This window comes from Ranitomeya imitator, chromosome 1 (assembly GCF_032444005.1).
Source record: "Ranitomeya imitator isolate aRanImi1 chromosome 1, aRanImi1.pri, whole genome shotgun sequence".
In the NCBI taxonomy this organism is placed as follows: domain Eukaryota; kingdom Metazoa; phylum Chordata; class Amphibia; order Anura; family Dendrobatidae; genus Ranitomeya; species Ranitomeya imitator.
Window position 1 is genome coordinate 402,537,093 of NC_091282.1, and position 144,179 is coordinate 402,681,271.

Sequence of the window (144,179 nt, forward strand, 5' to 3'; positions counted from 1 at the left end):
CGCAGGACAGTTAATTATAGATTGGCTGTCTACCTTAAATTTCCTACGAAGACATAGGGGGCAACGCGTGGAGAGGGGCATCTCTAGGGTCCCGGAAGAGCTCCGAGCCTTCCCGTCATACGGGTGCGTCCTAGCCATAACATACCTGGGGGATGAGAAACTAGTAACATCTGGAACGAAATAGAAAGAAAGAGAAAGAACTAGAAAGAACGAATGAACGAACTAGAACAGAAGTTGTGAGGACTATACCGAATGCTCAGCAGGGAAGCACTACAACACACAGGCGCTATTGGTAGGCAACAATTTCCACCTGTAAAGGGAACTCTGGATGTGCCATCGGACCGGCCGGTCTCCGACAGCTCTGTTAATCGTGCTCTGGATTGAGGATCCTGAAGTCTTCAGTAAAGAGGTAAAGAGACTGCAACCCTGTGTCCTCGTTATTGCCTGCACCTCACACCATCACCATCCACCTTACTGGGAAGCCCTGGGGACATACTTCACCTGTGGGAAGGTTTACCATCTAGCTGCCATCACATCACCCCAGTGGACCCCAAGCAGCGTCGGTCACCCTGACCGAACACCACAGGTGGCGTCACGAAACCTTGACAGACTCCTATCACCTTTTATTGGGCGCCCCTTAGCAGGGTCACGGACCGGGTCCAGCCACCGTGACATCCCCAGAACTGAGCCAGCAGAGGACTGGTACCGAGTAACCCACGGCCCTGCGTCTGGGGGCGATCCAAGATGATTTCAAAAGTTGGTGCAAATGGTGGAAAAAACACCATGTCAAACATCCAAAGACCTGAAGGCCAACTTCGAACAGTCTGGGGTCATGTTTTCCACAAGTGCCATACGCCACACAATAAAGCAAGCAGAGCTTTATGGATGAAGGCCAAGGAAGAAACCTTTGGACTTACTCAGTGGTCCTCCACAGCCATCCACACAGACGGACATAGACTAGACCTCATCTTCACCTGCCTCTGTTCCCTATCTTATCTCACAACCTCTTCCTTCCCCCTCTGAACACCATCTACTAACCTTCTCCTCCTTGTCCTGCTCACCCGCCCCCATGTTCAGTCACTAGCACATCCTCGCAGAAACCTTGCACATCTAGACATTTACAGACTCTCAGACTCTTCTACCTCTGTCCTCCATATCTTGACTCCATGACAATGACAGCGCCATCACTTTCTATAACGCTACCCTCACATCAGCCATAGACTCAGTCGCCCCTCTCATGCATGGCAAAGTGCGACCAATCAATAGGCAACCCTGGCATAACAATCTCACCCAAAAACTTCGACAAGCATCCAGGGTCGCAGAGCGGCGTTGGAAGAAAATACGCCTGCCGCCTCACCACCACCTGAGCTGCTGCACCCCTGACCTTCTGTCTCTTCCCCATTATTCCATAGAATGTAAGTCCACAAGGACAGGGTCCTCTCCCCCTGTACCAGTCTGTCATCGTAAATTTGTTTACTGTAAACTATATCTATAACTTTGTATGTAACCCCTTCTCATGTACAGCACCACGGAATTAATGGTACTATATAAATAAATAATAATAATAATTGCTGAAAAAAAGACATAAAAAGGAACAATTGATCTTTGCCAAAGTGTACCTTGACAAACTACAATCCTTCTGGGGAAATGTTATGTGGACAGATGAAACAAAAATTAAGCTTTATGGCAATGCAAAGCAACAGTTTGCTCATAGAAGGTGCAATGAAGCTTATAAGGAAAAGAAAACCCTACCAACAGTTAAACATGGTGGAGGATCCATAATTCTGTGGCATTACTTTGCTGTGACTGGTACTGTAGGCCTTGACCGTATCATAGGAATCATGAAATCAGAGAATTAGCAAGAGATATTAGAGCAAAATGTCCTACCCAGTGTAAGAAAACTTGGTTTGAGTCAAAGATCGTGGGTCCTCCAGCAAGACAATGACCCATAGCACACATCCAAAAGTACACAGGAATGGTTGAGAAAGAAAAAAATGGACTGTTTTAAAATGGCCATCAAAGAGTCCTGACCTTAATCCCAGTGAAAATCTTTGGGGTGAGCTGAAATCTGCCATTGGGAAAAAGAACCCTGCAAACATTCAAGAGATTGAACAAACTGCAAAGGAAGAGTGTGAGAAAATACCAGCTGAGAAGTGCAAGAAACTTATTGATGGCTACAATAATTGATTGAAAGCTGTCAAAGGGTGTGCAACCAAGTATTAATTAGGGGTGTTTTTATTACGGATCTGCAACACAAGACTAAGGTAGAAGGGGAAATCTGGCCCTGCACTATGACTAGGCTGAAACCCTACGATGGAGTGGGTGACCCATTCCTTGCGAATATTTCCACCGACGATCCTAGGTTAATCTCAAGTGAAGACCTATAGATAAGGGTTCCCTAAAAGAACTAAGGACTGGGTACAAAAACGGGTCACCTCCTAGTAGAAAACACAGAGAAGGCTGCAGAAACCAATAGAAAACAGAAACTAAGGCTAGCAGAACCCCAGAGGTACCAGCACTGCACAAATAACACACACAGAACACAAAGCAAAGCACCAAGCTAGAGCTCAAGCAGATTAACACTGTTGTCCAGCAAGGAACGGGAGGCAGGTGCTGGTTAATAAAGAGGGATACAAACACCTGACCCAAGACAAACCCAGCACCAGAGGAAAAAGACCAGCAGCCAGAACTCCACAAGAAAATGGCAGATAGTCACAAGCTAAACAGATTCTAACAGTACCTCCCCTTTAACGAGGATCCCCACGGATCCTCTAGGCCGGGCCTTATTCGGAAATCTCCTGTGAAAAGCCTTAATTAACCTTGAGGCTGAGACGTCCACAGCTTTCACCCAGGAATTATCGTTGGGACCGAAACCCTTCCAGGACACAAGATACTGTAACCCTCCTCTATGCCACCTGGAATCAAGAATGTGTGAAATCTCAAACTCGCAGTCCTCATCAATTGGAGGAGCAGACAGCATAGCCACCTTATCTGGCGTGTCAACCTTCTTCAGCAAAGATACATGAAAAACTGAATTAATTTTCCAGGACGAAGGAATGTCTAATCTCACCGCTGCCGAGTTGACAATGTGAACCACTTTGAAAGGTCCTACAAACTTCGGCCCCAACTTTTTAGAAGGGATCTTCAAACGCAGATTCCTAGAGCAGGGGTCCCCAACTCCAGTCCTCAAGGCCCACCAACAGGTCATGTTTTCAGGATTTCCTTTGCATTGCACAGGTGATGCAATTATTACCTGGGCAAGACTAAGGAAATCCTGAAAACATGACATGTTGGTGGGCCTTGAGGACTGGAGTTGGGGACCCCTGTCCTAGAGGACAACCAAACCACGTCCCCAACAGCAAACCTCGCCTCCCTTCTTCTCGCCTCCTATTAGCCTTTTTAAGATTATGGTGCACACCCTCTCCAAATTTCCAGAAAAACTCTCCTCCTCAGGCACCGCCGCCCTAATCCTAGAAAAAGGACCGAAAGATGGATTCTTCCCAGTACAACAAAAGAAAGGAGAACACCCAGCCGAAGAAGACGTATGATTATTGAGAGCAAACTCAGCTAATGGTAGATATTCCGACCACATCTCCTGATTGTCCGCTACAAAACATCTCAAAAACTGCTCAACTTCCTGGTTCTTCCTCTCGGTCTGTCCATTGGACTGCGGATGATAGTCCGACAAAAATGACAAATGAATCGTAAGTCTGTCACAAAAGGCACGCCAAAAACGAACCACAAACTGTGGTCCCCTATCGGAGACAATGTCCGTGGGAACACCATGGAGTCTGACAATCTCTTTCACAAATGCCCTGGCAAGTGTCTTAGCGCAGGGTAATTAATTGAACGGCACCAGATGACACATCTTAATAAACCGGGCCATAACCAGCCAGATAACAGAAAAACCCTCAGAGACCGGCAGGTCGGTGATAAAATCCATTGCAAGATGTGTCCATGGAGAACTAGGAACCTCTAACGGGCAAAGCAACCCTGCCACCAGAGCATGAGAAGCCTTAGACCTAGCGCACACAGTACACTGACGCACCCACTTGACAATTTCTCTTAGCCACCCCGGCCACCAGAAACTCCGACCAATCGACTTTCTTGTTTCGGAAATCCCTGGATGACCCGCCAAACAAGACTTATGACATTCCGTAAACAAAGCTCTCCTCAGGGCTTTAGGCACAAATAATTTCCCATACGGAGTGTTAGTAGGTGCCGCATCCTGGGCTTTAACCTCTTTACCTCCAAGGGTGGTTTGCATGTTAATGACCGGGCCAATTTTTACAATTCTGACCACTGTCCATTTATGAGGTTATAACTCTGGAACGCTTCAACGGATCCCGGTGATTCTGACAATGTTTTCTCATGACATATTGTACTTCATGATAGTGGTAACATTTCTGTGATATTACCTGCATTTATTTGTGAAAAAAACGGAAATTTGGCGAAAATTTTGAAAATTTCGCAATTTTCCAAATTTGAATTTTTATGCAATTAAATCACAGAGATATGTCACAAAAAATACTTAATAAGTAACATTTCCCACATGTCTACTTTACATCAGCACAATTTTGTAAATAACATTTTTTTTGTTAGGGAGTTATAAGGGTTAAAAGTTGACCAGCAATTTCTCATTTTGGCTATGTTCACACTTTGCGGATTCCACTGCGGATTTTTCCACAGCAGAATTCCAAAATCCGCAGTGAAAACCCATCGCGGTTTTTACTGCGGATTTATCGCGGTTTTTACTGCGGTTTGTTCTGCGGATTTTCATCTGCATTTTCCTATTGGAGCAGGTGAAAATCCGCAGAAAAGAAGTGACATGCTGCGGAATGTAATCCGCTGCGTTTCCGTGCTGTTTTTTTCTGCAGCATGTGCACAGCGTTTTTTATTTCCCATAGGTTTACATTGTACTGTAAAGTCATGGGAAACTGCTGCAGATCCGCAGCGGTCAAATCCGCTGCGGATCCGCAGCAAAATCCGCAAAGTGTGAACATAGCCTTACAACACCATTTTTTTTAGGGACCACATCTCATTTGAAGTCATTTTGAGGGGTCTGTATGATAGAAAATACCCAAGTGTGACACCATTCTAAAAACTGCACCCCTCAAGGTGCTGAAAACCACATTCGAGAAGTTTATTAACCCTTCAGGTGTTTCACAGGAGTTTTTGGAATGTTTAAATAAAAATGAATATTCAACTTTTTTTTCACAAAAAATTTACTTCAGCTCCAATTTGTTTTATTTTACCAAGGGTAAAAGGAGAAAATGGACCCCAAAAGTTGTTGCACAATTTGTCCTGAGTACACCGATACCCCATATGTGGGGGTAAACCACTGATTGGGCGCATGGCAGAGCTCGGAAGCGAAGGAGCGCCATTTGACTTTTCAATGCAAAATTGACTGGAATTGAGATGAGACGCCATGTTGCGTTTGGAGAGCCCCTGATGTGCCTAATCATTGAAACCCCCCACAAATGACACCATTTTGGAAAGTAGACCCTCTAAGGAACTTATCTAGATGTGTGGTGAGCACTTTGACCCATTAAGAGATTCACAGAAGTTTATAATGCAGAGCCGTAAAAATAAAAAATCATATTTTTTCACAAAAATGATCTTTTCAACCCCAATTTTTTATTTTCCCAAGGGTAACAGAAGAAATTGGACCCCAAAAGTTGTTGTACAATTTGTCCTGAGTACGCTGATACCCCATATGTGGGGGTAAACCACTGTTTGGGCGCATGGCAGAGCTCGGAAAGGAAGGAGCGCCATTTGACTTTTCAATGCAAAATTGACTGGAATTGAGATGGGACGCCATGTTGCGTTTAGAGAGCTACCGATGTGCCTAAACATTGAAACCCCCCACAAGTGACACTATGTTGGAAAGTAAACCCCCTAAGGAACTCATTTAGATGTGTTGTGAGAGCTTTGATCCCCCAAGTGTTTCACTACAGTTTATAACGCAGAGCCGTGAAAATAAAAAATTATTTTTTTCCACAAAAATTATATTTTAGCCCCCAGTTTTGTATTTTTCCAAAAGTAACAGGAGAAATTGGACCCCAAAAGTTGTTGTCCAGTTTGTCCTGATTACGCTGATACCCCATATGTGGGGGGGAACCACCGTTTGAGCGCATGGCAGAGCTCGGAAGGGAAGGAGCGTCATTTGAAATGCAGACTTAGATGGATTGGTCTGCAGGCGTCACGTTGCATTTGCAGAGCCCCTTATGTAACTAAACAGTAGAAACCCCCCACAGGTGACCCCATATTGGAAACTAGACCCCCCAAAGAACTTATCTAGATGTGTTGTGAGAATGTTGAACCCCCAAGTGTTTTACTACAGTTTATAACGCAGAGCCGTGAAAATAAAAAATCTTTTTTTTTCCACAAAAATTAATTTTTAGCCTACAATTTTGTATTTTCCCAAGGGAAACAGGAGAAATTGGACCCCAAAAGTTGTTGTCCAATGTGTCCTGAGTACGCTGATACCCCATATGTTGGGGTAAACCCCTGTTTGGGCGCACTGGAGAGCTCGGAAGGGAAGAAGCACTGTTTTACTTTTTCAACGCAGAATTGGCTGGAATTGAGATCGGACGCCACGCCGCATTTGGAGAGCCCCTGATGTGCCTAAACAGTGGAAACCCCTGAATTATAACTGAAACCCTAATCCAAACACATCCCTAACCCTAATCCCAATGGTAACCCTAACCACACCCCTAAACTTGACACACCCCTAACCTTAAAGGGACACTGTCACCTGAATTTGGAGGGAACAATCTTCAGCCATGGAGGCGGGGTTTTTGGGTGTTTGATTCACCCTTTCCTTACCCGCTGGCTGCATGCTGGCTGCAATATTGGATTGAAGTTCATTCTCTGTCCTCCGTAGTACATGCCTGCACCTCCAAATTCAGGTGACAGTGTCCCTTTAATCCCGACCCTATTCCCAAGCGTAAATGTAATCAAAACCCTAACCCTAACTTCAGCCCCAACCCTAACTGTAGCCTTAACCCTAGCCCCAACCCAAGCCCCAACCCTAGCCCTAATCCTAGCCCTAACCCTAATGGGAAAATGGAAATAAAAACATTTTTTAATTTTTCCCTAACTAAGGGGGCGATGAAGGGGGTTTGATTTACTATGTATAGTGGGTTTTCTAGCAGATTTTTATGATTGGCAGCTGCCACACAATAAAATACGCTTTTTATTGCAAAAAATATTTTTTGCTTTACCACATTTTGAGAGCTATAATTTTTCCATGTTTTTTGCAGGACGAGTTGATGTTTTTATTGGTAACATTTTCGGGCACGTGACATTTTTTGATCACTTTTATTACGATTTTTGTGAGTCAGAATGACCAAAAACCAGCTATTCATGAATTTCTTTTTTTGGGGGGGCGTTTATACCGTTCCGCGTTTGGTAAAATTAATAAAGCAATTTTATTCTTCGGGTCAGTACGATTACAGCGATACCTCATTTATATCATTTTTTTATGTTTTGCGCTTTTATACGATAAAAACTATTTTAGAGAAAAAATTATTATTTTTGTATCGCTTTATTCTGAGGACTATAACTTTTTAAATTTTTTCGCTGATTATGCTGTATGGCGGCTTGTTTTTTGCGGGACAAGGTGACGTTTTCAGCGGTACCATGGTTATTTATATCCCTCTTCTTCATCGCGTGTTATTCCACTTTTTCTTCGGCGGTATGATAATCATATCGCGTTGCTCCGAGGGTCTCAGGGAAGCACGCAGGGAGCCCCCTCCCTGCGCGATGCTTCCCTTTACCGCCAAAACACTGCGATCATGTTTGATCGCAGTGTGCCGGGGGTTAATGTGCCGGGGGCGGTCCGTGACCGCTCCTGGCACATAGTGCCGGATATCAGCTGCGATAGTCAGCTGACACCCGGCCACGATCGGGTGAGCGCGGCCGATCGCTATGACGTACTATCCTGTCAGTGGGCATACGGGCCCACCCCACCTCGACGGGATAGTATGTCTAATGTCAGAAAGGGGTTAAAGGCTGTCTTCCATTTATCGCCTTCTTTAACCAGCTGCAAATTATATGCCCCATGGACATCGATCTTAGAGAACCACTTGGCTCCAACTAATTGGTTAAACAAATCCGGAATTAGCGGCAAGGGGTAAGGATTGTGCACCGTGATCTTATTAATCTCCCTGAAATCCAGACACGGCATAAGACCCCCATCTTTTCTTTTTTTTTTACAAAAAAGAACCCCACAGCCACAGGGGATTTAGAGTGCCTTATATGACCTGCAGCAAGACTAGTCTGTAGGTATTCCTTAAAGGCCTCCCTCTCGGGAATCGTCAGATTAAATAAACGACTTTTAGGGAGAGTAGCACCTGGGACGAACTCAATAGCGGAATTGTAATCTCTATGAGGTGGTAGAGCTTGTGACTCCACTTCTGAAAATACTTTCCAGAATTCCTGAATGGCTTCAGGTAGCTCATTTTTCAGAACAGCAGCAATGTGTAGATCACAACATTTCCCATAACACTCCTGACCTCAGGATCTTATCGCACTTGACGACCAGTCCAGTACAGGATTGTGCATTTTTAACCAGGGTAACCCCAGGACAACTGGAAAAGGCAATTTATCAAGTACAAACAAATGAAAAAATTCCTGGTGCTCCATATTCACAATGAGTGGAAACTCGGTGACCTTTCGAGAAACGCACCCATGCTCTAGAGGAGTGTTATCAACTGCCACTACAGGAAAAGGGCATGTTAAAGGTACAGAATCGATCTTATACTTGTCTAGAAATTGTTGATCAATCAAATTAAGTGCAGAACCACAGTCCACCACCACTTGAAAAACAAATGACCATGACAGGTAGAACTACCAGAAAAAGAAAATCCTGCCGACCGTAAAAATGCAATGCGAAAGGGAGGGTTATTCTGATTGACCTTTTTTTCTCTTTTCCTTGTCTATGCATCCTTCACATTGCTTAATCCCTTAATCCCATATGACGTACTATCCCGTCAAGGTGACCTGGGACTTAATTCCCAGGGACGGGATAGTACATCATAGTGATAGTACATCACGGGGGGAGCGCGGCCGATCGCAGCCGGGTGTCAGCTGACTATCGCAGCTGATATCCGGCACTATGTGCCAAAAGCGGTCACGGATCGCCCCCGGCACATTAACATGATCACAGTGTTCCGGTGGCATAGGGAAGCTTCGCGCAGAGAGGTGGCTCCCTGCATGCTTCCCTGAGACCCTCGGTACAAGACAATGTGCTCACCTTGTACCGAGCGTCTCCTCTCTGCAGGCCCCAGATCCAAAATGGCCGCAGGGCTGCATCCGGGTCCTGCAGGGAGGTGGCTTACCAAGCGCCTGCACAGAACAGGCGCTGGTAAGCCAGGAGCAGTGCACGTCAGATCGCTGATCTGACATAGTGCTTTGCAAAGTGTCAGATTAGTGATCTGACCCTATAACATGATGCCCCCCGGGGCAATGTTGTAAAGTAAAAAAATATATATTTAGATGTGTAAAAAAATAAATTCCTAAATAAAGAAAAAAATATATATATTGTTCCCATAAATACATTCCTTTATCTAAATAAAAAACAAAACAATAAAAGTACACATATTTAGTATCGCCGCGTCCATAACAACCCGACCTATAAAACTGTCCCGCTAGTTAACCCCTTCAGTGAACACCGTAAAAAAAAAAACTAGGCAAAAAACAACGCTTTATTATCATACAGCCGAACAAAAAGTGGAATAGCACGCGATCAAAAAGACAGGTATAAATAACCATGGTACCACTGAAAACAACATCTTGTCCCGCAAAAAACGAGCCGCCATACAGCATTATTAGCGAAACAATAAAAAAGTTATAGTCCTCAGAATAAAGTGATGCAAAAATAATTCTTTTTTCTATAAAATAGTTTTTATCGCATAAAAGCGCCAAAAAAATGATAAAAAATTATATAAATGAGGTATCGCTGTAATTGTACTGACCTGAAGAATAAAACTGCTTTATCCATTTTACCAAACGTGGAACGGTATAAACGCCCATCCCCCCCCCCCCCAAAAAGAAATTCATGAATAGCTGGTTTTTGGTCATACTGCCTCACAAAAATCGGAATAAAAAGCGATGAAAAAATGTCACATGCCTGAAAATGTTACCAATAAAAAAGTCAACTCGTCCCGCAAAAAACAAGACCTCACATGACTCTGTGGACCAAAATATGGAAAAATTATAGCTCTCAAAATGTGGTAACGCAAAAAAATATTTTTTTGCAATAAAAAGCGTCTTTGAGTGTGTGACAGCTGCCAATCATAAAAATTTGCTAAACAACCCGATATAAAAGTAAATTAAACCCCCCTTCATCACCCCCTTAGTTAGGGAAAAAGTAAAAAAAATTAAAAAATTATTTATTTCCATTTTCCCATTAGGGTTAGGGTTGGGGCTAGGGTTAGGATTACATTTACGGTTGGGATTCAGGTTAGGGGTGTGTCAGGGTTAGGGGTGTGTTTAAGGCTATGGTTGGGATTAGGGTTAGGGGTGTTTTGAATTTAGAGGTTTGGTTAGGGTGGGGGTTAGGGATGTGGTTGGGATTAAAGATTAATTTTTGTGGAAAAAAAATGATTTTTTTTTCACAGCTCTGCGTTATTAACTGTAGTGAAACATTTAGGGGTTAAAAGTTCTCACAATAGATCTAGATAAGTTCATTGGGGTTCTAGTTTCCAAAAAGGGGTCACTTGTGGGGGGTTTCTACTGTTTAGGTACATTAGGGGCTCTGCAAACACAATGTGACGCCTGCAGACCAATCCATCTAAGTCTGCATTCCAAATGGCGCTCCTTCCCTTCCAAGCTCTGCCATGCGCCCAAACGGTGGTTACCCCCCACATATGGGGTATCAGAGTACTCAGGACAAATTGCACAACAACTTTTGGGGTCCGATTTCTCCTGTTAGCCTTAGGAAAATACAAAACTGGGGGCTAAAATATAATTTTTGTAGGAAAAAAATGAATTTTTATTTTCATGGCTCTGCATTATAAACTGTAGTGAAACACTTGGTGGTTCAGAGCTCTCACAACACATCTAGATAAGATCCTAGGGGGTCTACTTTCCAAAATGGTGTCACTTTTGGGGGGTTTCAATGTTTAGGCACATCAGTGGCTCTCCAAACGCAACATGGCGTCCCATCTCAATTCCAGACAATTTTGCATTGAAAAAAGTCAAACGGCGCTTCTTCCCTTCTGAGCTCTGCCATGCAACCAAACAGTGGTTTACCCCACATACTCAGGACAAATTGCACAACAACGTTTGGGGTACAATTTCTTCTGGTAACCTTGGGAAAATAAAAAATTGGGGGCGAAAAGTTCATTTTTGTGAAACAATATTATTTTTTATTTTTACGGCTCTCCGTTATAAACTTCTGTGAAGCACTTGGTGGGTCAACGTGCTCACCACACATCTAGATAAGTTCCTTAGGGGGTCTGCTTTCCAAAATGGTGTCACTTGTGGGGGCGTTTAAATGTTCAGGCACATTAGTGGCTCTCCATACGCAAGATGGCGTCCCATCTCAATTCCAGCTAATTTTGCATTTTAAAGTCAAATGGCGCTCCTTCCCTTCTGAGCTCTGCCATGCGCCCAAACAGTGGTTTACCCCCACATGTGGGGTATCGGGGTACTCAGGACAAATTATATAACAACTTTTGGGGTCCATTTTCTCCTGTTAGCCTTAATAAAATAAAACAAATTGGAGCTGAAGTAAATTTTGTGTGAAAAAAAATTAAATGTTCATTTTTTTTAAACATTCCAAAAATTCCTGTGAAACACCTGAAGGGTTAATAAACTTCTTGAATGTGGTTTTGAGGACCTTGAGGGGTGCAGTTTTTAGAATGGTGTCACATTTGGTTATTTTCTATCATATAGACCCCTCAAAATTACTTCAAATGTGATGTGGTCCCTAAAAAAAAATGGTGTTGTAAAAATGAGAATTTGCTGGTCAACTTTTAACCCTTATAACTCCTAACAAAAAAAAATGTTGTTTCCAAAATTGTGCTCATGTAAAGGAGACATGTGGGAAATGTTACTTATTAAGTATTTTGTGTGACATATCTCTGTGATTAAGGGCATAAAAATTAAGAGTTGGAAAACTGAAATTTTCAAAATTTTCACCAAATTTGTTTTTTTCACAAATAACGCAGGTAATATCAAAGAAATTTTACCACTATCATGAAGTACAATATGTCTCGAGAAAACAATGTCAGAAACACCGGGATCCGTTGAAGCGTTCCAGAATTATAACCCCAAAAAGGGACAGTGGTCGAATTGTAAAAATTGGCCTGGTCATTAACGTGCAAACCACCCTCGGGGCTTAATAAATTAATGGTCAGCCTTACCACAATAAAGACATAGCCCCTTAGAGAATCTTCTCTGCCTTTCCTGGGAACGAGTGGACATCGCCCCAAGTTGCATCGGCTCCCCACAGTCAACGGGGCTCTCCAGCAAAATTGAAAACTTCTCCTCATTCTGTCTACTTCTTAATCTTCTATCCACCCGGATAGCTAATTGCATAGCAGCCTCAAGCGTAGCAGGTGCAGGATATGCAATGAGCAAATCTTTAACCCTATAATTCAAACCTGCTAAAAACTGACTCTTGAGTGATGGATCATTCCACCTGACCTCTGCAGACCATCATCTGAACTGGGTACAATATCTCTCAGTGTCGCCAGAACCCTGTTTCAGCCGCCTGTTCTGCCTCGGCTGTAGTGACCCGATCAGGATCATCATATAATACCCCCATAGCAAAAAGAAAAAAACACTTCTACAGACATCAAACAAGGGTCATCTGAACGCAATGAAAATGCCCAAACTTGGGGCTCACCTAGCAATAACGACATAATAATCCCCACACGCTGTAATTCAGCCCCTGAAGACCTGGGTCTAAGCCGAAAATAAAGTAAACATGCATTTTTAAACTAAAACAATTCCTGCCGTTTACCAGAAAAACATTCAGGCAACCCACCTTAGGTTCTTCAGAGCGGATTCCAGGACAATTACTCACGTGCTGTTGTATGCTGGCAACTTACAACGTCAACCCTTGCAGACGCTGAGCAAGATCTTGAACGCTGTTCATGTTGCAGAAATCTGGGAGTTTTTTTTTTTTTATTACACTTCTTTCTGGCTGGACAAACTTTTACGGATCTGCAACACAGGACTAAGGTAGAAGGGGGAAAACTGGCCCTACACTATGACTAGGCTGAAACTGGGTACAAAAACGGGTCACCTCCTAGTAGAAAACACAGAGAAGGCTCCAGAAACCAATAGAAAACAGAAACTAAGGCTAGCAGAACAAGAGGTACCAGCACTGCAGAAATAACACACACAGAACACAAAGCAAAGCACCAAGCTAGAGCTCAAGCAGATTTAGGCAATGTGCACACGTTCATGTTTTTTTGGCTATAAAAACGCTATAAAATCGCGAAAAAAACACTCACATTAAGCATCCTATTTTTAGAATGCATTCTGCATTTTTTGTGCACATGCTGCAATTTTTTCCATGGCAGAATTGCATTCCAGAAAAAAACGCAGCATGTTCATTCTTTATGCGGAATCACGGGGATTCCGCACACATAAGAATGTATTGATCAGCTTACTTCTCGCATGGGTCTATGCCCACCATGCGGAAAGTAAGTGGATCATGTGCGGATGGTAGCCAGGGTGGAGGCAAGGAGACTCTCCTCCAGGCCCTGGGTATCATATATTTGTTGAAAAAAAAAATTAAAATAAAAAATCATGATATTCTCACCTTCCAGCGTCCCGCTCCTTGCGATGCCCCGCTCCTCGCTCTGCTCCGCTCCCAGTAATGCATTATGAGTGTTCTCACACAGGCTCCCCGCACAGTATGAAGGTTACCCCATGGCCCCACAACACAGTATAATGGTCCCCTTCACGGTCCTAATACAGTATGATGGCGCCCACAGTATAAAAGAGTCATAATTGATGTTGCCCATCGCCGGACCGACCGATGAGGAATTTGCCAAGTGTTCAGTCTGGTCCTAAGACATGGTGTCAGTTTAGAAGGCTATGCCAGCTGACAGCTTCACTTTTATGCACAGAATAACCTTGAATGAAGAGATGATTTAGATGAAAACTAAAACAGGACAGTAATGTCTACATTTTTAGCAAATCAGAAGTGCTTCCTCATCTACATGTTGTGAAGATTTTATCCTGTCTAGTTTCTGGCCAACACAAATATATATTTTTTGTAAAGTAAGTGGAGTTACAGTGGGGCAAAAAAGTATTTAGTCAGTCAGCAATGGTGCAAGTTCCACCACTTAAAAAGATGAGAGGCGTCTGTAATTTACATCATAGGTAGACCTCAACTATGGGAGACAAACTGAGAAAAAAAAATCCAGAAAATCACATTGTCTGTTTTTTTAACATTTTATTTGCATATTATGGTGGAAAATAAGTATTTGGTCAGAAACAAACAATCAAGATTTCTGGCTCTCACAGACCTGTAACTTCTTCTTTAAGAGTCTCCTCTTTCCTCCACTCATTACCTGTAGTAATGGCACCTGTTTAAACTTGTTATCAGTATAAAAAGACACCTGTGCACACCCTCAAACAGTCTGACTCCAAACTCCACTATGGTGAAGACCAAAGAGCTGTCAAAGGACACCAGAAACAAAATTGTAGCCCTGCACCAGGCTGGGAAGACTGAATCTGCAATAGCCAACCAGCTTGGAGTGAAGAAATCAACAGTGGGAGCAATAATTAGAAAATGGAAGACATACAAGACCACTGATAATCTCCCTTGATCTGGGGCTCCACGCAAAATCCCACCCCGTGGGGTCAGAATGATCACAAGAACGGTGAGCAAAAATCCCAGAACCACGCGGGGGGACCTAGTGAATGAACTGCAGAGAGCTGGGACCAATGTAACAAGGCCTATCATAAGTAACACACTACGCCACCATGGACTCAGATCCTGCAGTGCCAGACGTGTCCCACTGCTTAAGCCAGTACATGTCCGGGCCCGTCTGAAGTTTTCTAGAGAGCATTTGGATGATCCAGAGGAGTTTTGGGAGAATGTCCTATGGTCTGATGAAACCAAACTGGAACTGTTTGATAGAAACACAACTTGTCGTGTTTGGAGGAAAAAGAATACTGAGTTGCATCCATCAAACACCATACCTACTGTAAAGCATGGTGGTGGAAACATCATGCTTTGGGGCTGTTTCTCTGCAAAGGGGCCAGGACGACTGATCCGGGTACATGAAAGAATGAATGGGGCCATGTATCATGAGATTTTGAGTGCAAACCTCCTTCCATCAGCAAGGGCATTGAAGATGAAACGTGGCTGGGTCTTTCAACATGACAATGATCCAAAGCACACCGCCAGGGCAACGAAGGAGTGGCTTCGTAAGAAGCATTTCAAGGTCCTGGAGTGGCCTAGCCAGTCTCCAGATCTCAACCCTATAGAAAACCTTTGGAGGGAGTTAAAAGTCCGTGTTGCCAAGCGAAAAGCCAAAAACATCACTGCTCTAGAGGAGATCTGCATGGAGGAATGGGCCAACATACCAACAACAGTGTGTGGCAACCTTGTGAAGACTTACAGAAAACGTTTGACCTCTGTCATTGCCAACAAAGGATATATTACAAAGTATTGAGATGAAATTTTGTTTCTGACCAAATACTTATTTTCCACCATAATATGCAAATAAAATGTTAAAAAAACAGACAATGTGATTTTCTGGATTTTTTTTTCTCAGTTTGTCTCCCATAGTTGAGGTCTACCTATGATGTAAATTACAGACGCCTCTCATCTTTTTAAGTGGTGGAACTTGCACTATTGCTGACTGACTAAATACTTTTTTGCCCCACTGTATATATGCACAATGGTTAATATTTGGTTAATGGTTAATCTTATTTGGGCCCACAATCCATTCATTCATACCAGGGTGGAGGCTTGGGTGAGGTTCACATAAAAAGAAAAAGCTTCACGTATAGGTAAATCTCATAAAAATTTAGAACTGAAGCTTTGAACTTTGCTAAATGGCTTACAAGCGGATCATGTTAGCAAGAAGGGCCAGTGGTAAATATTCATACACGTCACTGACATATTTTGATTAATGTCACAGTTTGTGATAGTAATTCAATACTATTATTTGGAAGAGGATTCCAGTGGCGACCTGTGAAGCTTTGACTCCTTGTTCAACATAGTTGAGGCAGTGCTTGAATATAATGGTGGCCACACAAAATATTGACACTTTGGGCACAATTAGCCATTTTCACTTAGGGGTGTACTCACTTTTGTTGTCAGCGATTCAGTCATTAATGGCTGAGTGTTGAGTTATTTAGAGGGCACACCAAATTTACATGTTATATAAGCTCAGGTTCACCGCCCGGCTGTCTCCCCACTTCGCCCTCACTTTTGGTAAGCCCGGTCCTTATTATTTATTATTTATCTTTCATTTTAGCAGCGGTTGCTTTTTCCTACTGAGGGACGCTGCTTTTGGGCCATGGGCACCGGCTATTGAGCTTGGTTCACTGCGGCATGTTCATTTATGGGTGTCTGCTCGTATATTACTTTTTCCTCTGACCCCATTGGGACATGGACTCTGGGATATGTGCAATTGTTATTGAGCCGCGCCGTTTGTGACGTGCCTATTGCAGTGCGCCTGCTCTTACGTTACCCTTTCCTTCTCTTTTTGTTACGTTGGAGGAGGGGAGGTTGTGCCATTTTCCACTGTGGGGGTACCATCTGTGGGTGTATTGTGGGGAGGAGGGTTCCAGCATCTCCAGGCATTTCATCCTTGTAGGTTACTGCATAATATTAGTGATGTTTAATTCCACGTTGTATTTATACCATTTATTTAATAAACATTTGTGAATTTTTTTCATCAATGCTCCGTATCGTTCTCCTTTTCAAATATGTTATACAAGCTGTACATTGACTACTTGACATGGTATCGGTGTCATATCATCCGGCATTGTCCCATAAATAGATTCAATAAAATATTTGTAAAAATGTGAGGGGTGTACTCACTTTTGTGATATATTGTATGTAGTGAGCTTCTCCATGTAGAAGCGTTAGACAATCATTATGTTATAAGGCTGTGTAGATGAAGGCAGAAGATTTGGAGATTACATAAATAAATGGGGTGTTAATTCATAAACACCCTTAAAGGGATTTTCCCACGAACAAAGTTCATTTTAATCAATAGATCTTGGAATAATAATAATTTCCACAATTGGATGTGTTTAACCCCTTTCTGCCATCTGACGTACTATTCATTACATGTGACCTGGGCCCTAATTCCCATGGACGGAATAGTACGTCACGTGCGATCAGCCGTGCTCACGGTGGGAGTGCGGCCGATCGCGGCTGGGTGTCAGCTGATTATCACAGCTGACACCCAGTACTAAGTGCCAGGAGCGATCACGGACCGCTCCCAGCACTTTAACCCCGGAACACTGCGATCAAACAAGATTGCAGTGTTCCGGTGGCATAGAAAAGCATCGCGCAGGGAGGGGGCTCCCTGTGTGCTTCCCTCAGACCCTCAAAAAAAGGTATGAGAGCTGATACCCTGCAGCGACACACATGATTGGTGCTAGCAGTTCCAACTGAGGTCCATAATCTCTTAATGGGAATACAGGGGGCTTCCGTGTTACTGGTAGCACAAAGGCTCTGGAAAAGCGAAATGGCTCCTCACCCCTCAAAAGAAATTCAGCAAATTCTCCGCTCCCAAATCCAAATGCCCCCTCCCTTCTGAGCCCAACAGTGCACCTAAACCACATTTAGTGCCCACGTTTGGCATTTCTGTAGCGATAAGAGGGTGCGTGTCTTTAGAAGCACAAGCTGGCCATAATGTACTGGGCACTACAACATACTGGTGACTACAACGTACTGGTCACTATAACGTCAGTTTGCAATTTTCACTCAGCAACATGCATTGCTGCTTGTTTTTGGAAAACACCCATGGAGTCAAAATCGTGACTACACTTGTAGATAAATTCCCAAAGGGGTATAATTTCCTAAATGGAGTCACTTGATTGGGGATTCAGCTTTTCTAGCACGTAGGGAGCTCTGTATATGGAGTTTGCAAACTGTTCTAGGAAACTCTGCAAAGGAGGCAAATAGAGCTCCATCCCTTCCAAACCTCACTGTATGGCTAAGCAGTACTGTACAGCCACATATGGGGTATTTCTACATTCAGCATAAATTGTTGGACAACTTTTGGTGCCATTTAACCCATTTCCCAGTGTGAAAATGTAAAATCTGGGGCTAAAACAAAATTTTGTTGGTAAAAAAATATATATATTTTTTTCCACTGCCCAATGGTATAAAATTCTGTGACACCTGTGGTGTCAATATGATCACTGCACCCATAGATGAATTCATTGAGCGGTGTAGTTTGAAAAATGCAGTCACTTATGGGGATTCTGGTGTTCTGGCACCACTTCAAATGTAAGGTGGTCATTAAAAAAAGCTTTTTGTAAATGTTATAACCAAAAAGAAATGACCTAGTCACAAATGGCACTTCCAAAATAACATACTACCCACAAATAACTGAAGCACATGCCAAGTAAAAATTCTAAAAAAAAATTTATTTAACAAATATTAACACCCAACTGTTTAAAAAGATTCAGTGGATAAATACACACATATGGACCTGGGAACACAGGAATTACTATACCCATGCCATAAGCATATTCAAAAAAATGGATAAATATCCAGAGCATATAAAGAATTTTTTCTCTGTAAGGTTCCTCATAAGGGGCTAACTTATATATGTAGCAAAGCTTTCTTGAATGTTAATCAATGTTATATAATTCAACGTATTTCTCTCTGCAAATAGTGCTTTTGGTCTCATATGTCAGTCAAATTTGGTATTCAATATAACATTCATAAAGCATAGACACATAAATAAGGAAAAGAGTTTTCCATACAGCTCTATTTAAATGCCCATATAGGTTATGGCTCTATGTTTAAACCTTTGTGGCTCCTCACAGCCAAATTGTCTACATATCTTATATATAATTGCCTAGAATACTACTTCCTGCAATTTGTGCCAACTTCCGTGGCTTTGTCCGGAGCTAATGTCCGGAGCTAATGTCCGGAGATAAGTGACGTCAACAGTGTCCAGTGTCTGATTGGTTGCCGCCTGCTGCGAGCGACCAATCATAAACGTGCTGTACTGTGACACACTCCGCCCGCCATTTTGGTGTGATTTTTGAATTTTTACCTCACAGCAAGTTTCTACTGCGTGGAGGCGGGCCCAGTGACGTTGCTCTTCAAGCTCCTGCCGAATTTCAAGTATATATGGATTCTAGACTCCCGATTCTTTAGAATCGGGCTGCCATCTAGTCTACTATATAATTGTCTATGGGTCACTTCTGTCTTTCCTTCTTTCTGTCACGGATATTCATTGGTCGCGGCCTCTGTCTGTCATGGAAATCCAAGTCGCTGATTGGTTGCGGCAAAACAGCCACAACCAATCAGTGACGGGCAAAGTCCCCGCAGTCAGTGCCCGGCGCCCGAATACTCCCCTCCAGTCACCGCTCACACAGGGTTAATGCCGGCGGTAACGGAGCGCGTTATGTCGCGGGTAACGCACTCCGTAACCGCTGCTATTAACCCTGTGTGTCCCCAACTTTTTACTATTGATGCTGCCTATGCGGCATCAATAGAAAAAAAATTTAATGTTAAAAATAATAAAAAAAACAAAAAACCTGCTATTCTAACCCTTCGTTGTCCGCCGAGCCGCTTGCGCAATCGAACGCATGCGTTTCCTGGCGGGAAATAGACGCCTCTAGAAATTACTACATGTTGCATTTCCGCGCCAAGCCACAAGCGACGAAAAGACGCATGCGTCGTCAAACGCGGCAAAACGCGAACAAAAAAACGCATGCATTTTTAATGTTAAATATAGGAAAACACGACGCATGCGTTTATATGTGGTACAAACGCTGCAGCAAAAACGCAAATGTGAAACCAGCCTTAGCGGTCTCGCGAGACCGCTAAGTCATCTGGGTAATTTCACAATGCATCCTGGGAACGGAAGATGGTGGCAGCCGCGCGCGTATCGCCGGAGATTCGGTGGATCCTAGGGGGTGAGTATATAACAATTTTTTATTTTAATTATTTTTTTAACAGGGATATGGTGCCCACACTGCTGTATACTACGTGGCCTGTGTTAGATACCGCGTGGCTCTGTGCTGTATACTACATAGGCAGTGTTATATACTGCGTGGGCTGTGTGATATACTCCATGGCCTGTGCTATATATTACGTGGCCACTGTTATATACTGCGTGGGCAGTTTTATATACTACGTGGCTGCTATATACTGCGTGGGCAGTGTTATATACTACGTGGCTGCTATATACTGCGTGGGCTGTGCTATATATTACGTGGCCAGTGTTCTATACTGCGTGGCCTGTGTTATATACTACGTCACATGTGTTATACACTGCGTGGCTGCTATATAATGCGTGGGCTGTGTTATATACTGCGTGGCCACTGTTATATATCGCGTGGCCTGTATTAACGCATCAAGTATTCTACAATATGCATGCATATAGCAGCCACATAGTATATAGCACAGGCCACGTATTTGTCTGCTATATACTACATGGCTCCTATATACTACGTGGCCTGTGCTATATACTATGTGGCTGCTATATACATACATATTCTAGAATACCCGATGCGTTAGAATCGGGCCACCATCTAGTATAATTATAAGATTGCTTGCTATCTTTATATCCAAAAACAATCAATAACATTAAAGTGCATAGTGCTAAATAATATTCAATATTAGTGCAAAACATGCTTTAGAATACTTGCAGAGACAAAACCATATTGTGAGGTGCAAAACCAAGCTACTAAATATGGCAGCAATCAAATAAGGATGTGCAGTGGTTAAAGTGCAGGCATGCTACTGAAGGTTTGAAATAGTCAGCTAGACATGAGGGAGGAGGCAAATCAGTTAAATTCAAGGGGTATACATGACCTGGTTGGCAGGGAGCGTCCCGACGCACGTTTCCCGTTAGCTTCTTCTGATGGGGATTTCCCCAAAGGTTTGCAACCTTTCAAACCTTTTTTATGCCAGATCTCTGGAGTAAAAAGCCGTGGCGAATCAAAGCCTTAGCTTCATATGTGTCATTGCTGAAAACTTAATTAATAGCTTTCCCATTCAATTCCTCTGAATGAGGTTTATAACATCAACGTATATGATTTCCTCTTCTGATATTTTTTTTCAGGGACCTGAACTCATGGGCACGCTACACTAGTGATGAAATCTGTGTGGGAGGCGTTGAGTTTAGTCACTTTACATTACTGCGATTTTGTGTTATTGGTGCTAGGGATTGGTATAAGCTTCTTTTAGGTTATTCCTTATCATTTGCATGACGTGATGATTGAGTCACCATGTTATAGGGTTATGTTAACAGTCAGCAAACATAAGTGTCAAATAAGAAATTCTTCTTTAAACAGTAAGATCACCCAAGGCTAGACAGCCTGTCACCTGGATACTGCAATAACAAACCCTATGTCTCAATAGGACATCAGGCATGTCTGAAACTGCAGCCTTTCTTTGTATCTATATACTCAGGTGTGCATCAATCTTTGCACAAATGTGTGGTCTCTCGCCAGATTATTATCCTGCATGGGTGAGGTTCACACAAGGATATTATGGTTTTGAAATGTGCTTCTTAGGAAATAAAATGACCCATGGACACCCACACAAGGGTGGCTCCACGCAGACCAGATTTGCTGGCACCGATTCATAATGGCGATTATTACCATAAACTGGAGAGTTGCACAATTTTTATTTTTTACCTTTTCCGTTTTCAAAGCAGTCTCGCCCAGCTCTACCAAAATGAGCAGACACAACGTTCATGACCAGCTTTGGTGTACCTCACACCAGAAATCTTACTCCAGTCCCGTCTAGAATAATATATGTGGTGAAGTGCATGGAGGCAAACTGGAAATGTATGACTCCAATATGCCCCCTCATCAAGACCACCGTGAACAACGCCAGTCCTGATGAGTCAGGACTTTAACCTGCAGATTTGCATAGATAAACTCTTCAGCAGGACACAGTAGCAGTGTATTGCATGAGATTTTGTCAGGCCATGTTCCCAATGAGGGTAAATTCTACGTTTCTTCTCCATTTTGATTGCATACAAAATCTACGGTGTTTAACAGTACAAGCAAAGCGGATGTGATTTCACGAAAACTCATGCCCACTGTGCCTTTAAAGGTGCTGTTGACGGTGTTAATACATGTATGAAAATTCTGTAACGTTTGTAAGTGCAAAATCCCAGTGAATACACCGAAAATGCATAAAAAGGTGGAAAAACTATTAAAAAAAAGCAGCATAACTGCAATAATCAGAGCAGATTGCTATTATGCGTTTTGGTGCAGACACCTACAGAAAAAGGCTGCGTTTTTTTCATGTGAAAAAATGGCCACTGCACAGAAATGGCATGTCAATTTCTGTTGTGGATTTAATCCATGGGTTTCATCGCTTGCAATGTACTAGGTGTGAAATCCATAAGCAGAGGCGACGACAGGGATCCTACTATCAGGAGCACACGGATTGACATAGTTTTACATATGGTTTCTATTTTACCATGCGATTAATCTTCCACACTTTCATGCTGTCAGGAAAGCTAACTATTGAGAATGGTGGAAACCTCTGAGCTGCAATAATGAGGCTTGAATGTGGTACAGGACACTATAGCTGCCGTAGTTCATTTTTGGAATAGACATCTCAGCCACCAGAAACAGGTTTAATGTTCATCCAAATCAGCTTTTCTCTATTATCACAGGCAATATTAGTGGTGCACATATGTGATAACAGCGCCACTAGCTGGTAACTAGTGGGAAATGCTTTGGAAGTGGCTGCTCCTGTAAACAAGTTTTTAAAATTCTAAATACTTAAAGGTGTTTTCCACTCATAGCAAATTGGACCTCCAATGTTGGCAGGCGTGTAAAATAGTAAAGCCACCTGGTAGTCACCCTTCTCTTCTCCAGCACTGGGACTTCCGCTCTGGCGTCTGCGGTGGCTCATTTATTACCACTGCAGCCTTGCAGCGCTGGGGTCCTGGGTTCAAATCCCACCAAGGACAACTGGGAGAACTTCTCCCCGTGATTGTGTGGGTGTCCTGCAGGTTCTCCGGATTCCCAATCACACTTCAAAGACATATTAGTCTTTTAGAACTAGGAGTGTTAGGAGTATCGACTGAAATGGCTGTCGGCTAAACGATCGGCCATAGCATCATTCCCCATACACTCATCTAATGTGTTTGGCCAGCTTAACAGATAATGTTTGACTGGCAGGTTCTACCTCCATGATAACACACCAATCAGCAGAATGAACGGTCCTTTCTAGTGATGAGCGAGTGTACGCGTTGCTCAGGTGACCTCCGAGTATTTATGACTGTTCGGAGATTTAGTTTTCATCCCGGCAGCTGAATGATTTACATCTATTAGCCAGCTTGATTACATGTGGGGATTCCCTAGCAACCAGACAACCCCCACATGTACTCAGCCTGGCCTAATAGCTGTAAATCATTCAGCTGCCGCGATGAAAACTAAATCTCCGAACACTAACAAATACTTTGGGGTCATCTGAGCGTGCTCGGGAAAACCCCAGCAATGAGTATACTCACTCATCACTAATCCTTTCCATTGCTCACACAGACATAGTGGTTCTTCTGTATGTGCAGTTATCACTAGTACTGCAGCTTAATCCTTTTCAAGCTGGAGCACTGGTAACCTTCCTCCCCCCATTCATTCTACTGATCAATAGGGATATGGTACTATAAAGTGAGGGCAAACAATGATAAACAGATCTTACAGACCCGATTAGGCTGGTGAAATCAGTGTCAGACTGACAATTCTGGAAGTTTCACTGCCTAACAGTAAGGCTACGTTCACACTAGCGTTGTGCGACGCGACGCACCGAAAAACGCGTGCAAACGCACGCAAAAACGCTGCGTTTTTCGACGCGTGCATTGTTTTTTGACGAAAATCGGACGCAAGAAAAATGCAACTTGTTGCGTTTTCTTGGTCCGACGCTAGCGTCAAAAAAGACGCACGTGTCGGAAAACGCAACAAGCAAAAACACATGCGTCCCCCATGTTAAACATAGGGGCGCATGACGCGTGCGTCGCCGCTGCGTCACCCGACGCTAGCGCGACGCACACTAGCCGAACGCTAGTGTGAACGTAGCCTAAATGATCATTTTAGTAGTAGTCCAATTCTAGCAGGGCTCCATAAAAATTAACCTCAAAATGTAAGCTTTCTTTAACAATGTTCAATCATGGCAACAATTAAACTTTATGCAACTTTTTAATAGACTGTACTTTGTGTTTCGATTTGATCATCATTTTCAAGTTAATTTTTTAAGTTGGCTGTCAATGAATGAGAATCGTGTTCATGTCCCAAGGCTACAAACCCCGACCAGAAGTTATAAACTCAATAAAAGTGGTCCTAAAACAAATGGATACTGGTAAAAATATCAAACACAGATGGTACCATCCCCATGCTGGGGCTATGGACTCATGTTTTGGAACGTCATAAATACAGTACGCACTACTTCAGCCAATCACTGAGCTCAGCAATGATGCTAAAGTAGAAGTACGAGCCGTCGAGCTCCGTGATTGGCTTCAGAAGTGAGGTGTGCTGTAGTTGTGACGTCACTGCTGCGGTGCGGTGGAAAGGTGAGTAATAACGGTGTTTATTCATTTTTTAAGTTTCCGATTGTTTGGTAACCACTTTTATTTCAAAGTGTAAAACCCCTTTAAAGTTGACCTGATTACATCACTGTGTGACATTAACTACATTAACTATAGATGACAAGTCATCAAGCCAGAAAGTAAACACTGCAGCAGGAGATCCATTGAGCCCAGTAATGTGGAATTAGGGGGATTTTAAATTACGTAAGGTATGGCGGTATATTAATATGTGACTTATTACATTTCCTAAAAACAGGCCTTAAAATACTAAAAGCCTTTAAAAAACTACAAGCAATCATTGGAAGTCTATTGACTTAAGAAGTTTTTTTATTTGCAGATAATTTCCTGTACATGTGCCATAACCAACAAGACTACAGGCGCCATCTTTACAGAAAAAAAATGTTTTTAATTAAAATGTAGTCTTAAATTAATTCTAACATTAAAAGCACATAAAGCAAATAATTAGCTTTTACTGTTGGAATAGTCAGCAATTGGCCCCTGCACATTGTAAAACTGACAATGTAGATAACCTAATGGAAATGTGGGCCTTTCAGACCAGATGTGGAATGTAAGAGGTGTGTGAATTGGCAGGCAGCAGCAGGCATAGATGTGAATAGTTAGTGGCATCATACATACGATTTGGTTTAAAAGACAATGTGAACCTGTCACACTGAACATGATGTTTTATCTTCTGGGCAAATTCATACATTACTTTGTGTGAAAAACATACAAGGTATTGATTTTCTATGCTCCCTATTACTGTAGTACAGTGGGCAGACCTAATCAGTAAGTGATAGCTATCTCCGTATGCACACAAATGCAGGAAAGGCTAACAATCATTCCGTAAGATCACCCAATGAACTCATAAACCGGGATCTCTTTTTCGACCTCTATGCTACCCGAAGACAGAGCATCATGTTCAATGTAATCGGTTCTCTTTAAGAACCACCTAATAAATAGAATACACTCATGGGTTGCTAAAGATGGGGTTAAGTTGTTGGGTCACTCTGATAAAGGTTGTTCTTCGGCTTAGCTCCTTTAGCTTGGCAGCACCTACATAGGTGCAAGTGGAACGAATTCCTCCAAGGATGTCTTTAATGGTATCGTCCACATCTCCTCTATAAGGGACCTCCACGGTTTTTCCCTCAGAAGCTCTAGATGTAAGCAACAAATTTAGAAGGTTTTACATCTGTTTGGTTCGAGTGTAAAATCACGCCGGTAAAGGAATGTCATAATACCTACCTATACTCTGCCACTCCGCCAGCATGCTTCTTCATTGCCGTTTCTGAACTCATGCCATAGAATAATTTATACTTTTTCCCATTCTTCTCAATGGTTTCACCTCCAGACTCAGTGTGACCTGATAACATGCCCCCCAGCATTACAAAGTCGGCTCCAGCTCCTAAAACAAACAAAATCAGAACTTTTTTTTGTCTTTATTGCAGTACAAATTAGACATGTAGTCCTCACTGGGGGTAACCGTAAACCCCTTCAAGACCAGGCCATTTTCCATTTTCGTGCTTTAATTTTTTTTTTCCCCTTCTTTGAAGTGCCTGGCCACTAGATTCTTCGGGTAAGTATGTCTACAGTGACCCAAACTTGTATATATGTGCATTTAATTAAATAGTGAAAAAAAGTAAGAAATTATAAATAATCTAGCAATACATAATATATAATTGATCGAGAAAGGTTGAACTTGATGGACCTATGACTTATTTTTCTATCTATGTAACGATGCAAAAAAAACACACTTTGTTTGTGTCACCAAATTCCAAGGCCAGTAACAGTTTAATTTTTCTTCGATCAAGAGAAGAAATAAAAAAGACAGCACCACCACAGTCTGAATTAAAGAGCCGGACACACCAACTTGCAGCTGAAGCTTGCCACTCGATCACGGGTGCTTTGCCGAAAAAACATGAAGATGCAATCCACAAATCGAAGAAAAAAGTAAGCAGCACTCACCGATCTTCTAAAACAGGTAAACTTTATTCAATCACGATAAAATCTTCATGGTCCGGGGGTTTGCAAAGGATAGAGTGTGCAGGTCCAGACGATGGCCGTTTCGCGCCGATCTGGCGCGTCTACAGGCCAAGTTTACCTGTTTTAGAAGATCGGTGAGTGCTGCTTACTTTTTTATTCGATTTGTGAGTTTAATTTTTCTATTGATAGAATTGTCTGATGACTTGTATTTTGCTAGACAGGCTGATTAATTTGTCTGGTATTATTTTAGATGATGGTTTGAATGTTTTTTATTGCATTTGTTGGAGGAGACGTAAATTGCCCCATGATTACTTAGAAAAGTAAAACACTTCCAGAGGCTAAAAAACGTAAAAAATGTTTTTCTCAAGACTGCAGAGATATTGATGTAATAAAAAATGTTTACATAGGTCGATTAACACTAAAATCCGAAAGCATTCACTTTATAACGGACAGCCTAGCCAATATGAACCATCAAACAGGGCAGATAGCGATTCATTAAAGTTTTAAAAAACTGACCATCACATCCAAAGATACACTAAGTGCTAACCTAGAGTTACAAACTCAGATATAATCAAATAAATAAGGCAGCACTCTGCAGCACCATAGCTTGTAAACATGAAATATGACAATTGAATTGCATTACTGCACTAGAAATATGAAAAATTGAGAAAGCTTAGAGCATAATTTGGCCAATTCATGTGTACCTGGTAGCCAAGTTAAGGCGTTTCTTGTTACCAGGACCTAACAAACATGAAAATATGAGAGATATAGATTTTAGTCTAAAAGAGGATTCACAGGTTCCCATACAGATGAAGACTTTATTCTAAGAGAGGATTGGCATTGTTAGGTCCTGGTAACGAGAAACGCCTTAAAGTGGCTACCAGACACACATGAATTGGCCAATTTATGCGCTAAGCTTTCTCCATTTTTCATATTTCTAGTGCAGTAATGCAATTCAATTTTCATATTTAAATGAAAAAAAAAGAAAGTATGACGGCACCAGGGTGAGTGGTTATTGATGGTAATTGATATAGGCAAACAAGCTGCAAAAAATCAATGTTTTCATGCGGCAGGCAGACAAACCGTGGATTAGAATCGCATAGTGGTGCACAACCAAGCAGCAAGTCATATAAGGGCGTCCAGAGGTTCCCTCCTCGCACCCTCTCGTTTGTACTGCAGCCCTACAGGCATGTCCGCATCCCATTGTATGGATAAATAAAGGACTTTTCTACTTTCATCGCTGGGTGAGTGCCAACTTTTTTCTTTTTTCTCTCTGGACGCCCTTTCATATTTAAATGTTTGCAGGTTATGGCGCTACAGAGTGCTGCCTTATTTATTTGAGCGATTCATTAAAGGTCTGTCTCATGAAGAACACTCCGATCCTATATCCTATTAAAGGACAACTATAGGCAAAAACACTTTGGCAGACTCATGCTGTCCCAAAGATGAAAACTAAGGCCCTAATTCATCAGGCAATTTTTGCCAGTATTATGGTGTAAAATTACTTAAAATGCTTCGAAATTTTTGCATAACTCAAAAGTTGCACAAAAATGTACAGCTTTGGTGTTTTTAGGCCATTTAATCATGAAATGAGTGTTCCAATGAACACTTGTTTCATGATAATGTTTTGGTCTAAACAGGCTGCTGATTATCAGATGAACAAGCAAAATGCTTATTCGTTCAATGAAATGATCTCTTGTGAGGAGCAAAAGATCATCATTCTCGGCCGAACATAGTCTGTGTGTACACAGGACATGTGCTGGCGAAAACAACAGCAGCCTATGCGCACTGAACAAACTATCACAGATCATTCAGTGCATGTTGGGAGTGTGTTCTGCCCCTGAAAACATGCAATTACAAGGCTATCGATCAGCTAACAAGGTGCCGATTGTCGGTCATTCAGTGCTGCCGGGTCATGAAGTGTAAACACACCTTTAATCTTTTCCCATTAAACTACTTATCAATCGGCTCAGCTCTTCAAGCACTGTAAAATGCTGCAGTTAGGGGAGTTTAATATTAAAGATCTTATGACTGACTTGGTATTGCCAGCTACTTACTGTAGATTAAAGGCAGAACAGTGAATAACCCATCAAGGCAAAAGCCTACTAACGTTTAGCTAGTCGTTGCAAATAACGATATAAATATGAACATGTTTGAAATTATTTATAAAGAGAATCCCTTGCTGAGGTTTAGAAACTTACCAAAAGCCTTGGCCACATCCCCTGGACAAGTGCAACCTCCATCCTGAAAAGAGAAAACATTATGCTCTCTATAGTTTGCTTTTTATGTGAAAGGGTTGTCCAATATTTTTTTATTTGTCCCCAACCTGTCCCTGCAATGTAGGCAGACTTGTATTATACTTAGATTAAAACTTGCCAAAATGTCCAATATTATATGTTCTGGTCACACAGGTTGTGACAACACTTTGGTGAGGTTCCATATACAGCCCACGAGGCTTTCATCATGAACTGTGCTGCCCAGTAGGGTAGTCACTGGTGACATTAGTATATATGTAGAGCTGGAGATCTAGGATCGTACATATGTAATACCCGATTCCTCTACTACACGCTCAGCAGTGCAGAAAAAGTTGAGTCCTGCATGCTAGATCTTAGCTGTGTCTCCGTTCTGATTCAGTTCTTGGTCCATACCTTCGGCTGCTGTTCACACAACACCTAATTAGAATCTATCAGGAGCATCAGGAGTGCAGTGTAGCAGAGGAGAGTGTGCAGGGAGTGTGCTACCCACTCTTTCATATACGTAAGAAGAGTGATATACTGCAAGATGGGGCCGAGAGGAACGATGTACTGCAGAATGGGGCTGACTTACAGAAATGGACACAAGTGGCAAGCAACAAGACACTTAGGAGGGATACAATGGCTGTATGAAACCTCAGTTTCAGACAGCAGCAGAAAGTTGCAGATCCTCACAGATATTGCGCAGAGGTATTGAGAAGTCAGGGAAAAAACCGGAGGCGTCCCAGAGGTGGGGTTAGGTGAAAGTGCTTAAAGTATTATTGATGGAAAAGTAGTGTTTATGAAGACAAAGGAACGTCCATTACCAGAATGTAGGCAACAGCAAGCACTGTGTTCACCTGCATAGAATGATACTCGCTGCATAAATGATCAAAGCAGAACTACTTATGGTGATTTTTAGATTATTTCATGGATCATGGATTCTGAAATGAGATCCATGTAAAAATATCCAAAATGTCTCTAATAATCTTAACCCCTAAACCACTGGAGGTATTTTCGTTTTTGCTTTTTCATTTTTCGCTCCCCTTCTTCCCAGAGACATAACTTTTTTATTTTTATTTTTCCGTCGATATAGCCACGTGAGGGCTTATTTTTTGCAGGACGAGTTGCACTTTTGAACAACACCATTGGTTTTAACATATTGGAAATCGGGAAACAAATTCCAAGTACAGTGAAATTGCAAATAAGTGCAATCCCACAGTTGTTGTTTGGGTATTTTTTTAACATGCTCACTAAATGCTAAAACTGACCGGCCATTGTGATTCTCCAAGTCATTACAAGTTCATAGACACCAAACATGTCTAGGTTATTTTTTATTTAAATGGTGAAAAAAAATTCCAAAATTTGTTAAGAAAAAACAAAATTGCGCCATTTTCCGGTACCCGTGGCGTCTCCATTTTTCGGGATCTCGAGTCAGGTGAGGGCTTATTTTTTTTGTGCGCCAAGCTGACGTTTTTAATGATACCATTTTAGTTAAGATATGATCTTTTGATTGCCCATTATTGTATTTTAACCCCTTTCTGACATTAGACGTACTATCCCGTCGAGGTGGTATGGGCCCGTATGACCACTGACGGGATAGTACGTCATATGCGATAGGCCGCGCTCATGGGGGGAGCGCGGCTGATCGCCAGCTGACTATCACAGCTGACATCCGGCAACTCGTCCTGCAAAAAACAAGACCTCACATGACTTTGTGGACCAAAATATTGAAAAATTATAGCTCTCAAAATGTGGAGACGCAAAAACTATTTTTTGGAATAAAAAGCATCTTTTAGTGTGTGACAGCTGCCAATCATACAAATCCGCCAAAAAACCCGCTATAAAAGTAAATTAAACCCCCCTTCATTACCCCCTTAGTTAGGGAAAAATAATAAAATTTAAAAAATGTATTTATTTCCATTTTCCCATTAGGGTTAGGGCTAGGGTGGGGGCTAAAGTTAGGGTTGAGGCTAAAGTTAGGGTTGGGGCTAAAGTTAGGGTTAGGGTTGGGGCTAAAGTTAGGGTTGGGGCTAAAGTTAGGGTTAGGATTACATTTACGGTTGGGATTAGGGCTAGGGGTGTGTCAGGGTTAGGGGTGTGGTTAGGGTTACCATTGGGATTAGGGTTAGGGGTGTGTTTGGATTAGGGTTTCAGTTAGAATTGGAGGGGGGGTTTGTTTAGGTATATCAGGGGCTCTCCAAACGCAACATGGCGTCCGATCTCAATTCCAGCCAATTCTGCATTGAAAAAGTAAAACAGTGCTCCTTCCCTTCCGAGCTCTCCTGTGCGCCCAAACAGGGGTTTATCCCAACATATGGGGTATCAGCGTACTCAGGACACATTGGACAACAACTTTTGGGGTCCAAATTCTCCTGTTACCCTTGGGAAAATACAAAACTGGGGGCTAAAATATAATTTTTGAGGAAAAAAAAAAGATTTTTTATTTTCACAGCCCTGCGTGATTAACTGTAGTGAAACATTTGGGGTTTCAAAGTTCTCACAACACATCTAGATAAGTTCCTTTGGGGGTCTAGTTTCCAATATGGGGTCACTTATGGGGGGTTTCTACTGTTTAGATACATCAGGGACACTGCAAATGCAACGTGACGCCTGCAGAACAATCCATCTAAGTCTGCATTCCAAACGGCGCTCCTTCCCTTCCGAGCTCTGCCATGCGCCCAAACGGTGGTTCCCCCCCACATATGGGGTATCAGCATACTCAGGACAAATTGGACAACAACTTTTTGGGTCCAATTTCTCCTGTTACCCTTGGGAAAATACAAAACGGCTCTGTGTTATATACTTCTGTGAAGCACTTGGTGGGTCAAAGTGCTTACTACACATCTAGAAAAGTTCCTTAGGAGGTCTACTTTCCACAATGGTGTCACTTGTGGGGGGTTTCAATGTTTAGGCACATCAGGGGCTCTCAAAACGCGACATGGCATCCTATCTCAATTCCAGTCAATTTTGCATTGAAAAGTCAAATGGCGCTCCTTCCCTTCCGAGCTCTGCCGTGTGCCCAAACAGTGGTTTACCCCCACATATGGGGTATCAGCGTACTCAGGACAAATTGCACAACAACTTTTGGGGTCCAATTTCTCCTGTTACCCTTGGTAAAATAAAGCAAATTGGAGCTGAAGTAAATTTTTTGTGAAAAAAAATTAAATGTTCATTTTTTTAAACATTCCAAAAATTCCTGTGAAACACCTGAAAGGTTAATAATCTTCTTGAATGTGGTTTTGAGCATCTTGAGGGGTGCAGTTTTTAGAATGGTGTCACACTTGGGTATTTTCTATCATATAGACCCCTCAAAGTGACTTCAAATGTGATGTAGTCCCTAAAAAAAATGGCGTTGTAAAAATGAGAAATTGCTGGTCAACTTTTAACCCTTATATTTTGGTTCCAAAATTGTGCTGATGTAAAGTAGACATGTGGGAAATGTTACTTACTAAGTATTTTGTGTGACATATCTCTGTGATTTAAGGGCATAAAAATTCAAAGTTGGAAAATTGAGAAATTTTCGCCAAATTTCCGTTTTTTTCACAAATAAACGCAGGTAATATCAAAGAAATTTTACCACTATCATGAAGTACAATATGTCACGAGAAAACAGTGTCAGAATCATCAGGATCCGTTGAAGCGTTCCAGAGTTATAACCTCATAAAGGGACAGTGGTCAGAATTGTAAAAATTGGCCTGGTCATTAACGTGCAAACCACCCTTGGGGGTAAAGGGGTTAATGCAGTGTTGCGGCGACCAAAAAAACGTAATTCTGGCATTTGCCTTTTTTTCTCATTACGCCGTTTAGTGATTGGGTTCATTCTTTTTTTATATTGATAGATCGGGCGATTCTGGACATGGCAATACCAAATATATGTATATTTGATTTTTTTTTTTTATTGTTTAATTTTGAATGGGGTGAAAGTGGGGTGACTTGAACTTTTATATATATATATATATTTTTTTTTATATTTTTATAAACATTTTTTTTTTACTTTTGGCATGCTTCAATAGTTTCCATTGGAGACTAGATGGTGCCATAACCCGATCAGCTCTGCTACATGCCAGCCAAGATCAGATCGCCCGTATGTGGCAGAATTGCTCACTTGCTATGAGCACCGACCAAAGTGCGGCGCTCATAGCAATCCAGCAGTGACAACCATAGAGGTCTGCTGGAGACTCATCGGTGACCCGCGGTCATGTGACACGGGCGCTGATGGGCGGGATTTCCGGTGCGCTTGCTGGAAGCGCGTATTAAATGTTGCTGTAAGAGAATGACAGCTGCATTTAACTAGTTACCAGCCACGGGTGGATTGTGAATCCACCTGAGGCTGTTAGCGGCACATGTCAGCTGTTCAAAACAACTGACATGTGCCGGAAAAGATGTGGGCTCAGCTCCGGAGCCCACATCAAAGGGAGGGAGTCCGATATCAGCGTACTATTATGCCAGATGTCGAAAAGGGGTTAATGTCTATGGGTCGGACACATATCTCCTGGACAATACTCCGACATTGTAACAACCCTGCTGGTATCACTGCATGGCCTCCCATCCCCCACCTGCATTACACTCAAACACACTTACTTTTCTAGGCCTTGTTGTGACTTATCTCTGCTGCCAGCTCCATGCTGTGTGCCTCATGTCTGCGGCTTGCTCTGTCTGTGTGCATGGGGGGACGGAGCCGGAAACTCCTGTGTCTTATTGAGTCTGTGTGCACCTTGCTAAGGTGTCCCTTGCCAATTGCCATGAGGCTTCCTGTATTTAAGACTTCCCCACCCATTGGTGGGGGCCTGTGCAACTTACTCCCTCAGTCAGTTCTTAGCTGCTGAGGTGCCAGGCCCTGTCTCTGTTACTCTTATGTCCGCCACCCAGGGGTGCGTTATACCCTGGTCTGTGTCCTGTGATTGCCATCCAGTGGAGCTTCGTACCCTGGCCTATGTCCGCCACCCAGAGGGGCGTCGTACCCTGGCTTGTGTCCATGTCTCTGTGCCTTGTCCTGTTTCTGACTTTGTCTTAGCCTAGTCTTGTTCCTGTGTCCGTTTATATCCCTGCCTTGCTTTCCTTTCCCTGCTGTGCGTACTCTGTGTCTTGCTTTGCTCTGCTCTCTGCGACCTTGCTTTGCTCCTTGCTCTGCATTCTCTGACCTTGCTCTGCTCTCTGTGGTTTTGCTCTGCTCTCTGTGTCTTGCTCTGTACTCTGACTTTGCTCTGCTCTCAGCTCTGCACTCTGTGGCTTTGCTCTCAGCTCTGCACTGTGTCTTGCTCTGCACTCAGCTCTGCACTTTGCCCAGCGGCTCCGCTCAGCTCTCGCTCTGCGGCTCTGCTCCTTGTGATTCTACCTGGCTCCGCTCCTTGCGGTTCTATGGCTCTTGCTCTTGGCTCCGCCTCCTGTGTTTCTGCACTTGGCCCCGCCTCCTGCTCTTGGCTCCGCCTCCTGCGTTTCTGCACGTGGCTCTGCCTCCTGCTCTTGGCCCCATCTCCTGTGCTTGGCTCCGCCTCCTGCGTCTCTGTTCTTGGCTCTAGCTCTTGTGCTTTCGCTCTGCATTCGCTCTTGCGCTCTTTCTCTACCTATTCTTAAGTCCTCCTGTCTGAACAGGTTCTTATCTGTTTTACATACCTGCCTGCAGACCAGTCCCTACCGATTCTTCCAGTGTACCAGCCTTGTCCGCCTGTCCTGCCAGAGAGCCAGCCGTACCTGCCTGCTTACCAGAGAGCCAGCCGTTCCCGCCTGCCTGCCAGTGTCTCTGTTATACCCTTGTGCTTGCCTGTGTCCCAGCCGTGCCCGCCTGTCTGCCAGAGTGCCAACCGTGCCCGCTTGCCTATGTTCCGTTCCCCAGTGGGATCAGCAGACACAGCCAGACACCACCCTGGAGTGGTACCTGGTAGCTTCCTGCCGCACAAGCCTGACCTCACCATCAGAGGCTCCAGCGAACACGAAGGAAGCTACTTAGTTACGCCCCTTCCAGGGTAGTCTGGTCAGTGCTCCAGTGGGGCCACACCCCCGCACGCCTGGACCAACCAGTCTGGGCATGAGCGTGACAGACATAGTTTATTATAAAAGAAAGGGGGAGTTACCAGTGATATAGAAGGGTTAATAGTTTGCCTTTAAGTGCCTCTTGCCTTTAATTGCTAGAATTACTAGAATCTGTTGATGCAGTAGTCTTAGTGTCTCCGCTTCAAGGAGACCATACTTCTTATCATGTATGTTCTCAATATTCAGTCACAACATGTTATTTGGTACGTGAGAGATTAAAGGTCAGTATGACCCTGGGTGATGGTGGGGGCTACATGAATTGAGTTACATTTATTGTAAATGGTATAAAATATTGCTTCTTGCTCTTTTACTTCAGATAAAAGTGACTTGCTCACAGGATATGTGTGAGGTGTCTTTTTGTCTCCAAGCGCGCTTGTAAAATGACGGGCGTAACTCCACGATTTGGTCTCACTGGTGATCTGTCAGCTGACATTTGGGCGGGAATGAAAAACAGCTATGACAGTTTTGGCGCCCGACCGGGGCCGTGTATCCAGCCTATTCGGAATCCGTATGGGGGAGCTTCTGGGAGATTGGACATGCAAAACACCAGCTGCAGCAAGGTGAGAAATGTTATTCTTACAAACCTGTTTTGCACCTGCAATCTCTCATCTGGATCTCTCCATACCTCTGGGTAAAAGGCTGCGAACATGGTTCAAAGAATCCACATCACCAGTGAGTTTTGTGTTTTGTCTATTTATGTCCGTATGAGAGTTGAATAATAGAGTTATAAGATGATAATTGTTATCTGTATCATTTGTCATTACCCTAATTGGTTGTGTATTTGCGTAGTGTGTAATACAGAGCTGGGATAGACTCTGTGCAGTGTTGTTATTTTGGTCATTTTGGATTGGCAGTACATTATATGAAGCTGTATTTTGTATTAAGGCCGTGGATTTTGTTGTTTGGCCTTAAAGTGCTTTCAGAGTGTCAGTGGACACTGCTGCAGTTTTTGTTATATAGAGTTGTGTTAATTCCAAAGTGCAAAATAGGCGGCAGGCTGTGTGAACCTTGTATGTATGTACATCTATGAGAACTCTGAATGAGATAAGAGGTGAGTAAATGAGTATAAGGAATAAACATAAATCCCTGATTGATGAGGGGTTCCGTTAGGTGTGGTCCTCTGTATGTGACAGAAGACATTATTCAGCGCAGTTTGAGCTGAATTAGGTGGAGTGATTGAGATAAGGGATTTTCTTCTTGTAAAAATCAACTGAAAGTGAAAGGAAAAGAAACAACAATCCCTGAATGAGCATGTATGTATGAGTGATCACATAAGTATCATTACTTATCTAACTGTTGTTGAAGGTCCAGGATGAATGAGTTGTGGATATTTTTAATGTACATTTAATTTACATCTGAGATTCAGTGAAACCCGTGTTATGTGTGGTTTGACATTGGATAGGTTTCTATATGTGTTTTGGCTGGACGCAGTCAGAATCAGCTTATTCAAGTTATGCAGTGATCTGCCTGTATAGAGAAACTGTTTTTAATTCCGAGAGAATGAATGTTTTGTAGAGATTAAGTCTGAAAACTGCTGCATTCTGTTTCTGTGTGTGTAAGACTCACCAAGTTATCAGCGCGAAATAGCTGATGGGAGGGGTAAGCTGAGCCCCTGCGCTAATTGCTTGACATTTCTCCCTTTTGTGCTGTGGGCCAGAGGAAGGGGGGCCACATAGCTGCATTCTAAAGTTTCTCTGTCTTTGGTTCAGTACGCGCTGAGAGATTTGTGTTTAAAGCAATAAGTACTGTAGGTATTGAAGAAAAAGGGAATGTTGTACAATTGAAGTTGGAAATTGAAAGTGAAAAAGGTAGAATTGTGCCTAGTATAGAGGAAAATTTGTAAGTGATTGAAAAGATTCTCCTGCTTCAAGTTGAGTGATTGATATAGCGAATTGAGGATCAACAGAGAAGGTAGCCAACTACACGGCTGATGTAGTGTACGGAGTAACCTACTACAGTCAGTCTACGGCATTAGGTGGTGTAACCTTGCCGTCCATGGAGCTGTGCTAGCCAGCTGATTTACCGAGTGGTAGGTAGTGAACCTGCTTGGTAAAATCCTTTAAGTCCACCGAGTGGTAGGTAGTGCACCTGCTCGGTGTCACCGAGTGGTAGGTAGGGAACCTGCTCAGTGTTGTTGAGCGGATAAGTTGAAGCCATGGGCAACTTATTCTGTGTGCAGTCAGGGCCCCCAATGGGATCCAAAAACCGCTGTACAGATTGGAAAAAGGAAGCAGTGAAAGATGTGAGACCAATATTGAAACAGGCAAAAATGCCAGTGAGTGGATGGATGTTTGGATGTTCAAAAAGGCACAGACAAATGAGGAAAATAGCATGTGAATAAATGGCATCTGAGAGAGTGCAGCAGGACGGAAGTAAGGTGTATTATGAATGTTTTGATGCTCAAAAGTCCGACTATGACCGACACATTACTGCTACGGTCATACCTTTGTATAACCAGAGACCAAGACAAGACAGATGGACTTGTAAACATTGCGGTCAGACAAACCCAGACTGGAGAAATACTTGTATGATCTGTGATGTAACCCAACCTAAGTGAATTACACTGAATCCTGTCCAGACAAGATCATGTATTGTAGTGACAAAAGAAGCTGACACAGGATTGTGGGTAGTGCGGACATTAACTTTTGGGAGTAAGCTGACAGTAATCCTTTTGGGAAGGAGCTGTAGACCAGCATGTCATGTCACCCCCACCACCAGAGAACCAACCACATCCGGTAGTGTAAGACAGATACAGGAGTATTATCCCTGGAAGCCCTCTGACTAGCTAGCTACGCTAAAACAATTGGCTGACCCTGAGAACAAACCTTTCCCATTTTACAGACAAAGACAATATGATGGACGTATAAGTGCACCTGAGCAGACCTAGAGAGTTGGTGAGCACCAAAGCAGGTGACGTACTAGGATGCAAATTAAGACTTTTACAGATGTGGCAAAAGGAGAGAGTGTAGAGATGTACTCTGGACGGTTACAGCTGAAATGGGCAGACATGGGGTACAGTCCAGTAAACCCACTCGATGTTAAAATATTGGTAAATACATTCATTGACGGTATGACAAAAGGCTTACGAGACGCAGTACAGACAGTCAGACCTAAATGGAGAAATGTAGATCCAAAGACCTCCTGAAGGTTGCTCAGGAGTTGAAGAAACTAGGACAATAAGACGACGTGTCATGTATGCTGGAAAACGAGGAAAACAGTAGAGACGTAGTAAGGGACCTAAGGACTTAGAAACAGTGAAGTGCTGGAATTGTGGAGAAAATGGACACTCAGACCAATCTTCCACCTTCTTCACCTTCAGACTAGGAAACTGACAACCCAGTGACAAATGTGTGCCCTGTTCTTGTCCCCTCCGGACCTGGTCCTGCCTTGATGACCACCATACCAATGCTGGGAGGGAAATAGACAGAATTCTTGACCGACACTGGAGCAGCTGGGACTAGTACACAAAGACTTGATACTGCCAGACATGATTACTGACGAGACTGTGGAATACGTGAGGGTAGGGGGACAAGCGACTGAAGCCCCTATGACTAAACAAGAAAAGACTAGAGTCACGAGACAGCCAAGAGGTGCTTACAAACTTACTGTTAGTGACAATACCCCTATGAATTTGCTGGGAGCAGAGTTGAGTGCTGTCTAGGCCACTATACAGTACTCTCCTGAGGGAATTACAGTCACAAGTCCCCTTTTTCATATAAACACTTGGGGCAGAGGGACGCCAGGGTCTTCCACGTGCACATTATACCACAGGTAAATCATGCCCTATTGTAGTTACACTTAATTCCATTCATTTGCCAGTTTTAGTAGTTTCCTTACACAAAGATAGTATAGTTACTGTGTATTTCTAGGTTGTCTTCATATGATATATAGTTTTTTAGCCATTCATTATATTGGCTCAAACCATAGTCACTGTTTATTTGTCTTTTCCAGTCCTTATACCTTATCGCAAGCAACTAGCATTGATATTTGGCATTTTTCAAATCCCTTCTTTTTGTATTTTGGAGCTGTTAGTCATGGATTTATATAGGGCTGCTACTTTCTTAGAATAAGCTTGTGCTTTGCTGTGGCCTATGGCATTGTGCTCCCCCGTTTTATGACTCAGTATCTTTCGTAATTATATATATATATATATAATTTTCTTTTGGTAACATTTTGTGAATCAAATTTAGTTTTTTTTAAGGGGTACTCTACCCAATCAAATACGGGTATAAATATTTGGACATTAATGTGTGACTTATATAAACACTTGTGTAATATTGCAGAAATGGTGTATATGGCAAGAGTAGTGAAAGTAACACCTGACACCAGAATGTCTGAGGACAGGGAAAAGAGTCAGGTACCAGACACCATTTGGGCAAGGGGAAAATCTGATATGGGTCGGCTGCCCATTCCCCCTGTCATGATAAATCAAGAGAAGTAATCACTCCTCTTTGGTTAAGGCAATACCCCTTAAGTCTAGTCAAATCAATAGCCCTGAGCAGGGATATTAAAGAGTATGTTAAGGCAGGGGTTCTAGTGCAGAGATATTCCCCCTGCAACACCCCTTTGTATCCCATTAAGAAAAAAAAAGGACCCAAGGGTTCCCCTGACACTTACAGAATAGTTCATGACTAACGAGCTATTAATGATGTTACCGAGAATATGACCTTAATTGCCCCTAACCCATACACCTTACTGTCTCAAATCCCAGCGACGTCAAAATGTTTCACAGTTATTGATTTGGCAAATGCATTCTTCTCTGTACCACTGCACTCTGACTGTCAGTATCTTTTGTCTTTCACTCATGAAGGTAAACAATACTGTTGGACGGTCCTCCCACAAAGGGGGAAAGAACTCCCCAACCATCTATTCAACAGCGATGGCAGGGATTCTTGAGCAGTGGCAACCACCTCATCCACAGATTGTACTATTACAGTACGTGGATGACCTCTTGCTCTGCTGCCCGGACCAGATGTCCGGAAGCTACAGTTTCCTTGCTGTGTTTTTTTTTTGGTAGAAAAGGGTTGCAGAGTCTCACGTGACAAATTACAGTATTGCAAACAAAAGGTGACATTTTTAGGACATTGTATTGCTGAAGGTACAAGACACCTGACTGAAGACAGAAAACAGGCAATACAAATCTCCCTTTACCCAGGTCACACCAGCATCTACGCACTTTTCTAGGTTTGGTGACCTACTGTAGGCCTTGGATAAGGTCTGCTTCACAAATGATGCACCCACTCTATGACTGTTTGCCATCAGAACCCTACAATCTCACTCAAGAAGCAATTGACTCCTTCCACTCTCTCAAGCTGCTCATTGTGTCAGACATTCCAAACTATGATCAGCCATTTTTCTTATTTTTCACAGAGCAGTACTGACACTACAACATGGAAAGAAACAGAGACCGATAGCTTACTACTTAGCACAATTAGACCCCGTGATTAGAGGGTCTTGTACATGTGTACGTGCTGTAAGAGCTGCAGTATTACTGAAAGGCATGTGAAATCACACTGACTTTTTCTTTTTGACAATTTGTTCCCCACGTGACATTAATGCCATACTCGTACAAGTTCAACCAAAACACCTGTCTATGGATAGACAGATCAGACTTGAATGTGCTCTAATACTAATTCCTGAATATGTCACCCTCAAAAGACATAATGTTCTGAATCCAGCCACTCATCTGCCTGTGGATTCAGAAAAGGGGGAATTGGTGACAACATTGGCAGGTGGGAAAGAGAACATGACATGACGTTGACATGACGTTGACATGACGCACGAACATGACTGCATAGGAACTGATGAGTCAGGAGACAGTGGGTTTTACATATGTTCGTGGGAAGAAAAAAAAACCTGTTCCTAATGCATATTTTGAGGTTTTTTATTTTTGTAGATGGCTCCAGATACCACCAGAATGAGCGACTCTACATTGGATATGCAGTAGTATCCTCACATGAGGTAATCCGAGCTGAACCACTCGCTCCTCACATGTCGGTGCAGGAGGCAGAGTTGAAGGCACTCACTGAGGTGTGTAGAGCTGCTGCAGATAAAGTCGCTAACAGTTACACAGATTCGAATTGTGCATGGGGAACATCCCATGATTGTTGCCCTATCTGGAGAAGCAGAGCGTTTCTTACATCAGCCGGTAAGCCCATTAAAAACGTAGAGCTGGTGAAACAATTAGTGGAGGCATTGACGTTATCAGTCCAGGTTGGCATCGTCAAGGTAAAAACACACACGGACGGTGACTCTGTGGAGGAAAAGGGCAACAGAAGGACAGACGAGGCTGCTAAAGTAGCAGCAAGGCGACCTAGGGAGCAGTGGACGGTGGCGGGGAGTCAGCGTATTCCAGCCACACTGAGCCTAGATGTCCTGAAATCCCTCCAGCTGCCCAAACAGAGAAGGAACACTGGGAGAATGGGAGCTGAGCTGAACTCAGAAAGAGTATGGGAGAATCAGGATAAATCGTGTATACCAAGATCCCTGCTCCCAATCATGGCGCAAGCAACACAAGATGCCTTCTGGATCGCTCCTGGTTTCAGTTACGCAGCCGCAGAGCTCGTACAGTCATGCCTCATCTGTGCACAGCACAACCCAGGTAAAACAGTAAAAATCCCTAAGAAAGCGACACCCAGGCCTCTCTACCCGTTTCAGAGACTGCAGACTGGCTACATACAGCTACCCAAGGTAGGAGTGTGTGAATAATATCCTAGTATGTGTAGATCTCTTCTCTGGTTGGCTGGAAGCCTATCTGGTAAAATGTGCAAATACTAAAGCGACTGCAGACAAACTCATGAAAAAAACTGATCTGCAGGTAGGGTGTCCTAGAAACCATAGACAGCGATAGGGACACACACTTCACGGGAGAAATAATGAGGGAAGTCATGCAGGTCCTGGGAGTACAGCAAGCATATCATGCACCATATAGACCACAAAGTAGTGGGAAAGTGATGAGACTAAATGGGACACTTAAACTGGAAAATCAAAGGCCATGGCAGACAAAGGAAAGAGCGGGGTAGAGTGTTTGTCTCTTGCACTCTTTTCAGTCACACACACTCCAAATAGAAAGACAGGCTTGTGTCCTTTTGAAGTCCTGTTTAGTAGTTTGCCAGAGGCTGGTCTGTACTTCCCACAGGTGCTACAAAAGCAACAGGGTGCTATGACAGCCCATGTCCAGGCCTTACAGAAAAGACTTAATGTGGTGCATAAACATGTGTTTTCATCCATTCCAGATCCTAATGCCAGTGCAGACGTACATCAGCTGAATCCAGGTGATTGGTGGTCATACGCAGACGTACATCAGCTGAATCCAGGTGATTGGTGGTCATACACAGACACGTGAGAAGGAGCCTAGATCCACGGTTTGACGGCCCGTTTTAAAGTCCAGCTGACCACATTCACCTCAGGGAAACTTGAGGGAAAGCCCACCTGGATCCTTGCCAGTCACTGCAAAAAGATCTTTTCACCAGCAGAATGACTGTTGTCCTAATCACCGTGCTGGCAGTGGTAGGATGTTTGCACCTTACAGAGACACTGGATAAACAAACTTATTCAACATCTTGCTTTTCTTATAAAAGACGCGGATCTGCAGGGACTATGCTGTACTTAGCCTTACCCCAGGACCCAAGGAAGGTATTAACACCACACTGCATGCACAAGTGAGACTTGGACTCAGATTTTCGTGGTTCCTTAAGGCTCTTAATGAGACTAATACAATATAGAGACTCCTTTTTAAATCCAGCCAATTGGCTTAGCGGCCTAGCGGATGGATTATTTTTGGTATTTTACAGACTTGTATGCAAATTTTGTTGCTTTGCTTATTCTTTTATGTAGCCGTAAAAGCGCTAATATTTGTATTACCTAAGCTATGGAATAATGTATGTGTAGAGAAAAAAAAACCCTAAGGCTGAACCTTCTGTAGTATATCATAGGCCCCGTATGGCCACTGTTGACGGGGGAGGTGAGTGTCCACACTGAGGGTGGATGGGTGAAGCAGGTAGGAAGTCCCCTTGTGGGTATTAGACCCATGAGACAGGAGCTCATTTGTGGATATCAAATGACCCCGTGACAGAGGCTATACCATTTACAAAAGGGGGAAATTGATATAGAAGGGTTAATAGTTTGCCTTTAAGTGCCTCTTGCCTTTAATTGCTAGAATTACTAGAATCTGTTGATGCAGTAGTCTTAGTGTCTCCGCTTCAAGGAGACCATACTTCTTATCATGTATGTTCTCAATATTCAGTCACAACATGTTATTTGGTACGTGAGAGATTAAAGGTCAGTATGACCCTGGGTGATGGTGGGGGCTACATGAATTGAGTTACATTTATTGTAAATGGTATAAAATATTGCTTCTTGCTCTTTTACTTCAGATAAAAGTGACTTGCTCACAGGATATGTGTGAGGTGTCTTTTTGTCTCCAAGCGCGCTTGTAAAATGACGGGCGTAACTCCATGATTTGGTCTCATTGGTGATCTGTAAGCTGACATTTGGGTCAGAATGAAAAACAGCTATGACACCAGTGTGGCACCACCCTACATTCTTCACTGGTCTCAGCCGAACACCCTACCCGTGCTCTCCGTTCTGCTAATGTTAGCATCCTCAATAATCAGAACCTCCCGTCTCCGAGACTTTTCAGGTGCTGCACCAATTCTTTGGAATGCACTACCCAGGTTAATACGACTAATCCCCAATCCCCACAGTTTTAAGCGTGCCCTAAAACGCGTTCAGACTGACCTACCGCCTCAACGCATTAACCTAATTATCCCCGTGTGGCCCATTCATATAAGTTAAACTATAATCAGGTTCCTCTCATCATGTTCTCATATGCTTTATGCAGTTATTAGCCCTCTGTGTCTGTACTGCTACATACTTAGGCTGTTAACTGGTTCATGCAGCTTTACATGAACACCTGAGCCTTACACTATGGCTGGTCTGACTAACTAAAGCAATTGTTACCATCCACCTCTCGTGTCTCCCCTTTTCCTCATAGTTTGTAAGCTTGCGAGCAGGGCCCTCATTGCTCTTGGTATCTATTTTGATCTGTGATTATTGTTATCCTGTAATGTCTATTGTCTGTACAAATCCCCTCTATAATTTGTAAAGTGCTGCGGAATATGTTGGCGCTATATAAATAAAATTATTATTATTATTATCATAATCATGTTATTCAGCTTCCTATTAGCTACATGTCCATATTGACAGCTTAGGGTTGGGGCTAGGGTTGAAGTTAGGGTTGTGTTGGGATTAGGGTTAGGGATGTGTTTGGGTTAGGGTTGGGCCTGTGTCAGGGAGTCTCCAAATGCAACATGGCACCTGCCATTGATTCCAGCCAATTTTGCGTTCAAAAAGTCAAATGGTGCTCTCTCCCTTCTGAGCCCTGCCATGCGCCCAAACAGTGGCTTTCCCCCACATACGGGGTATCGGCGTACTAAGGAGTAATTGCACAACAAATTTTGTGGTCCATTTTCTCCTAATACCCTTGTAGAAATAAAAATGTTTGGTTCCAAAGCAACTTTTTGTGAAAAAGTAAAATTTTCATTTTTTTCCTTCCACATTTTAGTTCTCGTGAAGCATCTGAAGGGTTAATAAACTTCTTGAATGTGGTTTTGTGCACCTTGAGGGGTGCAGTTTTTAGAATGGTGTCACTTTATGGTATTTTCTGTTATATTGACCCCCCGAAACTCATTTCAAATGTGAGGTGGTCCCTAAAAAAATGGTTTTGTAAATTTTGTTGGAAAAATGAGAAATCGCTGGTCAACTTTTAACCCTTATAACATCCTAACAAAAAAAATTATTGTTTCCAAAATTGTGCTGATGTAAAGTAGACATGTGGGAAATGTTATCTATTAACTATTTTTGTGCGATATGACTGATTTAAGGGAGCAAAATTTAAAAGTATGAAAATTGCTACATTTTCAACATTTTTGTCACATTTCTGTTTTTTTCATAAATAAAAGCAAGCCATATCGAAGAAATTTTACCTCAAACATGAAGTACAATATGTCATGAAAAATAAATCTTAGAATCAGTGGGATCCGTTGAAGCGTTCCAGAGCTATAACCTCATAAAGTGACACTGGTCAGAATTGTAAAAATTAATTGGCTAATTAAGTACAAAATTGGCTTTGTCACTAAGGGGTTAAATCGTTCTGCTTTGATTATTTATGCACAGTAGCTCGAAAATCCTGCAGGTGAACACAGTCCTTGTCTTTGTTCGTTTACATCCTGGTAATGGACGTTCATTGTTTTCCCATCGGTCTTTTCATTCTCACCTCTCACATACATCTATATTCTGTGTATAGAAATGGATAAATTGGTGTATGTTTCTACTAACCGATATAATATGGCCATTTAGTCCATGAGCAGCATCCGCACACTCTATCACAGCACTCAGTTGTGGATATCCAACTCCTGTCTTCTTGCGGGTTGTGCAAACAGAACCTAATTAAAAGGTGAATGATATGTGAGACACTGACACCACCCTCATACTAACACCTTTAGGAATAAAAGGGCTGTTACATGAAGAAGCCTCCTGTCTATTTATGAATGTCATATGGACCTTAAGACCTTCTTGTTTGAGCCAGAAAAATAGATCTGTGCAGACAACTGTATTGTTGGTGCACATGTGATCTGACAAAACATCGGAAAGCACTCGGACCAATGATATTCTATGGGGCCGTGCACATGTCTGAACCAAAAAAGAAATCACAGCATGCATGATATGCATCCAATATTCGAATCGCACTCGGCCATGCAAGTCAATGAGTCCGTGGAAAACATCGGATTGCACTCGATTGACATCTGAGTGCGTGATTTTCACGGACTGAGAGAATGGAGACATATGCTCCTCATCCGAGAAAATCAGATCACGCTATGATCACACTCTGATTGGAATGTGATCAGAGTATGATTAGCATAATTGGACTGATTTTCTCAGATGAGATGAAATATGGTCACGTGACTCTAGCCATAGAGAGGCTATCAGTCTTTCATGCTGACCATATCATTCATAAGGCTACGTTCACATTTGCGTTGTGCGCCGCTGCGTCAGCAATGCAACGCACAACGCAAATAAAAACGCACCAAAACGCACGCTAAAACGCTGCGTGTTGCGACCCATGCGTCCTTTTTTGCTGAAATTTGGACGCAAAAAAAATGCAACTTGTTGCATTTTCTGCGCCCAACGCTTGCGGCAAAAAAAACGCATGCGTCGCACAACGCAGCACAACACATGTCCATGCGCCCCCCCATGTTAAATATAGAGGCGCATGACGCATGCGTCACCACGCAAAACGCTAATGTGAACGTACACTAACATGGATAATCTATAGTCATATCCTAATGTGTCCTAATTATCTCAAATAATTCACAGTGTTTTAAATAGTCAAAGAGATTTTCACACCAAATGGAAAAAAGAACATTGGTAAATCAGGAGACGTGTCAACAGTTATGAAAGAAATAATGACATTATAGTTTACAAAAGACAGTATTTGAAGTTCTCCATTCCTCATAAACTTAGGCTAGGTTCACATTGCGTTAGTGCAATCCGTTTAGCGCATACGCTAACGGAATGCGCTAACGCAATGTACAAAAAGGATTGCGTTTAGCGATCCCGCTAGCGCAGATGCCCGATCTGCGCTAGCGAGAACGGACCCAAAAACGCTGCAAGCAGTGTTCGAGGTCCGTCAGAAAATAACGGGACATCGCTAACGCATGCCAAAAATGGCATACGTTAGCGATGCGTTAGATACATTGCGGTCAATGGGTGCGCTAACGGATCCGTTACATTGCGTTAGTGGCGCTATGTAACAGATTCCGTTAGCGGACTGCCACTATCGCAATGTGAACCCAGCCTTAGTGTCAGACACTTGGAATGATTTTTTGTCCAAAGCAGTTTATCAGGTAATGCAAGTTGTAAATTTAAAGGTAAAAGAGTCATGTATACGTGTGGATTATTCTTGCCAGCGCACCATTGTATTTATTTCTTGGAGCATCAAGCACTTCTAGAGCCATTCATTTACCTTTTTTCACAGACTATTGAAAAGACAGTACCTGGCCCTATTCCGACCTTGATTATATCTGCGCCTGAAAGGATTAATTCCTCAACCATTTCTCCAGTTACAACGTTCCCGGCCTGAAGATATAAATCATATGTCAGTAAATGGAAGACTATAAAAATAAAGCCTTGTCAGTAACGGACATGAGAGACCACATTGTATGTTCCTACCATGATTGTGTGCTTGGGGAACCTTGCTCGTACATCTTTTACGTGCTGGACAAACTGCTCAGAATATCCATTAGCTACATCAAGGCAGATGTAACGAATCTGAGGGACAGCCGACAAGACCTCCTCCAGATGCTGAAAGTCAGACTGGCCAGTACCTGCGCTTGCAGCCACATTCTACAGGACATGGGGGACATTATGATAATAAAATCAGGGGTCTAGTAGACAACTATGGGAGAAAATGTGCAGGTAGAAGCACTAGTGAACTAAGCAAAACTATTACTTACATCAATATATTCTGGAGAGGTGGCCGCAAATTCCTTCCATTCTTCAACTGAGTAGTGTTTATGTACCGCTGTGAAGAGAGAAAACTGAAAGGACACCAAAATTAGAAATAGTCTTACATTCAGCCTATTCAGAAGTAACATTGCAACTTCAGATCTGCTCTGGTATACAGCTGTGCCAGTCACCAAAAGCGGATGCCTAGTTTAATTTTTTGTGAAGACTGAAGTCACCAAGACCATGCTTTTACTCTGGTTTTGGAAGGTACAAGATAAATTTGATCCATCACTTGGTCATAAAAGGCCAATTTTCTCGTATGTTATATTTTTGCTGCTCACAAATATATATATATTTTTTTAACCCACCATACAGTTGCAGGGATATGGGCCTTTTTGTTCAGTACTAATTTTTACAGTCTTTGCCAAAGATGCGCTGCTCACAAGGCAATAATGTAAAGCAGCCTAAAGACAGGACCCAGAGAATACTATGAGCTTCGCCCTCTTCATAATGACCATAACAATTAGTAAGGAATAAAAAAGCTCCTATCTTAGAAACAGTGTGGCAGATTTAAACAATATGGCATATTCAGGGGAGCGGCTGGGATAATATAGGAGCAAATACTCAACCCTTTTGACCTATTAACAGGTCCTCTTTAACCCATTCACAACCAGAGGGATTTTCGTTTTTGTGTTTTCGTTTTTTTGCTCCCCTTTTTCCCAGAGAAGGTACAGATACGATCTTTTGATCGCCTGTTATTGCTTTTTATTGCAATGTAGAGCCGACAAACCCCCCCCCATAATTCTGATATTTTGAATTTGTTTCTCATTACGCCGTTTAGCGAACGGATTAATTCTTTTTTTTTTTTATTCATAGATCGGGCAATTCTGAGCACGGCGATACCAAATATGTGTATGTTTGATTTTTTTTTAAATTATTTTATTCTGAATGGGGCAAAAGGGTGGGTGATTTGAACTTTTACATTTTTTTAATATTTTTAAAAACTTTTTTTTAACTTTTGGCATGCTTCAATAGTCTCCATGTGAGACTATAAGCTGCAGTACATTGATCTCCTCTGCTACACACAGGTGATGATCAGATCGCCTGTGTGGAGCAGAATTGCTGACTTGCTATGAGCACCTACCACCAAGTGGTTCTCACAGCAATCCGCCAATGACAACCATAGAGGTCTGCTGGAGACCTCTGGTTGCCATGCCAACCCATCCGTGACACGTGATCATGTGACAGGGTCACCGATGGGAGGAATTTATGCCGCTGTCAGAAATTGACAGCGGCATTTAACTAGATAACAGCTGTGGGTGCATCGTGATTCCACCCGTAGTAGATGTTGCGGGCACATGTCAGCTGTATATATCAGACTAGATGGTGGCCCGATTCTAACGCATTGGGTATTCTAGAATATGCATGTCCACGTAGTATATTGCACGGCCCACGTAGTATATTGGCAAGCCACGTAGTATATTGCCCAGCCACGTAGTATATTGCCCAGCCACGTAGTATATTGCACGGCCCACGTAGTATATTGGCAAGCCACGTAGTATATTGCCCAGCCACGTAGTATATTGCCCAGCCACGTAGTATATTGCCCAGCCACGTAGTATATTGCATGGCCCACGTAGTATATTGGCAAGCCACGTAGTATATTACCCAGTCACGTAGTATATTGCTCAGCCATGTAGTATATTGCCCAGCCACGTAGTATATTGCCCAGCCACGTAGTATATTGCCCAGTCACGTAGTATATTGCCCAGTCACGTAGTATATTGCCCAGTCACGTAGTATATTGCCCAGCTACATAGTATATTGCCCAGGGACGTAGTATATTGCCCAGCCACGTAGTATATTGCCCAGCCACGTAGTATATTGCCCAGCCATGTAGTATATTGCCCAGCCACGTAGTATATTGCCCAGCTACATAGTATATTGCCCAGTGACGTAGTATATTGCCCAGCCACGTAGTATATTGCCCAGTCACGTAGTATATTGCCCAGTCACGTAGTATATTGCCCAGTCACGTAGTATATTGCCCAGCTACATAGTATATTGCCCAGGGACGTAGTATATTGCCCAGCCACGTAGTATATTGCCCAGCCACGTAGTATATTGCCCAGCCACGTAGTATATTGCCCAGCCACGTATATGACAGGTTAAAAAATAAACATATACGGTAATCACCTTCCGAGGACCCCTTGTAGTGCTGTCGCCTGTGTGCGGTGCACGCGTCAGCTTCTAATCCCAGGTTTGGTATGAGCGCAGGACCTGTGATGACGTCGCGGTCACATGACCGTGACGTCATGGAAGGTCCTTCTCGCATAGCATCTTTGGAACCGGAACCTGCCGCTTGCACTGCCAAGGACAGCACGCACGTCGGAGGGTGAGAATAACCTTTTTTTAAAATTATTATTATTATTTTTAACATTAGATCGTTTTACTGAAAAAAGTTGGTCACACAGGGTTAATAGCTGCGTAACCGGAGTGCGTTACACCGTGCTCCGGTAATGCTGGCATTAACCCTGTGTGAGGGCTGACTGGATGACTGGAGGAGAGTATGGAGCGGGCACTGACTGCGGCGAGGAAAAAGCGGCCATATTGCCGCTGGACTGTGGCCATCGCTGATTGGTCGTGCCAATGGTCGTGGGCGTTTTGCCACGACCAATCAGCGACTTGGATTCCATGACAGACAGAAGCCGTGACCAATGAATATCCGTGACAGACAGACAGAAAGACAGAAGGACAGAGAGAAAGACGGAAGTGACCCTTAGACAATTATATAGTAGATGACATGTGCCCAGAAAGGTGCGGGCTCCGGCATCGGCGTACTATTACACCCGATGTCAGAAAGGGGTTAAGTTTCATTTACTCACATAGTAGTTATGGAGATCCCCTGCTGTCCGCTACTATGACAAAGCAGAAGTCCGTGCGGCTATAACACCAGAGCAGCACTGTCCTGGCCGCATCATTATAAGACATTATTATTATTATTTATTATTATAGCGCCATTTATTCCATGGCGCTTTACATGTGAGGAGGGGTATACATAATAAAAGCAGGTACAATAATCTTGAACAATACAAGTCACAACTGGTACAGGAGGAGAGAGGACCCTGCCCGCGAGGGCTCACAATCTACAAGGGATGGGTGAGGATACAGTAGGTGAGAATAGAGCTGGTCATGCAGTGGTTTGGTCGATCGGTGGTTACTGCAGGTTGTAGGCTTGTCGGAAGAGGTAGGTCTTCAGGTTCTTTTTGAAGGTTTCGATGGTAGGCGAGAGTCTGATATGTTGTGGTAGAGAGTTCCAGAGTAGGGGTGATGCGCGAGAGAAATCTTGTATGCGATTGTGGGAAGAGGAGATAAGAGGGGAGTAGAGGAGGAGATCTTGTGAGGATCGGAGGTTGCATGCAGGAAAGTACTGGGAGATGAGGTCACAGATGTATGGAGGAGACAGGTTGTGGATGGCTTTGTATGTCACGGTTAGGCTTTTGTACAGGAGTCTCTGGGTAATGGGGAGCCAGTGAAGGGATTGACAGAGGGGAGAGGCTGGGGAATAGCGGGGGGACAGGTGGATTAGTCGGGCAGCAGAGTTTAGAATAGATTGGAGGGGTGCGAGAGTGTTAGAGGGGAGGCCACAGAGCAGGAGGTTACAGTAGTCGAGGCGGGAGATGATGAGGGCATGGACTAGGGTTTTTGCAAATTCTTGGTTTAGGAATGTGCGGATCCGTGAAATATTTTTGAATTGAAGGCGGCAGGAAGTGGAAAGGGCTTGGATATGCGGTTTGAAGCAGAGATCAGTGTCAAGGATTACCCCGAGACAGCGAGCTTGTGGGACTGGGGAGAGCGGGCAGCCGTTTACTGTAATGGATAGGTTCGTTGGGGGTGTCGCGTGAGATGGGGAAAGACAATGAATTCTGTTTTGTCCATGTTAAGTTTTAGAAATCAAGCGGAGAAGAAGGATGAAATATCGGACAGACATTGAGGGATTCTGGTTAGTAGGGTGGTGATATCTGGTCCAGAGATGTAGATCTGTGTGTCATCAGCATAGAGATGATACTGAAAACCGTGAGATTCTATGAGTTGTCCCAGGCCAAGAGTGTAAATGGAGAAGAGCAGGGGCCCTAGAACTGAACCTTGCGGTACTCTGACAGACAGGGGGCGAGGTGAGGAGGTGGTGTGTGAATGGGAGACATATACTTAAACGGTATTAAATTGTGGAAAATAAGCATTTTATACACTACTGATTTTGCAAGTTTTGCCACCTACAAAGAAAGGAGAGGTCTGTAATTTTTATCACAGGTACACTTCAACTAAAAATAAAAAACTGAAAATCACATTGTACGATTTTTACACACGGTAATTAATTTGCATTTTATTGTATGAAATAAGTATTTGATACAATAGAAAAACGGAACTTAATATTTGGTACAGAAACCTTTGTTTGTAGTTAAAGAGGTCAGAAGTTTCCTGTAGTTGTTGACCAAGTTTGCATGCACTGCAGCAGGGATTTTGGCCCACTTCCCCATACAGATCTTCTCCAGATCTTTCAGGTTTTGGGCTGTCACTGGACAACATTGACTTTCAGTACCCTCCAAAAATTTTCTATTGGGTTCGGGTCTCGAGACTGGCAAGGCCACTGAAGGACTTTGAAATGCTTCTTAGGGAGCTACTCCTTAATTGCCCAGGCTGTGTGTTTTGGGTCATTGTCATGTTGAAAGACCCAGCCACGACCCATCTTCAATGTTCTTACTGAGGGAAGGAGGTTGTTTGCCAAAATCTCGCCATATGTGACCCCATCCATGCTTCCTTCAATACGGTACAGTCGTCCTGTCCCCTTTGCAGAAAAGCACCCCCAAAGTATGATGTTTGCCCCACCATGCTTCACGGTTGGGATGGTGTTCTTGGGATTGTACTCATCCATCTTCTTCCTCCAAACACGTCGGGTGAAGTTGACATCAAAAATTTCTATTTTGGTCTCATCTGACCACGTGACCCTCTCGAGTGCCACCTCTGGATCATCTAGATGGTCCTTGGCGAGCTTCAAATGGGCTGGGACATGTGCTGGCGAGAGCAGAGGGACCTTGCCTGCCCTGCAGAATTTTAATCCATGACAACATAGTGTGTTACTAAAGGTAATGTTTGAGACTGTGGTCCCAGCTCTCTTCAGGTCATTGACCAGGTCTTCCCTTATAGTTCTGGGCTGATTCCTTACCTTTCTCAGAATCATCCTTACCCTACGAGGCAAGATCTTGCATGGAGCTCCAGATTGAAGAAGACTGACAGTCATCTTCTTGTGTTTCTTCCATTTTCTAATAATTGTGCCAACAGTTGTTGCCTTCTCACCAAGTTGTTTGCCTTTTGTCCTATAGCCGATCCCAGCCTTGTGCAGGTCTGCAATTCTGTCTCTGATGTCCTTAGACAGCTCTTTGGTCATGGCCATGGTGGCGAGGTTGGAGTGTGATTGATTATGTGGACAGATGTCTTTTATACAGGTAACAAGCTCAAACAAGTGCAATTAATACAGGTAATGAGTGCTGAGTAGGAGGGCTTCTGAAATAAAAACTAATAGGTTTGTGAGAGAATTCTTGCAGGTTAATAGGTGATCAAATACTTATTTCATGCAATAAAATGCAATTTAATTACCGTATTTAAAAATCATACAGTGTGATCGTGTTTTTTTATTTTTAGATTCTGTCTCTCACAGTTGAAGTGTACCTACAATAAAAATTACAAACCTCTCTATTCTTTGTAGGTGGGATAACTTGCAAAATCAAGCAGTGTATCAAATACTTATTTTCCCCACTGTACATATTGCTACCATGATGACTACTCCCTTGTCTTGCAGTTAAAATTCATGATGCATCCTTGCTAACTGCCAGTTTTACACTTCCACTGCTATTGGAGAGGCCTATGGGCCATTTAGACAGGCTGTTCAACTACATTTAAGTGGTTTGGAGCTAGTTTAAAACTCGTTTTAAAGCATGGGGTGATGTGCTGCTGATAATAATGCTTTTTAAGCATGCATAAAAATCATCGTTACCTGGAAGAACATGTTTATTCTAGTAGAACATTGCGCATGCATGTTCCTCTAAACGATTACTAATTGTTGGTTTAAAAAAAAACAAAAAACGGCTATTAGTGGTTTGCACCACCCACTGACATCTATGTAGGGAGATGCTACATAGATAGGCTTGTCACGGAGAGAAAAAACAGTAATATATCTCTGACTCAATTACTGGTTTTGACGTTACGGAGATGGCAGTCACATCAGCATCTAAAATATGAAGTAACAAAAATAAGGGTGCACAAAACAATCTAAAAGTAAGGAACATATAGAAACACCTGGCAATGGTTTATAGTTCTGATAAGTGTAAAAATGTAGGACCTATTAATGACAAGAAACAAATAATATTTCTGAACCTGATGCCGATGTGTTCATTTAATAATTTCCAGTATAGCAATCTGATTAGTATTTTTATTTTATGGGTGTTAACGTTTATTACCTTGCCCAGCTCTCTTGCCATATCAAATGTGCCCACTGTGTCCATATTAGCAGCAATTATTGGAATCCCTTGATAGCTTTGACCAGAGTTCCTGAATGTAAAGGAACGAGAAAGTTCAACCTGGAAAAAATATATACAATTTACAAATTGGTTTATGTGACTATATTCAACAAAAAAATGTTGTGTCTGAAATGAACATCTTGACCACAATTCATCAAGACCAGCAATTTTCTCACCAATCTTTATAAGGCGGTGTGTCGGAGTCAGGCGCTCCTGATTCATTTAGAGGCATACACCTCTTAATGAATAGAGGAGCGTCTGACGAGTGGCGTGATCCTCTGCGCTCCTTGCCATAAGTCTTACTCCAGTCATAGACTGGAGTATGATTTCTGGAATAAGGAAAGCCAAAGGTCGTCAAAAAAGAAACGTGTTGTGTAGTCACACCTCAGCTCAGTCCATTTTTATGTAGGTGGGAGAAACTGACATGAAAAAGCAAAAAACATCACAACATTTTTTGTGCAGCTGCGAGTTTCACAAAAATTTTGCAACTATTCAAAGCAATTTACTCCAGAATTCTAGCGATATTGCTTGGATGAATCGAGCCCTTTGTGACCGTTGTGAGGGATCGGCTCTGTGGTAGAAGCTGGTTCACACATGGGAACGCTGGAATTTATTTATTCAAAACAAGCAGTTTATTAAGAGTTCATAAACCACCAGTGTTGACAAAAATAAAACAGCATCTTCCAGGTAAACAAAAGGCATAACAAAACAGAAAATAACCAGTTCATATAACACATGGGCTCACCTGTTTAAATGTGAGTGTCCTCACCTTGCCAAACGCACAGACAAAGTGAGACAGCCCCAAGTGCTTTAAATCAGACATTCCAAGACCTGGACTGGGGGTAAGCGAGAAGCTCTTTGAGCTCCTCGTAAAACCTGGACCTAAAATCAGGGCCCATTAACCCCTTTACCCCCAAGGGTGGTTTGCACGTTAATGACCGGGCCAATTTTTACAATTCTGACCACTGTCCCTTTATGAGGTTATAACTCTGGAACGCTTCAACGGATCCCAGTGATTCTGACATTGTTTTCTCGTGACATATTGTACTTCATGACAGTGGTAACATTTCTTTGATATTACCTGCGTTTATTTGTGAAAAAAACGGAAATTTGGCGAAAATTATGAAAATTTCTCAATTTTCCAACTTTGAATTTTTATGCAATTAAATCACAGAGATATGTCACACAAAATACTTAATAAGTAACATTTCCCACATGTCTACTTTACATCAGCACAATTTTGGAACCAAAATTTTTTTTTGTTAGGGAGTTATAAGGGTTAAAAGTTGACCAGCAATTTCTCATTTTTACAACACCATTTTTTTTTAGGGACCACATCTCATTTGAAGTCATTTTGAGGGGTCTATATGATAGAAAATACCCAAGTGTGACACCATTCTAAAAACTGCACCCCTCATGGTGCTCAAAACCATATTCAAGAAGTTTATTAACCCTTCTGGTGCTTCACAGGAATTTTTGGAATGTTTAAATAAAAATGAACATTTAACTTTTTTTCACAAAAAATTTACTTCAGGTCCAATTTGTTTTCTTTTACCAAGAGGGTAACAGGAGAAAATGGACCCCAAAAGTTGTTGTACAATTTGTCCTGAGTACACCGATACCCCATATGTGGGGGTAAACCACTGTTTGGGCGCATGACAGAGCTCGGAAGCGAAGGAGCGCCGTTTGACTTTTCAATGCAAAATTGACTGGAATTGAGATGGGACACCATGTTGCGTTTGGAGAGCCCCTGATGTGCCTAAACATTGAAACCCCCCACAAGTGACACCATTTTGGAAAGTAGACCCCCTAAGGAACTTATCTAGAGGTGTGGTGAGCACTTTGACCCACCAAGTGCTTCACAGAAGTTTATAATGTAGAACCGTAAAAATAAAAAATCATATTTTTTCACAAAAATTATCTTTTCGCCCCCAATGTTTTATTTTCCCACCGGTAACAGAAGAAATTGGACCCCAAAAGTTGTTGTACAATTTGTCCTGAGTACGCTGATACCCCATATGTGGGGGTAAGCCACTGTTTGGGCGCATGGGAGAGCTCGGGAGGGAAGGAGCGCCGTTTGACTTTTCAATGCAAAATTGACAGGAATTGAGATGGGACGCCATGTTGCGTTTGGAGAGCCACTGATGTGCCTAAACATTGAAACCCCCCACAAGTGACACCATTTTGGAAAGTAGACCCCCTAAGGAACTTATCTAGAGGTGTGGTGAGCACTTTGACCCACCAAGTGCTTCACAGAAGTTTATAATGTAGAACCGTAAAAATAAAAAATCATATTTTTTCACAAAAATTATCTTTTCGCCCCCAATGTTTTATTTTCCCACGGGTAAGAGAAGAAATTGGACCCCAAAAGATGTTGTACAATTTGTCCTGAGTACGCTGATACCCCATATGTGGGGGTAAACCACTGTTTGGGCGCATGGGAGAGCTCGGAAGGGAAGGAGCGCCGTTTGACTTTTCAATGCAAAATTGACAGGAATTGAGATGGGATGCCATGTTGCATTTGGAGAGCCACTGATGTGTCTAAACATTGAAACCCCCCACAAGTGACACCATTTTGGAAAGTAGACCTCTAAGGAACTTATCTAGAGGTGTGGTGAGCACTTTGACCCACCAAGAGCTTCACAGAAGTTTATAATGCAGAACCGTAAAAATAAAACAAAACATTTTTCCCACAAAAATTATTTTTTTTAGCCCCCAGTTTTGTATTTTCCCAAGGGTAACAGGAGAAATTGGACCCCAAAATTTGTTGCCCAATTTGTCCTGAGTGCGCTGATACCCCATAAGTGGGGGGGAACCACTGTTTGGGCGCATGGGAGGGCTCGGAAGGGAAGGAGCGCCATATGGAATGCAGACTTAGATGGAATGGTCTGCAGGTGTCACATTGCGTTTGCAGAGCCCCTAATGTACCTAAACAGTAGAAACCCCCCACAAGTGACACCATTTTGGAAAGTAGACCCCCTAAGGAACTTATCTAGACGTGTGGTGAGCGCTTTGACCCAAGGGCTTCACAGAAGTTTATAATGCAGAGCTATAAAAATAAAACAAACATTTTTTCCCACAAAAATTATTTTTTAGCCCCCAGTTTTGTATTTTCCCAAGGGTAACAGGAAAAATTGGACCCCAAAAGTTGTCCTATTTGTCCTGAGTACGCTGATACCCCATATGTTGGGGTAAACCCCTGTTTGGGCACATGGGAGAGCTCAGAAGGGAAGGAGCACTGTTTTACTTTTTCAACGCAGAATTGGCTGGAATTGAGATCGGACGCCATGTCGTGTTTGGAGAGCCCCTGATGTGCCTAAACAGTGGAAACCCCCCAATTATAACTGAAACCCTAATCCAAACACACCCCTAACCCTAATTCCAACGGTAACCCTAACCACACCTCTAACCCTGACACACCCCTAACCCTAATCCCAACCCTATTCCCAACTGTAAATGTAATCTAAACCCTAACCGTAACTTTAGCCCCAACCCTAACTGTAGCCCTAACCCTAGCCCTAATGGAAAAATGGAAATAAATACATTTTTTAAATTTTTCCCTAACTAAGGGGGTGATGAAGGGGGGTTTGATTTACTTTTATAGCAGGTTTTTTAGCGGATTTTTATGATTGGCAGCCGTCACACACTGAAAGACGCTTTTTATTGCAAAAAATATTTTTTGCGTTACTACATTTTGAGAGCTATAATTTTTCCATATTTTGGTCCACAGAGTCATGTGAGGTCTTGTTTTTTTGCGGGACGAGTTGACGTTTTTACTGGTAACATTTTCGGGCACGTGACATTTTTTGATCGCTTTTTATTCCGATTTTTGTGAGGAAGAATGACCAAAAACCAGCTATTCATGAATTTCTTTTGGGGGAGGCGTTTATACCGTTCCGCGTTTGGTAAAATTGATAAAGCAGTTTTATTCTTCGGGTCAGTACGATTACAGCGACACCTCATTTATATAATTTTTTTATGTTTTGTCGCTTTTATACGATAAAAACTATTTACAGAAAAAATAATTATTTTTGTATCGCTTTATTCTGAGGACTATAACTTTTTTATTTTTTTGCTGATGATGCTGTATGGCGGCTCGTTTTTTGCGGGACAAGATGACGCTTTCAGCGGTACCATGGTTATTTATATCTGTCTTTTTGATCGCGTGTTATTCCACTTTTAGTTCGGCGGTACGATAATAAAGCGTTGTTTTTTGCCTCGTTTTTTTTTTTTTTTCTTACGGTGTTTACTGAACGGGTTAACTAGTGGGCCAGTTTTATAGGTCGGGTCGTTACGGACGCGGTGATACTAAATATGTGTACTTTTATTGTTTTTTTTTTTTTTATTTAGATGAAGAAATTTATTTATGGGAATAATATATATATATTTTTTTCATTATTTAGGATATTTTTTTTTTTTTTTTTACACATTTGGAATTTTTTTTTTTTACTTTTTTATTTTGTCCCAGGGGGGGACATCACAGACCGGTGATCTGACAGTGTGCACAGCACTCTGTCAGATCACTGATCTGACTTGCAGCGCTGCAGGCTTCACAGTGCCTGCTCTGAGCAGGCTCTGTGAAGCCACCTCCCTCCCTGCAGGACCCGGATCCGCGGCCATTTTGGATCCGGGGCTGGAGCAGGCAGGGAGGGAGGTAAGACCCTCGCAGCAATCGCGTTGCTGCGGGGGGCTCAGGGAAGCCCGCAGGGAGCTCCCTTCCTGCGGGAAGCTTCCCTGTACCGCCAGCACATCGCGATCATCTTTGATCGCGGTGTGACGGGGGTTAATGTGCCGGGGGCGGTCCGTGACCGCTCCTGGCACATAGTGCCGGATGTCAGCTGCGATAAGCAGCTGACACCCGGCCGCGATCGGCGGCGCTCCCCCCGTGAGCGCTGCCGATCGCATATGACGTAGTATCCCGTCGGTGGTCATAGGGGCCCACCCCACCTTGACGGGATAGTACGTCTGATGTCAGAAAGGGGTTAAACACCAATAAGCACTAAGTGTGCTGGAGCCAGCTTCTCCGGGTCCTACATCACCAAGGGTTGGCACCTCGGGGACACATACCTCCCATCCACAACCTGTCCAGCTGCCACCTTACATCATATATGGTGTGAGGGGTTGACTCACTCAGCTGCTTCCAAAGGTAGACATAGGAACGCTTCTTATGGTAAATCACCTGCTTGTTTATTATGGAACAGCATAAACCATAGCAGGGTTCAGTAAAGTAAACATGGCCTTTCTGGCATAACGGCAAAAGAAAAAAAATAACGTACAGCAAAGTCTATATATCTGAGGGATTTGACCGCTCAGACCAACATGTGTCTTCGGCTTCACTTGGAGCCACCACTTGGAGTCTTTCCTCTCCAAACCACTACACACAGGAAAAAACAGTGGCTGTACATTTAACCTCCCAGCCACACCCTTGAGGTGGAGATATGGTGAGTCGGTGTCCCGCCCATCTCTTACTGAATCACCTACAAACCCGTCCCATAACATGGCTGATAAACTCCTTCAGCACATAGCATGCTGAAGAGAAACTTATGGGTTTCTAGATCACAGAAGAAAGCAATCTTCGTGACAGATTTCTCCCCTCATATACCGTGCCATGGACCCTGTCACAATGGAAAAATGATAGAATTGATGAAGGAATAACAGAAGCGGAGGCTTAGGCTATATACACCATCACACTTTATTTTATTTTTATAATTCTTTAACAAAAGTTTGAAAGCATAAAGATACAGCATCACATTCCTATGAAGGTTCAAAAAGTCATAAGAGCTAAAAATGGAAACATGGGGTGCTAATAGAAGACGATGTACCGATGTACCGTATATACTCGAGTGTAAGCTGACCTGAGTATAGGCCGAGGCACCTAACTTTGCCACGGAAAACTGGGTAAGCTTATTGACTCAAATGTAAGCTGGATATGCATTGTTCTCTCATTCCTGTCCTGCTCTGTGTGGTTCCCCCCCAATATTGTATGCATGGCTGTGCTCCGCCCGCCCTTGTATGCATGGCTGTGCTCTCCCCATCCTTGTATGCATGGCTGGGCTCTCCCCATCCTTGTATGCATGGCTGGGCTCCCCCGGTCCTCCCCCATCCTTGTATGCATGGCTGGGCTCCCCTAAATCCTTGTATGCATGGCTGGGCTCCCCCCGTCCCTGTATGCATGACTGGGCTCCGCCCGTCCTTGTATGCATGGTTGGGCTCCCGCTCCTTCCTTGTATGCATGGCTGGGCTCCCCCCGTCCTCCCCCATCCTTGTATGCATGGCTGGGATCCCCCCGTCCTCCCCCATCCTTGTATGCATGGCTGGGATCCCCCCGTCCTTGTATGCATGGTTGGGCTCCCGCTCCTTCCTTGTATGCATGGCTGGGCTCCCCCCGTCCTCCCCCATCCTTGTATGCATGGCTGGGCTCCCCCCGTCCTTGTATACATGGCTGGGCTCCCCCGATCCTCCCCCGTCCTTGTATGCATGGCTGGGCTCCCCCCATCCTCGTATGTATGACTGTGCTTCCCCCGTCCTCCTCACCCTGTCGCTGCAAGTCCCCTCCATCTCCTTTGTCCCGGCGCGGCAGCTCTCCTGTGCTGAGCGGTCATGTGGTACCGCTCAGTAACATAATGAATATGCGTGCCACGCCTATGGGAGTGGAGACACGTGCATATTCACTACCTTAATGAGCGGTACCACGTGACTGCTCAGCACAGGAATGGCTGCCGCAACTGGACAATGGAGATGCAGGAACGTTCACCTGCTGGTTTATTATGGAACAACATAAACCATAGCAGGGCTCAGTAAAGTAAACATGGCTTTTCTGGCATAACAGCAAAACAAAAAAAATAACGTACAGCAAAGTCTATATATCTGAGGGATTTGCACGCTCAGACCACCATGTGTCTTCAGCTTGTATGCATGGCTGGGCTCCCCCCATCCTTGTATGTATGGCTGTGCTTCCCCCGTCACAATCTGCTGGAGTCTGATCGGAGCGGCACCAATAACAGAAGAAGATGGCGGCTGGTATGTATGAGACTAAGAACAAGAAGCTTAGATTAGTGGCACCATTCCAGCACTACTGGAGTGGTGCTTTAAACATGTTTTACCTTACAGGAAAAAGCAGTTGTGGTCCCATGCTTCCTGCCTGCATGCTCTCTTTTACGGATTCTTCTCCAATTGTGGGATTTATTTTTATTCCAAGATCTTATAATTAAAATATACTTTGATCAAAGGAAAACCCATTTAAATTATTTTCTGAACAGTCTTCCTTTCTGACATCAGACGTACTATCCCGTCGAGGTGGGGTGGGCCCCTATGACCACCGACGGGATAGTACGTCATATGCGATCGGCCGCGCTCACGGGGGGAGCGCGGCCGATCCCGGCCGGGTGTCAGCTGCTTATCGCAGCTGACATCCGGCACTATGTGCCAGGAGCGGTCACGGACCGCTCCCGGCACATTAACCCCCGGCACACCGCGATCAAACATGATCGCGATGTGCCGGCGGTACATGGAAGCATCGCGCAGGGAGGGGGCTCCCTGCGGGCTTCCCTGAGCCCCCCACAGCAACGCGATATGATCGCGTTGCTGCGAGGGTCTCTCTACCACCCTCCCTGCTCCAGATCCGGATCCAAGATGGCCGCGGCATCCGGGTCCTGCAGGGAGGGAGGTGGCTTCACAGAGCCTGCTCAGAGCAGGCACTGTGAAGCCTGCAGTGCTGCAAGTCAGATCGGTGATCTGACAGAGTGCTGTGCAGACTGTCAGATCACCGATCTGTGATGTCCCCCCATGGGACAAAGTAAAAAAGTAAAAAAAAAATTTTTTCCAAATGTGTAAAAAAAATATAAAAAAAAAATATTCCTAAATAATGAAAAAAAAAAAAAAATTATTATTCCCATAAATACATTTCTTTATCTAAATAAATAAAAACAATAAAAGTACACATATTTAGTATCACCGCGTCCGTAACGGCCCGACCTATAAAACTGGCCCACTAGTTAACCCCTTCAGTAAACACCGTAAGGAAAAAAAAAAAAAAACGAGGCAAAAAACAACGCTTTATTATCATACCGCCGAACAAAAAGTGGAATAACACGCAATCAAAAAGACAGATATAAATAACCATGGTACCGCTGAAAGCGTCATCTTGTCCCGCAAAAAACAAGCCGCCATACAGCATCATCAGCAAAAAAATAAAAAAGTTATAGTCCTCAGAATAAAGCGATGCAAAAATAATTATTTTTTCTATAAAATAGTTTTTATCGTATAAAAGCGCCAAAACATAAAAAAATGATATAAATGAGGTATCGCTGTAATCATACAGACCCGAAGAATAAAACTGCTTTATCAATTTTACCAAACGCGGAACGGTATAAACGCCTCCCCCAAAAGAAATTCATGAATAGCTGGTTTTTGGTCATTCTGCCTCACAAAAATCGGAATAAAAAGCGATCAAAAAATGTCACGTGCCCGAAAATGTTACCAATAAAAACATCAACTCGTCCCGCAAAAAACAAGACCTCACATGACTCTGTGGACCAAAATGTGGAAAAATTATAGCTCTCAAAATGTGGTAACGCAAAAAATATTTTTTGCAATAAAAAGTGTATTTCAGTGTGTGACGGCTGCCAATCATAAAAATCTGCTAAAAATCCCGCTATAAAAGTAAATCAAACCCCCCTTCATCACCCCCTTAGTTAGGGAAAAATTTAAAAAATGTATTTATTTCCATTTTCCCATTAGGGCTAGGGTTAGGGTTAGGGCTAGGGTTAGGGCTAGGGTTAGGGCTACAGTTAGGGTTGGGGCTAAAGTTAGGGTTAGGGTTGGGGCTAAAGTTACAATTGGGGTTTAGATTACATTTACAGTTGGGAATAGGGTTGGGATTAGGGTTAGGGGTGTGGTTAGGGTTACTGCTGGGATTAGGGTTAGGGGTGTGTTTGGATTAGGGTTTCAGTTATAATTGGGGGGTTTCCACTGTTTAGGCACATCAGGGGCTCTCCAAACGCGACATGGCGTCCGATCTCAATTCCAGCCAATTCTGCGTTGAAAAAGTAAAACAGTGCTTCTTCCCTTCCGAGCTCTCCCGTGCGCCGAAACAGGGGTTTACCCCAACATATGCAGTATCAGCGTACTCAGGACAAATAGGAAAACAACTTTTGGGGTCGAATTTCTCCTCTTACCCCCGGGAAAATACAAAACTGGGGGCTAAAAAATAATTTTGGGGGGAAAGTTTTTTTTTTTTAATTTTCACGGCTCTGCGTTACAAACTGTAGTGAAACACTTGAGGGTTCAAAGCTCTCACAACACATCTAGATAAGTTCCTTAGGGGGTCTAGTTTCCAAAATGGTGTCACTTGTGGTGGGTTTCTACTGTTTAGGTACATTAGGGGCTCTGCAAATGCAATGTGACACCTGCAGACCATTCCATCTAAGTCTGCATTCCAAATGGCGCTCCTTCCCTTCCGAGCTTTCCCATGCGCCCAAACAGTGGTTTACCCCCACATATGGGGTATCAGCGTAATCAGGACAAATTGTACAACAACTTTTGGGGTCCAATTTCTACTCTTACCCTTGGGAAAATAAAAAATTGGGGGCGAAAAGATAATTTTTGTGAAAAAATATGATTTTTATTTTTACGGTTCTGCATTATAAACTTCTGTGAAGCACTTGGTGGGTCAAAGTGCTCACCACACCTCTAGATAAGTTCCTTAGGGGGTCATTTGTGGGGGGTTTCAATGTTTAGGCACATCAGTGGCTCTCCAAACGCAACATGGTGTCCCATCTCAATTCCTGTCAATTTTGCATTGAAAAGTCAAACGGCGCTCCTTCCCTTCCGAGCTCTGTCATGCGCCCAAACAGTGGTTTACCCCCACATATGGGGTATCAGCATACTCAGGACAAATTGTACAACAACTTTTGGGGTCCATTTTCTCCTGTTACCCTTGGTAAAATAAAACAAATTGGAGCTGAAGTAAATTTTTTGTGAAAAAAAGTTAAATGTTCATTTTTATTTAAACATTCCAAAAATTCCTGTGAAGCACCAGAAGGGTTAATAAACTTCTTGAATATGGTTTTGAGCACCTTGAGGGGTGCAGTTTTTAGAATGGTGTCACACTTGGGTATTTTCTATCATATAGACCCCTCAAAATGACTTCAAATGAGATGTGGTCCCTAAAAAAAAAATGGTGTTGTAAAAACGAGAAATTGCTGGTCAACTTTTAACTCCCTAACAAAAAAAAATTTTGGTTCCAAAATTGTGCTGATGTAAAGTAGACATGTGGGAAATGTTACTTATTAAGTATTTTGTGTGACATATGTCTGTGATTTAATTGCATAAAAATTCAAAGTTGGGAAATTGCAAAATTTTCATAATTTTCGCTAAATTTCCGTTTTTTTCACAAATAAACGCAGGTACTATCAAATAATTTTTACCACTATCATGAAGTACAATATGTCACGAGAAAACAATGTCAGAAACACTGGGATCCGTTGAAGCGTTCCAGAGTTATAACCTCATAAAGGGACAGTGGTCAGAATTGTAAAAATTGGCCCGGTCATTAACGTGCAAACCACCCTTGGGGGTAAAGGGGTTAAAAACTTTCCACCATATCTAGCTGAGTGCTTTTGCAGAAATGTTATAAATCAATCAGAGCTCCGGGTCCTGACAACTGTCTCTATCATACTAGTGTTAGCGCTCATTTAGCCATCCATTTTTTGCAGGTATGGGAAAACCGGGCCAATTTTCATCTGAGATTTTCTTTGAAGTATCAACAGATTTTGATCAGTTTTTCTCAGAACAGCTAACATGTGTAAACCTCTAAAAACAAATATCTTTATTAAGTACTCATTAAAATGGGAGGGACAATTGTCCAAAACAGACACAAAACACATATATATAGAACAAAAAGTACAGATTAGCTAATACAGCCCTTGTGAGGGATCTATTCTCAACTCCTGCCTGCCAGCGCAGGTTGGCACCCTATATGTAGCGACAGTGGCACCCTGCTCCTCGGTGGCTGTCCCTATTACGCCCTATGTGATAAGAGTAAAAGGTAGAGAGTATTTATAGGTCCTGAAAATATTAACTGAGATATGTCAGTCACAATAGCGAGGTTGGCATGTTCAAATGACAACCACCAAATGTCAGTAGCAGGAAAGATAATACCAAAAACTTCAAGTTATCGCAAGGTCAAATAATATAATAATGTAACCATAGTATCATAGGGATAGATCAACAATAAATGATCCTCTAGACAAGGCAACAGATGAAGTCAGAGTGCTTGTGCAGCCATCATTGGTGGTTCCAAAACCGATAAATATAAGTCAGTGAGAGAAAACTACCTTACCCTGATTAATAGCTATATAACTGACACCTGCCTGCCAGTGGAGGTTGGCATCCTGAATGATATGCAGATGTATGTGACCAGGGCGCACTGGTCAATGAAGCATGGGTAATATAATTCTTAATTAGTTCTTAAAGGGAAGGTGCCATCAGTTTTCTTGCATTTTGTTTTTTTGTGAAATTAAGCTTAAAATAGTAATTAAAATGTATTAATGCAATGTTTGCACTGTTTGCAAACATTTCTAAATGAAAAATATTATATATTTTTCTACAAATATACATATTTACCACTAGGGGGAGCATTTTCCATTTTAGACCTCAAGCAGCTATAGTAAGATTTAGCAGCTCTGCCCCAGGGATATTAGACCATCCAAAAGGGGAGGGAAATGGTGATGTCAGCAGTTACTGCCCCAATTTTGCTGCTAACAGTAAGAATGAAGAGCAGCATCACAGGGCAGCGCCATTTTGTGTGTGACTGTCCTGTGACCTGCTATCACCAGCAGTTACTGCATCAGAGGCACAGCTTGTTTACAGAGGAGCAGAACACAGTGGGCTCAGCAGCATTTTTTGTGAATAACATTCTTGCCATCCCCCTTCCCCCACCTTAATCCCTGTCCTGTCAGCTGCCCTGCTCTCTCCTTCCAGGTGTCTGCAGGCTGTGAGTGCAGCTTACCGGAGATCACCGGGACTGTGTGTGAGGGGGAGGCAGACACACAGCAGGAGAAGCACACAGGGCAGCGTGTGAGGAGCAGAGGATGTGCCTGCTTGGAGTACAGAGGAGCAGTGAGGGCTTCTGCCCTGCGATAGAGAGTAAGTGGAACTCAGCAGATAGCACAGGGCTATAATAAAATGGCGGCCAGTCACACCTACAGCAGTGAGTTGTGTAGCCCACAGAGGCGTGCCCAGCTCACTGCTAATGCTGCTGCAATGTTACAGATAGGGTCCTCGGCGGTCTACTATCTCCTATGTCCATGGGGTGCCGTAAAATGACACTAATAGTGCCCTGCTACTGCTGCAAAACCAAGATGTCAGCCCCCAGTGCATTCTTTAAACTCATATAACACATGAAATCTGTTTCACATGCATTTCAAACTTGCTTACAGCAGCATGTTATGCTACATTACAGTGATTTATTAATGACCTACAAACGCGGTACCTTCCCTTTAATTCTTGATGCAAGGATTAAGACCCGTTAGGTTCGAAATGCGTCTGTCCATAGAACTCTTCCCACAATGGGGGCTTGTGACTTCTATGCTGAATTGATTACTTAGTTTAAGGAATTTTTCTAATAAAATTTGAAAGCTTTTAGGAGACTGCCTGAGCTGGATTACCTATTGGATTGACTGCTATCTGATGGGAAGCTTCCAGCTCCATATTGTGCTATGATATCTTGTAGCAACTCGGCATCTAAGCCCACTCTACACCGGGAAAATGCCTGTTGTGTTATCCAGCCAGCAGCTGCATCTACCAGTAATGATCGGACCACTAGGAAATCTGTCATCACCAAATACAGAAAGAGTGGTAATCTGCAGTGTGAGACAGTGACTCGTGTCTCAGGTATTGGTTGCAGTGTGTTCTCCCCAGGTTGTGCATGGAGACGGATGAAGTACATAGGTGTACATGGCAGTCAAGGATTTCCGGTCTGAAAGACACAGGTTTGTTTGTAAAAAACCCTGCAGTAAGGGGTATGGGTGTGTCAGGTGCAACGTCAGTGTCAGTCTGGTGTGTGCTGTTGTGCAGAGCAGAGGCCTGCAGAGCGCTGGCTGTGTGTGTGAAGCAGCACAGGCCAGTGGAGCCAGCAGCTATGTGTTATGACCTAATAGTTGCTGATAATAAAGGACGAGCTCTGGGACGTGGGAACTCTGCTGACCGCAATCCCTAATCCTATCAAACACACTAGAAATAGCCGTGGATTGCGCCTAACGCTCCCTATGCAACTCGGCACAGCCTAAGGAACTAGCTAGCCCTGAAGATAGAAAAATAAAGCCTACCTTGCCTCAGAGAAATTCCCCAAAGGAAAAGGCAGCCCCCCACATATAATGACTGTGAGTAAAGATGAAAATACAAACACAGAGATGAAATAGATTTAGCAAAGTGAGGCCCGACTTACTGAACAGACCGAGGATAGGAAAGGTTACTTTGCGGTCAGCACAAAAACCTACAAAAAGACCACGCAGAGGGCGCAAAAAAGACCCTCCGCACCGACTCACGGTGCGGAGGCGCTCCCTCTGCGTCCCAGAGCTTCCAGCAAGCAAGACAACAATAAAAATAGCAAGCTGGACAGAAAAATAGCAAACCAAAGAAATACAAGCTGGAACTTAGCTTCTGCTGGGAAGACAGGTCACAAGAACGATCCAGGAGTGAACTAGACCAATACTGGAACATTGACAGGTGGCATGGAGCAAAGATCTAAGTGGAGTTAAATAGAGCAGCCAGCTAACGAAATAACCTCGTCACCTGTGGAAGGAAACTCAGAAACACCCACCAGAGGAAGTCCATGGACAGAACCAGCCGAAGTACCATTCATTACCACAGGAGGGAGCCCGACAACAGAATTCACAACAGGACCCCCTCCCCTTGAGGAGGGGTCACCGAACCCTCACCAGAGCCCCCAGGCCGACCAGGATGAGCCAAATGAAAGGCACGAACCAGATCGGCAGCATGAACATCAGAGGCAAAAACCCAGGAATTATCTTCCTGACCATAACCCTTCCACTTGACCAGGTACTGGAGTTTCCGTCTCGAAACACGAGAATCCAAAATCTTCTCCACCACATACTCCAACTCCCCCTCAACCAACACCGGGGCAGGAGGATCAATGGATGGAACCACAGGCGCCACGTATCTCCGCAATAACGACCTATGGAACACATTATGGATGGCAAAAGAAGCAGGAAGGGCCAAACGAAATGACACAGGATTGATAACCTCAGAAATCTTATACGGACCAATGAAACGAGGCTGAAACTTAGGAGAGGAAACCTTCATAGGAACATAACGAGACGACAACCAAACCAAATCCCCAACACGAAGTCGGGGACCCACACAGCGCCGGCGGTTAGCGAAACGTTGAGCCTTCTCCTGGGACAATGTCAAATTGTCCACCACATGAGTCCAAATCTGCTGCAACCTATCCACCACAGTATCTACACCAGGACAGTCCGAAGACTCAACCTGCCCTGAAGAGAAACGAGGATGGAAACCAGAATTGCAGAAAAACGGCGAAACCAAAGTAGCCGAGCTGGCCCGATTATTAAGGGCGAACTCAGCCAACGGCAAAAAAGACACCCAATCATCCTGATCAGCAGAAACAAAGCATCTCAGATATGTTTCCAAAGTTTGATTAGTTCGTTCGGTTTGGCCATTTGTCTGAGGATGGAAAGCCGAGGAAAAAGACAAATCAATGCCCATCCTTGCACAAAAGGATCGCCAAAACCTCGAAACAAACTGGGAACCACTGTCAGAAACGATGTTCTCCGGGATACCATGTAAACGAACCACATGCTGGAAAAATCATGGCACCAAATCAGAGGAGGGAGGCAATTTAGACAAAGGTACCAAATGGACCATCTTAGAAAAGCGATCACAAACCACCCAAATGACCGACATCTTTTGAGAGACGGGGAGATCCGAAATAAAATCCATAGAAATATGCGTCCAGGGCCTCTTCGGGACCGGCAAGGGCAAAAGCAACCCACTGGCACGAGAACAGCAGGGCTTAGCCCGAGCACAAGTCCCACAGGACTGCACAAAAGAACGCACATCCCGTGACAAAGACGGCCACCAAAAGGATCTAGCCACCAAATCTCTGGTACCAAAGATTCCAGGATGCCCAGCCAACACTGAACAATGAATCTCAGAGATAACTCTACTAGTCCATCTATCAGGGACAAACATTTCTCCGCTGGGCAACGGTCAGGTCTATCAGCCTGAAATTTTTGCAGCACCCGCCGAAAATCAGGGGAGATGGCAGACAAAATTACCCCCTCTTTGAGAATACCCGCCGGCTCAGGAACACCCGGAGAGTCAGGCACAAAACTCCTTGACAGAGCATCAGCCTTCACATTCTTAGAGCCCGGAAGGTACGAAACCACAAAATCAAAACGGGAGAAAAATAACGACCATCGAGCCTGTCTCGGATTCAACCGTTTGGCAGACTCAAGATAAGTCAAATTCTTGTGATCTGTCAAGACCACCACGCGATGCTTGGCTCCTTCAAGCCAATGACGCCACTCCTCGAATGCCCACTTCATGGCCAACAACTCACGATTACCAACATCATAATTACGCTCAGCAGGCAAAAACTTTCTAGAAAAGAAAGCACATGGCTTCATCACCGAGCCATCAGAACTTCTTTGCGACAAAACAGCCCCTGCTCCAATCTCAGAAGCATCAACCTCAACCTGAAACGGGAGCGAAACATCTGGCTGGCACAACACAGGGGCAGAAGAAAAACGACGCTTCAACTCCTGAAAAGCCTCTACAGCTGCAGAAGACCAATTGACCACATCAGCACCCTTCTTGGTCAAATCAGTCAACGGTTTAGCAACACTAGAAAAATTAGCGATGAAGCGCCGATAAAAATTAGCAAAGCCCAGGAACTTTTGCAGGCTCTTCACAGATGTCGGCTGAGTCCAATCGTAAATGGCCTGGACTTTAAGAGGGTCCATCTCGATAGTAGAAGGGGAAAAAATGAACCCCAAAAATGAAACCTTCTGAACTCCAAAGAGACACTTTGACCCCTTCACAAACAAGGAATTCGCACGAAGGACCTGGAACACCATTCTGACCTGCTTCACATGAGACTCCCAATCATCCGAAAAGACCAAAATATCATCCAAATACACAATCAGGAATTTATCCAGGTACTCTCGGAAGATGTCATGCATAAAGGACTGAAATACTGATGGAGCATTGGAAAGCCCGAATGGCATAACCAGGTACTCAAAATGGCCCTCGGGCGTATTAAATGCTGTTTTCCATTCATCGCCTTGTTTAATACGCACAAGATTATACGCCCCTCGAAGATCTATCTTGGTGAACCAACTAGCCCCTTTAATACGAGCAAACAAATCAGACAGCAACGGCAAAGGATACTGAAATTTGACTGTAATTTTATTAAGAAGGCGGTAATCAATACAAGGTCTCAAAGAACCATCCTTCTTGGCCACAAAAAAGAACCCTGCTCCTAACGGTGATGACGACGGGCGAATATGGCCTTTCTCCAAGGATTCCTTTATATAACTCCGCATAGCGGCGTGTTCTGGCACAGATAAATTGAACAATCGGCCCTTAGGAAACTTACTACCAGGGATCAAATTAATTGCACAATCGCAATCCCTATGAGGAGGTAGGGCACTGGCTTTGGGATCATCAAATACATCCCGATAATCCGACAAAAACTCTGGAACTTCAGAAGGAGTGGAAGATGAAATAGACAAAAATGGAACATCACCATGTACCCCCTGGCAACCCCAGCTGGACACAGACATAGATTTCCAGTCCAATACTGGATTATGAACCTGTAGCCATGGCAACCCCAAAACGACCACATCATGCAGATTATGCAACACCAGAAAGCGGATATCCTCCTGATGTGCAGGAGCCATGCACATGGTCAATTGGGTCCAGTACTGAGGCTTATTCTTGGCCAAAGGCGTAGCATCAATTCCTCTCAATGGAATAGGATACTGCAAGGGCTCCAAGAAAAAACCACAGCGCCTAGCATACTCCAAGTCCATCAAATTCAGGGCAGCGCCTGAATCCACAAATGCCATAACAGAATAGGATGACAAAGAGCAAATCAGAGTAACGGACAATAGAAATTTAGACTGTACCGTACCAATGGTGGCAGACCTAGAGAACCGCTTAGTGTGCTTAGGACAATCGGAGATAGCATGAGTGGAATCACCACAGTAAAAACATAGCCCATTCCGACGTCTGTGTTCTTGCCGTTCAGCTCTGGTCAAAGTCCTTGGGCTCAGGCCCATGCTCAGATAGTACCGCCAAATGGTGCACAGCTTTACGCTCACGCAAGCGTCGATCGATCTGAATGGCCAAGGACATAGACTCATTCAGACCAGCAGGCATGGGAAATCCCACCATGACATCCTTAAGGGGTTCAGAGAGACCCTTTCTGAAGATTGCTGCCAGGGCACATTCATTCCACTGAGTGAGCACAGACCACTTTCTAAACTTCTGACAATATATCTCCGCTTCATCCTGACCCTGACACAGAGCCAGCAAGATTTTCTCTGCCTGATCCACCGAATTAGGTTCGTCATAAAGCAATCCAAGCGCCAGGAAAAACGCATCAACATCACGCAATGCCGGATCTCCTGGCGCAAGGGAAAATGCCCAGTCTTGAGGGTCACCACATAACAAAGAAATAATGATCTTTATTTGTTGAACAGGGTCACCTGAGGAGCGAGGTTTCAAGGCAAGAAACAATTTACAATTATTTTTGAAATTCAAGAACTTAGATCTATCACCAAAAAACAAATCAGGAATTGGAATCCTAGGCTCTGACATCGGATTCTGAACCACAAAATCTTGAATGTTTTGTACCCTTGTAGTGAGATTATCCATCCAAGAGGACAGACCTTGAATGTCCATGTTTACACCTGTGTCCTGAACCACCCAGAGGTAAAGGGGAAAAGAGAGACAAAACACACTGCAAAGAAAAAAAAATGGTCTCAGAACTTCTCTTATCCCTCTATTGAGATGCATTAGTACTTTGGGCCACCTGTACTGTTATGACCTAATAGTTACTGATAATAAAGGACGAGCTCTGGGACGTGGGAACTCTGCTGACCGCAATCCCTAATCCTATCAAACACACTAGAAATAGACGTGGATTGCGCCTAACGCTCCCTATGCAACTCGGCACAGCCTAAGGAACTAGCTAGCCCTGAAGATAGAAAAATAAAGCCTACCTTGCCTCAGAGAAATTCCCCAAAGGAAAAGGCAGCCCCCCACATATAATGACTGTGAGTAAAGATGAAAATACAAACACAGAGATGAAATAGATTTAGCAAAGTGAGGCCCGACTTACTGAACAGACCAAGGATAGGAAAGGTTACTTTGCGGTCAGCACAAAAACCTACAAAAAGACCACGCAGAGGGCGCAAAAAAGACCCTCCGCACCGACTCACGGTGCGGAGGCGCTCCCTCTGCGTCCCAGAGCTTCCAGCAAGCAAGACAACAATAAAAATAGCAAGCTGGACAGAAAAATAGCAAACCAAAGAAATACAAGCTGGAACTTAGCTTCTGCTGGGAAGACAGGTCACAAGAACGATCCAGGAGTGAACTAGACCAATACTGGAACATTGACAGGTGGCATGGAGCAAAGATCTAAGTGGAGTTAAATAGAGCAGCCAGCTAACGAAAAAACCTCGTCACCTGTGGAAGGAAACTCAGAAACACCCACCAGAGGAAGTCCATGGACAGAACCAGCCGAAGTACCATTCATTACCACAGGAGGGAGCCCGACAACAGAATTCACAACAGGACCCCCTCCCCTTGAGGAGGGGTCACCGAACCCTCACCAGAGCCCCCAGGCCGACCAGGATGAGCCAAATGAAAGGCACGAACCAGATCGGCAGCATGAACATCAGAGGCAAAAACCCAGGAATTATCTTCCTGACCATAACCCTTCCACTTGACCAGGTACTGGAGTTTCCGTCTCGAAACACGAGAATCCAAAATCTTCTCCACCACATACTCCAACTCCCCCTCAACCAACACCGGGGCAGGAGGATCAATGGATGGAACCACAGGCGCCACGTATCTCCGCAATAACGACCTATGGAACACATTATGGATGGCAAAAGAAGCAGGAAGGGCCAAACGAAATGACACAGGATTGATAACCTCAGAAATCTTATACGGACCAATGAAACGAGGCTGAAACTTAGGAGAGGAAACCTTCATAGGAACATAACGAGACGACAACCAAACCAAATCCCCAACATGAAGTCGGGGACCCACACAGCGCCGGCGGTTAGCGAAACGTTGAGCCTTCTCCTGGGACAATGTCAAATTGTCCACCACATGAGTCCAAATCTGCTGCAACCTATCCACCACAGTATCTACACCAGGACAGTCCGAAGACTCAACCTGCCCTGAAGAGAAACGAGGATGGAAACCAGAATTGCAGAAAAACGGCGAAACCAAAGTAGCCGAGCTGGCCCGATTATTAAGGGCGAACTCAGCCAACGGCAAAAAAGACACCCAATCATCCTGATCAGCAGAAACAAAGCATCTCAGATATGTTTCCAAAGTTTGATTAGTTCGTTCGGTTTGGCCATTTGTCTGAGGATGGAAAGCCGAGGAAAAAGACAAATCAATGCCCATCCTTGCACAAAAGGATCGCCTAAACCTCGAAACAAACTGGGAACCACTGTCAGAAACGATGTTCTCCGGGATACCATGTAAACGAACCACATGCTGGAAAAATAATGGCACCAAATCAGAGGAGGGAGGCAATTTAGACAAAGGTACCAAATGGACCATCTTAGAAAAGCGATCACAAACCACCCAAATGACCGACATCTTTTGAGAGACGGGGAGATCCGAAATAAAATCCATAGAAATATGCGTCCAGGGCCTCTTCGGGACCGGCAAGGGCAAAAGCAACCCACTGGCACGAGAACAGCAGGGCTTAGCCCGAGCACAAGTCCCACAGGACTGCACAAAAGAACGCACATCCCGTGACAAAGACGGCCACCAAAAGGATCTAGCCACCAAATCTCTGGTACCAAAGATTCCAGGATGCCCAGCCAACACTGAACAATGAATCTCAGAGATAACTCTACTAGTCCATCTATCAGGGACAAACATTTCTCCGCTGGGCAACGGTCAGGTCTATCAGCCTGAAATTTTTGCAGCACCCGCCGAAAATCAGGGGAGATGGCAGACAAAATTACCCCCTCTTTGAGAATACCCGCCGGCTCAGGAACACCCGGAGAGTCAGGCACAAAACTCCTTGACAGAGCATCAGCCTTCACATTCTTAGAGCCCGGAAGGTACGAAACCACAAAATCAAAACGGGAGAAAAATAACGACCATCGAGCCTGTCTCGGATTGAACCATTTGGCAGACTCAAGATAAGTCAAATTCTTGTGATCTGTCAAGACCACCACGCGATGCTTGGCTCCTTCAAGCCAATGACGCCACTCCTCGAATGCCCACTTCATGGCCAACAACTCACGATTACCAACATCATAATTACGCTCAGCAGGCGAAAACTTTCTAGAAAAGAAAGCACATGGCTTCATCACCGAGCCATCAGAACTTCTTTGCGACAAAACAGCCCCTGCTCCAATCTCAGAAGCATCAACCTCAACCTGAAACGGGAGCGAAACATCTGGCTGGCACAACACAGGGGCAGAAGAAAAACGACGCTTCAACTCCTGAAAAGCCTCTACAGCTGCAGAAGACCAATTGACCACATCAGCACCCTTCTTGGTCAAATCAGTCAACGGTTTAGCAACACTAGAAAAATTAGCGATGAAGCGCCGATAAAAATTAGCAAAGCCCAGGAACTTTTGCAGGCTCTTCACAGATGTCGGCTGAGTCCAATCGTAAATGGCCTGGACTTTAAGAGGGTCCATCTCGATAGTAGAAGGGGAAAAAATGAACCCCAAAAATGAAACCTTATGAACTCCAAAGAGACACTTTGACCCCTTCACAAACAAGGAATTCGCACGAAGGACCTGGAACACCATTCTGACCTGCTTCACATGAGACTCCCAATCATCCGAAAAGACCAAAATATCATCCAAATACACAATCAGGAATTTATCCAGGTACTCTCGGAAGATGTCATGCATAAAGGACTGAAATACTGATGGAGCATTGGAAAGCCCGAATAGCATAACCAGGTACTCAAAATGGCCCTCGGGCGTATTAAATGCTGTTTTCCATTCATCGCCTTGTTTAATACGCACAAGATTATACGCCCCTCGAAGATCTATCTTGGTGAACCAACTAGCCCCTTTAATACGAGCAAACAAATCAGACAGCAACGGCAAAGGATACTGAAATTTGACTGTAATTTTATTAAGAAGGCGGTAATCAATACAAGGTCTCAAAGAACCATCCTTCTTGGCCACAAAAAAGAACCCTGCTCCTAACGGTGATGACGACGGGCGAATATGGCCTTTCTCCAAGGATTCCTTTATATAACTCCGCATAGCGGCGTGTTCTGGCACAGATAAATTGAACAATCGGCCCTTAGGAAACTTACTACCAGGGATCAAATTAATTGCACAATCGCAATCCCTATGAGGAGGTAGGGCACTGGCTTTGGGATCATCAAATACATCCCGATAATCCGACAAAAACTCTGGAACTTCAGAAGGAGTGGAAGATGAAATAGACAAAAATGGAACATCACCATGTACCCCCTGGCAACCCCAGCTGGACACAGACATAGATTTCCAGTCCAATACTGGATTATGAACCTGTAGCCATGGCAACCCCAAAACGACCACATCATGCAGATTATGCAACACCAGAAAGCGGATATCCTCCTGATGTGCAGGAGCCATGCACATGGTCAATTGGGTCCAGTACTGAGGCTTATTCTTGGCCAAAGGCGTAGCATCAATTCCTCTCAATGGAATAGGATACTGCAAGGGCTCCAAGAAAAAACCACAGCGCCTAGCATACTCCAAGTCCATCAAATTCAGGGCAGCGCCTGAATCCACAAATGCCATAACAGAATAGGATGACAAAGAGCAAATCAGAGTAACGGACAATAGAAATTTAGACTGTACCGTACCAATGGTGGCAGACCTAGAGAACCGCTTAGTGTGCTTAGGACAATCGGAGATAGCATGAGTGGAATCACCACAGTAAAAACATAGCCCATTCCGACGTCTGTGTTCTTGCCGTTCAGCTCTGGTCAAAGTCCTTGGGCTCAGGCCCATGCTCAGATAGTACCGCCAAATGGTGCACAGCTTTACGCTCACGCAAGCGTCGATCGATCTGAATGGCCAAGGACATAGACTCATTCAGACCAGCAGGCATGGGAAATCCCACCATGACATCCTTAAGGGGTTCAGAGAGACCCTTTCTGAAGATTGCTGCCAGGGCACATTCATTCCACTGAGTGAGCACAGACCACTTTCTAAACTTCTGACAATATATCTCCGCTTCATCCTGACCCTGACACAGAGCCAGCAAGATTTTCTCTGCCTGATCCACCGAATTAGGTTCGTCATAAAGCAATCCAAGCGCCAGGAAAAACGCATCAACATCACGCAATGCCGGATCTCCTGGCGCAAGGGAAAATGCCCAGTCTTGAGGGTCACCACATAACAAAGAAATAATGATCTTTATTTGTTGAACAGGGTCACCTGAGGAGCGAGGTTTCAAGGCAAGAAACAATTTACAATTATTTTTGAAATTCAAGAACTTAGATCTATCACCAAAAAACAAATCAGGAATTGGAATCCTAGGCTCTGACATCGGATTCTGAACCACAAAATCTTGAATGTTTTGTACCCTTGTAGTGAGATTATCCATCCAAGAGGACAGACCTTGAATGTCCATGTTTACACCTGTGTCCTGAACCACCCAGAGGTAAAGGGGAAAAGAGAGACAAAACACACTGCAAAGAAAAAAAAATGGTCTCAGAACTTCTCTTATCCCTCTATTGAGATGCATTAGTACTTTGGGCCACGTGTACTGTTATGACCTAATAGTTACTGATAATAAAGGACGAGCTCTGGGACGTGGGAACTCTGCTGACCGCAATCCCTAATCCTATCAAACACACTAGAAATAGACGTGGATTGCGCCTAACGCTCCCTATGCAACTCGGCACAGCCTAAGGAACTAGCTAGCCCTGAAGATAGAAAAATAAAGCCTACCTTGCCTCAGAGAAATTCCCCAAAGGAAAAGGCAGCCCCCCACATATAATGACTGTGAGTAAAGATGAAAATACAAACACAGAGATGAAATAGATTTAGCAAAGTGAGGCCCGACTTACTGAACAGACCAAGGATAGGAAAGGTTACTTTGCGGTCAGCACAAAAACCTACAAAAAGACCACGCAGAGGGCGCAAAAAAGACCCTCCGCACCGACTCACGGTGCGGAGGCGCTCCCTCTGCGTCCCAGAGCTTCCAGCAAGCAAGACAACAATAAAAATAGCAAGCTGGACAGAAAAATAGCAAACCAAAGAAATACAAGCTGGAACTTAGCTTCTGCTGGGAAGACAGGTCACAAGAACGATCCAGGAGTGAACTAGACCAATACTGGAACATTGACAGGTGGCATGGAGCAAAGATCTAAGTGGAGTTAAATAGAGCAGCCAGATAACGAATTAACCTCATCACCTGTGGAAGGAAACTCAGAAACACCCACCAGAGGAAGTCCATGGACAGAACCAGCCAAAGTACCATTCATGACCACAGGAGGGAGCCCGACAACAGAATTCACAACAGCTATGGCAGCTGAATAGCCTGGCACCCGCAGCGTACACAGCGATGCAAGTCGTTCATGGTAACTGGTCTCGGATGTGGACAGTCCTGTGCCCAGAGGTGAACCGGAGGTGGATGTCCTGTGCCCGAAGAGTCGGATGTGGACAGTCCTGTGCTTCTCTGATTATACATTTAGGCATATAGATGACATTATATGTGCATGGATAGAGGGAATCTGTTGGCAGATTTTTAATCTGAGAGCAGCATAATATAGGGCACGAGACACTGATTCCAGGGATGTACCATGTATTATTAGGCTGTGTCTTGTTATTTCAGTGCAAACAAGTGTTTTATCAGCAGGAGATTAACACTGCCGAACTACAGCTCACTTGACCAGCAGTCAGGCTAATCTGTGTAAGGCTACGTTCACATTGGCGTTCCGCCAATGTGCGTCGCTGTTGCGCCGGCGACGCAGCGGCGACGCGCCCCTATGTTTAACATAGGGGACGCGTGCGTCGTTTTGGTGGCGTTTTTCGCCACGTGCGTCGTTTCCGACGCTAGCGTCGGACGCAAGAAAACGCTACATGTAGCATTTTCCGTGCGTCCGATTTTCGTCGGAAAACGACGCACGCGTCGCAAAACGCGCGCGTTTTAGCGTGCGTCGCGCGTTGCGTCGCCGACGCACGGCGGCTCAACGCTAATGTGAACGTAGCCTAACTCCTCCCCCACTACTGATTGGCAGCTTGCTCACAATGCACAGAAAGTCACCAGTCAGGGATGTGGGCGGGGTTGTACGCAGCCTAGAAGGCTTTGATCTGCTACATCTACATAAGATAAAACAAGTATTCTATGAAAACTACATCAAGAAGCCCAGTAAGTCATACATCCCTGCAATTAGACTTTCTTGCCCTATGCTATGCTGCTCTCAGATTACATAGCAAAAACCTTCTAACAGATCTCCAATAAATAATAGCGCTAGGTCTTCAGGAATATAAAAAAGCAATGAATGTAAAATGCGCTCACCTCACTGCGAGACTTCAAAGTACTTCTTTTAGGTCTAAGCAAAACATCCTTAAAATCCAGTTTGATATCATTGTCTATTCGTGGCATTATTACCTGTGGAAGTACAGACAGGGATAAATGTAGTGATGTAATGAAACTAGGAAGAGTTCTGTAAAATGCAAACAGAAAATATTGATTATTCAGTATGTTATTTCGTAGAGTCTGGTCCCATTCATTATTGTCTTTGCACCTTTTTCTGGAGTAGAATTGAGCATTGTGAGTGTTTTGAGCACCTGAAGTAACTGTTTACATGCTGTGGTCTAAATTGATTGATGCATGTAACGAGTGTGACAGAAGGAAATGACTCCCCCTGTCAACCCACTGCCATGGCAATGGAAGACCTAACAATTGCCTCCCTGTCTGCCATTGATCAAATTCTAACAAATTGTGCCCGAGCCACAGTCTATTAGCTCACTGTTAGTATGATCACATACTCGATCAAAGACATATGTTTTTCAAGCAGAAGACATTTCAAGAATTGCTCCTGATCCATGTCATTTTATTGACATTTTGTTCTCAATGTTTTTTGGTCGTCCGATGAAGCACTTTTTGTTAACCAATTCTATAAAAATCTTCCATGAAAATAAATTGGAAGATTTTTTGGAGCATTTCGCTTTTTCTGACTTTTCCTCAGGAGTGGACCTAAGGTTATGTGCTCAACAAGTTTTTAAGGAGGCCGAAATCATATTTTCTTTTGAAAACCACTTCTCAAGCGCTGAAGTGGTTTTTCGTTTCCTGGCTATGTGCATTAAACATCTTTTTCAGTTAGATTCTGCCAGGAATCCGCATGTAAAAATACTGCAAAATCGCCACAAAAATAGCGATATAAAATGCCGCATAATATGGACATAATGCACAGCAATATCAAGCAACATTGCTGTGTATATGTTCCATGCTATGTCACTTCTTTTGACCGCTTAAGGGTTCAGAAATCCTGGAGTGTATATATAGTAACATGTTCATTCTTCAGTGGGCAACTTGGAAGCCGCCTGCTCTCCATAATAGAAGACATAGGCAAAGAACAAGAACCCTTTTCTCAGGAAAATGACTGCCAGTTTGTTTCTGAAGTGGTTTTATGAAGGAAAATTCTGGCTCCATTGCTGTCGGATTAAACATATCATGTGCACACAGCCCTAAAGAGTTTACAGAAAAGAGTTTATTTTTCTTACCAGAAGCGTTTTTGCAGCCTTCTTATTGTACACTACCTAGTTTGGAGCGGATTTCATCAGAACATGCTTTAGGCCGGGATCACACACAGCGAGATACGGCTGAGTCTCGAAGGTTAAAACCAAGCTCTGGCACCGGCACTCCAGAGCGGAGCGTGCGGCCGCATAGCAATACATGGAGCCGCACGCTCCGCTCCGGAGTGCCGGTGCCAGAGCTTGTTTTTAACCTGCGAGACTCGGCCGTATCTCGCTGTAGTGTGACTCCGGCCTTAAAGTGACAATAACTTGCTTTTCTCCCACCATGCATTTTTCAAAACTTGAACAAAAAAAATGCGCTTTTTGGAGTGGACTTGCCCCAAAATACTCCTCAAAAATACTCTGTCCACAAATGTCCTTTGTGTATGTGCACACTGAGCATTTGTGCTGAGTTTTTGGAACAGAAACTCAAAAATATTGAGGCATTTTGAGGAGGATATGAAGAGTTTTTCAGCTCGCTTGAGAGCAGTGATAGAAGCTGTGGGGTGCCGTTGGTGTCATTCACAGCTTCCATCTTCGTCCCCGTGACGTCGTCTTGTTTCACAATTAGAAAATGTGGCGACGGAGGTAATAGCAGAGGGCCAGCGCTGCGCTCACCTCTCCCGCAGCATCTATCGCCAATGATCTAGGACATCTTGAGAGGGCTGCAATGCAAGAAATTGGAGTAACTGCAGAGCTGCCCCATGATGATGTCCTGTTCAAAGAGTCTAAAGATAGACACTGCAGAGAGGTGAGTGTAGCCCCAGCATCCTGTGATGTCCTGTTTGCGACTCTTATCAAATGAAACGTCACAAGAAGCGACAAAAAAAAACACATTTATGGGTTAGCAGGATAGGGAGAAGGGTAGGGTATTTTATAAAAACAAAATTACAAAAAAGTATGAAGACAGAAATTTAGAAAGGACATTTTAGGTGCTGGACAAACCCTTTAAAAAGTTGAATGTATTAAAAAATTGTACCAGTGAAAACTACAGCTTGTCCTGCAAAACAAAATCCCATATAGAAAAATAAAAAAAGTTATGTTTCAGAAAATAGTCACCAAAAAATAATATTTTTTTAAAAAGTGGGGGTCTTTTTAAGCAAAAGAAGTAAAACATAAAAAACTAAAGTAATTTGGTAATCTCATTATCATACCTGCAGAAAAAAATGGCAATTTTATTATACAGAATGGTTAGTTGTGACTAAAAAATAATAATCCAGAATTACTGATTTTTTTTTTGTTCATTTCACCTCCTAAATCAAAAAGTTCCATGGGACCAATGAAGGCTACATCTCGTCACACTAAAATGTTTAATCCTATGACTCTCAGAATATAGTGACACAAAAAAAATATTTTTTTTCAAGCAGAGTATTGGATAAAATATAAAGCTATATAAATTTGGTATTGCAATAATTATAATAATCGGATAAAACCCGATTAGACTGTTACAGGTGAAACAGTCTATTTGGAATGGGGTCGGAAGGATGCGGCACGGACACCGGAGAATCCTCACAGGGCGCAGTGCGTGTGCTGTGGGGATTCACAAGTCTGCAGTCACACTGATTGACTGGAGACTCGTCGTTTTAGACCGGACAACCCTTTTAACAAAGGAGAAAAACTGTGAGGCTATGTGCACACGTTGCAGATTTTGCTGCGGATCTGCAGCGGATTGGCCGCTGTGGATTCGCAGCAGTTTTCCCTGAGTTTACAGTACCATATAAACATATAGAAAACAAAATCCGCAGTGCACATGCTGGGGAAAAAAACGCGTGGAAACGTAGCATTGTTTTTTTTTGCAGTGTCAATTCTTTGCGCAGATTCCACAGCGGTTTACACCGGCTCCTCAATGGGAATCTGCAGGTGTAAAACCGCAGGTGGAATCCGCACAAAATCCGCAAAAAAAATTGCGGTAATTCTGCATTGCAGTTTACCTGCGGATTTACCAAAATCAGTCTGGAAAAATCCGCACCACTTTCCGCAACGTGTGCACATACCCTCACTCTTCATCACAACAATGTAACATCTAGTTACTCCAAAACGCAAAAAAAATAAGTTAAATATAAACCAAAGGCACGTGTGAATTCTCTCATTTCTGACTTGACAAGGTTGGCTCTTTAGTTCAGCCTTCCGTCTCATTCACGGAAAAACACAGAAGGCAGGATCCATCACTTGGGGTTTTGTTTCTTTTGGTGTTTTTACACCAAATTCTTCAAAATGGTCCCTGTGGTTTATAAATTTTTAGCAAAATATGTTCTTAATTTTTTGCTTTCAACCTTTTTCACATCTTTTTAAAGCAAAATAAAAAGCTGCATTAAAACGTTGCAAAAATATCAGCCGTTCATAAATCAATCCACAAAGGGGACTAGATTGCTTTCCTGCAAAAGTTTTGCGATTTGTTTTAAAAAAGTCACAGTTGATGAATCAGCTGAAATCCCAAAACCCAACCCATAAGGACGAACATTAAAAAAAGAGACAAATGAAAATCGGGTGAAAATCACCCCAAAAGTAATATCTATATAAAGCATTAATGCAGGCCTTAATTTGCAAAAAATAAAAACCTGCGCCAAAATCTCATTGGTGTGAATAGGTACATATGCTTCATTTTCAGTGTGATGGCAGTAAACACGTGTTGTCAGGTATACCCAGAGATTACAACTACATGGGGGTCTGAGCAGAAGAACACCCTGTAATTTGCTCATCATCAGGGGACCTTTCAGTCAAAAGTGGAGACCCCTTATAAGTTCCTCTTGTGTTGTTTTAATGCCAGTTTGTAGTTCGATTTGGAGCTCCATGAATGCCATACATACAGCCAGCGTCTGGAAAGCTAGGGCCACGTGCCAGCGCTGCCACTTTCTGCTTGTGTGGCCCTAGCCTTAGAGCGGACGTGTGATTTAAAGGAGTTTTCCAGTTATAATTTCCGTCCTCTGTAATAAAATCAGCAGGTACCTCTCTAAGGCTACGTTCACATTAGCGTTCCGCTAATGTGCGTCGCTGTTGCGTCGGCGACGCAGCGCTAATGTGAACGTAGCCTTAGTCGGCCTCTCTGCTGCTCCCCTGGTTCATTTACTGACTGCAGCGGTAACATCCCCACTACAACATGAATCACCGCTACAGGCAATCGCTAAGCTCAGTGACTGCTGCTGATACATTGGCAGTGATTGGCTGCAGTGGTGATGCACACTGGAGTCGTAGCGTCACCACGGCAGCCAGTGGATTAGCGGTAGAAAGACAGCGGTGCCCCCAGGGAGGCTGAGCAATCTCTGATTTTATTATTGTACCCCAGAACAGCCCACAGAGGGCAGAAGTTACAGTCGGAAAGCCCCTCTAAGCAATTTTCTGGACACCCTGTCGCAGTGTGAGCACCCACAATGCACCGGTGTAGTCTTGTACGATGATGTAATCAGCAGGATCGGCGAATCACAGCCCTGCTATCAGGTGACATCATTAAGTGGGGTTAATAAGAAGTTACCATTTGTTTCATATTAGTGTCTTTTTTCAGCTCTGAAAAAAACATTTAATAAAGAATAAAAGAGTACACCCCCCCCAAGTGCCTGTACAATGAATGTATCTGTCTTCTATAAGGAACCACATTGTGGTGCATGCTGGGACTTGTAGTTCACAATGCAATGAGAGCCATAAGTGCAGTCCACTGACATATATGTAGGTCACTAAAGAGACCAGCCAACAGAAGGTGCCGCACGGGGCAGGAATGAAAAGGAGCTTTATATGAAGAGCGTGAATAACAAGAAAAGCAACAGAGAGGAGGCCTAATATCAGCAATGGAGGCACGAAAGATGGCGGCAGCGTGAGGAGGACAGGGAACAAGAACGGAGCCGTGATACACACCTACAGTCTATATACACCTGGGCAGCGGGGCGCGAGCGGCGTGGTGACGTCACGCCGCTGTCACAGCTACTTCCTGTCAGCTGACCTCCGGCACCGGAAGTGAATAGCGGGAGGCCCGGCTGCTCCGCTGTAAGGGACACAGACGCCGCCAGCATGCTGATCAAAGTGAAGGTTGGTCTGGGCACGGGTGTCCGGGGCTGTCTGGGCAGCACTCCTGTCAGAGCTGAGATGTAGGCGTGGGACAGAGGTCTGTAGTCCCCACTGCCCTGCTTCTTCCAGGTCTGGCCTTGTTCATACTGGTCTTGATGAGGGAGTTTGGTGCAGTCCACTTCATTAAAGGGAACGGTCACAGGGTTTCCCCATATAAAGTACAGCCGCCACCTTTAGGGCTTTTGTGACGTAGCGCTGTGATTTAAGGGCATGGAAATTCACATTTGGAAAAAGTGCAAAAACGTTCGCCAAATTGTCGCTTTCTTCACAAATGGATGGAACTCATCACATAAATTTACCACTGTCATGAAGTACAATATGTCACGATAAAACATTCTCAGAATCATCAGGATCCGTTGAAGCGTTCCAGAGTTATAACCTCATAAAGTGACAGTGGTCAGAATTGTAAAAATTGGCCCGGTCATTAACGTGCAAATCACCCTTGGGGGTAAAGGGGTTAATATATATCTCCTTATCCCAGTACAGGACATCGGCTTTCACTGCTGTGATGGCTGATCTAGTGCTGTGCATTGCAGCGGATCAGATCAGTGTCCCGCAGACAATGAGGAGTGCCAGCTCTTGCTGTGAGCAGGAACATACAGGCCACCATACCTGGGTGATATCGTGGGCCATCTAAAGACCTCGCCCTATCTTGGATCTCCTCATACCTTACCAACCGCACATTTAGCGTTTTCTACTCCCACAATACCTCTTCATCTCGCCCCCTCTCTGTTTGCGTTCCTCAAGGCTCTGTCCTTGGGCCTTTACTCTTCTCAATCTATACACTCGGCCTGGGACAACTCATAAAGTCCTATGGCTTCCTGTACCATCTATATGCTGATGACACACTCAGATCTACCTCTCTGGCCCAGATGTCACCTCTCTGCTCTCCAGAGTGCCTATCGGCCATATCCTCCTTCTTCTCCTCCTCTGGTTTCCTCAAGCTCAATGTGGACAAATCTGAACTAATTATCTTTCCTCCATCTCACATATCTTCCTTACCTGATCTATCTTATCAAAATAAATGAAATCACACTTTTCCCTGTCTCCAAAATCCACTGCCTCGGAGTAACCCTGGATTCTGCCCTGTCCTTCAAACCGCACATCCAAGCTCTCACCACCTCCTGTCACTTCCAGCTCAAACATATTTCCAGAATCCGTCCTTTCCTCAACCCTCACGCTACCAAAATGCTTGTGCATGCCCTAATCATCTCCCGCCTGGACTACTGCAACATACTCCACTGTGGCCTACCTTCTAACACTCTCGCAACCCTCCAGTCCATCCTTAAAGGGACTCTGTTCCCTCCAAATTCAGGTGACAATCTTCAGCCATAGAGGCGGGGTTTTCGGGTGTTTGATTCACCCTCTCCTCACCCGCTGGCTGCATGCAATATTGGATTGAAGTTCATACTCTGTCCCCCATAGTACACGCCTGCGCTAGGCAAGATTGCCTTGTGCAGGCATGTACTGCGGAGAACAGAGAATGAACTTCAATCCAATATTGCAGCCAGCGGGTAAGGAAAGAGTGAATCAAACACCCGAAAACCCCGCCTCCATGGCTGAAGATTGTTCCCTCCAAATTCAGGTGACAGTGTCCCTTTAATCTCTCTCCTCACTACACTCCTGCTTCACCTCTTTGCAAATCCCTTCACTGGCTCCCAGTTTCCCAGCGTATCCAGTTTAAACTACTAACACTGACCTACAAATCCATCCATAACCTGTCTCCTCCATATATATTTCCAAACTAATCTCTCAATATCTTCCCTCACCTATTCTCTGGTCCTCCCAAGACCTCCTTCTCTCCTCCACACTTAGTCGCTACTCATCCAATCGCCTCCAAGACTTCTCCCGAATATCCCCTATCCCCTGGGATTCTGTGCCCCAACACGTCTGGTTATCCACCACATTTGGATCCTTCAAAAGAAACCTAAATACCCACCTCTTCAAGGAAGATTCCAACCTGTAATGACCACACGGCCACCTCAACACCATCGGAGCTACTGCAACCCCTGACCTTCTGTCTCCTTCCTTCCCCACCATCCTGTAGAATGTAAGCCCGCAAGGGCAGGGTCCTCTTCCCTCTGTACCAGTCTTTGTTAGTTTGTTTACTGTGAGTGATATCTGTATTTTGATGTAACCCCTTCTCATGTACAGCATCATGGAATTAATGGTGCCATATAAATAAATAATAATAATAACAATAATTATCTTCCTGACCGGGGGCACCATGGAGACAGTCGGCACAATTCAATTGCGTTGTGCCAATTGGAGCAGAGAATAAGCTCCCTCTCTCTGTAACCTGATCAATCGCCATCGACGGCAGCATCACAGGGGTTAAACGCCCGCAGTCGGCACTAGTGCTGATCGTGGGCTTTGCTGCATGGTCTCCACGCTCTTATAGTGCTGACACCCGCTTTTTATTGCGCTGCTGCTCTGAGTGAGCCTGTGCAATTTTTCTTGCTGTATGGTGGTTTGTGGAATGCTCCTCCCTCAGCGCCGTACATGTAAGGCGGATGTCGGGAAGGGGTTAAGAGGTGGATACCACTTACTGAATCATGAACATCTGAAAAGTGCCGTATTCCGTGTCACAAATTGTACTCCGGGCAGAGACTGGAGTAAGACTTTCAGCATAAGGCATTCACATTTCCGTCGGGACGTAGCGGCAGATGTTAACAAAATAGTGTCAAAACGTATGTGGCGGGTGCACTGGGCTCGTCTTTCTGACGGACCCGTCGCAGCTATCAGCACCTGTTCTGTATGCGTCTTCGCAGCGGTTTTCCGCTGCGAAAATGCATACACAACACAAACCAGGCTAAAAATAATAAAAAAAATCAACTTCTCGCGAGATTTCGCAATGTATTACTAGGAACGCTAGCTGCCGGGAGCATCGGTAACGCTGCGCGGGACGCCGGTAGGAGAGAATATTGCATTTTTTTTTTTTATTATTATTTTTAACATTTTATCTTGTTACTATTGATGCTGCGTAGGCAGCATCAATAGTAAAAAGAGAAAGCGAGCGAGAGAATTTCCCTGACGGGAAATTCTTCCACGCATGCTCAGTCTGAAAAGGCGGGACCCGTCGCTGGATTCCTGCTTTTCACAGTCAGCGATGCATCCTGCGCCCATAGGCTTCCATTGTAGCCAGTGACAGGCAGCGCAGGATGCATCGCTGACAGATTTTCTGACGTGCAGAAAAAACGTTCCTCTGAACGGTTTCTCTGCCCGTCGGACTGTTTTTTTTTTACGCAGGATCCAGTGAAAGACGGATGAAACGGATGGCCATCCGTCGCTAATACAAGTGTATGAGAAAATGCAGGATCCTGCATTCTCAAAAATCAACGTATCTCAACGTGAGATAAAAGACGGAAGTGTGAAAGAGGCCTTAGTCACATCATAGCTGGTGCTGAATTAGACCGGCCGTAGCATCACCCCCCGTCAGCTGGTCGCAACTGGCATGACGACGCCAAAAGTGGCAACGTCTTTACACAACCTCATGTTGACATTTTCGAGCCTTTCACGATATCATAAACACTTTTCTGAATCAAGGCCTTTAGGTTTCTGCAGAGTGGTGTGCTGTCCGGTCACGTGAATGCATGCATACCATGTGCACACTTGTGGTCTCCTGCCAGCTCTTAATAAGTGTGAATACACAGAACCCTTGTCAGCAAGTATGCCAGTCGTATACATGCGGTCACATGGCCAACATCTGGTAAGGGAAATGTCTGGTGTGAAACTGTGTGTACACCATGTTGTCACGACTTGACAATCACAGTTCCTGACTGCAGATTTATGGCCCAAGCCTGGACAACCCCTTTAAAGAGATCCTGTCATCAGATTAAAAATGACTTTTCTTCTTATTTTATTCCCGCTGCTCACATAAGTGTAGTGTTCTGTTTGTTTTTTATTGTTGTTTTTTTTTTTAAATCTGCCATATGGTTCCCAAGATTGAAGTCTTTATATTTAGTGCTACTATCTGTGACCTTTGCGAAGGGGGCGTGGCTTGCTGAGTCTCTGGGAGCATGGCTTTAAGCTGTTCTGCATTTTTACTTGATGAGCCATGTTCCCTTGTAGAGACTATAAAAACTAGTACATAAATTTTAAAAAAATCCATATCTCTAAAACAATATGGCAGATTTAAAAAAAAAAAAAAAAACCTCAAACAGTGAGAATAAAGAGCAAAAAATGGTCAATTTTGTCCAGGTGACAGGTCCTTTTTAAAGGAAACCTGTCATGTCCCAAAACAGTATCAACTTGCAGATATGGGGTTAATCTGTAAGTTAAAGGGACACTGTCACCTGAATTTGGAGGGAACAATCTTTAGCCATGGAGGCGGGGTTTTGGGGTTTTTGATTCACCCTTTCCTTACCCGCTGGCTGCATGCTTGCTGCAATATTGGATTGAAGTTCATTCTCTGTCCTCCATAGTACACGCCTGCGCAAGGCAAGATTACCTTGTGCAGGCATGTACTACGGAGGACAGAGAATGAACTTCAATCCAATATTGCAGCCAGCATGCAAGGAAAGGGTGAATCAAAAACCCCAAAACCCCGCCTCCATGGCTGAAGATTGTTCCCTCCAAATTCAGGTGACAGTGTCCCTTTAATAGCTTTCTGAACCTGGCTGCTGCAGTCGCATAGACCACTGCTGTCTGGAGAAAATTAACTTTATTCTTCCCAGTAGCCTCAGGCTTTCAGTCATAGAGGTGGACTTCAGTCGCTGCCCAATGCACAGTGAGTGGCTCTAACTGCACCCCAGCACTGACTGACGGCCTGCTCCAATGCTGATCCTGCTGTCAGTGTGCGCCGGGGGTTAGACGCCACACGCTATACACAGAGATGTGACTGAAAGCCCGAGGCCACCGTTAGGAGTAAAGTTAATTTCCTCCTAGTAGCCGGGCTTTCAGTGCAGGCATCTGGCATCTTCAGAACGCTATTAGCATGCAGGATAATGGCGTTTTCTACATTACATTTTCCTTTTAAAGCCTCAATTGCAGATCTAGGCAAATATAGTAGTAAAAACAAAAGTACACCATGCTTATTTGTTTTGTTCTGGAAATTAGTTAATGGGAATCTGTCACACCTGGGACATATATGACCTATTAATATGGGCATACAGGTAATAGAAGTGTTACACTAGCCCTACCTGTCTGCCTCATGTTAGCGGTCTTGCTGTGGCGAAATCTTATATTCTTCTCTTATGTTAATGATTTCTTCCAGGCTCTGGGGTGTGCGGTGCCTGGAAGTAATCCCTGCCTCCTCCTCATTACAATAATACCCCTCCTCCAGGGCACAGGCACTGGATTCTGGCATCATAACTGATGTACATGGCAGGAGGTAAGTATTGCAATAAGGAGTGGAGGCAGGGATTTCTTACTGCACCGCACATCCCGGAGCCTGTAAGAAATCATTAGCATAAGGGAAGAATATAACACTTCTCCACAACAAGACCGCTAACATGAGGCAGACAGGTAGGACTAGTATAACATTTCTATTACCTGTATGCCCATATTAGTAGGTCATATATGTCCCAGGGGTGACACATTCCCTTTAAAGCCATGACACAAACCATATGGACCCACATTTTAATTAGTGGGGTCTGCTCGGCTCCACTGGTGTAATCAGTCTTTTATTTTCCTTATGATGGCGCAGAACAATGAAAATAGAGAACTGTACACTGAGCCCAGGCGAATCTCCTTGTACTCCAGGCTGTGATAAGTGTAGGGTCTGTCCAGGTTTTCATCTTTTGAATAAGCCTATTCTTTGATAGAAAACAGACTGGGATCAAAATTTATTCGGACTCCCATGACAGCACTACGAGAGAGGGGATCCGCCCTTCAGGAACAGGAAACCTACAGATACAAAAGGGCGGTACCTCTCCCCATGCATCAGTTGGTTTCCTGTTCCTGGAGGGGCAGGATCCTACAGATGAATCTCGTAGATGGATCCCAGGCCGGCCGGTCGAATCAGGTAGCGGGGGGGTCTCCTACCTCGACCGGTGCGGAAGCTCCTGGAAGACATCACGGTGGTCCTGGCTGGACTGCACGTCAGTGATGTAGACAGCAGGGAGCAGAGTCCAGAGGATTCCTGATCTCCGTTAGCGCCGGCGCCGGTAAGTATATCGCTCCTTCGGTGTGGTGGTGCAGCACGGTGGTGATGTAGCGGTGCCAGGAGGGGAACGCTATCCGGAACGCTGCTGCGTGCTCTTCGGCGTCCTGCATCGCTCTCAGCGTTAGCTGGAGCGTTTCCGGTGCAGTGACGTCGAGGGGGCGGAGTCAGCAGGCGTTTCCGGTCTCTGGGTGACTGCGCATGCGCAGTTCATCCAAGATGGCGGCGCCCATCGATCCTGAACGCCGGTCTCCTCACACACTGCGCTGACCCCCCAGATGTAGTCTCATCAGCCGGAACCAATAGGAGTGGCGCCAGGCAGCCTGCTGACCGGATCTGAGGGGGATTTAAGCAGGAGCTGGGAATAGAGCTCTGCCTTTGGTCACATCCACATCATGGAGAGTGATGGTGAGCGGCAGCTTCAGTTGCCGGAGGACGTGCGACAAAAGCCCACGGAGAAGGAGCATGCCAGAAGTGACCAGTCCAGCCGTAAAAGCTCGTCCAAGCAGGGATCCAGAGCATCGACTGGCAAAGAACCCCCTCGTGTTCCGGTACCTTTTTTGGCGTACACTGGTAAGAGATCTACGTGAATGCTCACTCAGTGACGCGGGCCCCTTATACTTTGTCATTTTAGGGAAAGAAAAGTGCAAAGTCGAAACATAAGGAGTGTGCCCTGTGTGAAGTCCCGTTACCAGATTCTTATATTAAAAAATTATGCGCCTCCTGTATACAACAGACGGTGAGGTCTACAGGAGTGGAGGGGTTGAGTGACATCAGGCTAGATAGATGGTATCACCCTTATTGTCCTCCCCTAGGTAGCGGAAGAATCTGCTTCTACGGCTAATCTGCGTGAGATGATCCGTACAGAAGTAAGGGAATCCCTGCGGTCTATGTCCCAGGCGGGGAGTTCAAAACAGAGAACCTCGGTGATCTCTGATTCATCAGAGGAAGATAAGGATGAAGGTTCCTATGGCTCAAATCTCTCTTCCTCGTCATCAGAAGAGGAATCTGGCCGATTCTGTCTGCCTCTGGACCGAGTAGATAAATTAGTTAAGTCGGTCAGAGGTACGATGGGCCTAGAAGAACCTAAGACTCCGCTTTCCCGTCAGCAACTAATGTTCAGTGGTTTGGAACACAAGAAGCGTAGGTCCTTCCCGGTGAATGATAAAATTCAAGACCTGATTCTCCGGGAATGGAAGAAACCGGAGAAGAAAGGCTCATTACCACCAGCCTTAAAACGCAGATATCCCTTTGAGGATACGACTGTGGATACCTGGGACAAGGCCCCTAAATTAGATGCTGCGGTAGCAAAGGCATCAAAAAAGGCCGCATTACCTTTCGAAGATATGGGATCCCTTAAAGACCCCCTTGACAGGAAGGCGGATACCTTCCTTAAAGGTACCTGGGAGATGGCAGCCGGATCGTTGAGGCCAGCGGTGGCTGCGACTTGTACAGCCAGATCCCTAATGGTCTGGCTGGAACAGTTGGAATCCCAGCTTAAGGAAGGCGCTTCCAGAAGTTCCATTCTAAGTGCGCTTCCGGTGATTCAAGATGCTGCGGCTTTCCTGTCGGACGCGTCGGTCGATTCGGTCAGGATGGCGGCCAGAGCAGCAGGACTCTCCAACGCGGCTCGTAGAGCCCTGTGGTTGAAATGTTGGTCGGGTGACATTCAATCAAGGTCCAAATTATGCGCTATCCCATGCAAAGGGGAATACCTCTTCGGACCAACCTTGGATGACCTGCTTGAAAAGGCTGGAGATGACAAGAAAAAATTCCCGAGTTTGTCATCATCTTCTTATCGGCGTCCATTCAACAGGAGGAGATTTGGTCGCGGAAGGAAGCGCGCATCCTCACCCACTAGAGAGAATTTTAGATGGGAGGATAGACGCAGGAGAGGTACGGGTTACATGTTCCGCCGTTCCTCAAAAGAACGTAAGAAACCGGACCAATGACTAGCGATCCCTGTGGGAGGGAGATTGTCAGCCTTCTCTTCCGCATGGTCTAACATCTCAAATAGTGACTGGGTCCGAGGTATTATTTCAGAAGGTCTGAAATTAGAATTTATTCACTGGCCTCGGGATAAATTTATGTTAACCCCCTTACGTTCCTCCACTATTGAACAGACGGCTTTGGAGGCAGAAGTTGTGAGTTTATGCCTCAAAAACGTGCTGATTGAAGTTCCAGAGTCAGAAAGAGGGAGTGGATTCTACTCTCCCCTTTTTCTGATCCAGAAACCAGACAGATCATTTAGGACTATCATTAACCTTAAATCCCTGAATGAATACCTGGTTAAAGCCACATTTAAAATGGAGTCAATCAGCTCTGCAATTAAAATGTTGTTCAAACACTGCTTCATGGTAGTTGTGGACTTAAAAGATGCGTATTATCATGTTCCTATCCATGAAAACTTTCAGAGGTTTCTACGTGTGGCGGTGTCTATGGGGGGTATTGTTCGACATTTTCAATTTAGAGCCCTTCCCTTCGGCCTCTCAACGTCTCCCCGAGTATTCACTAAAGTAGTTGCGGAGGTCATGGCGCATTTACGTGAATCTGATATCCTCATAATCCCTTATCTGGATGATTTCCTGATAGTTGGGAACTCAGCAGACCATTGCCTTGCTCAGGTAAAAACAGCTATATCTAAGCTAGAGAATCTGGGCTGGATCGTGAATTATGAAAAATCCCGATTACAACCCCTAAAAAACCAGAGATTCCTAGGTCTGCTGTTAGATTCCGAGTCCCAACAATGCTGTCTTCCAACTGATAAACTGCGCCATATCCAACAACAGGTATTAAAAGCAATTAAAGAACCAACCATGACTCTTAGACAGGCTATGTCCTTGTTAGGTTCCCTAACTTCCTGTATTCCCGCCGTCCGTTGGGCCCAGTTCCACTCCAGACCTTTACAGTTTGACGTACTGAATTATGACAGAGTCTTACAGGGTTCCTTGCAGGGTCAGATGACATTGAGTCCAGAGGTTCTGACATCTCTTAGATGGTGGCTAAGGGAAGACAATCTGTCAGCAGGAGTTCCCTGGGTGACTCAAGTGACTCGGGTAGTTACGACGGACGCCAGCCCCACAGGGTGGGGGGCACACATGGGTGACGTGGTAGTCCAGGGTCTATGGGACCCCCAAACATCAGCCTCTTCTAATCAAAAGGAGTTGTTGGCGATTGAATTATCAATTAAGGAACTCCTCGTGTATCTACAGGGTCACCATGTCAAAATCCTCTCCGACAATCAGGTGGCAGTGGCCTACGTGAATCACCAAGGTGGAACACGCTCCGAGTCCCTGATGGAAATAGCGGACCGCCTGCTCCAGATAGCGGAAAATCATTTTCTATCTTTAGCAGCAGTACATATAAAAGGGAAGGAAAATATAAAGGCGGACTTTCTAAGTCGAAACACCTTAAGACAAGGAGAGTGGTCTCTGAACACAAAAATCTTCAACCAGATTGTCCGCAGGTGGGGTCATCCAGAGGTGGACCTATTTGCCAACAAGGACAACAGAAAAACGAAAAAATTCTGTTCCTTGAATCCCAGGGAATATCCGCTGGTAGTGGATGCCTTCCTGATCAGATGGGATTTCCGGTTGGCTTATGCGTTTCCCCCGCTAAACCTGTTGCCTCTGGTGGTCAGAAAGATAAGGGAGGATCAAGCGAGAATCATACTGATCGCTCCGTTCTGGCCCCGAAGGGCTTGGTTCTCCTGGCTCAGGACCATGTCGGTGGAAGACCCCTGGGTACTGCCAGACATCCCGGACCTACTTCATCAAGGTCCGATCAACCATCCACAAGTGAAGGGTCTACATTTGACGGCATGGTCTTTGAAAGGTCACTGTTAAAAAACAGAGGATTTTCTCCAAATCTCATTGATACCCTTATGAAGAGTAGAAAACTCATAACAACTAAGATCTACTCTAGAACTTGGAGGAAGTTTCTGGCCTCTTCAAATTTTAATATCGAAGAGGGTTTACCAATCAACCAGATTCTAGAATTCCTGCAGAGAGGGCTAGAGCTAAATCTATCCACGAGTACGCTAAAAGTACAAGTCTCAGCCCTAGGGGCCTTATTTTCTTGCAACATTGCTGGTAATTATTGGGTATCAAGGTTCATCAAAGCAGCTAGTAGATCCAGACCTATACACAGGAATAGGTCAATGCCTTGGGATCTTAACCTAGTCCTCTCAGCCTTGACTAAAGAACCGTTTGAGCCTTTACATTCAGCCTCACTTAAATTACTATCCCTCAAAACAGCATTTTTGGTGGCAATTACATCTGCTCGTAGGGTAGGAGACATACAGGCTCTTTCTAGGCTGTCCCCCTATACAGAGTTTCTACAGGACAGGGTAGTCCTCAGACCAGATCCAGCTTACTTACCAAAAGTGGCCTCAGAATTTCATAGATCTCAGGAGATAGTTCTACCATCATTTCTCCCTAATCCTTCTAATTCCAAAGAGGAGTTACTCCATACGTTAGATGTTAGGAGATGTCTCTTAGAATATATATCAGTCACTGATGCTTGGAAGAGAGAGGAGGCGTTGTTTCTATCTTTCCAAGGTCCCAGGAAAGGTCTTAGAGTGTCGAAGTACACGCTAGCGAAGTGGATTAGGGAGGCTATCTCTCTGGCTTATACTGCAGGTGGAGGTCCAGCTCCGCAGAATCTGAGGGCACATTCCACTCGGGCCATGGCTGCATCCTGGGCTGAGAGATCTGGAGTTTCCATCGACCAGATATGTAAGGCAGCTACGTGGTCATCCCCTTCCACCTTTTTCAAGCACTATAGGTTGGACTTGGGGTTCTCTTCTGATCTCACCTTCGGGTTAAGGGTGCTACAGGCTATAGTCCCTCCCTAAGGTAGTTTACATCTCTGTAATTCTCTCGTAGTGCTGTCATGGGAGTCCGAATAAAGCATTAAGCTACTTACTGGTAGCGGCATTTTTCGGAGGCCCATGACAGCACCCTTAGTTCCCTCCCTATTCACGTGGGGGTTGCACTTCCCATAATGTATATAATGAGATAGATAGATCTCACGTGTGGTATATAGTTCATTATGATTGATTATTTTTGGACATAAACTGTATATAATGTATGTTTGTGTGCTACTAACCGCGGTAGTCCTCTCAGGCTCTAATATACAACTGATGCATGGGGAGAGGTACCGCCCTTTTGTATCTGTAGGTTTCCTGTTCCTGAAGGGCGGATCCCCTCTCTCGTAGTGCTGTCATGGGCCTCCGAAAAATGCCGCTACCAGTAAGTAGCTTAATGCTTTCTCAGATTTCGTACTGGTTGAACAGATTTCCATCAGACTTGACATTTGTCAGTATGAACTCTCATGATATTGCTGTGACTGCTTATTATTGACTCTTATATTTTTCCTGATGTCTTTCTGGCCCTATGCATAATGTTCTTATAACTTTGTCATTCCAGACGCTGACCGGGAAAGAGATAGAAATTGATATTGAACCCACTGACAAGGTATTGTACCCAGCCTTCAGAAATATTGTTTGCCATTTATTTTTCTTTCTGGCTCGTGCCACTTATATAATGCAGATAATTGGCAAGGTAAAATAGACCATGACCACCACATGGTTATTGAAGTTCATACATATCCTTCTTGTAATGTTAAGATTTTGCATGAAGACATGGTTTTCTTTACGGGAGTACACTTACAGTGGTGACCTCGGGGGTATTCAGGGACTGTTACTACGGTCATAGAGCTGTGCTCTCCTACTAGTGGTTTGGGATCCACATGAGAAGGTAGAACTACAGTTGGAATCAAAATGACTCCTATCCCAGAGCAAAATTCAGAAACTCAATAAACCAATGAACCAAAAACTATTTAAATAACTCGACACTACTAATAGAAGTGGTTTTAACACAGTCACATTTAATGACTACTGCAGTCTCAGAATTATCCAAATCCTTTGAGAAGCATCTTTAGTACTTGGTAAAGATTCACTGGCTTTTAGGACCTGCTACAAATGTGATGAATAGCCAGGCACCAGCTTCTGGCAGCGTTCCTGATGGAAGTCTTAGCTCTTTCCTCATGGGCATAGCCTCTAGTTCACCGATATTCTTGGGTTGTTAAGAAAAAAGATCATTGCCTTGTGCAAACAAGGAAAATGGTACAAAAAGTTAGAACAGGCATTGTACTTTCCTAGAGATACAGCTGGACACATAGTTTGTAAGTTCAAAGTTAAAAAGATCACTATCTGGATGTGGCAGAAAGCGGAAGCTATCACCAGCAGCCATAAGATTTTTAAGGAGTCAGGTCCTGGAAAACCCTTTTGACTACTGCGAATGACCTGCAGTAAGATTTAGTAGCAGCCATTGGGGTTTCAGGTTGCATGGTAAGGTGCATACTAAACACCGAAGGTTTCCATGTCTGAAGTCCAAGACCTACACCTCTACTGACCCAACAGCTTGAGTTGTCGTCCACAATACGCTCAATAGCATATAGATAAACCACTGAAGTTTTGAATTCAGTTTTGTGAAGCAATGAAACAAAATAAACTTTTTTGGACCTATGGATCAACAATATGTTTGAAGGAGGGAAAATGAAGCATACCCTACAAAGAGAAGTCGGTCTACAGTGAAGCATGGCGGTGGTTTGGTGATGCTCTGGGATTTCTTTGCTTCCATTGACACTGGAATCCTGCAGCGTGACTCAATAAACTATTAGGAAATAATGGGAGAAAACGTTGTCGTCGTTGAGGAAAATTAAACTTGGGCATCATTAGCTCTTCCAACAGGACAATGATGTCAATCGTGCCTCAAAGTTAATCACGGCTTTGGTTTTCAAAGATGTATTGGATGATTCTTAAGTGGCTGTCAGTCACCTGACTTGACGCCAATGGAAAACGTTTGTGGAATCTGACAAAGTTGGTTTTTGCTTGCCAATTCAAGAATATTTGTGAACTGGAGGTCATAGCCTGGAAGGATTGGGATACGATTCCTGCCAAAAGCTAGTGCCTAGCTGTGAATAATGTTTGCAGCAGGTCATAACAGCCAAAGGGGCTCTGCTCTACTCGCTTGTCATGAAGGATGTGAATATCTCTGAGGTCACGTTCAGTATTTGGTCAGTATTTTACATCAGTATTTGTAAGCCAAAATCAGGAGGATTGCAACAAAAAAACTATAGTAGAGATATCATTTTTTCACCCAATCCTGGTTTTAGCTTACAGATAATGATGTAAAATACCGACAAAATACTAAACATTGCCTGAGTCTGCAGTAATCATTACAAGTGGCATTCTATCTCAAATTTGGAGAAATCACTTGTTTCACAAACGGCAGAAAATTTAATTTTACTAATAAACCTAATCTGCAATGGGGTTTGAATAAAATTGCTTGCAACGGCTTATGCACTGACATACAGTACAGACCAAAAGTTTGGGCACACCTTCTCATTTAAAGATTTTTCTGTATTTTCATGACTGAAAATTGTACATTCACACTGAAGGCATCAAAACTATGAATTAACACGTGGAATTATATACTTAACAAAAAAAAGTGTGAAACAACTGAAATTATGTCTTGTATACTAGGTTCTTCAAAGTAGCCACCTTTTGTTTTGATGACTACTTTGCACACTCTTGGCATTCTCTTGATGAGCTTCAAGAGGTAGTCACCGGGAATGGTCTTCCAACAATCTTGAAGGAGTTCCTAGAGATGCTTGGCACTTATTGGTCCTTTTGCCTTCACTCTGCGGTCCAGATCACCCCGAACCATCTCGATTGCGTTCAGCTCTGGTGACTGTGGAGGCCAGGTCATCTGGCATATAGTACCCCATCACTCGCCTTCTTGGTCAAATAGCCCTTACACAGCCTGGAGGTGTGTTTGGGGTCATTGTCCTGTTGAAAAATAAATGATGGTCCAACTAAACGCAAACCGGATGGAATAGCATGCCGCTGCAAGATGCTGTGGTAGCCATGCTGGTTCAGTATGCCTTCAATTTTGAATAAATCCCCAACAGTGTCACCAGCAAAGCACCCCCACACCATCTCGCCTCTTCCTCCATGCTTCGTGGTGGGAACCAGGCATGTAGAGTCCATCCGTTCACCTTTTCTGTGTCGCACAAAGACTCGGTGGTTGGAACCAAAGATCTCAAATTTGGACTCATCAGACCAAAGCACAGACTTCCACTGGTCTAATGTCCATTCCTTGTGTTCTTTAGCCCAAACAAATCTCTTCTGTTTGTTGCCTGTTCTTAGCAGTGGTTTCCTAGCAGCTATTTTACCATGAAGGTCTGCTGCACAAAGTCTCCTCTTAACAGTTGTTGTAGAGATGTGTCTGCTGCTAGAACGCTGTGTGGCATTGACCTGGTCCCTAATCTGAGCTGCTGTTAACCTGCGATTTCTGAGGCTGGTGACTCGGATAAACTTATCCTCAGAAGCAGAGATGACTCTTGGTCATCCTTTCCTGGGGTGGTCCTCATGTGAGCCAGTTTCTTTGTAGCGCTTGATGGTTTTTGCCACTGCACTTGGGGGCACTTTCAAAGTTTGCCCAATTTTTAGGACTGACTAACCTTCAATTCTTAAAGTAATGATGTCCACTCGTTTTTCTTTACTTAGCTGCTTTTTTCTTGCCATAATACAAATTCTAACAGTCTATTCAGTAGGACTATCAGCTGTGTATCCACCAGACTTCTGCACAACACAGATGGTCCCAACCCCATTTATAAGGCAATAAATCCCACTTATTAAACCTGACAGGGCACACCTGTGAATTGAAAACCATTCCCGGTGACTACCTCTTGAAGCTCATCAAGAGAATGCCAAGAGTGTGCAAAGTAGTCATCAAAGCAAAAGGTGGCTACTTTGAAGAACCTAGAATATAAGACATAATTTCAGTTGTTTCACACTTTTTTGTTAAGTATATAATTCCACATGTTAATTCATAGTTTTGATGCCTTCAGTCTGAATGTACAATTTTCATAGTCATGAAAATACAGAAAAATCTTTAAATGAGAAGGTGTGTCCAAACTTTTGGTCTGTACTGTACATAGATCAATATTCTATCTTACAGCACATGGTGATTCCTGGACCTCAACATTGGTAGAAATTGATGCCAAAATAAAGTTTTAAGAAACGTTAATATAGCTTTTATGTGTCCTTAACCGAATATAAGCCCTAAATTTGCCAAACCAATTACTCGTATATACTCGAGTATAAGCCGACCCCCCTCCTAATTTTGCCACAAAAAACTGGGAAAACTTAATGACTCATGTATAAGCCTAGGGTGGGAAATGTTTATGATGGGCTCCATATTAAAACATGCCCCATATAATCCTGCATAAAGGTTAATAATGGCCCCATAAGATGATTCATAAAGATATTTGCCCCATATGGTGCTGCACAAACCTTGATTATGGCCCTATAAGATGCTCCATACAGACACTTGCCCCATATACCGTAATGCTCCACAAACGTTAATTATGGCCCCATACAGACACTTGCCCCATATAGTGCTGCACAAACGTTATGGCCCCATATAGTGCTGCACAAACGTTATGGCCCCATACAGTGCTGCACAAACGTTATGGTCCCTTATAGTGCTGCACAAATGTTATGGCCCCTTATAGTGCTGCACAAATGTTATGGCCCCATATAGTGCTGCACAAATGTTATGGCCCCATATAGTGCTGCACAAATGTTATGGCCCCATATAGTGCTGCACAAATGTTATGGCCCCATATAGTGCTGCACAAATGTTATGGCCCCATATAGTGCTGCACAAATGTTATGGCCCCATATAGTGCTGCACAAATGTTATGGCCCCATATAGTGCTGCACAAATGTTATGGCCCCATATAGTGCTGCACAAATGTTATGGCCCCATATAGTGCTGCACAAATGTTATGGCCCCATATAGTGCTGCACAAATGTTATGGCCCCATATAGTGCTGCACAAATGTTATGGCCCCATATAGTGCTGCACAAATGTTATGGCCCCATATAGTGCTGCACAAATGTTATGGCCCCATATAGTGCTGCACAAATGTTATGGCCCCATATAGTGCTGCACAAATGTTATGGCCCCATATAGTGCTGCACAAATGTTATGGCCCCATATAGTGCTGCACAAATGTTATGGCCCCATATAGTGCTGCACAAATGTTATGGCCCCATATAGTGCTGCACAAACGTTATGGCCCCATATAGTGCTGCACAAACGTTATGGCCCCATATACTGCTGCACAAACCTTATGGCCCCATATACTGCTGCACAAACCTTATGGCCCCATATACTGCTGCACAAACCTTATGGCCCCATAGATGCTCCATACAGACACTTGCCCCATTTGCTGTTGCTGCAATAAAAAAAAAAGGAATCACATACTCACCTCTCCGTCGCTCAGGCCCCCGGCACTTTCAATGTTTACCTGCTCCTTGTTCCGGGCGTCGCTCTGTCTTCAGGACTGACATTGAGCAGAGGGCGCGCACTGACCACTTCACCGTGCCCTCTGACCTGAGCGTCACAGCTGAAGACAGAGCGACGCCCGGAACGAGGAGCAGGTGAATATCGCGCAGCGCTCCCCTCCCCGTATACTCACCTGGTCCTGGCGCTGTGCAGTCCCTGCTTCCCCGATGCCGCAGCTTCATCCTGTACTGAGCGGTCACCGTTACCGCTCATTACAGTAATGAATATGCGGCTCCACCTCTATGGGAGGTGGAGCCGCATATTCATTACTGTAATGAGCGGTACCATGTGACCGCTCAGTACGAGCGGTACCATGTGACCGCTCAGTACAGGAAAAATCTGCTGCTGCCGTGGAAGCCAGGGACCTGTAGGGACCGCGCCAGGAGTAGGTAAGTATAATTTCACAGCCCCCGCTCCCCCTCCCCTGCCGACCCCTGGGTATGATCAATAGTATAAGCCGAGAGGGGGACTTTCAGCCCAAAAATGTGGGCTGAAAATCTCGGCTTATACTCGAGTATATACGGTAATACTTAACTTTTATTGTAAATGTTAGCGAGCGAACACTAAAGTGCTCTTTGCTCAAATCGAGCAATTTCTAATGCTTGTTTTGAGTAACGAGTATAATGGAAGTCCGTGGGAAATCCAAGCATTTTTTCGGCAGACCCTACAATAAAACATTCAAAATCGATGAGCAATTGGGAGTATACAGGGAAAAAAGATGTTATAGAAACACTTTCCTGTGTAATGACTTGTATATAAGACATTTAAAAATGATTTAAAAAAAAATAGTAGGAATTTATGTAAACCAAAATTGAAATCTTAATTTATAAATTGGAAATTTCAGTGTAATTTATGAAGGAAGCAAGGACTGCCAAAAATCACATGGAAGAGGGACTCTGATACGCCCTGTGTTAGACATAAAAGAGGGCATCTTACATATTCTGTTCAAATCGGCATGTAGTAGTACTCTTAGACTCATAAAAGCTATGTACACAATGCAAAGCCAGAAAAAAAATAAGGATGGTCATCCATAGACCCTTGAAGGCAAATATTGAAGATTAAAAACACACTGTGCTGCTGTCATCTGGTGGTGTGGAAAAGTCTGGGATAATCCAGGCTTTGTTCCTGTTTATCAGTGAGCCTGTCAGCATTTTCTGTGGACAGGCGGGTGCGCCTGTCTGTCATGTCCCCCCCCCCCCCCCCTTCCCCGGCAGCACTAAAGACCCACTCAGACAAGACGCCAGTGGCACGGAAGCACAACACCTCCAAGACAGAGAGGGACAGCTCTTGCCAGGTCTCCAGTTTTGAGACCCAATAGTTGACGGTCGCAGAGGAATTGGGGAGTATGCTGGTTTGGTCGGCCAGGTATTGCTTGACTATCTTTAAAAACTTTTCCCTCCTTGTCAAAAATACCTGGTCAAGAACCCCTGGACACTGGGAGGGTGTCATGAAATTGGCCCAGGCCTATGAAAGTGTACCCATACGTCTGCTGTACCTGGTTTGCGTATCCCTCGCCTTTCCTCCTTGGTTGGGAAAGGAAGCTTGCCCCTTGCTGCTAGCATAGTGTGATGGGAATTTTTCAACATATTTTCTACAATGGCCTTCTGGTATAGCACTATTTTAGTAGACCTCTTCGCCTCAGGAAGGAGAGATGCAAGATTCTCCTAATTGTGTGGGTCTAGCAGGGTGAACAACCGGTACTTTTTTTTTTTTTTTTTTGGCCAAGGTAAAAAAAAAATGCGATGGTCACGGCAGCAGAACATACTATCTGCCTTATGTGCCAAGCTCCCTACAGCCAGCACCTCCCTGTCTCCACCATTATCACGACTCGCCATCTCCTCCCTCTCTTCCTCCTCATTCCCCTCCTCAGCCCATCCACATAGAATAGGCGGGATGAAGCTTGTGTGAATACTAGCCTCTGTTGTGCAACCAGCTCCTGTTCCTCCTCCTCAGCCTCCACCTCCTCATTTTTACTCTATCTGTGCTGAGCAGATGAGATGAATCTGGGTTGGGTAGTATCTCCCTGTTTCATGTCTTTCTCCATCTCCACCTGGTCCGCATGCAAAGCTTCATGTTTAAGTAGCCACAGAAGTGGGATCCTTGTGCTGATTATGGCATCATCACTGCTACCATATTTGTGGAGTCCTGAAAGTCTTGGAGAACCACACAAATGTCAGACATCCATGCCCACTCTTCAGTTATGTGCGGAGGCTGACCTTGAATACCGACAGGCGTGTTGGAGCTGGTATTCAACAACTGGCCTCTGCTGCTCACAAAACCTTTGCCAGCATGTGTAGTGTGGGGTTCCAGCATGTGGTCACGTCGCACACCAGTCAGTGAGCTGGCACTTGCATGCATTGCTGCAACATTGCCAGAGCATCAGCAGCTTTAGCAGACAAGCGGAAATGGGCGTTGACACTGCATTCCTTGACAAGAACCTCTGGCAAATCTGGGTAGGTTTTCAGAAATCTCTGTACTACCAAGTTGAGTATGTGGGATATGCTTGGTACGTGTGTGAGCTTGCCAAGTTCACAGCCGCCACAAGGTTACTGCCATTATCACACATGATCGTGCCTAGCTGTAGGTTCAGAGCCACAGATGTGTCTGGTGGTCTGTTATTCCTTTCAATAAATCTGCGGCAGTGTGCGATTTGTCTTCTAGACAAACTGGCTTCAGCAGAGCCTGTTGCTGCTTCTCTGAGTAAGTGCTGCAGATCTTCCGGCTGATGTGGACAACTACATGTGCTGGTACAAGGGGGGGGTCGTCACTCCAGAAAAAATAGTGGCGATTGGGGACAGAGTACCTAGGGACGGCTGCCGCCATGAGTTCGCGAAAAATCCTCTGTGTCCACAAGTCATAGTGCTGACACCGCATCCTGCCCTCCAGCAATGGGACGCACAGTCCAGGCTAAATAAGGGGCCTTCTCCCTCCCCTACACACAACCCTCCGAAGAAATTAATCAAAGTGCTCGTTGGGGTTTGCTGCACCTCATTTTAAGGCAAAGCACCATGCACTTTGCCTCTGTATGTTTATGGGTTCCCCAATAATATACATTATAATTGAAACCTGATGGGCTGGTTATGGGATTGCTACAGTGCCTTTATTTTGTTTAGGACTTTCTCCTGTTATTGAGCATTTTTTTATGTAGCCTTGTGTGGATACCACCAGTATTTGTCTCCTCAACTCTTGTACTATCTCATATCCGTTGGAATTCTGTTATATTCCATTTTTTGCCATTAGTGCCATCAGTTTTCTTTGGACACTTGTTTAATGTGTACTATGCCTATAGCCCCCGTCACACACAGCGAGATCGCTAGCGAGATCGCTGCTGAGTCACAAGTTTTGTGACGCAACAGCGACCTCCGTAGCGATCTCGCTATGTGTGACACGTAGCAGCGACCAGGCCCCTGCTGTGAGATCGCTGGTCGTGTCGGAATGGCCTGGACCTTTTTTTGGTCGTTGAGGTCCCGCTGGGTAGCACACATCGCTGTGTTTGACACCTTACCAACGACCTCATGACAGGACGTCCCTCATTGAGGTCTGTTAATCGTCATGAAATAGCTGCCATGTGACATCGTTGTACAGGTCGCTACAGGTCGCCGCATCGCTGCTGCGTCGTTGGGGAGATCTCACAGTTTGACATCTCACCATCGACCACATAGCGACGCAGCAACGATCCCTGACAGGTCGTATCATTGTCGGGATCGCTGTAGCGTCGCTAAGTGTGACGGGGCCTTATAGAGCCTATGTGCTCCTGGTTGTGTGACACTCCATGACTCTTCTCCTTATTTTTAAACCATTTATTTTCTCAAAATGTGTATTTTTTTATTGTATATGTTAGTTCGCTCATTTCTTCAGTTTCTGTGTTGGGTTTACTTTTGATAGAAATGCGATTTATGTCCGTTTTTTTTCTTTGGTTAAACATTTAACTGCAAGCAGCCTGCCAGTATTCAAGACTGGACAACACCTATAGGTTTAAACTGGTTTGGCAATTTAAGGGACTTGTTTCTTAATTTTTTGCCCATGGATTTTTAGTAAATGAATTACTTTATCCATCACCAAACCATAGACTAAGTGATTCTTTTTATTTTAAGCCAATTATAACACGCACATAACCTAGGGTCTGATTCTTTCATTTCTGGCTTTAAAAATTTTCAGTTTTTTTTTTTTTTATTCTTTTACACCACCACCTTCAACTTTTTATTATAAAACCTATATTTGTGTCGAGAGATGTGTGGCAAGCATGGCAGAAAGTTGCATAAATGTAGCAACTGTTTCCTCCAGCTCACAGCTTGCATAGATGGCAGGTTGTGCCATGTAGACCCCACATGAATTACGAGGTGGGTGCTGCTTAATTTGGACTTTTTGTATACTGGCATAAGAGTCTCCAGCCTTGATGAGTCGGCCCCCTATGTCTTTTCTTTGTCTTCATTTCTGTATTTGAGAGACCAGTCTAATAACATATATTTCTCCTTCGCCTTATTGGGGGACACAGGACTGTGGGTGTATGCTTCTGCCACCAGGAGGCTGACACTAAGGAAACATAAAAAAGTTTAGCTCCTCCCCCATCGTATACACCCTGACACTGGCTACTAGAGAATCCAGTTAATTCTTAGTGTCTGAAGGAGGCACACGTCTGGGTCCCGGATCTCTTTTTTTCTTCTCTACATCTTAAGGGATTGAGAGGGGCAACGGACCCTTTTGAAGGGGTCCGATCTCCCCAAACCAGCAACGGGCGAGTACTCTCCACGTATCCTTTCCCGTGACGTGGGATTACATACCGGACTTAGCCCCGACCACCCTATGGTAACAAAGACCATAGGCTGTACAGGTGCTCGCGGATGTCCATGCGACCCCCTGTTTACTACACCAATGATTCAGCAGCGGTGATAGAGGGGTGGTGGACAGTCCCTCTCCTCATCCCAGGAAAGGAAGATGGAGCCAGGGTTCCTGCACAGTCTTTTCTTCTGCCCTCCCCCGCTAAATTTTTAAGCACACTGACCGGGTACAGCTTGCAGAAGGGGGGGACTGGAGGGCTCCTGATACAGTGCGGGTTACCTTGAAAGGCCATCTATGCAGGGTCGGCTGGCGGTGGGGACGACAGCTCCACATCCTTTTGCCGGACCGCCGCCGTGATCCTCCCAAGCTCTAGTCGGTGCCGCTATCCTTCCGACGCCAGGTGGCACCGCAGCCGATCAAGTGCAGCCGGCGCCGCGGCCTTTCCAGCGCGACGCCAGGCTGCGGCCTAGCATCTCAGCGTGCTCTTCCGGGGCAATCATGAGGTCGTTTCCCTGGCTTCCGGCCGGGATAGGCCACACACAGAAGCCCTGCCCCCTCCGACACATCTAGTTCCGGGTCCGCCCCTTCCTTTCCTCCCTGAGGGGAAATCTAGGTCCCGGCTTCGGCCTGCCATAGGCCGCAGTAGCGGATGTCGGCACGGAAACTGACACCTCACGTACCGGAGCCATTGACGTGTGAAACCGGCCTTAGAGAGATCCTCCGTTTCTCAGGAACCTCCGGCCTGCTGGGGCCGTGCTCACACTAGGCGGAAGCGAACTCACAGCGTCTCACAGGCCATCAGGTGCATCAGCATCCTGGAGTTCCGTCTCTCGCTCACCTTCCCCAGCAGAAAGCGGGGAACTCGGGTCAGACTATGATTCAGAGGGGTCCCTTAATCAAACTCCTGGGTTTCAGGAGTCTGTAGACAGCCTGATTGAGGCAGTCAACCAGACCCTGGGAATAGAAGATGAACCCGCCTTAACCTCGGACCACAAAGTTTCTTTTAAGCAGGCCAAACAGTCTCATAGGGTTTTTTCATCTCACCCTGAGTTTGAGGATCTGGTTCAGCGGCATCGGGAGCACCCGGACAGATGTTTTTCAGGGCAAAAAGCCTTAAAGGCAAGATACCCTTTTACTCCTGAGCTACGTAATAAATGGGCAGAATCCCCTTCGGTCGATCCTCCGGTGTCCCGCCTGGCCTCTAACACTCTGTTATCCCTTCCCAACAGCTCTTCTATTAAGGATCCTATGGATCACCTTATAGAAAGTTTGACTCATTCCGTTTTTGAGGCTTCAGGTTCAGCCCTTTTTTCCTTCTTTTGCGGCAACTTGGGTTGCTAAGGCTATGATGTCTTGGTCAGAATCTTTGACAAAAGCCCTTCAAGAGAGGGACTTGCCAGTGGAGTTGACAGAAATGTCAAATCAGATAGCTCTTGTCGGGAGCTATCTGATTAATGCGTCCTTAGATGCAGCAGACGGTGCTGCATCGACAGCAGCGAACGCTATTGCCATAAGAAGGGCTCTCTGGATAAGAACATGGCGAGCAGATTCTACCTCTAAGAAATCCCTTACAACCCTCCCGTATCAGGGGGGTCGTTTGTTCGGAGAGAAGCTGGGTCAGCTCATTTCTGATACCACAAGCCGGAAAAGCAAATTTTCTCCCACAGCAAAGGATTAGACAGCCTTTTCGTCGCTAGTTTCAGGCCCGTTTCAAACCCTTTCGTAATACTAAATGGACCCCAGCGTCAAACCTCGCTGCGCAGGGTCGACCCAACCAGGACCGAGATAATCGGGTCTCCTATAGAGCCAATCCGTTGGGAAGAATGTGTTCCCAGCTGCCTAGATCGAGGGCATCTAGGTCCCATAGGTTTTCGGCCAAGTGACTGGAGGCATTCTCGGATCTCCGCCGACAGTGGGCGGACCCCTACTTTTTTGTTTCACCAGGCCTGGCTCAACTCAGTTCACGACAGGTGGGTAGGAGAGCTGGTGTCTTCAGGATACAAGATAGAGTTGGTTTGTCAACCGCCACGCCGGTTCTTACCATCCCATCTCCCCACATCCGAATCCGGGCATCAAGCCCTGTTCAGTTCTATAGAGTCCCTTCAACTCCGCATTATCATTCCAGTTCTAAAGGAGGAGAGATTTCAGGGGTTCTATTCCAACCTGTTTGTAGTGCCCAAAAAGGACGGAACGGTAAGGCCCATTCTGGACCTGAAACGTTTAAACAGATTTGTCAACATTCGTCACTTTCGAATGGAATCTCTTCGGTCAGTCATTGCGTCAATGGAAAAGGGGGAATTCTTAGCCTCGATAGACATTCAGGATGCCTACCTGCATATTCCCATATTTCCTTCACATCAAAGATTTCTACGTTTTGCCATAAACGACCTACATTTCCAGTTCACGGCTTTACCCTTCGGGCTGGCCTCCGCTCCCAGGGTGTTCACGAAGGTCATGTCGACAGTTGTGGTCATTCTGCACTCCCGAGGCATACTGGTTTTGCCATATCTAGACGACCTTCTTATCAAGAAACCATCCTTTCAGGCCTGCAAGGAAAATGTCAGCATTTCGCTAGACACACTTTCTCGTCTGGGTTGGCTAGTGAATTTAAAAGTCATCCCTCGTACCATCTCGGAAAATTTCATTTCTAGAGTTAATTTTCGACACCTCTCGGGCTCTGACGATCCTGCCCCAGGACAAGGTCCTGGCTCTCCGGCGAGAGGTGAGGGTCCTTCGGCAGCCAAGCTGTCATACAATCCGGTCCTGCATGAGGGCCTTAGGGAGGATGGTTGCGACAATGGAAGCAGTACCATTTGCGCAACTTCATCTTCGACCTCTCCCACATGCTCTTTTAGCAGCATGGGACAAGAATCCATTCTCCCTGAACCCCAGGTGCCGTCTGTCCCCCCAGGTCAGGCAGGCTCTCTCATGGTAGTTAACCAGCCCGTCCCTACTAAAAGGGAAACCCTTTCCTCCGACCCATTGGCTAGTGGTGACAACGGATGCCAGTCTCCTAGGTTGGGGAGCAGTGTTCTTTCACCACACAGCTCAGGGGCGCTGGTCCCCTCGGGAGTCAGATCTTCCAACCAATCTCTTAGAGATTCGGGCAGTTCGACTGGCTTTGCAGCAATTCCATTATCTTCTGGCGGGCCGTCCTGTCCTGTCAATCGGACAATGCCACAGCCGTGGCATATATAAATCATCAGGGGGGCACCCGCAGCAAGGCTGCCATGCAGGAAGTAAAGCAAATACTTTACTGGGCCGAGAGGAATCGCTCAGTAATTTCGGCAGTCCACATTCCGGGAGAAGAGAACTGGGCAGCGGATTTCCTCAGTCGTCAGGGTCTTGCGTCCGGGTAATGGTCTCTCCATCCTGAGGTATTTCAGCAAATATGTCATCAATGGGGGACACCGGACGTGGATCTAATGGCTTCTGGGAGGAATGCCAAGGTGCCCAGGTTTGTCGCCCGGTATCGAGATCCACAGGCTATCGCCGTGGATGCGTTGGTTCTGGCTTGGAACCAATTTCATCTCCCATTTCTGTTCCCCCCTCTGGCACTGCTCCTGATGGTGATCAAGAAAATCAAGTCAGAGGGGGTGCCAGCTATTCTAGTCATCCCGGATTGGCCACGTCGGTCATGGTACGCAGACCTAGTACAGCTGCTTGCCGGAGTTCCGTGGCGGCTTCCTGACCGTCCGGATCGTCTATCTCAGGGGCCGATTTACCACCAGAACTTAGGGACCCTGCATTTAACAGCCTGGCCGTTGAATCTTGGGTTTTAACACAAGCCGGGTTCTCCCAAGGGGTGGCTGATACCATGATTAGTGCTCGGAAATCTGTTTCAGCACGGATTTATTATCACACTTGGAAGGTTTTTCTTTAATGGTGCAGAGAGCGAGGACTACCTCCACTACGTTTTTCCATCCCAAATATTCTTGCCTTTCTCCAAGCAGGCCTGGATTCAGGGCTGGCACCAAGTACTCTTAAAAGACAGATTTCAGCCTTGTCTGTCCTTTTTCAGCGCAGGATTGCTACTAACCTTCAAGTAAAGACCTTCCTTCAGGGAGTCGCTCATAAGGTTGCCCCTTATAGGACTCTTCTGGAGGCTTGGGACCTTAATTTAGTCTTAAGGGCCTTACAGGAAGCTCCTTTCGATCCCCTTCAGGACATTTCTTTAACTTTCCTTTCCTGGAAAGTCGTATTCTTGGTGGCCATAACCTTCATTAGGCGGGTATCAGAGCTGGCCGCTCTTTTCTGTCGTGTTCCTTTTCTACAGTTCTATCAGGATAAGGTGGTGCTCAGACCAGCGCCTTCCTTCTTGCCGAAGGTAGTTTCCTCATTCCACATTAACGAGGATATAGTTTTTCCCTCTTTTTGCCCGACACTGACGCACCGTGTGGAAAAAGCCCTCCATACCCTGGATCTAGTGAGAGCGCTGAGGAGGTACATTTCTCGAACAGCTCCTTTTCGACAGACGGATGCTCTTTATCCTCCCGGAGGGTCGCAGGAAGGGATTCGCGGCCTCAAAATCTACCTTGGCCAGTTGGATACATTTAGCTATTCAGGAAGCCTACCGCGCCAAGGGCATGGTGGTTCTGGCTGGAATCAGAGCTCACTCCACTAGAGCAGTGGGGGCTTCCTGGGCGATTCGGCACCAGGCCTCACAGGTTTGCAAGGCTGTAACTTGGTCTAGCCTGCACACCTTTTCCAAACACTACAATATCCACTCTCAGACCTCCGCAGATGTGAATCTGGGTAGAAGGATTCTTCACGCAGTGGTAGCGCACTTATAGGCGGCAGATGCCTGGAGTTAATTCCCCACCCAGGGACTGCTTTAGGACATCCCACAGTCCTGTGTCCCCCAATGAGGTGAAGGAGAAATAGGGATTTTTGTGTTACTCACCGTAAAATCCTTTTCTCTGAGATGCTCATTGGGGGACACAGCTCCCTCCCTGTTAGCCTGATGGCTGCTTTTTTGTATCTGAAATTATCAGTCAAGTGAAGTCTTTTCTAGACATGTTTTCTGTATTTATGCTGATGTATTATTTTTCTTTTGTTCTCCTACTGCTTTTGTACCAAACTGGATTCTCTGGTAGCCAGTGTCAGGGTGTATACGATGGAGGAGGAGCTAACTTTTTTTCACATTTACTTAGTGTCAGCCTCCTGGCGGCAGAAGCATACACCCCCACAGTCCTGTGTCCCCCAATGAGCGTCTCGGAGAAAAGGATTTTACGGTGAGTAACACAAAAATCCCTATTTTTGGCAATGTATGTTCTCTATACATGCGCCACCCGTCAGTAAATTATATGCATTCTACAGGTGGAAAGGATTAAAGAACGAGTAGAAGAAAAGGAAGGAATTCCTCCACAACAGCAGAGGCTTATCTATAGCGGGAAACAAATGTAAGTACTCTACAAAGACGGGTACTTCTTCTCTAAGTGATGTGTACCATGCTTAAAGGAGTGAATATATCGCTCACTGTATAGTGATGACCAATCTGTCCTCGGTATACCATGTGTGCCATTTCAAATACTGCTGACCGTCGGGAAATTTGATCTTCAAATTTTATTGCATAAGTATCAAACAACTAAAATCCACAAACTGGTGATATAAAAAAGTACTCGGACGTGTTTCTGATGTTTGCGACCTTAGTCATAGAGAATGTTTTTCCTATCACCAGTATGTGTATTTTAATTGTTTGATACGTATGCAATACAATTTGAAGATTTGATAAAAATTTTTTAGATGTGCCATTCAACTTTTTTTTTTCTTGTGATGTGAACCATACTGAGACTTAGGGGTCACAAACTAATTTTTTTCTTTTCTTCATTGTTACTTTCACTGTAAATAACTTTGAGCATTTCTTTTTTCAAAGTACAAGCTGAACAATCAATTCACTGTGTGCCTACTGAACAATAGAAATATGGACGTTGTGGTCATGGCTGCTAGGGGTCACGTTGCAAGCTTTTACAGGTTTACTGAAAGCTATGCAATGGCCAACACAGGGTACTGGTATGGGGCACCGTGCATGAAACTAAAGGTACCTTCACACTGAGCAACTTTACAACGAGAACGACAACGATCTGTGACGTTGCAGCGTCCTGGATAGTGATCTCGTTGTGTTTGACACGCAGCAGCGATCTGGATCCCGCTATGACATCGCTGGTCGGAGCTAGAAGGCCAGAACTTTATTTGGTCGTCAGGTCGGCGTGTATCGTCATGTTTGACAGCAAAAGCAACGACGCCAGCAATGTTTTTTGATGGAGCTAACAACCAGCGAGAGCGATAAGTGAGTCGCCGTTACGTCACTAGATCGCTCCTGCAACGTTCTGGAGTTGCTGTGTTTGACGTCTCTACAGCGACCTAAACAGCGACGCTGCAGCAATCGGCTTGTTGTCTATATCGCTGCAGCGTCGCTGAGTGTGACGGTACCTTTAGGTTTGGAGAAAAGAGCAGATATCTGGATAAACCCTGTTTTACTTTGCGAGTAAACTGTACAAACTGATAGTGACACTAGGAGGGAGTTATCATCTACCATGGATGACATCATGGAGCACCACAATCCTGATAATGCAGGTTTGTGACCGTCACTGGGATCAGCACTGATCGTACTACCACCATAGCGAGCTTTCCAGGGCTATGTAAACACATTTTATTATTATTAAACTATATATTATCTTTGTGCATGTCAGTTCCTCACCAGCCTGCTATCAGTGAATGGATGTCCAGCCGCTGAATGATTAATAACAATGTTATCTTGGAGTGTGTTTACATTGGAATAACACCCGGAGAGGCAAAACTGCACCAAACCGTGTGCTTTTTGTTGCGAAAATGCTGTCAAACATAAAAACTGCACTGCAGGTCATTTATTAAAATGTCATCCCCTTTGTTGGCATTGTAATACACTGCGTATTTACAGCACGCAAATCTGCAACAGAAAACCTGAGTAACTATCCAACTGGAACCTACCTTTAGAGGGGTATCGTATCCCAATATGTAGTAGGTGTAAACATATTAGCCATTATTTCCAATTACAAATTTTGTGATGTTCTTCTGATTCGCTGTCACTCACCCCACGTGCAGGGCACTGCAATAGCCCAGGTATCCATGGCTACAACCACTAGTAACTAACTCACTATGTGAGTGATTGTAACCATGGATACCTAAGCTCCTGCAATGTCATGCACATGGGGTAAGCAACATAGCTTATCAGATGAACTATACTTCATTTCTAATTGGAGGTATTTGCTAATAATGATATTACACCTACTACAAATTTTGGGATGGAACCTTGGAAATGGGAATACCCTTTTAATCCTATCATACTTGCTTAGGAGTTGGTATATGGATATCTGAAAAGTATGTATTTTAAAAGGGATGAATCATCGTAAAAAGGCCTATTGCTTAAAATACGTATATTTAAAAGTGTGTTTTTTTTTAATGCTTTCAGATCACAATCTTTATTTAAGAAGCTACTAAATCTCTGTTTTCACACTGGCCAAGGGGCTATTTTAGAGACACACTTTATATTTCAGGAAGGTGTCGGAGGTCTTCCTGTGATCACTGATGCATTACAGTGACACCTCTATACACAGGATCCACTATTCACAGCTGGTGGCGTCACAGCTACTCCATTGCTATTCCCTTCCTGCACAAGGACCTTTGCACACTCTAATTAGTAGCTTCAATACAAAAGATATTGTTTGAGTTAAGGTACCGTCACACATAGCGACGCTGCAGCGATACCGACAACGATCCGGATCGCTGCAGCGTCGCTGTTTGGTCGCTGGAGAGCTGTCACACAGACCGCTCTCCAGCGACCAACGATGCCGGTAACCAGGGTAAACATCGGGTAACTAAGCGCAGGGCCGCGCTTAGTAACCCGATGTTTACCCTGGTTACCATCCTAAAAAGTAAAAAAACAAACGCTACATACTTACCTACAGCCGTCTGTCCTCGGCGCTCTGCTTCTCTGGTCTGGCTGTGAGCGCCGGGCAGCCAGAAAGCAGAGCGGTGACGTCACCGCTCTGCTTTCCGGCTGACCGACGCTCACAGCCAGAGCAGGAGGAGTGCAGAGCACAGCGCTGGAGGACAGACAACGGTAGGTAAGTATGTAGTGTTTGTTTTTTTACTTTTTAGGATGGTAACCAGGGTAAACATCGGGTTACTAAGCGCTTAGTTACCCGATGTTTACCCTGGTTACCAGCAAAGACATCGCTGAATCAGTGTCACACACGCCGATTCAGCGATGTCTGCGGGGAGTCCAGCGACGAAATAAAGTTCTGGACTTTCTTCCCCGACCAGCGATCTCCCAGCAGGGGCCTGATCGCTGCTGCCTGTCACACTGGACGATATCGCTAGCGAGGACGCTGCAACGTCACGGATCGCTAGCGATATCGTCTAGTGTGACAGTACCTTAAGTGTTTCCTTGCTAATGTAGTTGTGGATTTCCTCCAAGCCAAAGTGGCCAGTGTGAAAATTGTTTTTTTTTTGTTTTATTTGTTTTTTACAAATTGTGATATGGGAAAAAAAAAAACCCCAAAAATACAACCACCCTGATTTTAAACAATAGGTAATTTTCTGATGATCACTTCTCTATATACATCTCTATTGACCTGGGCTGCAGATTAATACCGTAGCTATGACCCCAATGATCCTAATGTGAAGATGCATGTGTGTGAACGTGAGGCAAGGATAGGTTTTCGGCCTGTGGATGTAAAGATGGCGATTTCTATTGATTGAGCTGGTACAGTTATTAAAATGATAGCAACAGAACCACAAAGTGTAGTCAAATTTTTCTTTATTTAGTTATGACTGGACAACCTAATATAAAAAAGCAGACTCTCAGACTAGAAAGTTGAGTAAAATGCTAAAGATTCTTCCCCGTATGGGTGTTATATGCATGGTGATAAGTGTTAACATTCATATAAAAGATACCGTAATTAGCCACTGGCTATAGGTCATTGTGATGGCTTTTGTGAATACTCGTTGCCTATTAATTGCCATATTAGTGAAACAGAAGTCCTTGGTAATTTCATCGTAAAATCCACAAAAACGGTCTTGATGTTAAAACTTGGATTAACTCTGGCTAGCATAAAATACCAAAATGACTGACGTCGTGTTCTTTTTCTCCATAATAGGAATGATGAGAAGACTGCTGCAGACTATAAGATTCAAGGAGGCTCAGTGCTACATTTGGTCCTTGCACTTAGGGGGGGTTGCTGAAGGGTCATTACACTCCCTATGCAGTCCTTTATAGGTTTCAGCTGCTGAGGTACCGCATCCCGGGGGTCCTGCGGTGAGGACTCTCCTCCATACCTTTGCCAGCGTGTTTGTATTATAACGAGATTGTGTTGTTCTAGCCTGTTATGTTTGTTTGCCCTGAAATAAATGCTCCTCCAAACATTCTGCTGTTGACTATTACTAGTAGAATGGTAGGTGACTCTAGCAGGGATGTGAAGCTCAAAAACACAGAGGTCCAAAATTAAAACCTTGAACCAAGGCCAACCTTGATATTTAATGAAAAAAAAAAATACCTGCAATTGAGGAAGCTCAACCTTTTCAAATCTTTTCATAAGGAAACAAACAAAGAGGTTGTCCCAAACAAAGTACACATTAACCCCTTCTTCCCGAAGCCTGTTTTCACCTTCCTGACCAGGCCAATTTTTACAATTCTGACCACTGTCGCTTTATGGGGTTATAACTCTGGAACGCTTCAACGGATCCCGCTGATTCTGACGATGTTTTCTCATGACATATTGTACTTTATGACAGTGGTAACATTGCTTTGATATGACTTCCGTTTATTTGTGAAAAAAATGGAAATTTGGCAAACATCTTGAAAATTTCTCAATTTTCAAAACACAACTTTTATGCCGTCATATCGCACAAAATAGTTAATAACATTTCCCACATGTCTGCTTTACATCTGCACAATTTTGGAAACAATTTTTTTTTGTTAGGAAGTTAAGGATTAAAGGTTGACCAGCAATTTCTCATTTGTACAGCAAAATTTGCAAAACCATTTTTTAGGGACCACCTCACATTTAAAGTGACATTGAGGGGCCTATATGACAGAAAATACCCCAAAGTGACACGATTCTAAAAACTGCACTCCTAAAGGTGCTCAAAACCACATTCAACAAGTTTATTAACCCTGTACGTGCTTCACAGGAATTTCTGCAATGTGGAAGGAAAAATAAACATTTACTTTTCTTTCACAAAAACTTTACTTTAGACCTTTTTTTTAACTTTTGCAAGGGTAACAGAGGAAAATGAACTATACAATATGTTGTGCAACTTCTGAGTGTGCAGATACCCAATATGTGAGGAAAACCACCATTTGGGCGCAAGGCAGGGCTTGGAAGGGAAGGCGCGCCATTTGACTTTTTGAATGTAAAATATGCTGTAATAATTAGCGGATGCCATCTCCCATTTGAAAAGCCCCTGATGTGCTTAAGCAGTGGAAACCCCCCACAAGTGACACCATTTTGGAAACTAGACCCCTTTGGGACCTTATCTAGAATTGTATTAAGCAACTTGAACCCCCAGGTGCTTCACAGAAGATTATAACGTTAAGCTGTGAATATTAAAAAAATTAAAAATCAGATTTTTCCCATAAAATTCTTTTTTAGCTACGAATTTTGTATTTTCACAAGGGCAAAATGAGAAAATGGACCCCAAAGTTTGTTGTGGTCGAAAACTGCTTATGAGGCACAGTGCAAAGCTCAGAAGGGAAGTAGCCATATTACAGTTCAGATGTACCCTCCCCCCCCCCCCATGGAGGACCCCATTTTAGGAATTTATTTACAAGGGTAGTGATGTTTTTTACTCCATGGGTGTTTTCCAGAAACAGGCAGCAGTGGATGTTGCTGGGTGAAAATTGCAAACTGCCGTTATAGTGACCAAAAACCAACACAATACCACATGGATCAAAATACAAAAGAATTATACGCAAGCATAGGGTAAGTAATATATGGCTTTATTAGTGGGGTGCCAATAATCAACAAAAATCAAAAAAATTAAGAAGTAAAAAATATTATCTTAAAAACATAAATGGAATATGCGCAGTAACAGGATATATTAAGTTGTATATATATATAATACAAAAATAACACCACCACAATATCAGGATTTTTCAAATCTACAGGCTATACCAAGGTATGTAAAAAAAGGGAAGATATCAGCAAAAAAAATAATAACCGTATGTAGATAAAGCCTCCACTACAGATAAAGTGACCATGTGCCAAAGAATAAAAAACTTTCAATCTAATTATAATATTTGCTCACAGTGTGCAAATATAATGACCGTATGCAATTAATGCCTCCGCTGCAAATAAAGTGATAATGTGCCAAGGAGTAAAAACCAAAGAAAAAAACTAATTATAATATTTACTCATACATACAGTGCATATTGTGCAATTATAATCTTATTAAAAAGCTGAAGTGTAAGTTTACACTGAGAAAAATTGTGTTTGTAAAGGAACTAAAGTGCATAAGTGCAGTGACCCATGATTAGACACAACATAGTGCAACTATACGGTGTGTAATAGAAGCGTGCACTGGTATAGCCAAAGATTATATTACAATATACCTGAGGGGGTTAAATCCTGAATAAGCGCTCACCCGACGCGCGTTTCGGAACGTATGTCTTCCTTCGTCAGGGGTGGCTAAGGTGTATGAAGAAGGGCTTTTTATAGCGTCCAAATCCGAGCGCTGCGGCCCGGGTATATCCGGCGCGTGCGCAGTCAGGAGGTCCGTGAGTTCCGGTCCCCGCGTCACATGACCGGCCGCATGGGAACGGAGTACCCAGCGTAACCACAGTAACATGGACGCGGGGAACCGGAACCCCAGGACACAGACCACGCACGCGCACAGCCAGAGGCGCATGTTACTGTGGTTACACTGGGTACTCCGTTCCCATGCGGCCGGTCATGTGACGCGGGGACCGGAACTCACGGATCTCCTGACTGCGCACGCGCCGGATATACCCGGGCCACAGCGCCCGGATTTGGGCGCTATAAAAAGCCCTTCTTCATACACCTTAGCCACCCCTGACGAAGGAAGACATACGTTCCGAAACGCGTGTCTGGTGAGCGCTTATTCAGGATTTAACCCCCTCAGGTATATTGTAATATAATCTTTGGCTATACCAGTGCACGCTTCTATTACACACCGTATAGTTGCACTATGCTGTGTCTAATCATGGGTCACTGCACTTATGCACTTTAGTTCCTTTACAAACACAATTTTTCTCAGTGTAAACTTACACTTCAGCTTTTTAATAAGATTATAATTGCACAATATGCACTGTATGTATGAGTAAATATTATTAGTTTTTTTCTTTGGTTTTTACTCCTTGGCACATTATCACTTTATTTGCAGCGGAGGCATTAATTGCATACGGTCATTATATTTGCACACTGTGAGCAAATATTATAATTAGATTGAAAGTTTTTTATTCTTTGGCACATGGTCATTTTATCTGTAGTGGAGGCTTTATCTACATACGGTTATTATTTATTTTTTTTTTTTTTGCTGATATCTTCCCTTTTTTTACATACCTTGGTATAGCCTGTAGATTTGAAAAATCCTGATATTGTGGTGGTTATTTTTGTATTATATATATACAACTTAATATATCCTGTTACTGCGCATATTCCATTTATGTTTTTAAGAAAATATTTTTTACTTTTTAATTTTTTTGGTTTTTGTTGATTATTGGCACCCCACTAATAAAGCCATATATTACTTACCCTATGCTTGCGTATAATTCTTTTGTATTTTGATCCATGTGGTATTGTGTTGGTTTTTAGTCTCTTCCTCACAGTGGGGTTCACTGTAACTTTGCACAGTACACCCGGGTGGTTCTTTATATTTTTATATATATTCAGAATTGTCTTTTTTAGACCGGTAATTCCTCTTATTTTCCAATTTCGTGTGTACTGTGACATATAAATTTATTCGTTATAGTGACCAGTACGTTATGCCCAGCTCATGCTTCTGGAGACACGCACTTGCAAATTAGGCAGGCTCTCATCACTACAAAAATGCCAAACATGTGGGCGCTAAATGTTGCTTAGGTACACTGGGGCTCAGAAGGGAGGGGGGGCATTTGAATTTGGGAGCGGAGTATTTGCTGAATTTCTTTTGGAGGGTGAGGAGCCATTTCGCTTTTCCAGATCCTTTGTTCTGCCAGTAACGTGGAAGCCCCCTATATTTCTGTTAACAGATGACATAACTGAATGGGCACTTCCTTTTTTTGTGGATGGAGTTGAACCTTTTATTGGGAACATTTTACATAACGTTTGGGATCTGATCACATTTATCCAGCGCCCAACGCTGAGCACTTACTTTGGGGTTTCCATCTAAATCTGAGTGACGGGATTCATATGAAACGCTCAAGGAATCCATTCACTATAGCGAGGCAGCAGAGTAGGGTATGTGCACACGTTGCAGAATTTTCTGCACAGAATCTGCATCTCTTGCCAGAAAACGCATTTAAAAATCTGCGCGTTTTTGATGTGGATTTTCATTCGTTTTTTTCATGCAGATTTGTATGCATTTTTGTAACCTAAATAAAGATTTATTATTTAACAAAAAAGAATTGTCATATTTGTCCAACCTCTTATTTTACATACTCCATTGAAGAATGTTTACACACAGACAGACAATAAATACATGATAGATTCATGATAGATTAGATTAATTATAAATAAATACCAAGGCCGATGTTTAGTAATGAACCTGATAAAATGTTACTTAAATAAAGACACACACACAAAATCTCTATGCCATATCTTTAATTTAAAAAAAAAAAAAAAGGGGGGGGGGAAATGGCTTGGGCTCCCGTGTAATTTTCTGCGCCAGAGAGGGAAATCCGATGGCTAGGGGCCGTTGTTTCTAGCATGTGAATGGGGTAATACCCATGGACCTTCCCAGGCTATGAATATCAGCCCTCATCTGTATAATTAGCCTTTACTGGCTATTAATATAGGGGACCCCCCACCCCCACAAAAAAAAATGTGTGGTCCCCCTATAATCAAATTGCCAGAAAGGCTATGCAGACAGCTGCGGGCTGATATTCATAGCCTAGGAAGGGACCATGGTTATTGGGCCCCCCTTGCGGCTACAAACACCAGCTCACAGCTGCCCCAGAAATGGCGCATCTGTTAATGCGCTAATTCTGGCACTTAAACTTTCTCTTTCCACTGCCCTGTAGCAGTGGCATATGGGGTAATTAGGGGTTAATGTCACCTTTTGTAAGGTGATATTAAGCCTGGTTAGTAATGGAGAGGCGTCAATAAGACACCTATCCATTACTAATCCTATAGTAGGGAAAGAGTTAAATAAAGACACAGCCAGAAAAAAGTATTTTAATATTCTTAATTTCACCATACTTACAACCACACCTAATTCCCCAAAGCCATTGATCACCTGCAAAAAATAATAAACCAACAGTATACTCCCTGTTCCGACGCAGTCCAATTAATAACGAGTGTCCCACGACGAGCTCTCCTATAGAACAGTGACATCGGGTGATGTCATTGCTCTATAGGCCTTCCACAATGCACTGACAGGAGATAATGGCTCCTGCAGTGCATCGCTGAAGAGGATACCTGAGTTCAGGCTCATTTTACGACAATGCTGTGTGGGAATTTTCTCAGACAGCGCTGCTGGTGAGAGAATGAACTCGGGTGACCTCTCTCCCAGTAGCGCTGGAGGCATACATCGTGGAGGATTACCTCCGCCTGTCAGTTCATCGCGGAGGCCCTGTAGAGCACTGTTCTACATGGGAGATCGTTGTGGGACACTCATTATTAACTGGATTGGTGAGTATGTACTGTCTCTAATGTATGTCCTGTATCTTACGTATGTTTTTCTTTGTTTGTTTTTTTTTTAAATACTGAACACATGCGTTGTCTGATGGGGCTACTTTCCCATCATCGGCAATGGTGTCACTGTGAGCATTCATAGCCGGATAGGAGCAGTTGTCCCATCAGACAATGGCTGTTTATACAGACCCGCACACACACAGGGACACGCAGACACACATACACGCAGACCCTGCACATAGTCTCCGCCCACACACTTCCCTCCTCCTGATCTGCAGCATTTCTCACACCCACATCCGCAGCAAATCTACAGATCTTTTTTACACCTGTGATTTTGCGCCGGATGTTCCTGACTCAGTGGATGCAGAAATGCTGCAGATCCGCAAAAAGAATTGACATGATGCAGAAAATAAAACACTGAAAATCTGCGCTGATTTTTCCGCAGCATTTGCACAATTCTTCATTTCACATAGAATAACATTGGCTGTGAGCTACACTGTGGATTTGATTCATTTCCACGTGTCCAAAAACGCTGCGGGTCTGCATCAAAATCTTCAATGTGTGCTCATAGCCTTACTCTGGACTCTGCCTGGCCTCTGATCAGCGATGTCCTTTTCAGAAGCGCTGATCCTTAATGCGATCTTTGGGAGGCAGAATGAAAAAAATCAACAGCATGTGAAGAATTGGTTTAATTTATTTTTTACGCCGTTCCTCATGCGGTATAAGTGATTAGGTGACTTTATTCCTCGGGTCGGTGCGATTACAGCGATACGAGATTTATATTGGGTTTTTATGTTTGGCTGCTGCCACCTAATAAAAGACGCTTTTTATTGCGAAAACTAGTTCTTGCATCATCATATTTTGCTTTCTATTCTGATTTTTGGGAGACACAATAAACAAAAACCAGCAATTCAGGAATTGCTTTTTGTTTTTTTTTATAGTGGTAAAATTGGTAAGGCAGTTTTATTCTTCGGGTTAGTACGATTACAGCGATACCTCATTTATATAGTTTATTTATGTTTTGGCGCTTTTACACAATAAAAACAATTTTATTGAAAAATGGTAGTTACCTGCCGATAACGGTATTTCTCTGATCCCATGATGGCACCACAGAGAGAGGGGTCCGCCCCCAGGGACAGGAAACCTACAGATGAAAAAGGGCGTACCTCTCTCCCACATCAGTTGGATTACAGAGCCTTATACAGAACTTCAGCTGCAACTCCATATTTGTACAAATTAAACTTAACCTATTTAACCCCTTCATGACCCAGCCTATTTTGACCTTAAAGACCTTGCCGTTTTTTGAAATTCTGACCAGTGTCCCTTTATGAGGTAACTCAGGAACGCTTCAATGGATCCTAGCGGTTCTGAGATTGTTTTTTCGTGACATATTGGGCTTCATGTTAGTGGTAAATTTAGGTCAATAAATTCTGTGTTTATTTGTGATAAAAACGGAAATTTGGCGAAAATTTTGAAAATTTCGCAATTTTCACATTTTGAATTTTTATTCTGTTAAACGAGAGAGTTATGTGACACAAAATAGTTAATAAAACATTTCCCACACGTCTACTTTACATCAGCACAATTTTGGAAACAAAATTTTTTTTTTGCTAGGAAGTTATAAGGGTTAAAATTTGACCAGTGATTTCTCATTTTTACAACGAAATTTACAAAACCATTTTTTTTAGGGACCACCTCACATTTGAAGTCAGTTTGAGGGGTCTATATGGCTGAAAATACCCAAAAGTGACACCATTCTAAAAACTGCACCCCTCAAGGTGCACAAAACCACATTCAAGAAGTTTATTAACCCTTCAGGTGCTTCACAGCAGCAGAAGCAACATGGAAGGAAAAAATGAACATTTAACTTTTTAGTCACAAAAATGATTTTTCAGCAACATTTTTTTTATTTTCCCAATGGTAAAAGGAGAAACTGAACCACGAAAGTTGTTGTCCAATTTGTCCTGAGTACGCTGATAACTCATATGTGGGGGTAAACCACTGTTTGGGCGCACGGCAGGGCTTGGAAGGAAAGGAGCGCCATTTGACTTTTTGAATGAAAAATTGGCTGCACTCTTTAGCGGACACCATGTCACGTTTGGAGAGCCCCCGTGTGCCTAAAAATTGGAGCTCCCCCACAAGTGACCCCATTTTAGAAACTAGACGCCCCAAGGAACTTATCTACATGCATAGTGAGCCCTTTAAACCCCCAGGTGCTTCACAAATTGATCCGTAAAAATGAAAAAGTACTTTTTTTTTCACAAATTCTTTTAGCCTCAATTTTTTCATTTTCGCATGGACAACAGGATAAAATGGATCCTAAAATTTGTTGGGCAATTTCTCCTGAGTACATTGATACCTCACATGTGGAGGTAAACCACTGTTTGGGCACACGGTAAGGCTCGGAAGGGAAGGAGCGCCATTTGAGTTTTTGAATGAAAAATTATCTCCATCGTTAGCGGACACCATGTCGCATTTGGAGAGACCCTGTGTGCCTAAACATTGGAGCTCCCCCACAAGTGACCCCATTTTGGAAACTGGACCCCCCAAGGAACTTATCTAGATGCCTAGTGAGCACTTTAAACCCTCAGGTGCTTCACAAATTGATCCGTAAAAATGAAAAAGTACTTTTTTTTTCACAAAATTTATTTTCGCCTCAATTTTTTCATTTTCACATGGGCAATAGGATAAAATGGATCCTAAAATTTGTTGAGCAATTTCTCCCGAGTACGCCGATACCTCATATGTGGGGGTAAACCACTGTTTGGGCACACGGCAGGGCTCGGAAGGGAAGGCGCGCCTTTTGACTTTTTGAAAGGAAAATTAGCTCCAATTGTTAGCGGACACCATGTCGCGTTTGGAGAGCCCCTGTGTGCCTATGCATTGGAGCTCCCCCACAAGTGACCCCATTTTGGAAACTAGACCCCCCAAGGAACTTATCTAGATGCATACTGAGCACTTTAAACCCCCAGGTGCTTCACAGAAGTTTATAATGCAGAGCCATGAAAATAAAAAATAATTTTTCTTTTCTCAAAAATGATTTTTTAGCCTGGAATTTCCTATTTTGCCAATGGTAATAGGAGAAATTGGACCACAAATGTTGTTGTCCAGTTTGTCCTGAGTACGCAGATACCCCATATGTGGGGGTAAATCACTGTTTGGGCGCACGGCAGGGCTCAGAAGGGAAGGCACGCCATTTGGCTTTTTAAATGGAAAATTAGCTCCAATCATTAGCGGACACCATGTCGCGTTTGGAGAGCCCCTGTGTGCCTAAACATTGGAGATCCCCCACAAATGACCCCATTTTGGAAACTAGACCCCCAAAGGAACTAATCTAGATGTGTGGTGAGCACTTTGAACCCTCAAGTGCTTCACAGAAGTTTATAACGCAGAGCCATGAAAATTTAAAAAAAAAATTCTTTTCTCAAAAATGATTTTTTAGCCCGCTATTTTTTATTTTCCCAAGGGTAACAGGAGAAATTTGACCCCAAAAGTTGTTGTCCAGTTTCTCCTGAGTACGCTGATACCCCATATGTGGGGGTAAACCACTGTTTAGGCACATGCTGGGGCTCGGAAGTGAAGTAGTGACGTTTTGAAATGCAGACTTTGATGGAATGCTCTGCGGGCGTCACGTTGCGTTTGCAGAGCCCCTGATGTGGCTAAACAGTAGAAACCCCCCACAAGTGAGCCCATTTTGGAAACTAGACCCCCAAAGGAACTTATCTAGATGTGAGGTGAGCACTTTGAACCCCCAAGTGCTTCACAGAAGTTCATAACACAGAGCCGTGAAAATAATAAATACGTTTTCTTTCCTCAAAAATAATTATTTAGCCCAGAATGTTTTATTTTGACAAGGGTTACAGGAGAAATTGGACCACAAAAGTTGTTGTCCAGTTTCTCCTGAGTACGCTGATACCCCATGTGTGGGGGTAAACCACTGTTTGGGCACACGTCGGGGCTCAGAAGGGAAGTAGTGACTTTTGAAATGCAGACTTTGATGGAATGGTCTGCGGACGTCACGTTGCGTTTGCAGAGCCCCTGGTGTGCCTAAACAGTAGAAACCCCCCACAAGTGACCCCATTTTAGAAACTAGACCCCGCAAAAAACTTATCTAGATATGTGGTGAGCACTTTGAACTCCCAAGTGTTTCACCGACGTTTACAACGCAGAGCCGTGAAAATAAAAAATAATTTTTCTTTCCTCAAAAATGATGTTTTAGCAAGCATTTTTTTATTTTCACAAGGGTAACAGGAGAAATTGGACCCCAGTAATTGTTGCGCAGTTTGTCCTGAGTATGCTGGTACCCCATATGTGGGGGTAAACCACTGTTTGGGCGCACGTCGGGGCTCGGAAGTGAGGGAGCACCATTTGACTTTATGAATACAAGATTGGCTGGAATCAATGGTGGCGCCATGTTGCGTTTGGAGACCCCTGATGTGCCTAAACAGTGGAAACCCCTCAATTCTACCTCCAACACTAACCCCAACACACCCCTAACCCTAATCCCAACTGTAGCCATAACCCTAATCACACCCCTAACCACAACCCTAATTCCAACCCTAACCCTAAGGCTATGTGCCCACGTTGCGGATTCGTGTGCGATTTTTCAGCATCATTTTTGAAAAAAACGCGGGTAAAGGGCACTGCGTTTTACCTGCGGATTTACCGTGGATTTCCAGTGTTTTTTGTGCGGATTTCACCTGTGGATTCCTGTTGAGGAACAGGTGTAAAACGCTGCGGAATCTGCACAAAGAATTGACATGCTGCGGAAAATACAACGCAGCATTTCCGCGTGGTATTTTCCGCACCATGGGCACAGCGGATTTGGTTTTCCATATGTTTACATGGAACTGCAAACCTGATGGAACACTGCTGCGAATCCGCAGCGGCCAATCCGCTGCAGATCCGCAGCAAAATCCGCACCGTGTGCACATGGCCTAATTCTAAAGGTATGTGCACACGCTGCGGAAAACGCTGCAGATCCGCAGCAGTTTCCCATGAGTTTACAGTTCAATGTAAACCTATGGGAAACAAAAATCGCTGTGCACATGCTGCGGAAAAACTGCACGGAAATGCAGCGGTTTACATTCCACAGCATGTCACTTCTTTCTGCGGATTCCGCAGCGGTGTTACAACTGCTCCAATAGAAAATTGCAGTTGTAAAACCGCAGTGAAATGCGCAGAAAAAACCGCGATAAATCCACAGCGGTTTAGCACTGCGGATTTATCAAATCCGCAGCGGAAAAATCCGCAGAGGAACAGAATACGTGTGCACATACCGAAACCCTAACCCTACCCCTAACCCTACCCCTAGCCCTAACCCTACCCCTAACCCTATTCTAACCTTAGTGTTAAAAAAAAAAAAAATCTTTATTTTTTTATTGTCCCTATCTATGGGGGTGACAAAGGGGGGAGGGTCATTTACTATTTTTTTTTATTTTGATCACTGAGGTTATATCTCAGTGATCAAAACTCACTTTGGAACGAATCTGCCGGCCGGCAGATTCGGCGGGCGCACTGCACATGCGCCCGCCATTTTGGAAGATGGCGGCGCCCAGGAAAGAAGACGGACGGATCCCGGGAGGTAAGTATAAGGGGGTGGGGGGGAGATCAGGGCACGGGGGGGCGTCGGAGCACCGGGGGGGGGGTGGATCGTAACACAGGGGGGTGGATTGGAGCACGGGGTGGGGGATCGCTGTGCAGGGGAGTGGATCGGAGCACGGGGGGGATCGCTGTTGGGGGGGGATGATCGGAGTGCGGGGGGGTTTGATTGGAGCACGGGGGGTGTGATTGGAGCACAGGGGGAGCGGACAGGAGGACGGGGGAGCGGAGCACAGGACGGAGGGGAGCGGACCACGGCTGGGGGGGCGATCGGTGGGGTGGGGGCACATAAGTGTTTCCAGCCATGGCCGATGATATTGCAGCATCGGCCATGGCTGAATTGTAATATTTCACCAGTTTTTTAGGTAACATAGTAACATAGTAACATAGTTAGTAAGGCCGAAAAAAGACATTTGTCCATCCAGTTCAGCCTATATTCCATCATAATAAATCCCCAGATCTACGTCCTTCTACAGAACCTAATAATTGTATGATACAATATTGTCCTGCTCCAGGAAGACATCCAGGCCTCTCTTGAACCCCTCGACTGAGTTCGCCATCACCACCTCCTCAGGCAAGCAATTCCAGATTCTCACTGCCCTAACAGTAAAGAATCCTCTTCTATGTTGGTGGAAAAACTTTCTCTCCTCCAGACGCAAAGAATGCCCCCTTGTGCCCGTCACCTTCCTTGGTATAAACAGATCCTCAGCGAGATATTTGTATTGTATTGTATTGTATTGTATTGTATTGTATTGTATTTGTGAAATATTACAAATCGCTCTGATTGGCAGTTTCACTTTCAACAGCCAATCAGAGCGATCGTAGCCACGGGGGGGTGAAGCCACCCCCCCCTGGGCTAAACTACCACTCCCCCTGTCCCTGCAGATCGGGTGAAATGGGAGTTAACCCTTTCACCCGATCTGCAGGGACGCGATCTTTCTGTGCACCGCATATGCGTCACAGGTCGGATTGGCACCGACTTTCATGACGCATACGCTGTCACAGGTCGGGAAGGGGTTAACTTAACAGAGGCACCGTGACTAAAACTAATTACTAGTACATTATCAAGTGCACACCTGTGTGAAAAGGGAGGGAATATACGGGTGCCATCATGGGATCAGAGAAATACCGTTATCGGCAGGTAACTACCATTTTCTCTATCCCCATGATGGCACCACGGAGAGATTTGAATAGATAGAGCTATTAGGGAGGGACCACTGCCTCTAGAACCCTTCGCCCAAAGGTAGGATCACAGGAGGTCAAGTCTAAGCGGTAATGCTTGAAAAATGTAGACTGGGAAGACCAAGTGGCCACTCTACATATCTGTTGTATTGAAGCGCCAGCTCTCTCCGCCCAGGATGATGCCACTGCTCTGGTCGAATGAGCTTTTATGTTCTCTGGGATAGCTGTCCCACAGGATGAGTAGGATAGGGCGATGGCGTCTCTTATCCATCTTGCTAACGTGGCTTTCGATGCTTTTTGTCCTTTGCGTGGACCCTGGAAGCAGACAAACAGAGCCCTATCCTTCCTGCACTCCCTAGTGGCTGATAGATATTGGACCAGACATCTTTTTACGTCTAGGGTATGCAGTGTTTTTTCCCCCTCATTTTTAGGGTTGGGACAAAAGGAGGGTAGAGAAATTTCTTGCGTTCTGTGAAACTGTGACGCTATTTTAGGGAGATAAGCCGGGTCAGTTTTTAGAATGACTCTGTCATCAAGTATCTGAGTAAAGGGCGGGCATGAAGATAACACTTGTATATCGCTGACACGACGAGCTGAGGTTAGGGCCACTAGGAGTGTGGTTTTTAGAGATAAGATCTTTAAAGGAACTTCTGTCAGGGGCTCAAAGGGAGGTTTGGTTAGAGCGTTTAGTACGAGGTTTAGATCCCATGGGGGAGAGTTGTGGAGGGGAATGGGTCTGGACCTAGATGAGGCTTTAATAAATCGCATGACCCAATGATTTCTGGCCAGATCATAATTATACAGTGCTGCCAAGGCTGCTACCTGAACCTTTAGAGTGCTTGTAGCCAAACCTCTTTCCAGACCTTTCTGTAAAAATTCAAGGACTTTCCCTATAGGAATTTCCCCAGACGGGTCTGCCCCTGATACTGACATGAATTTTTTCCACACTTTCCCATATATTCTAGTGGTTACGGGTTTTCTACTCTGTAATAGAGTGGACACCAAGTTAGGAGAGAACCCTTTGTCCCTCAGCAACCTCCTTTCAAAAGCCACGCTGTCATGTGTAATTTTTTTACATTGGGGTGAAATACTGGACCTTGGGACAGAAGTTTCGGTGTGTCTGGTAGAACCCATGGACTTGATATGGACATTTTTCTTAGCCAAGAAAACCATATTCTGCGGGGCCAGAATGGCGTTATTAGTATCACTGTAGTCCCCTCCTCCCGAATTTTCCTCAGCACTAAGGGGATGAGTGACATTGGAGGGAACGCATAGGCAAGGTGATAGTTCCAAGGAATTGTCAATGCGTCTAGAGCTACAGGGTTCCCCCGGGGATCGATTGAGCAGAATGTTTTTACTTTGCGGTTTTGACTGTTCGCGAATAGGTCTATTACTGGTAGCCCCAGAGATTAACGATTTGATCGAAGACCGTTTGGTTTAGCTCCCACTCTCCCTGCTTTAAGCATGTTCTGCTCAGGTAGTCTGCAGTTTGGTTTTCGGAGCCTTTTAAGTGGAGAGCTGTCAAGGACTTTAGACTGTGTTCCGCTATGTGGAAGATGGATTGGGTTACCTCCATCAGAGCTCGACACCTGGTTCCCCCTTGGTGGTTTAGATATGCAACCACTACCTGGTTGTCCGAAAAGACTTTTACATGATGACCGTGAAGGAGATATAGGAAGTGTGTTAGGGCCAGTTTTACCGCTAGCAGTTCTTTCATGTTGGAAGAGTCTAGCTCTTGACTTTTGTTCCAACTCCCCTGTGCCACTTGATCGCCTATATGTGCTCCCCAGCTCCAGGGGCTTGCATCCGTCGTTAGAATCTTCTCCGTCGGTAGCGCCCAAGGAACCCCTTTGGTTAGATTCCCTGGGTCTGCCCACCATGCTAGGGAGTGTATCGTGTTTGGAGAAATACTTAACTGCCCGTCTAAATTTCCGTGCAGAGATATGCCTAAATTTAAAGTCTCCCATTGTAGATCCCGGGAATGAAGTTGTGCCCACTGAACTGCCGGAATGCAGGCAGTCATAGAGCCCAGGAGGGACATTGCTCTCCTCGGAGTGGTGACTGGGGATACCGTCAGTTGTAACACTGCCTGTGTCATTTTTTGTACCTTCTCCTGAGGAAGATAGCATGACTGCGTGATCGAGTCTAGGACTATCCCCAAGTACTCCTGTACCTGGGATGGCACCATTTTGGACTTGGGTATGTTTAGCAGCCACCCTAGAGTCGACAGAGAAGCAATGACCAGATTCAACTGTTGTTCGCAGTGTTGAAATGAGTTCCCTACCACAAGTAGGTTGTCTAGATAGGGAACTATTAAGATATTCTGTTCCCGTATGTGAGCCATTACCTCTGACATTATTTTTGTGAATACCCGAGGAGCGATAGCTATCCCGAAGGGGAGAGCCCGGAATTGGAAGTGTTTTACTACCCCCTGGATATTCACTGCCAGTCTGAGATATTTTTGGTAATCTCTGTGGATGGGCACATGGTAATATGCGTCTCGTAAATCTAGAACAGTCATGAAACACAAAGGAAAGAGTATTCTCACGCAAGATTTTATTGTCTACATTTTGAAATGTTGTATCTCCAGGAAACTGTTTAGTTTTTTGAGATTTATGATCGTTCTGTACGATCCGTCCGGTTTTTTTCGGAGGAAGAGAGGAGAATAGAACCCCGTGCCTCTTTCCTGGTATGGAACTTCTTGCAATACATCTTTCTGGATTAGGCTCAGAATCTCCTTCTGGAGAGCTGACTGTTCGAGTGATTGTTTTTGAGGCGTTACCATGAAGGAGTTGCCGGGAGGAACACGAAATTTGAATTTGAGGCCTTCTCGTATAATACCTAGAATCCAAGGACTGTTTGAAATTCTTTCCCAGGCTGGAAGAAACTCGGCTAGTCTCCCTCCGACCCAGGGAGTACCTTCATTGGGATTTTTTATTATCTGGAGGGGGGGGGATTTGTTGAACAAGAAGCCCCTGTTTTTGTTTCTTCTGTCTTCCCATCCGTCTTTATTTCCTTTTGGAGGTCTTCTGCGCATGAACTTTCTATTCCGAAAGGAGCGCCTATATGACTGGTTGGGGAACCCGGGAAAAGATTTCTTTTTATCTCCTGCTTTGTCGAGGATGTCGTCCAACGTTGACCCAAACAGGAATTCACCTTCGCAAGGTATTGAGCAAAGCTTGGTCTTTGTCTGCAGGTCCCCCGGCCAGCACTTTAGCCACAGGGCGCGTCTTGCGGCGTTTGAGAAAGAAGCCGACCTGGCTGATAATCTTGCTGAGTCCACCGAAGCGTCCGCCAGAAAAGCTGCTGCCCCTTTCATCATGGACACTGACTTTTGTATTGTCTCTCTTGGGACTTTCTCTTTTAGTTGCGAATCCAAATGTTCAAGGCATACCATTAGAGCACAGGCCGTGCAGGTGGCTGCGATGGCTGGCTTTAGACCCCCTCCTGCCGCCTCCCAGGAGTTTTTTAAGAAGGTGTCTGCCTTTTTGTCCATTGGATCCTTTAGAGTGCCCATGTCCTCGAAGGGCAGAGCGAACTTTTTTGAGGCCTTTGCTATGGCCACATCCAGTTTGGGTGCCTTGCTCCAGGATGAGCAGGCTGGGTCATCGAACGGGTACTTTCTCTTGGGGGTCAAGAGAACTTTTTTATCTGGTTTCTTCCATTCTTTTTTAATCAAAGAATGAATTTTCTCATTTATTGGAAATACTCTTCTTTTCTTTTGTTCTAGTCCGCTGAACATTATGTCCTGTGCTGTTCTTTTAGGGCGTTCGTCTACCAGACCCATAGTTGTTCTGATGGCCTTTACCAATGCGTCTGTCTCCTCGATGGGGAAGCAACTGCGTCCCCCCTCCGATGATAGTGAGGAGGTCTCGGATGTCGATGAATCATTAGAGTCAGATGTTTCGTTTTCTGATTCGTCTATACTGGACTCGGGAGACTTATGACCTGATCTATGTTTTTTCCTCGGAATTTTAATGCCTTTGAGGGCACTTTCCACTTGATTTCTTATTAGAGTTTTCAGGTCTGACGGGAACGCCGGAGATTCCTCCTGGATGGTTTTTTCTATGCAGGACCCGCATAGCTTTTTTTCCCATGAGGAAGGTAGCTCTTCCAAACATATCGCACACACTTTGTGCTTTGATTTGCCTGTACATTTCCTTCCCTAGGAGAAAAAGTAATCTCGTATTACATTATTACTTTCACGTAGATCACTCACCCCTTACGACTTAAGAGATACCGTCTCTGGCCTCGGGACTGTATCCACTGGATTCGTCGCTGGCCGTGTATTTCCCCCAGAGACTCGGCTGCGTTGTGACCCTGAGCGTCCGCTGCTGCTGCGTTGCTGGGATGAAGCGTTCCCCTTGCGCTGATGTTGTGAGCGCGGACGCAGTACTTCCTCAGGTGATGATTGTGCACATTCCTGTGCCTCTTGTGGTTCTTTACCGCTCATAGTGGCTCCCCACTGTGTTTGCCAAAAAGAGAGGGTTTTCCACGTTTCCTCTACCGAGGACGCTGTTTTTTAAACTTGCCGCCGGCAGAAGTGGTCATCTGCGCATGCGCGCGCGTCACTTCCGGTTCGCGGCACAGGCGTCCTATAGGGAAAATATTATTGGGGACGCCTGTGCGCGCGTTCTAACGTTCCGCCCGAGCCCGTACTTCCGGTTTGGGCGGCGGTTCAGCGGTGCCTGCGGCACTTTGCTCTAGCCTCCTGCCGCTTCCCAGGCTCCTGATAATGGTAGCGTAACCGCCGCTACCCCCACGCACCTATTAGCGGTGCAGAGGCTGTAATGGTGACCGCCGTCACCTGCCTCTTTCCTCCCCCTTTTTTTTTTTTTTTTTCCCGGGGAAGGCAGGCTCGATCCTCTTCACTGCCTTCCCCTGCAACACTCACCCGTAGGGCCCGCCGACCCCCGTGGTGGTGCCTCAGGGTCGGAGAAAAGGGGGGAGAAAAACCAGCTGGACACAGCCGTGACAGGGTGCCCCCTGTCAGGAACCGACCGGCCAGCACCCTGGAATCCCACGAAGAATCTTCAGGTACGTCGCTGTAGGTTCCCCGTCAGGGACAGGAAACCAACTGATGTGGGAGAGAGGTACGCCCTTTTTCATCTGTAGGTTTCCTGTCCCTGGGGGCGGACCCTCTCTCCGTGGTGCCATCATGGGGATAGAGAAAAACTATTTTTGCTCCGCTTTATACTGAGAGCATCAGGGAAGGAATACGTCCTATTCCGAAACTAGTAGGAAATTGGTCCACCGTGCTATCTGTAGCAAGTCACGTGAGCAATCACATGACCGTGACGTCACGCAAGGTCCTGCAGAGGCAGAGAACCGAGAGCTGCACAACAGCGCTTAGTCGCTACTAGCAGTGAGCGAGCATAGGGCTGTTTGCCGCCGGCCGGGGCACTGCCTGGAGCCCGCTCACGTGAAAGCAAAAGAGGGAGAAAAACTCCACCGAAGCCGCATTTTTCCACATTTGGACTTTTACAAAGACCGACTAAAGGGAACTGTGGATATTATCGACTATACCGCACAAGGTAAAAAATCAATTTATTATCTCGCTCAGAATTTCCTTATGGTAATGTTGTGCTCCACGGTGGAGCTATTTTAAAACACAGCACAAACTTATTATTTTTAATAGTTTTTTATTGTCATATAAAAGGTGCAAATATTTATTGTTTTTTGGAGGTATTTAGTGGTCACAAAACTGGAGAACCCAGCGCGGAATATATATATATATATATATATATATATATATATATATATATATATATATATATATATATATACATACACACATATATATATATATATATATATATATATATATATATATACACATATATATACATATATACACATATATATACATATATATATACATATACATATATATATCGCGGGCAGGGTCCTCATTCCTCCTGTACCAGTTATGACTTGTATTGTTTAAGATTATTATACTTGTTTTCATTATGTATACCCCTCCTCACATGTAAAGCGCCATGGAATAAATGGCGCTATAACAATAAATAATAATAATAATAATAATATATATATATATATATATATATATATACCAATTTAATAAAAACCAAATATATTCCCATCTCACTTGTTTATTTTCACCAGGTAAACCAATATCACTGCACAAAATTTAGAAATAAACATTTCTGACATGCAAAAACAACCAAATCAACCTATGTCCTACAATATTTTTTAGGGCACTTCATCAAAATGCAAAAACCAAATCCCACATCATCAAATGTTAGGGACAAAGAAGAGAGCCCACATACTATATTAAAATCAATATTTTTATTAAGGCCACAAATGACAACTGTAAAAAAAAAATGATAAAAAAGCAAAATGCAGTCTAGGGGACGCCAGATTTACTTAAATAGGAAAATTCCCCACATGTAATTAATGATCAAATAAACTACTTTATTAGCCAATTTATATCAAAAAGTTCATTTACTAACAAATCTAATCCATCAAATATCCAAAAATTGTTCTATACACTGATATAACCAGGCCCAGTTTCTCAAGGCAGTCTATGTTAACAATTATACCCTGTTAAATTAACATACAGGGAAATGAAAAATTCATATCTATAATCACTGCATAGCCTCCCTAGGGATCCGTATCAATGTCCTTCCCTGGTACATAGTGGTAGTTAAAGTGGTATGGCATTAATGGGATAATATAAAATAAGGGTTGATAATTACCTACCGCGTCACGCCCCTGGAAGAAGCTGGCAGCGAAACACGCGTCGGGGTGAGGGGACGCCAGGATTATCCACACTGTAGGTAATTATCAACCTTTATTTTATATTATACCATTAATGCCATACCACTTTAACTACCACTATATACCAGGGAAGGACATTGGTAGATTTCACATTTTATGAGGGACCATAGGTTCTCTATGGGGTTCAGATCAGGTGAATAAGGGGGCCATGTCATTTTTTCTTCGTTGAGACCATTACTGGCCAGCCACTCTGGAGTAGTTGGAGGCATGTGATGGAGCATTGTCCTGCATGAAAATCATGTTTTTCTTGAACGATACCGACTTCTTCTTGCACCATTGCTTGAAGAAGTTGTCTTCCAGAAACTGGCAGTAGGTCTGGGAGTTGAGCTTCACTCCATCCTCAACCCAAAAAGGTCCCACAAGTTCATCTTTGATTATACCAGTCCATACCAGTACCCCACCTCCACCTTGTTGGCGTCTGAGTCGGAGTGGAGCTCTCTGCCTTTACTGATCCAGCCTCTGGCCCATCCATCTGGCCCATCAAGAGTCACTCTCATTTCATCAGTCCATAAAACGTTTGAAAAGTCAGTCTTAAGATATTTCTTGGCCCAGTCTTGACGTTTTATCTTATGTTTCTTGTTCAAAGGTGGTCGTTTTTCAGCCTTCCTTACCTTGGCCATGTCCCTGAGTATCGCACACCTTGTGCTTTTTGTTACTCCAGTAACCTTGCACCTCTGAAATATGGCAAAACTGGTGGCAAATGACATCTTGGCAGCTTCACGCTTGATTTTCCTCAATTCATGGTCAGTTATTTTGCCTTTTTTGCCCAACACGCTTTTGCGACCCTGTTGGCTATGCCATGGCTTGATTGTTCGGTGATCACGCTTCAAAAGTTTTGCAATTTCAAGACTGCTGCATCCCTCTGCAAGACATCTCACAATTTTGGACTTTTCAGAGCCCGTCAAATCTCTCCACTTTTGCAATGCACTATGTCAGATCAGCAATCTGACGTGCACTGCTCCTGGCTTACCAGCGCTGGCCCTGAGCAGGCGCTGGTAAACCACCTCCCTGCAGAACCCGGATGTAGCCCCACGGCCATTTTGGATCCGGGGCCTGCAGGGAGGAGACGCTCGGTACAAGGGGAGCACATCACCTTGTACCGAGGGTCTCAGGGAAGCCTGCAGGGAGCCCCCTCCCTGCGCGATGCTTCCGTATGCCCCTGGAACGCTGCGATTATGTTTGATCGCAGTGTACCGGGGGTGGTCCGTGACCGCTCCTGGCACATAGTGCTGGATGTCAGCTGCGATAGATGACACCCGGCCGTGATCGGCCGCCCCACCCATCCCCCACGTGAGCGCGGCCGATCGCTATGATGTACTATCCCGTCCCTGGGTATTAAGTCCCAGGTCACCTTGACGGGATAGTACGTCTTATGGGATTAAGGGGTTAAATATGTAATAACTGATAAATAAAAAAACCTTGAAAAATACCAATGCTATAGTTTGTTGCCAACATAAGTGCCTCCCCAAACACCATAAGATACCCCCACCATGAATTCTTCCACACGCATGGTATTATGACCCCATCACAGTATGATTTCCCAACTGTAATACTCACGCAGCCCTCCATACAGTGTAATGTGCTCTATATATTTTTCCATACACTATATAAAGCGGCCCTGCATTGCCTTCCATACAGTCTAATGGCCCCCACATAGTGCGAGATACAGTGTGAGTCCTACACTAAAAAAAATAATTTGACTTTCCTCATTCCCCTGCTGCTCCGGTCTCTTCATGGTGATTTCTGATCCCCTGCACCGCGGGCACATTGTAATGACGTCATTGTGCCTGCTGCGCTGAGACACCAGAGGCAGATGGGGAATGATGGGAGAGGGAGTGTCAGATGACACTTCTTCCACCATCTGTGTTTTCAACTATCGGCTTCTACCATCTGTGTTTTCAACTGTATCGGCATCCAGGATGTCGATACAGTTGAAAGTGCAATGCTGAGGGAAACGTTCCTAGCGTTGCGGGCCATATAAACTCACCTTGGGGGCCAGATCTGGCCTGTGGGTCCGAGTTTCACATATGTGCTCTATAGGCACACTTGTATATTGGTGGATCGCGACTTTCTATTGAATGGCTATTTTTTTTTCTAACTGTGCTTCTTTGAACACAGGATTCGTATGTATACACTAATAAAGAAGTATTTTACTTTGTGAAGCCGGATCATCCATTCCATGCACTGATCTTATCGTATGCAGGCAAAGACTCCTCCAGTGTTCAAAACTACAAAGACATCTGATTGTGATCTGGATTACTTTCCTCTTGTTGTATATCTTGTGTTATATACAGGAGGGTCTGTGTATCCTATGGCATGTATACAGCAGTCACTAATTACATATGTGACTGACATCTATATATCTGTCTATTCTATGTGTATATACTGTTTCTATGTTGGGTCACACTGTGATTTTACTGTACACAACAGATGAATTTCCAGCTTGTCAAAGGACACCGTGTGTTAAAATCGGATGGCACTCGCATGGTCCGAGTGCAGTGTGACTTTTATATTATCACACCGATTGACTTGCATTGGCGAGTCTCCGACATATGTGGCAAATTGCAGCCTGCTTTGATTTTATACTCCTCTTGATCTCAGCTGAGAAAAAAAATTGAAGAGTTGTAACTCATAGATAAACATTGGTCAGAGAGCAATCAGTTTTTCCTCACACCCCCATGAACGTTTTTATTCTCTTAATACATTGCAATATCTATAATATAACGCTGGGAGCGTCACTCTGTCCGAAGCCTTTATAGACTTCGCAAGCGCCGGCGCAGTCTGGCCCCCACAGAGTGACGCTCCCAGGAGATCGCGGTATGCATAAACACTGAACGCACACCGCGATCTCCACCGGAGAGGCAGGGACCGTGGACGCGCCAGGAGGGTGAGTATATTCACCTGTCCCCGTTCCAGCGCTGCGTGCGGCTCCGTCTCCCGGGTCCTCTGCTGTGACATTCACAGTTCAGAGGGCGCGATGATGCGCTTAATGCGCGCCGGCGCCGCCCTCTGACAGAACAGTCACAGCCAGAGGAGCCGGAAGATGGCGGCGCGCAGCGCTGGAACGGGGGACAGGTGAATATAGCAAGTGCTGGGGGCCTGAGCTAACGGCGATACCGGCACCTGACCCCCACAGCGCACCGGTGTCCCCGCCTGCTCAGGCCCCCCAGCACTCGGCACCCAGCGACGATAGGTGAGTATGGTATTTTTTTTTTTATATATATATCGCAGCAGCATACGGGGCATATACTATGGAGCATCTTATGGGGGCCACCAACCATAATGGAGCAGTGTATGGGGGCATATATTATGGAGCATCTTATGGGGGCCATAAACCATAATGGAGCAGTGTACGGGGGCATACACACTGGAGCGTCTTATAGGGGCCATAAACCTTTATGGAGCAGTGTATGGGGGCATACACACTGGAGCGCCTTATGGGGGCCATAAACCTTTATGGAGCAGTGTACGGGGGCATACACACTGGAGCAGTGTACGGGGGCATACACACTGGAGCGTCTTATGGGGGCCATAAACCTTTATGGAGCAGTGTACGGGGCATACACACTGGAGCGTCTTATGGGGGCCATAAACCTTTATGGAGCAGTGTACGGGGGCATACACACTGGAGCGTCTTATGGGGGCCATAGACCTTTATGGAGCAGTGTACGGGGGGCATACACTATGGAGCATCTTATGGGGGCCATAAACCATAATGGAGCAGTGTACGGGGGCATATACTATGGAGCATCTTATGGGGGCCATCAACCATAATGGAGCAGCGTATGGGGCATATGGATGGGAGAAGCAAATTAAAGAATGGTGGCACAGGATGGGAGCAGCACATGACAGAACGGGGGTGCAGGATGGGAGCAGCACATGACAGAACGGGGGCGCAGGATGGGAGCAGCACATGACAGAACAGAGGCGCAGGATGGGAGCAGCACATGACAGAACGGGGGCACAGGATGGGAGCAGCACATGACAGAACAGGGGCGCAGGATGGGAGCAGCACATGACAGAATGGGGGCGCAGGATGGGAGCAGCACATGACAGGATGGGGGAGCAGCAAATGACAGAATGGAGGCGCAGGATGGGTGCAAAACATGTCAGAATGGAGGCGCAGGATGGGTGCAGCACATGTCAGAATGGGGGCACAGGATGGGAGCAGCACATGTCACAATGGGGGCGCAGGATGGGAGCAGCACACGACAGATTGGGGGCGCAGGATGGGTGCAACACATGACAGAATGGGGGCGCAAGATGGGTGCAACACATGGCAGGATGGGGGCGCAGGATGGGTGCAACACATGACAGGATGGGGACGCAGGATGGAGCAGCACATGACAGGATGGGGACGCAGGATGGAGCAGCACATGTCAGAATGGGGGAGCAGGATGGGAGCAGCACATGTCAGAATGGGGGTGCAGGATGGGTGCAGCACATGACAGGATGGGGACGCAGGATGGAGCAGCTCATGACAGGATGGGGGGACGCAGGATGGAGCAGCACATACCAGGATGGAGACCATATACCAATATGTATGCTCGCCACCCGGGCGTAGAACGGGTTCAATAGCTAGTTATAATATAGCACTGTAAACTTACAATTACTCATTTTGCCTTTATTCCCAGTTAATTCTTCTCTTTTCCGTTAGCTCTATGATCTCACATAATTAAAAACTGACTAGCCGAATCCTCCTAAGTTCTATGTAGAAACAGGACGTCAATTTTTCCTGTATGACTCATCAGTCTCTGCAACAAAAGTTCCTGGCAGCGGAGAGGAGCAGAGCAGCTGGGTCAGGAGTTGAAAAGGGAAAAGATAAATGAAGGAAAAAAGAATTGACTGGGTAGAAGGACAAAATGAGCAATTGTAAGTACACTATGCCATATAATATAATTGCTATATACTATGAAGATAAAGCTTTGATGGGAGGACAAGTAGCACCCACCATGTGGGGGGGGGGAAACATAGGAAACCCAGTATATGCATTAGGCCTGTTCCACACGTCAGTTGCTCCGGTACGTGTGGTGACAAGTTTCCTCACGTACCGGAGACACTGACTCACGTAGACACATCAAAATAAATGTGTCTCTGCACATGTCGGCGTGTTTTCACAGACCGTGTGTCAAACACGGAGACATGTCCGCCTTTCTCCAGTAGCACAGTCCGCAAATCGGTCCCGCACACGTGCACACTGAGAACAGTGTGCATTCTCCTCTGTGTGCACGTACCGCCGCAAGAGAAACAGCGCTACAGTTAAGCGCTGTCCCCTGCGTTTGGTGCTGAAGCCGGCATTCATTTCTTCACCCCAGCAGCGTTCGCTGGAGAGAAGTAATGAAAAATCAAGGTCTTTTTTTTTGTTAAAAATAAAGTTTGGGGTCGCCTCCCACACCCCGTGCGCCCGCCCGCTTGCAGAGAAATACCCAGCTCCCGCGATGCCTCCTCAGCGCTGGCAGCCTGTCCTGTGTGAGCGGCCACATGGTACCGATCCTTACAGTGATGAATATGCGGCTCCACCCCTAAGGACAAGCTGCCGGCGCTGAGAGGAGGCATCGCGGGAGCTGGGTGAGTATTTCTCTGCTCGGGGGCGGGCGCTCGGGGGGTGGGGAGGAGTGGGAGGCGGGAGATGACCCCAAACTTTATTTTTAACAAAAAAAATTGATTTTTCATCCCTTCTTTCCTGCAAGCGCTGCTTTCAGCCGAGCAGGACAGAAGGTATGAATGCCGGCTTCAGCACCACACGCAGGGGACAGCGCTGTCTCTCCTGCACGGTCCGTGTGGTCCTCAGGCAGCACACGGCTGCCGCTCGTGTGCCACACTGATGTGCCACGTGAGCACACGGACACAGATAACTCCGGTACCGGAATTATCTGGACATGTGAGACTGGCCTTAAAGGGACTGTCTGCACAGGATGACTGTGTAAACAAGGTTCAAATGCTCAGTCCATTAGGCTAGCTTCATACTAGCGTTTGGCAGCCTTCTTCCTCCGTGAAGCTCTGCCCACAGCCACGCCCTTTCCTTCAGCTCCACCTACATCTGCATGCATTCTGCATACCCTATCTTTAACATTGGGTACGCTGGCCATACGGATGCCTCCGCATGCGTCGTTTTGAAGCTGCGCCGACTGCAACAAAATCCTAACATGTTGCGTTTGATGCAGGTCAGTGCAGCGTCAAGACGATGCATGCAAAAGCATCCATATGGCCTGCGTACCCAATGTTAAAGATAGGGTACGCAGAATGCATGCAGTTGTAGGCGGAGCTGAAGGAAGAGGCGTGGCTATGGGCAGGGCTTCACGGAGGAGGAAGGCTGCCTTCCGCAGCCCTGCCGAACGCTAGGGTGAAACCTGCCTTACAGTGGGGTCAAATGTAAGTGAATCATCCACCTATCACCATGGTGCTAGATGGAAACAAGCAGGTGGGAAGCTGCATATAAATGATGCACCCAGCGCCTGTGCTTGGTTTGAACAGTCATTTTTGGCGGACAGTCCCTTTATAGGCTACAGTGCTAGGGGACACTTAGGCTACTTTCACACATCAGTTTTTTGTCGTCAGGCAGGATCCGGAAAATTTTTGAAAAAATGGATGCAACTGATCTGTTTTTTAATGAATCCGGAGATAAGAGTTTGGTTTCTGGGAGAAAAAGAGAGAGAGAGAGAAAAAAAAAGTGCATGATTTGTATGGAGAGTGCATGAAAAACTGGATTCAGAGGCAGGATTCATCCTTTAACATCTCAGTTTCATACGTTTTTCACTGGACAGAAAAAATGTTCCTCTGTACGCTTTCTCCTGTTCGCCGGAAACAGATTTTTTGACGGATCAGGCCAAAAACGGATGAAACGTGTGGCCATCAGGAACAATCCGGCGCCAATACAACTATGAGAAAAAAACGGATCTGGCGCAAAAAAAAATGATTTATTTTCAAAACTTGCCGGATTGTGCCTGATGGCAAAAACCTGATGTGTGAAAGTAGCCTTAGGCTTCTTTCACACTTGCGTCGGTACGCGGCCGTCGCTAAGCGTCAGCGCGACGTACCGACGGACGTTGTGTAAATTCGGCACAACGTGGGCAGTGGATGCAGTTTTTCAATGCATCCGCTGCCCATTCTAAGTCCCGGGAGGAGGGGGCGGAGTTCCGGCCACGCATGCGCGGTAGGAAATGGCGGAACCGACGTACGAAAAAACGTTCCCTTGAACGTTTTTTCGTGACGACGGTCCGCCAAAACACAACGCATCCAATGCACGACGGACGCGACGTATGGCCATACGTCGCGTTCCGTCGGCAATACAAATCTATGGGGAAAAAACGCATCCTGCGGGCACATTTTTCCCAAAACTACGCATTGCGACGGACAGCAAACGACGCAAGTGTGTAAGTAGCCTAAGGCCTCTTTCACACGTCCGTCTTTTCAGATCCGTCACAATGCGTCATTTTGGGCAAAAAACGCATCCTGCAAATTTGCTCACATAATTTTCCCATAGACTTGTATTAGCGACGGATCGCGACGTATAACCACACGTTTCGTCTGTCGTGCACTGGATCCGTCGGAATTTGGCGGACCGCCGTCTGGAAAAAAATGTTCAATGTAACTTTTTTGTCTGTGTCGGAAAAACGTGTCGCGACAGATCCTGCGGCATACGTCGTTGGCTAGAATGGAAGCCTATGGACGCAGGATCTGTCATGGCACGTCGTACGACGGAATCGAGCACTGGAATACGTCTTTTTACACTGAAGACACAAAAGAGCACAGTGAGGTAAAAAATACTCTGTTGTAAAAAAAAAATCACAGTAATAAGCAAGTGCTTGTCAAAAGATGGAAAAAAACAGGGTATTTAGTTGATACGTTTTTTGCAAAAAAAATGTATACTAAGCTGCTCCACCAATCATCAAGGTATACCCTTATAGAGCAGTCCTATCTAATGTATATAATCCCTATCTGATGTATTTAAAACGTGATCATCTGTATAGTACCTGTATAAGCAGGGTTCAGAGAAGGAATATCCATGTGGACATGCAGGATGGAACAGCTTAAATGCAAATGACCCACAGAGGAGTGATGGACTCCCCAGTCTTGTAGAAACAAGAGAACAATTATAGAACCAGAAACACATGGGCTACTTGCACATTCAACAAGTCTGTAGGAACCTGATCACACCACCAAAAAACTTGAAGACACAAAAGAGCACAGTGTGGTCAAAAATACTCTTGTGTAAAAAAAAATCACAGTAATAAGTGCTTGTCAAAAGATGGAAAAAACAGGGTATTTAGTTGATACTTTTTTTTGCAAAAAAATGTATACTAAGTTGCTCCACCAATCGTCAAGGTATACCCTTATAGAGCAGTCCTATCTAATGATGGACTCCTCTGTGGGTCATTTGCATTTAAGCTGTTCCATCCTGCATGTCCACATGGATATTCCTTCTCTGAACCCTGCTTATACAGATACTATACAGATGATCAGGTTTCAAATACATCAGATAGGGATTATATACATTAGATAGGACTGCTCTATAAGGGTATACCTTGACGATTGGTGGAGCAGCTTAGTATATTTTTGCAAAAAAACGTATCAACTAAATACCTTGTTTTTTTCCATCTTTTGACAAACACTTGCTTATTACTGTGATTTATTTTACAACAGAGTATTTTTGACCTCACTGTGCTCTCTTGTGTCTTCAAGTTTTTTGGTGGTGTGAACAGGTTCCTACAGACTTGTTCAATGTGCAAGTAGCCCATGTGTTTCTGGTTCTATAGTCTTTTTAGGGTATGTGCACACGTCAGGATTTTTAGCGGTTTTTTTTTGCGGAATTTCGCCATAAAAACGCTATAAATCCGCTAAAAAAAAACGCTACCATTATGCATCCTATCATTTAGAATGCATTCCGCATTTTTTGTGCAGATGTTAGCGTTTTTTTCCGCAAAAAAAACGCATACCGCAAAAAATCCGGACATGCTCTATCTTTTTGCGGATTTTTTGCAGATTTCCTATCAAAATGGACATTCCGGAAAAATCCGCAAAAAATCTGCGCAAAAACCGCGTCAAAAACGCGCAAAATCCGCGAGAAAAAAGCACGCGGATTTCTGGCAGAATTCTCAGGATTTTGTCAGGTAAAAATCCTGACGTGTGCACATACCCTTACACTGAGCATGCTCAGAATCAGGATTTTGTAGCCAATTCACCAGACAGCCCCAAATCTATATAAATCTGACCTGGGGCGTCACCCCCAAATGTGCCAGGTTGCTGCCTCCTTTTTCCGAACTATTATTGCCAGCCTATTGGTCTCAAAAATAACATCAGAACATATTGGTGCAATCTTCACAAGCACTCCTTCCATCTCTGCCACTTTCTCTAAACCCTGTCAAAGATGGGGTGTAAAAACAGTCAATATATGGTTTCCCTTATTTTCCAGTAGCCAATCACATTTGGGTGACTCCCATTTTTAGGCATGGAAACCGGATCCGTAAAAAAAACTGATGAAACGGATGGTAAAAACAGACAAGACAGATGCAACAGATCCAGTTTTTGGATGGATGCAACGGATCCAGTTTTTCGACGGAACAGTCTTGCCGATCCGTCAAAATACTGTATGCGTTGCATCCGTTTTTTACTATTTTTGACACATCCATCGATACGTCGTATTGTGATGGCCGCCAGGCGACTTAAGTGTGAAAGAAGCCTTAGGGTATGTGCACACGATGCGGATTCTGCTGCGGATTTTTCCGCAGCGGAATTGGAAAATCCGCAGTGCAAAACCGCTGCGGTTTTCACTGCGGATTTTACTGCGGTTTCTTCTGCGGATTCCTCTGCGGGTTTTCAACAGCACTTTCCTATTGGTGCATGTTGAAAACTGCTGCGGAATCCGCACAAAGAAGTGACATGCTCCTTTTTTTCCGCAGCGAATCCGCGCGGATTTTTCCGCATCGTGGGCACAGCGGTTTTTTTTTCCCCATAGGTTTACATGGTACTGTAAACTTTGGGAAAACTGCGGATCCGCAGCTGTCAAATCCGCTGCAGATCCGCAGCAAAAACCGCATCGTGTGCACATGCCCTAAGGCTTCTTTCACACTTGCGTCGGTACGGGTCCGTCGCACGTTTGTGAAAATTTGGCATGACGTGGGCAGCAGATGCAGTTTTTCAACGCATCCGCTGCCCATTCTGAAGTCCGGGGAGAAGGGGGCGGAGTTACGGCCGTGCATGCGCGGTAGGAAATGGCGAACACGAGGTACGAAAAAACGTTCCCTTGAACGTTTTTTCGTGCCGACGGACGGCCATCCGTCAAAATCCGTCGCTAATACAAGTCTATGTGAAAATGCGGGATCCTGAAATTTTT

General features: G+C 44.5%; 2 protein-coding genes across 3 annotated transcripts; one reads left to right on the forward strand and one right to left on the reverse strand.

Moving 5' to 3' along the window:
- Positions 1-25,036: 25,036 nt before the first annotated feature.
- GMPR2 (guanosine monophosphate reductase 2) lies at positions 25,037-84,000 on the reverse strand. Of its 2 annotated transcripts, none has more exons than XM_069762394.1 (10): positions 83,913-84,000; positions 78,847-78,939; positions 53,998-54,117; positions 47,491-47,574; positions 47,207-47,380; positions 47,032-47,113; positions 45,314-45,420; positions 28,913-28,955; positions 25,974-26,133; positions 25,037-25,885 (listed from the first exon to the last, which is right to left on the reverse strand). In XM_069762394.1, the coding sequence occupies exons 2-10, from the start codon at positions 78,931-78,933 to the stop codon at positions 25,699-25,701; spliced, it is 1,044 nt and encodes a 347-aa protein (XP_069618495.1). In that variant the 5' UTR covers positions 78,934-78,939; positions 83,913-84,000; the 3' UTR covers positions 25,037-25,698. The 2 variants fall into 2 exon arrangements, with proteins under 2 accessions (XP_069618495.1, XP_069618501.1); XM_069762400.1 differs by having other exon boundaries at positions 83,917-83,960.
- On the forward strand, positions 83,944-114,833 carry NEDD8 (NEDD8 ubiquitin like modifier). Its single transcript, XM_069762408.1, has 4 exons — positions 83,944-84,083; positions 95,655-95,702; positions 110,748-110,830; positions 114,569-114,833. The coding sequence occupies exons 1-4, from the start codon at positions 84,066-84,068 to the stop codon at positions 114,651-114,653; spliced, it is 234 nt and encodes a 77-aa protein (XP_069618509.1). The 5' UTR covers positions 83,944-84,065; the 3' UTR covers positions 114,654-114,833.
- The last annotated feature ends 29,346 nt before the right edge of the window (positions 114,834-144,179 follow it).

Bases quoted from the DNA above. Each gene is read 5' to 3' on its own strand.
- NEDD8 (XM_069762408.1), top strand. The intron at 95,703-110,747 runs GTATTGTACCCA...TGCATTCTACAG, and splicing joins ATATTGAACCCACTGACAAG to GTGGAAAGGATTAAAGAACG. The intron at 110,831-114,568 runs GTAAGTACTCTA...TCTCCATAATAG, and splicing joins ATCTATAGCGGGAAACAAAT to GAATGATGAGAAGACTGCTG.
- GMPR2 (XM_069762394.1), bottom strand. From the start codon at position 78,933: ATGCCACGAATAGACAATGATATCAAACTGGATTTTAAGGATGTTTTG. The intron at 47,575-53,997 runs GTAATAAACGTT...GTGTCCTTTCAG, and splicing joins TGGCAAGAGAGCTGGGCAAG to TTTTCTCTCTTCACAGCGGT. The intron at 47,381-47,490 runs GTAAGTAATAGT...CATGTCCTGTAG, and splicing joins CCTCTCCAGAATATATTGAT to AATGTGGCTGCAAGCGCAGG.